Consider the following 144,179-nt stretch of genomic DNA (forward strand, 5'->3'; position numbering starts at 1 on the left):
CTCAGTTCAATGGTTTGCTGCTAGCATTCGCCTTTGTATTTAACATGCTCTGGCTGTGCCTCTCAAGAGACAGCTATATCTGGCTCCTGTCAGCATGTACTTCTTAGCTTCATCAGTCTTATCTAGTTTTGGTGGCGGCTGTATATATAGATACATAGGTTGTATACCCATGTAGGGCATGCTCTGAATGGCCATTCCTTCAGTTTCTGCTCCAAACTTTGTCTCCATATCCCCTCCTATGAATATTTTTGTTCCCCCTTTTAAGAAGGACTGAAGTATCCACACTTTGGTCATCCTTCTTCTTGTGCTTCATGTGGTCTGTGGATTGTATCTTGGGTAATTCGAGCTTTTGGGATAATATCCATTTATCAGTGAGTACATAACATATGTGTTTTTCTGTGATTGTGTTATTTCACTCAGGATGATATTGTCTAGTTCAATCTACTTGCCTATGAATTTCAGGAAGTCATTGTTTTTGATAGCTGAGTAGCACTGCATTGTGTAGATGTACCTCATTTTCTGTATCCTCTGTTGTAAGGCATCTGGGTTCTTACCAACTTTTGCATATTATAAATAAATCTGCTATGAACATAGTGCAGCATATGTCTTTGTTGTATGTTGGAGCATCTTTTGGGTATATGCCCAGAAGAGGTATAGCTAGTTCCTCAGGTAGTACTATGTCCAATTTTCTGAGGAACCTCCAGACTGATTTTTCAGAGTGGTTGTACCAGTTTGCAATCCCACCAACAGTGGAGGAATGTTCCTCTTTCTCCACATTCTTGCCAGCATTTGTTGTCTCCTGAGGTTTTGATCTTAGCCATTCTGACTGGTGTGAGGTGGAATATCAGGGTTATTTTGATTTGCATTTTCTTGAGGACTAAGGATGTTGAATATTTCTTTAGATACTTCTCAGCCATCTATATTCCTCTGCTGAGAATTCTTTGATTAGCTCTGTATCCCATTTTTAATAGGGTTATTTGGCTCTCTAGAGTTGAACTTCTTGAGTTCTTTGTATATTTTGGATATTAGCCCTCTATCACATGTAGGATTGGTAAAGATTTTACCCAGTCTGTTGGTTGCAGTTTTGTTCTAATGACAGTGTCCTGTTCCTTTCATAAGCTTTGCATTTTTATGAGGTCAATTCTTTATCTTAGAGCATACGCCATTGGTGTTTTTTTCAGGAAAATTTCCCCAGTGCCTATGTGATTGAGACTCTTCCCCAGTTTTTCTTCTATTAGTGTGAATATATCTGATTTTATGTGGAGGTACTTGACCCACTTGGACTTGAGCTTTGCACAAGGTGATAAAAATGGATCAATTTGTATTCTTCTATATGCTGACATACAGTTGAACAAGCACCATTTTTTTAAAAAAAGGGCTATCTTTTTTCCCCTGGATGGTTTTAGCTCCTTTGTCAAAGATCAAGTGACCATAGGTGTGTGGGTTCATTTCTGGGCCTTCAATTCTATTCCATTGATCTACCTTCCTGTCTCTGTACCAATACCATACAGTTTTTATCACTATTGCTCTGTAATACTGTTTGAGGTGAGGGATGGTGATTCTCCCAGAAGTTCTTTTATTGTTGAGGATAGTTTTTGCTACCCTGTGTTTTTTATTATTTCAAATGAATTTGTACATTGTTCTTTTGAACTCTATGAAGAATTGAGTTGGAATTTTGATGGGGATTGCATTGAATCTGTAGATTGCTTTTGGCAAAATGGCCATTTTTACTATATTAATCCTGCAATTCATGAGCATGGGAGGTCTTTTAATCTTCTGAAATCTTCTTCAATTTCTTTCTTCAGAGACCTGAAGTTCTTGTCATACAGATCTTTCACTAGCTTGGTTAGAGTCACATGGAGGTATTTTATGTTATTTGTGACTATTGTGAAGGGTGTCATTTCCCTAATTTCTTTCTCAGCCAGTTTATACTTTGAGTAGAGGATGGCTACCTATTTGTTTGAGTTAATTTTATAACCAGTCAATTTGCTGAAGTTGTTTATCAGGCTTAGTAGTTCTCTGGTGGAACTTTTGGGGTCACTTGAGTATAACTACCATATCATCTGCAAATAGTGATATTTGGACTTCTTCTTTTCCAATCTGTATCCCTTTGACCTCTTTTCATTGTCTGATTACATTGGCTAGGACCTCGAGTTCTATATTGAATAAGTAGGAAGAGAGTGAGCAGCATTGTCTAGTATTGGATATAAGTGGGATTGATTTAAGTTTCTCTCCATTTAGTTCAGTGTTAGCTACAGGTTTGCTGTATATTGCTTTTACTATGTTTAGGTATGGGCCTTGAATTCCTGATTTTTCCAGGACTTTTATCATGAAGGGGTATTGAATTGTGTCAAATGCTTTCTCAACATCTAATGAAATGATTATGTGGTTTTTTCTTTGATTTTGTTTATTTACTAAATTTCATTGATCAATTTCCATATATTGAACCATCCCTGCATCCCTGGGTTGAAGCCTACTTGTTCATGATGGATAATCGTTTTGATGTGTTCTTGGATGCAGTTTGCAAGAATTTTATTGAGTATTTTTACATTGATAATCATAAAGGAAATTGGTCTGAAGTTCTCTTTCTTTGTTGGCTCTTTGTGTGATTTAGGTATAAGCATAATTGTGGCTTCATAGAAGGAATTGGGTAGTGCTCCTTCTGTTTCTATTTTGTGAAATAGTTTGGACAGTATTTCTATGAGGTCTTCTATGAAGGTCTGATAGAATATTCCACTAAAGTCTTCTGATCCTGGGCTTTTTTTGGTTGGGAGACTTTTAATAACTGTTTCTATTTCTTTATGAGTTATGAGGTTGTTTAGATGGTTTATCTGATCCTGATTTAACTTTGATACCTGGTATTTGTCTAGAAAATTGTCCAATTCTTCCAGATTTTCCAGTTTTGTTGAATACAGTCTTTTGTAGTAAGATCTGAGTATTTTTTTGAATTTTCTCAGATTCTGGTGTTATGTCTCCTTTCTTATTTCTGATTTTGTTAATTTGGATACCCTTTCTCCTCTCTCTGGTTAGTCTGGTTAAGGATTTATCTATCTTGTTGAATTTCTCAAAGAACCAGCTCCTAGTTTTGTTGAATCTCTGTATAGTTTTTTTGTTTCTACTTGGTTGATTTCAGCCCTGAGTTTGATTATTTCCTGCTATCTATTCCTCTTGGGCATATTTGCTTCTTATTGTTCCAGAGCTTTTATGTGTGCTGTCAAGCTGCTAATGTATGCTCTCTTCAGTTTCTTTTTGGAGGCATTCAGAGCTATTAGTTTTCCTCTTAGCACTGTTTTCATTGTGTTCCAAGTTTGGGTATGTTGTGCCTTAATTTTCATTAAAATCTAAAAAGTCTTTATTTCCTTTCTTCTTTCCTTCTTTCCTTCTTTCCTTCTTCCTTCCTTCTTTCTTTCTTCCTTCCTTCCTTCCTTTCTTTCTTTCTTTCTTTCTTTCTTTCTTTCTTTCTTTCTTTCTTTCTTTCTTTCTTTCTTTCTTTCTTTCTTTCTTTCTTGACCAAGTTATCACTGAGTAAGAGCGCTATTCAACTTCCATGTATATATGGGCTTTCTGTTGTTTTTGTTGTTATTGAGGACCAGCCTTATTTGTGGTGACCTGATAGGATGCATGGAATTCTTTCAATATTCTTGTATATGTTGAGGCATGTTTTGTGACCAACTATAAGGTTAATGTTGGAGAAGGTACCATGAGGTGCTGGGAAGACGTTATATTCTTTTGTTTTAAGATGAAATGTTCTATAAATATCTGTGAAGCCCATTTGTCTCATAACTTCCATTAGTTTCTCTATGTCTCTCTTTAGTTTCTGTTTCCGTGATCTTTCCATTGATGAGAGTGGGGTGTTGAAATCTCCTATTACTATTGTTTGAGGTGCAATCTGTGCTTTGAGATTTAATAAGTTTTCTTTTATGAATGTAGGTGATCTTGCATTTGGAACAGATATATTTAGGATTGATATTTCATCTTGGCAGATGTTTTCCTTTGATGAATATGAAGTGTCCTTCCTTATCTTTTTTGACAACTTTTGGTTGAAAGTTGGTGTTATTAGAATGGCTGCTCTAGCTTTTTCCTTGGGATCATTTGCTTGGAAAGTTGTTTTCCAATCTTTTTCTCTGTAGTAGTGTCTGTCTTTGTCACTGATGTGTGTTTCCTATATGCAGCAAAATGCTGGGTCCTCTTTCTGTATCCAGTCTGTTAGTCTGTATCTTTTTATTGGGGGAATTGAGTCTATTGATGTTAAGAGATATTAAGGAAAAGTAATTGTTGTTTCCTGTTCTTTTTTTTAGAGGTAGAATTTTGTTTGTGTATCTCTTCTTTTGGTTTCATTGCAAGGAGATTACTTTCTTGCTTTTTCTAGGGTGTTGTTTCCCTCCTTGTGTTGGAGGTTTCCATCTATTATCCTTTGTAGGGCTGGATTTGTAGAAAGATATTGTGTAAATTTGTTTTTTTCTTGGAATATCTTGGTTTCTCCATGTATGTTAATTGATAGTTTTGATGAATATAGTAGCCTGGGTGGGCATTTGTGTTCTCTTAGGGTCTGCACAACATCTGCCCAGGATCCTCTGGCTTTCATAGTCTCTGATGAGAAGTCTGGTGTAATTCTGATAGATCTGCCTTTATATGTTACTCGACCTTTTTCCCTTACTGCTTTTAATATTCTTGCTTTGCTTTGTGCATTTGGTGTTTGTCTATTATGTGACAGGAGGAATTTCTTTTCTGGTGCAATCTATTTGGAGTTCTGTAGGCTTCTTGTATGTTTATGGGCATCTCTTTCTTTAGTTTAGGGAAGTTTTCTTCTATAATTTTGTTGTAGATATTTACTGGCCCTTTAAGTTGTGAGTCTTTCACTCTCTTCTATATCTATTATCCTAAGTTTTGATATCCTCATTGTGTCCTGGATTTCCTGGATGTTTTGTCCTAGGAGCTTTTTGCATTTTACATTATCTTTGATGGTTGTGTCCAGGCTTTCCATGGTATCTTCTGCCCATGAGAATCTCATTTCTATCTTTTATATTTTGTTGGTGATGCTTGCATCTATGATTCCTTGTCTCTTTCCTAGGTTGTCTCCTTTTCGCTGTTTTTTTAAAAAATTGTTTCTATTTCCATTTTTAAATCCTGGATGGTTTTTATTCAATTCCTTCACCTGATCGTTTTTAGGATTCTTAAATGGATTCTTTAAGGGATTTTTGTGTTTCCTGTTTAAGGGCTTCTACTTGTTTACTTGTGTTGTCCTGTATTTCTTTAAGGGAGTTATTTTTGTCATTCTTAAAGTCCTCCAGGATCATCATAATGAAATGTGATTTTTAATCCAAATTTTGCTTTTCTGGTGTGTTTGGATATCCAGTATTTGCTTTGGCGGAAGAACAGGGCTTTGCTGATGCCAAGTTGTCTTGGTTTCTGATGCTTAGGTTCATGCACTTGCCTCTCACCATAAGATTGTCTCCTTTGTTAGCTTGTCTTGCTATCTCTTTCAGTGGTTTGACCATCCTGTAGGCTTGTGCATCAGCACTCCTGTAGACCTGTTTTTTTTTTTTTTTCAGCCTGATGTGGGAACAGAGAGCTGCTCCTGGGTTTCTGTGACCTGAAGCCTCCAGCTGGGTTGCTTGATGCAGAAGAGTTGGTCCTACCTCTGCTCTCAGGTGTGTAGGTACTCCTGGCTACTGGCTTTCAGCTCTAGGCACAGGCAGAAACCAGAAGTGTCCTGCTATTGCCTGCTCCTTGGTCCCTGTGCCCAGAGGGCACAGATGGCACTAGGTTACTTCCTCTTGGGTCAGAGATGTGGGCAGAAAGTAGTTGTCTCCTCTGAGTTCTCAGGATTGTCTGCACTTATGAGGGTCCAGTTCTCTCTCCCACAGGTTTTGAGTGCCTTTCTAACATTCTTCACAAATTGTTTAAAAAACCATAAAGGCTGCAAGGAATAGAGAAAAAGGTAGGCAATCCAGCACACCCATGATGTTGACAAAGATATTGGCCCAAATTATCTTTTCAATATTTTCTTCTTGTTTTGATGCTTATTTGCAAATGCCTTCATAAAGTCCAAAGGCAGACAAATGTCATCATTTTTCTATTTACAAGTATCAAAATTTTAACATTCTTCCTGAACATGTTTCTTGTTTGCATAGACTGTTCATTCTAGATGCTTTCATGTGGGAATTTCCAAGCATGTATAGTTTACTTTAATTCAGTTACACAAATCTTCAATTAGTACACATTTCATAATATACATGCTCCATAAACATTACCCTTTTCTTCTAATTGATGTGACTTACAAATCTAGAAGGGTGCTTTCTATTTCTTTTCATGAGTTGGGAGCTGCATTCTATAAGTATCTATGTCACCAGGTGCCTATGCCTTTTGTGATCCAAGGACAAGTTGAAATTCTTACTAGCATCTTTCCCCGCATTTTTGCCAGCATGTGTTTTATTGATCTTGTCCATTCTTTCTGGGATAAAATACAATTTCAAAGTAGTTTAATTTGAATTTCAAAGTGTTTCTCAGCCATTTGTATTTTGTCTTTTGAGAATTCTCTATTATTTATTTATTTACTTTTATTGGATAATTTCTTAATTTACATTTCAAATATTATCCCCTTTCCCGGTTTCCCCTCCAGAAACCCCCTATACCTTCCCCTTTCCCCTGCTTCTATAAGGGTGCTCTCCCACCCACCCTGTCCCTCCCACCTCTTCACCCTGGCATTTCCCTACACTGGGACACTGAGCCTTCACATGACCAAGGGTTTCTTCTCCCACTGACACCTGACAAAGACATTCTCTGCTGCATACGCAGCTCAAGCCATGGGTCAATTCATGTATATTCTTTGGTTGGTGGTTTAGCCCCTGAGAGTTCTGGGGTGTATAGTTGGTTGATATTGTTGTTCTTCTCTATTTACATAATCCTATTTTTAATTGGGATGTTTGTGGGATTTTTGATATTTAGTTTTTTGAATTCTCCATAAAGTCTAGATACCAAACCCCCGCCAAGCGTGTAACAGGTAAAGATTTTTCCTATTTTCTAGGCTCCTACTTTGGTTTTATGATTGTTTCATTTCTTGAACAGAGATTTTTAGATCAATGAGGTCATATTTATTATTGGTTTTCATGTGTATGCTGTCAGACTCTTGCTTGAAAGTTCTCTGCTATATCAGTTAAACTGGATTCCTCACTTTCTCTTCTATTGATTTGAGCCTATTTCATCTTATTTTAGGGTTCTTGATCTATTTCAAGTTGAGTTTTGTTCAGAGTGATGGATAATGGACTTATTTTCATTCTTCTACATGATTCTATCCAGTTTAACCACTATTTGTCAAAGATAAATATTTTCTTCTGTGTGTACTCTTTGCTTTGCTAAAAATCAGATGTTTGTAGATATGTGGCATTATGTTTGGGTTTTCAAATTGATTGCATCGATCAACATGTCTGTTTTTGATTCTCATATGAAGCTGTTTTTCTTACCACAATTCTGTAGCATAATTTAAATCTGGGGTGGTGGTTCCTTTAGCAGTTCTTTTATTATTTAGGATTGTTTGAGCATTTTGTGTTTTCATATGAAGTTAAGATTATTGTTTTCAATTTCTGTGAAGAAGTGTGTTGGAAGGTTCAATAGATGGTGACTCCTGCTGAAATTTCTGACCACAGAGTTTAAAGTTCTATGGCCCAGTAGCTGCAGTTGATTAGAACAGTCACAGTGAGGTGTGGGCTTTATGGTGAGAGCAAGTCTTGCCACATCCACAGGGTCGGTGCTGCATTAGCTTTGCTGTTTATCTCTAATGGTCTGTGAAAACCATGAAGGAAATGGAAATGCCATGGAGACTCTTTTCCTTTTCCTATAACTTTCCTTTTATAGACATTTTCTCCTCTCCACCCATCAATGTCTACATGTTTAATATTACTTTTTATTCAAAATCTGCTTTCTTAGAAGGTGATTTTGTATCTTCATTCATATTAAGCTATCAATTAGTTTTACCATTTCACCTTAAGATAAAAGACAAAACCTATCTAACATTTCAAGGTGTCTTTTGAAGTCTTTCTTTCCTTCAAGACAGGACTACAAAGGAGTAAGTCATGTATAGTGGTTTGCTGTGCTCTGCTAATGATTCACACTGTAGCACAGTACAGCATGAGCACTGTATCATGTCACCATGAGATTCAGCATAGAACTACATATGCAGTGTAGGCAGTGCAGCATGCCACTGTGCAGTTCTGCAATTCAGATCAAGACATATGTTATTACAGTATATTCTTATATAGATAGAAATGTGTGGTTAGTAAGTAAAATTACCACATTCATAGTAACACAGCACAGCACATCATTCTGGCACAAAATACCACTCAGCACATTGTAGTACAGTACAAAAAGTATAGTTCAATATATGATTTTTGACATTTTGTGCAAAGAGTGTCAAGTAGCATTTTTGTTCCTTTTACACTTATTTGTATTTAATGTGTATGAGTGTTTTGCCTGCATATATGTCTGCATTATGTGTGTACTGCCTAAGGAAGCAAGAAGAGGATATCAGATTTTTTAAAGCTGAAGTTATAGGTGGTTTTGATCTACCCTGTAGGTGCTAAGAATCAAAACTTGGTTGCCGAAAGAACAACCAGCTCTTTTAACCACTGAGCCATATCTCCAGCCCCTCTTTTTTTTGTAATTTCAAAACATACTTATCTTTTAGTGCTTTCCATTTAAAAATTAGCTCTTTGAAGGAGAGAGATGACTCAGTGGCTAAGAGCACTTGCTACTTTTTCAGAGGATCTAGGCTGTGTTCCTAGCACACAGATCAGGTGGTTCATAATGACCTATAATTTCAGTTTCAGAAGACCAATGCCTCCATCTGGCCTCTGATGGTTCTGCACTCTTATGGTGCATATTTAGACAAGAACCATACAGGTATAGATTTTTAATCCATAATTTTCTTAAAAAGATCTCTATTAGAAAATAATTAACCTACCACATAATAGAACTGTGAAAGTGTCATCATAGTGAACTTTAGAATGTCCTCAGTGCATCAATGGGAAACTTGGGACATCTGCAGAGGTCATAGTCCTTTCCATTTTCCTATCTGCCCATTGTAAATATGAGCCTATTTCTTACCTCTTTGGATTCACCTATTTTTGATATTTCATGTAACTGGAGCCCTACAATGTTTGACCTTTGGTAACTGGCTTCATTCACCTCCATACATTTTCACGTCTATCCATTTACAAACCAGAGCTTAATTTTTTTATTCCTGAATTACAGCACATGCACATACTACATTCAACTATCAGTTGAGGGGCATTTGTACTGTCCCTTCTTTTAAGGAAAAAGTTTTTCTCTTTTTCCAGTACCAACTCAAAACTCCTTTCCCCAACTCCTCCCCTTCTCTTTTGAGAAGCCTCCCAACCCCTGGTTACCAACACACCCTGGCACCTCAAGTCACTGCAGGGCTAGGCCCATCTTCTCCCACTGAGGCCAGACAAGGCAGCTCAATTAGAGAAACAGGATCTTTAGGCAGGCAACAGAATCAGGGACAATCCCCATTCCATCAGTTGTATGGCTCATATGAAGAACAAGCTGCACATCTGCTCCATATGTATGTGAGGGCCTACCTAGGTCTAGCCCATGGATCCTCTGTTGTTGTTGGTTCAGTCTCAGGGAGCCCTGAGGGATCAAAGACAATTGGCTTCTTTGGTCTTTTGGTGAAGTCTCTCTTTACTCTGGGTTCCTCAGTCTTTCTCTCAACTCTTCCACAAGACTCCCCAAGCTCCATTTAATGTTTAGTTGTTGTTTTCTGTGTCTGTTTCGGTCAGCTGCTGGGTGGAGCCTCTCAGAGGACTGTTATGTTCTGCTTCTGTCTGCAAGTATAACAGAGTGCCATTAATAGTGCCAGGGATCAGTGTTTGCTTAGGGGGTGGTCTTATGTTGGGCCAGTCATTGACTGGCCATTCTCTCAGTCTCTGCTTTATCTTTGTCTCTTCACTTCTTGTAAGTGGGACAGATTTTGGTCAAATGTTTTATTGGTTGGTTGGTGTCCTATCACTTCACCGGGAGTTCTGTAACTGGGCAGGTGACCATTTCAAGTTTCATATTCTCTGCTGCTAGGAGTCTTAGTTAAAGTCACCCATATAGATTCCCTGGAGCCTCCCTTATTCCTAGTCTCCAGCAAATCCTAGGGACCCACTCCCAATTTATATTCACTCTCCAGGTCCCCTCTCTCAGGCACTCCCTACACCCAATCCCTCACGCACTGTTCCTTTCCCTATCCCTTCCCTGAACCAGTTCTTTCCCTCCATTCATCTCTATTAACTACTTTATTTCCCATTCTAAGTGAGATTTAAGTATCTTTCCTTGGTCCCTCTTTGTTATTTAGCTTCTTTGGGTCTGTACATTGTAGCATGGGTATCATGCACTCTATGGCTAATATTCATTTATCAGTAAGTACATATCTTTTGGGTCTGGGTTACTTTACTCATGATATTTTCTAGTTCCATTCATTTGTCTACAAATTTCATGGTGTCATGGTTTTTAATAGCTGTATAATATTTCATTTGTGCAAATAAACCACAAATTTCTTCTTGTAAATTCTTTGGTTGAAGGACATCTGGGTTGTTTCCAGTTTCTGGCTCTTATAAATAAAGCTGTTATGAACATAGTTAAGTAAGTGTCCATGTAGTAGGGTATGGTGAAGCATCTTTTGGGTATATGTCCAGGAATGGTCTAGCTGGGTTTTGAGGTAGAACTATTGTGAGAAACAACCAAATTGATTTCCAAAGTGGTACACGTTTGCACTTTCACCACTATGGAATATTCCTTTTGCTCCACATCCTTGCTGTTCCTTGGAGCTTTTGATCTTTGCCATTATGATGGGTGTAATGTAGAATCTCAGAGTCATTTTGCATTTCCCTGATGCCTAATGATGGTGAACATTTTTGTCACTCTCTAGTCTTTTTTTTTTCCAGACAGAATCTCACTATGTAGTCCTGGCTGGTCTGCAACTCACTTCATAGATAAGGGCAATGCACACATTTATATTTACCTGCCTCTGACTCCTAAGTGCTAGGATTAAAGGTATACAACACCTCCTCTGGTCCTTCTTGAATTTTTGACATGGTCTCTCACTTAACCCAGAGCATACTGATTTGGCTAGATAAGCTGGCTGCTGCACTCCTATAAGCCACTTTTTTTCTCCTTTTAGTACCACCATTCTGACCTTTTGTGTGTGCTGAGGATAGAAACTCAGGTCTTCAAACAGCAAGCATTTGCCAAATGAGTGATTCCCCTAACTCCCAAAGCCTCCAGATTTTAATTTTGTTGTCACCAGTATTTTTCCCTCAAGGTAACTGCTGACTGTTTGAAAAATTTTTGGGAATATCTTAAACCTATATAAGCAAATACAAACTTCCTTACAGAACACAGATGGAGGATATTTTGTCATTTTATCTCCTGTTTGTTTTATATAAGAGCATATCAGCACATAACTCATGTGGCACACTATTTTACAGTTGTGTGGTCTGTTGCAATTTGGATGTATCACTGGCTTACAATTTCCCTAGGTATTGAATATTTAGGTAGTATTTGAACATTTGTGCATATAAACAACACTGCCTGTTTGCATCACTGTACATCTGTGCCATTGCATCTTTGTGTGATTATTTCCTGACCACTCTTCATGAATGAGAATTAGGTCCTCAGGTCAGAAGTATGGCTGGAAGTGGCATGTGATGGAATACAGTTGTCAGCATCCATCCAGCTGCTCAGGTTTCAGATGGGAAACTTCTACAGATGCCTTGGGGCTGAGGTTTATTGTGGGGTAGTGTGGGACAGCAGCCTTGCCTGGCCTTCTAGTAGATGGAGCATGGTACTCAATGGAGCCCAGATCTATGGTATCAGCAACTCTTCATCAATCTACTGAGACCAAAGTTAACTCTCCAAATAAACATTTCCTACATGAACATTGTGTTTGTTATATTTCCCTCATTTGTTTATGATGACTGTGTCAGCTATACTGATTTACATAAACACTGCCAATTTTGGGATGTTACACTCTCAGCAAAAGTAGCTGAGTACAAACAGCATTCCTCAGTTGTAATTTATATTGTCTAAACATAGCAGATGTTGATATAGTGAGCCAATAAAAAAGTACAACAAAGGCAGCCATTACGGGGGTGGGTGGCTTGTGATTAAAATGCATTCCAGATTGACACAATGATACAACATTAATGGAGTGGACTGTTTAAATGCTGCATTTGGATCCTATAGAATCATAAAGCAAGTTTGAGTCCCACTTTGGCAGTTTTCAGACTGTAATTATAGAGTATTTGCAATTGAGTCAGTTTTATCCTTCCTCCCTCATGTCTACTTTAGTGATGCACACTTGCATATATGCCACAGCGTCAACACTGAGTGTGCCAGAATACGCAACCCCTCAGTGAATTGCTTTGTTGTTTCCATGCAGCATTTCCTTATGGACAGTTTTCCCTTTGACCTAACATGGGACAGGAGTTTTCCTCTTGGCCCTATTGGTACACATCCATTCCAATTCTATACAAGAAAATATAATTCCTCTTTTAAAGACACAGATAGGACTAGGCCTTGTTTCATCATACCTATAATTTATTAACATACTTAAGGGAACTATCAGCATAGCTCTGGAAACTGGGTCACACTACAAATAAGAATATATAGCCAACAAGAAGTTTGATGTTTCACTATACTATTTATGAATGTATATTTTTTCACAATAATATTCACACATTTGTTTTTCCATGATGAGAAGACAACATTTTATTTCACTAAGTGCTCATGCGAGTTTATAAGTAATGTAAAATATTTTAACCTGTTTTATTTTGAATCAGTCCTAGAAGTGACTCATGTTTCTGTAGCTTAAGTGTCCAGTTGCATAAATCACAAATAATAGCATAACAGGATAAATAAACCTTTGCTATAATTTTGGTAGAAACTCAAGTTGGTTCTTGTTCTTCAATAGTATTTTTATGCCAACCATATTGATTATCTAATAGAGTTTTTACTCTGCTTAGTGTTCTTTGACTCATTACATTAAAAGGCTAAATTTTAAAAGAATCTGAGTATTTCACAAATGAAAATTCAGAATATGCAAGGTATGGTGGTGATGATAGTGGTGTGTATCTGTGAAGTCAGGAGAATCAAGAGTTCAAGGCCACCCTCTGCATAGTGATTTAGATCTGACCTGGGAACATAGTACTTTATCTAAAATGAACAAACAACACACACACACACACACACACACACACACACACACACACACAGAGAGAGAGAGAGAGAGAGAGAGAGAGAGAGAGAGAGAGAGAGAGAACGCTAATCAGTATGGTTCTAAGATGTGATATTTGATTATCTTAGAGCTAAACAGTTATAGTTCAAGGCCTTAATTTCTTATATAAGATACATTGGAAGTCAGCCTTACAAACTGAACTTTTTGCAAATATTATCAAGCTTTGGATGAAACTCATATACATTTTTGTTACATTCAATTTTGTTTTTTAAAAGTTTTCCCGTTTTATTGAAAATATAGTGTTTTCTCACAAAATATATCCTAATTACAGTTTCTTTTCCCTATGCTCCTTCTAGTTGCTCCCACCATATCCTCCTATTCAGATCCACTCTATTTCTTTCTCTCATTAGAAAAGAAGAGGCTTCTAAGACATTGTAATAAAATATAACAAAATAAAATGTAATAAGCTAAAACAAACACCATCACATCAAAGTAAGTTGGAAAACACAAACAGAAGGAAAAGAACCCAAGAGAAGTCTCAAGACTCAGAGACCCATTCATTCATACTCTCAGAAATTCCATAACTAAATTGGAACCCATAATATATCCACAGGGGACCTGCTAAAGACCCATGCAGACTCTGTGCATATTGATTCAGTCTTTGTGAGTTCAAAAGAACTTTTGATTTAGAAACACTTATTTCCTTATTGTTACTCAAGTTAATAAAGATGGAAAAATTGGTTTTGTCATGGAATATTTTGGTTTCTCCATCTATGGTAATTGAGAGGTTTGCTGGATATAGTATTTTGTGCTAGCATTTGTGTTCTCTTCGGGTCTGTATGACATCTGTCTAGGATCCTCTAGCTTTCATTATCTCTGTTGAAAATTCTTGTGTGATTCTGCTAGGTCTGCCTTCATATGTACTTAGACTTTTTCTCTTACTGCTTTTAACATTCGCTTTTTGACTATTACGTGATGGGGGAATTTCATTTCTGGTCCAATGTGTTTGGAGTTCTTTAGCATTTTGTATATTCATAGGCATCTCTTTTTTTAGGTTAGAGAAGTTTTCATCTATAATTTTCTTGAAGGTATTTACTGGCCCTTTAAGCTTGGAATCTCCGCTCTGTTCTAGACCTATTTTTCCTTTATTTGTTCTCCTCATTATGTCCTGGATTTCCTGGATGTTTTGGGTTAGAAGCTTTTTGCTTTTTGCACTTTCTCTGATAGTTGTGTCAATGTTTTCCATGGTATTTTCTGCCCTGAGATTCCCTCTTCTGTCTCTTGTATTCTGTTGGCAATGCTTGGGTCTATGATACATGATCACTTTCCTAGGTTTTTATATTCAGGGTTGTTTCCCTTGGTGATTTCTTTATTATTTCTATTTCAATTTTTAGATTCTGAATGGTTTTGTTCAATGCCTTCACCACTTTGGTTGATTTCTGTGTTTTCTTACTAAGGGCTTTTTACCAGTTTACCTGTATTGTCCTATATTTTCCCCCCACTTTATTAAATTGGGTATTTCTTATTTACATTTCAAATGTTATTCCCTTACCCAGTTTCCATGCCAACATCCCACAAAACATCCCCCTCCTATTCTATATGGGTGTTTCCCACCCCATCCTCCCCCCATTACCGCACTCCCCCCAACAATCCTGTTCACTGGGGGTTCAGTCTTGGAAAGACTAAGGGCTTCCCTTTCCACTGGTGCTCTTACTAGGCTATTTATTGCTGCCTATGCAGTTGGAGCCCAGGGTCAGTCCATGTATATAGTCTTTGGGTAGTGGCTTAGTCCCTAGAAGCTCTGGTTGGTTGGCATTGTTGTTTATATGGGGTCTCAAGCCCCTTCAGCTCTTTCAGTCCTTTCTCTGATTACTTCAATGGGGGTCCCGTTCTCAGTTCAGTGGTTTGCTACTGGCAATGGCCTATGTATTTGCTGTATTCTGGCTGTGTCAATCAGGAGAGATCTACATCCAGTTCCTGTCAGCCTGCACTTCTTTGCTTCATCCATCTTATCTAATTGGGTGGCTGTATTTGTATAGGCCACATGTGGGACAGGCTCTGAATGGGCGTTCCTTCAGCCTCTGTTCTAAACTTTGCCTCCATATCCCCTCCCAAGGGTATTCTTGTTCCCCTTTTAAAGAAGGAGTGAAGCATCTGCATTTTGTTCATCCTTCTTGAGTTTCATGTGTTCTGTGCATTTAGGGTAATTTGAGCATTTGGGCTAATATCCACTTATCAATGAGTGCATACCATGTGTGTTTTTCTGTGATTGGGTTACCTCACTCAGGATGATGTTTTCCAGTTCCATCCATTTGCCTAAGAATTTCATAAAGTCATTGTTTTTGATAGCTGAGTAGTATTCCATTGTGTAGATGTACCACATTTTCTGTATATTCCTCTGTTGAAGGGCATCTGGGTTATTTCCAGCTTCTGGCTGTTATAAATAAGGCTGCTATGAACACAGTGGAGCATGTGTCTTTGTTGTATGTTGGGGCATCTTTTGGGTATATGCCCAAGAGATGTATAGCTGGGTCCTCAGGTAGTTCAATGTCCAATTTTCTGAGGAACATACAGACTGATTTCCAGAATGGTTGTCCCAGTCTGCAATCCCAATCTCCAACAATGGAGGAGTGTTCCTCTTTCTCCACATCCTCGCCAGGATATGCTGTCAGGATATACCTGAGTTTTTGATCTTAGCCATTCTCACTGATGTGAGGTGAAATCTCAGGGTTGTTTTGATTTGCATTTCCCTTATGACTAAAGATGTTGAACATTTCTTTAGGTGTTTTTCAGCCATTCGGCATTCCAGAGCTGTGAATTCTTTGTGTAGCTCTGAACCCCATTTTTAATAGGGTTATTTGTCTCCCTGCAGTCTAACTTTGTGAGTTGTTTGTATATTTTGGATATAACCCCTCTATCAGTTGTAGGATTGGTAAAGATCTTTTCCCATTCTGTTGGTTGCAGTTTTGTCCTCACAAGAGTGTCCTTTGCCTTACAGAAGCTTTGTAGTTTTTTGAGATCCCATTTGCCGATTCTTGATCTTAGAGCATAAGCCATTGGTGTTTTGTTGAGGAAATGTTCTCCAGTGCCCATGTATTTGAGATGCTTCCCCACTTTTTCTTCTATTAGTTTGAGTGTATCTGATTTGATCAGGAGGTCTTTGATCCACTTGGACTTAATATTTGTACACAGTGATAAGCATGGATCGATCTGCATTCTTCTACATGCTGACCATCAGTTGAACCAGCACCATTTGCTGAAAATGCTATCTTTTTTCCATTGGATGGTTTTGGCTCCTTTATCAAAAAAATCAAGTGACCATAGGTGTGTGGGTTCATTTCTGGGTCTTCAATTCTATTCTATCTGTCTGTCTCTGTACCAAAGCAATACAGTTTTTATCACTATTGTTCTGTAATACTGCTTGAGTTCAGGGATAGCAATTTCCCCCAAAGTCCTTTTATTGTTGGGGATAGTTTTAGCTGTCCTGGGTTCTTCTTATTCCAGATGAATTTGCAAATTGTTCTGTCTCACTCTATGAAGAATTGGATTGGTGTTTTGATGGGTATTGCATTGAATCTGTAGATTGCTTTTCTTAAAATGGCCATTTTTACTATATTAATCCTGCCAATCCATGAGCATCTTCTGAGATCTTCATTTTTTTTCTTCAGAGGCTTGAAATTCTTTTTTTTATACTTAGCATTTATTTATTGTTTCTTTTCCTTTTTCTTTATTAACTTGAGTATTTCTTATTTACATTTCCTTTTTAAGAAAAAATAGAATTTAATATTTAAGCATAAAGAAAATTATTAGTCCATAAAGGAGAACTGAGAAAATTGATAAACTTATACACATAAGAACATTTTAATGAGGGAATTTAAAGATACCTACCAACATATTTCAATTTATCCTGAACCAATGTTTTCTTTAATTCTATATGGACATCTTTTTAACATAGTTACTTTACTAGTAATTTTATGTTTTTATTGAGAAAATACCTTCATTTATAAGACAATCCAAATTATTTCTATTAATTACAAGAGACTAGAATGTCTACTTTTAAAGTTTTTAAGCAAAAGATGTTTGATTGTGCTTTGACTGATTTTGAGATCTATTTTTTATAGATTACATTTTTTTTTATTAACTTGAGTGTTTCTTATTTACATTTTGATTGTTATTCCCCTTACCCAGTTTCCATGCCAACATCCCCCAACTCTTCCCCATCCCCCTCTCTACGGGTGTTCCTGTCCCCATCCTCCCCCCATTACCACCTTCCCCCCAAGAATCATGTTCACTGGGGGTTCAGTCTTGGGAGGACCAAGGCTTCCCCTTCCACTGGTGCTCTTACTAGGCTATTCATTGCTACCTATGAGGTTGGAGCCAAGGGTCAGTCCATGTATGGTCTTTCGGTAGTGGCTTAGTCCCCAGAAGCTCTGATTGGTTGGCATTGTTGTTCATATGTGGTTTCAAGCCCCTTCAAGCTCTTCCAGTCTTTTCTCTGATTCCTCTCATTAGTCTGGCTAAGGGTTTATCTATCTTGTTGATTTTCTCAAAGAACCAACTTTTGGTTCTATTGATTCTTTGTATGGTCCTTTTTTGTTTCTACTTGGTTGATTTCAGCTCTGAGTTTGATTATTTCCTGCCTTCTACTCCTCCTGGGTGTATTTGCTTCTTTTTGTTCTAGAGCTTTTAGGTGTGCTGTCAAGCTGGTGACATATGCTCTCTCCTGTTTCTTTCTGCAGGCACTCAGAGCTATGAGTTTTCCTCTTAGCACAGCTTTCATTGTGTCCCATAAGTTTGGGTATGTTGTACCTTCATTTTCATTAAATTCTAAGAAGTCTTTAATTTCTTTCTTTATTTCTTCCTTGACCAGGTTATCGTTGAGTAGAGCATTGTTCAACTTCCACGTATATGTGGGCATTCTTCCCTTATTGTTATTGAAGACCAGCTTTAGGCTGTGGTGGTCCGATAGCACGCATGGGATTATTTCTATCTTTCTGTATCTGTTGAGGCCTGTTTTTTGACCAATTATATGGTCAATTTTGGAGAAAGTACCATGAAGTGCTGAGAAGAATCTATATCCTTTTGCTTTAGGATAAAATGTTCTATAAATATCAGTTAAGTCCATTTGGTTCATGACTTCTCTTAGTCTGTCTACGTCTCTGTTTAATTTCTGTTTCCATGATCTGTCCATTGATGAGAGTGGGGTGTTGAAATCTCCTATTATTATTGTGTGAGGTGCATTGTGCATTTTGAGCTTTAGTAAGGTTTCTTTTTATGTATGTAGGTGCCCTTGTATTTGGAGCATAGATATTTAGGATTGAGAGTTCATCTGGTGGATTTTTCCTTTGATGAATATGAAGTGTCCTTACTATCTTTTTTGATGACTTTTAGTTGAAAATTGATTTTATTAGATTTTAGAATGGCTACTCCAGCTTGCTTCTTCCAACCATTTGCTTGGAAAGTTGTTTTCCAGCCTTTCACTCTGAGGTGTGTTTCCTGTAGGCAGCAGAATGCAGGGTCCTCATTGTGTATCCAGTTTGTTAATCTATGTCTTTTTATTGGGGAGTTGAGACCATTGATGTTGAGAGGTATTAAGGAATAGTGATTATTGCTTCCTGTTATATTCATATTTGGATGTGAGGTTATGTTTGTGTGCTTTTCTTCTGTTTGTTTTGTTGCCAAGACAATTAGTTTCTTGTTTTTTCTAGGGTGTAGCTTGCCTCCTTATGTTGGGCTTTACCACTTATTATCCTTTGTAGCACTGGATTTGTAGAAAGATATTGTGTAAATTTGGTTTTGTCAAGGAATATCTTGGTTTCTCCATCTATGTTAATTGAGAGTTTGGCAGGATACAGTAAACTGGGCTGGCATTTGTGTTCTCTCAGGGTCTGTATGACATCTGTCCAGGATCTTCTGGCTTTCATAGTCTCTGGGGAGAAGTCTGGTGTGATTCTGATAGGTCTGCCTTTATATGTTACTTGACCTTTTCCCCTTACTGCTTTTAATATTCTTTCTTTGTTTTGTGCATTTGGTGTTTTGACTATTATGTGACGGGAGGATTTTCTTTTCTGATCCAATCTATTTGGAGTTCTGTAGGCTTGTTGTATGCTTATGGGCATCTCCTTCTTTAGGTTAGGGAAGTTTTCTTCTATGATTTTGTTGAAGATATTTACTGGTCCTTTGAGCTGGGAGTCTTCACTCTCTTCTATACCTATTATCCTTAGGTTTGATCTTCTCCTTGAGTCCTGGATTTCCTGTATGTTTTGGACCAGTAGCTTTTTCCGTTTTACATTATCTTTGACAATTGTGTCAATGATTTCTATGGAATCTTCTGCTCCTGAGATTCTCTCTTCTATGTCTTGCATTCTGTTGGGTATGCTTGTATCAAAGGCTCCTGTCTCTTCCTTTGGTTTTCTATATCTAGGGTTGTCTCCCTTTGTGCTTTGTTTATTGTTTCTATTTCCATTTTCAATTCTTTCCCCTGTTTGATTGTGTTTTCTTGTAATTCTTTCAGGGATTTTTGTGTTTCTTCTCTAAGGGCTTCTACTTATTTACTTGTGTTTTCCTGCATTTCTCTGAGGGAGTTCTTTATGTCTTTCTTAAAGTCCTCCATTATCATGATCAAATGTGATTTTAAATCTAGATCTTGCTTTTTTGGTGTGTTTGGATATTGAGTGTTTGCTTTGGTGGGAGAATTGGGCTCCAATGATGCCATGTAGTCTTGGTTTCTCTTGCTTGGGTTCCTGTGCTTGCCTCTTGCCATCAGGTTGTCTCTGGTGTTATCTTGTTCTGCTATTTCTGGCAGTGACTTGACCATCCTATAGGCCTGTGTACCTGTAGACCTGTTTTCCTGTTTTCTTTCAGCCAGCTATGGGAACAGAGTGTTCTGTGTTTAGGCATGTAGTCATTCCTGTCTGCTGGCTTTCAGCTGTTCCTGTTTGCATGTGTCCTGAGTCCATCAGTCAGGTCACTTGGAGCAGAAAAGTTGGTGTTACCTCTTGTCTCAGGCCTGATGTTGCCCTCAGGGCTGGGTTTCAGCTCTCCATGAGGGCAGCAACCAGAAGGTCCTGCTCCTCTTTTGGGTCCCTGTGAGCAGGGGGCCGTGATGGCGCTAGGTGTTTTCCTCTAGTGTCAGAAATGTGGGCAGAGAGTAATCTCCTCTGGTTTTCCAGGCTTGTCCTCTGAAGGTCTAGCTCTCCTTCCCACGGGTTTTGGGTGTAGAGAGCTGTTTGATCGGGTCCCTTCAGATCTGGGCACAGTCTGGACCACAGGGCTCCTGCAGCTTGAGTGCCCCTATCTTCCTTTTCCCAGAGGCCCTATACAGTTTCCTCTTGGGTCACGGATGTGGGCAAAGGTGGGAAAAAGTGGTGGTCTCTCCTGCTCTGCAGTCTCGGGAGTGCCCACATGTCTGGGTGATGAGCTCTCTCTCCCATGGGTTTTGCAAGCAGGGAGCTGTTGGATGGGATCAGTGAGGTTTGGGTGCCAGCTAGAAACTGGAAGTTTATGATCCCAGACGAATTTTGCCTTTGTGTTTCCTGAGTCCTCCAGGCAGGTCGCTTGGAGCAGAGAAGTTGGTCTTACCTCTGGTCTCAGGCCTGTAGTCATTCCTTGGGGCTGGGTTTCATCTCTCTGTGAGGGCAGCATCCAGAAGGGTCTGCCCCTCCTTCTCTGTGGTTCCTGTGCACAGAGGGCTCAGATGACTCTGGTGATGCCAAGTGGCCTTGGTTTCTGTTGCTCAGATTCTTGCCCTTGCCTCTCACCATCTGGTTACCTCTGTTGTTAGCTGGTTTTGCTGTCACTGACAGTGGCTTAACTGTCCTTTAAGCCTGTATGTCAGCACTACTGCGAGACCAGCTATCTGTGCTTGATCTGGGTACATTGAGCTGTGACACAGGGTAAAAATACTGGGAGCAGGCAGAAACTGTAAGGATCTTGTCCTAGACTGCTCCTTGTTTCTTGTATCCAGAGGGCTCTGTGAGGATTTTCCTGAGCCAGGAATGTGAGCAGAAATAGTGGTCTCACCTGTGCTCTCAGGTGTGTCAGCACGTCTGCGAAATCAGTTTGATAATGGTTATGCTGGTTTAGTAAATTAGTGATTGTACATTTTCCTCCAATAATCATGGTTTTCCCAGCTCTGACCTTCTAGTGCAATGTACTGTCTTCCTATTGTTGAAAGGGTCTTAAGTCCAATTAGAAAATAGTTGGTCACCAACTCCACATCTGATAGAGGGCTAATATCCAAAATATATTAAGCTAACTACCAGAAAACCAAACAACCCAATCAAAAAATCGGGTATAAGTTCCCGTGGGGGAGGGCCCAGGAGCGGCAGGACCGCTGCGTCTGAGACACCACCGGAACCTGAAGGAAACAGACCGGATAAACAGTTCTCTGCACCCAAATCCCGTGGGAGGGAGAGCTAAACCCTCAGAGAGGCAGACACGCCTGGGAAACCAGAAGAGACTGCACTCTGCACACACATTTCGGACGCCAGAGGAAAACACCAAACGCCATCTGGAACCCTGGTGCACTGAAGCTCCCGGAAACAGCGGCGCAGATCTTCCTGGTTGCTGCCGCTGCAGAGAGCTCGAGGGCAGCACCCCGCAAGCGAACTTGAGCCTCGGGACCACAGGTAAGACCAACTTTTCTGCTGCAAGTGACCTGTCTGGTGAACTCAAGACACAGGCCCACAGGAACAGCTGAAGACCTGTAGAGAGGAAAAACTACACGCCCGAAAGCAGAACACTCTGTTGCCATAACAGGCTGAAAGAAAACAGGAAAACAGGTCTACAGCACTCCTGACACACAGGCTTATAGGGCAGTCTAGCCACTATCAGAAATAGAAGAACAAAGTAACACTAGAGATAATCTGATGGCAAGAGGCAAGCGCAGGAACCCAAGCAACAGAAACCAAGAATACTTGGCATCATCGGAGCCCAATTCTCCCACCAAAACAAACATGGAATATCCAAACACACCAGAAAAGCAAGATCTAGTTTCAAAATCATATTTGATCATGATGCTGGAGGACTTCAAGAAAGACGTGAAGAACTCCCTTAGAGAACAAGTAGAAGCCTACAGAGAGGAATCACAAATATGCCTGAAAGAATTCCAGGAAAACATAATTAAACAAGTAGAAGCCCATAGAGAGGAGTCACAAAAATCCCTGAAAGAATTCCAGGAAATCATAAATAAACAAGTAGAAGCCCATAGAGAGGAGTCACAAAAATCCCTGAAAGAATTCCAGGAAAACACAATCAAACAGTTGAAGGAATTAAAAATGGAAATAGAAGCAATCAAGAAAGAACACATGGAAACAACCCTGGATATAGAAAACCAAAAGAAGAGACAAGGAGCTGTAGATACAAGCTTCACCAACAGAATACAGGAGATGGAAGAGAGAATCTCAGGAGCAGAAGATTCCATAGAAATCATTGACTCAACTGTCAAAGATAATGTAAAGCTGAAAAAGCTACTGGTCCAAAACATACAGGAAATCCAGGACTCAATGAGAAGATCAAACCTAAGGATAATAGGTATAGAAGAGAGTGAAGACTGCAGGCTCAAAGGAACAGTAAATATCTTCAACAAAATCATAGAAGAAAACTTCCCTAACCTAAAAAAAGAGATACCCATAGGCATACCAGAAGCCTACAGAACTCCAAATAGATTGGACCAGAAAAGAAACACTCCCGTCACATAATAGTCAAAACACCAAACGCACAAAATAAAGAAAGAATATTAAAAGCAGTAAGGGAAAAAGGTCAAGTAACATATAAAGGCAGACCTATCAGAATCACACCAGACTTTTCGCCAGAAACTATGAAGGCCAGAAGATCCTAGACTGATGTCATACAGACCCTAAGAGAACACAAATGCCAGCCCAGGTTACTGTATCCTGCAAAACTCTCAATTAACATAGATGGAGAAACCAAGATATTCCATGACAGAACCAAATTTACACAATATCTTCAAAATCCAGCACTACAAAGGATAATAAAGGGTAAAGCCCAACATAAGGAGGCAAGCTATACCCTAGAAGAAGCAAGAAACTAATCGTCTTGGCAACAAAACAAGGAGAAGAAAAGCACACAAACATAACCTCACATCCAAATATGAATATAACAGGAAGCAATAATCACTATTCCTTAATATCTCTCAACATCAATGGCCTCAACTCCCCAATAAAAAGACATAGATTAACAAACTGGATACGCAACGAGGACCCTGCATTCTGCTGCCTACAGGAAACACACCTCAGAGACAAAGACAGACACTACCTCAGAGTGAAAGGCTGGAAAACAACTTTCCAAGCAAATGGTTGGAAGAAGCAAGCTGGAGTAGCCATTCTAATATCAAATAAAATCAATTTTCAATTAAAAGTTATCAAAAAAGATAAGGAAGGACACTTCATATTCATCAAAGGAAAAATCCACCAAGATGAACTCTCAACCCTAAATATCTATTCCCCAAATACAAGGGCACCTACATACGTAAAAGAAACCTTACTAAAGCTCAAAACACACATTGCACCTCACACAATAATAGTGGGAGATTTCAACACCCCACTCTCATCAATGGACAGATCATGGAAACAGAAATTAAACAGAGACATAGACAGACTAAGAGAAGTCATGAGCCAAATGGACTTAACAGATATTTATAGAACATTCTATCCTAAAGCAAAAGGATATACCTTCTTCTCAGCTCCTCATGGTACTTTCTCCAAAATTGACCATATAGTTGGTCAAAATACGGGCCTCAACAGGTACAGAAAGATAGAAATAATCCCATGCGTGCTATCAGACCACCACGGCCTAAAACTGGTCTTCAATAACAATAAGGGAAGAATGCCCACATATACGTGGAAATTGAACAATGCTCTACTCAATGATAACCTAGTCAAGGAAGAAATAAAGAAAGAAATTAAAAACTTTTTAGAATTTAATGAAAATGAAGGTACAACATACCCAAACTTATGGGACACAATGAAAGCTGTGCTAAGAGGAAAACTCATAGCGCTGTGTGCCTGCAAAAAGAAACAGGAAAGAGCATATGTCAGCAGCTTGACAGCACACCTAAAAGCTCTAGAACAAAAAGAAGCAAATACACCCAGGAGGAGTAGAAGGCAGGAAATAATCAAACTCAGAGCTGAAATCAACCAAGAAGAAACAAAAAATACCATAGAAAGAATCAACAGAACCAAAAGTTGGTTCTTAGAGAAAATCAACAAGATAGATAAACCCTTAGCCAGACTAATGAGAGGACCCAGAGAGTGTGTCCAAATTAACAAAATCAGAAAGGAAAAGGGAGACATAACTACAGATTCAGAGGAAATTCAAAAAATCATCTGATCTTACTATAAAAGCCTATATTCAACAAAATTTGAAAATCTACAGGAAATGGACAATTTTCTAGACAAATACCAGGTTCCGAAGTTAAATCAGGAACAGATAAACCAGTTAAACAACCCCATAACTCCTAAGGAAATAGAAGCAGTCATTAAAGGTCTCCCAACCAAAAAGAGCCCAGGTCCAGACGGGATTAGTGCAGAATTCTATCAAACCTTCATAGAAGACCTCATACCAATATTATCCAAACTATTCCACAAAATTGAAACAGATGGATCACTCCCGAATTCCTTCTACGAAGCCACAATTACTCTTATACCTAAACCACACAAAGACACAACAAAGAAAGAGAACTTCAGACCAATTTCCCATATGAATATCGACGCAAAAATACTCAATAAAATTCTGGCAAACCGAATTCAAGAGCACATCAAAACAATCATCCACCATGATCAAGTAGGCTTCATCCCAGGCATGCAGGGATGGTTTAATATACGGAAAACCATCAACGTGATCCATTATATAAACAAACTGAAAGAACAAAACCACATGATCATTTCATTAGATGCTGAGAAAGCATTTGACAAAATTCAACACCCCTTCATGATAAAAGTCCTGGAAAGAATAGGAATTCAAGGCTCATACCTAAACATAGTAAAAGCCATGTATAGCAAACCAGTTGCTAACATTAAACTAAATGGAGAGAAACTTGAAGCAATCCCACTAAAATCAGGGACTAGACAAGGCTGCCCACTCTCTCCATACTTATTCAATATAGTTCTTGAAGTTCTAGCCAGAGCAATCAGACAACAAAAGGAGGTCAAGGGGATACAGATCGGAAAAGAAGAAGTCAAAATATCACTATTTGCAGATGATATGATAGTTTATTTAAGTGATCCCAAAAGTTCCACCAGTGAACTACTAAAGCTGATAAACAACTTCAGCAAAGTGGCTGGGTATAAAATTAACTCAAATAAATCAGTAGCCTTCCTCTACACAAAAGAGAAACAAGCCGAGAAAGAAATTAGGGAAACGACACCCTTCATAATAGACCCAAATAATATATAGTACCTCGGTGTGACTTTAACCAAGCGAGTAAAAGATCTGTACAATAAGAACTTCAAGACACTGAAGAAAGAAATTGAAGAAGACCTTAGAAGATGGAAAGATCTCCCATGCTCATGGATTGGCAGGATAAATATAGTAAAAATGGCCATTTTACCAAAAGCGATCTACAGATTCAATGCAATCCCCATCAAAATACCAATCCAATTCTTCAAAGAGTTAGACAGAACAATTTGCAAATTCACCTGGAATAACAAAAAACCCAGGATAGCTAAAACTATCCTCAACAATAAAAGGACTTCAGGGGGAATCACTATCCCTGAACTCAAGCAGTATTACAGAGCAATAGTGATAAAAACTGCATGGTATTGGTACAGAGACAGACAGATAGACCAATGGAATAGAATTGAAGACCCAGAAATGAACCCACACACCTATGGTCACTTGATTTTTGACAAAGGAGCCAAAACCATCCAATGGAAAAAAGATAGCATTTTCAGCAAATGGTGCTGGTTCAACTGGAGGTCAACATGTAGAAGAATGCAGATTGATCCATGCTTATCACCCTGTACAAAGCTTAAGTCCAAGTGGATCAAGGACCTCCACATCAAACCTGATACACTCAAACTAATAGAAGAAAAACTAGGGAAGCATCTGGAACACATGGGCACTGGAAAATATTTCCTGAACAAAACACCAATGGCTTATGCTCTAAGATCAAGAATCGACAAATGGGATCTCATAAAACTGCAAAGCTTCTGTAAGGCAAAGGACACTGAGGTTAGGACAAATCGGCAACCAACAGATTGTGAAAAGATCTTTACCAATCCTACAACAGATAGAGGCCTTATATCCAAAATATACAAATAACTCAAGAAGTTAGACCACAGGGAGACAAATAACCCTATTTAAAAATGGGGTTGAGAGCTAAACAAAGAATTCACAGCTGAGGAATGCCGAATGGCTGAGAAACACCTAAAGAAATGTTCAACATCTTTAGTCATAAGGGAAATGCAAATCAAAACAACCCTGAGATTTCACCTCACACCAGTGAGAATGGCTAAGATCAAAAACTCAGGTGACAGCAGATGCTGGCGAGGATGCAGAGAAAGAGGAACACTCCTCCATTGTTGGTGGGATTGCAGACTGGTACAACCATTCTGGAAATCAGTCTGGAGGTTCCTCAGAAAATTGGACATTGAACTGCCTGAGGATCCAGCTATACCTCTCTTGAGCATATACCCAAAAGATGCCCCAACATATAAAAAAGAAACGTGCTTCACTATGTTCATCGCAGCCTTATTTATAATAGCCAGAAGCTGGAAAGAACCCAGATGCCCTTCAACAGAGGAATGGAAACAGAAAATGTGGTACATCTACACAATGGAATATTACTCAGCTATCAAAAACAATGACTTTATGAAATTTGTACGCAAATGGTTGGAACTGGAAAATATCGTTCTGAGTGAGCTAACCCAATCACAAAAAGACATACATGGTATGCACTCATTGATAAGTGGCTATTAGCCCAAATGCTTGAATTACCCTAGATGCCTAGAACAAATGAAACTCAAGAGGGATGATCAAAATGTGAATGTTTCATGCCTTCTTTAAAAGGGGAACAAGAATACCCTTGGCAGGGAAGAGAGAGGCAAAGATTAAAACAGAGACTGAAGTAACACCCATTCAGAGCCTGCCCCACATGTGGCCCATACATATACAGCCACCCAATTAGACAAGATGGATGAAGCAAAGAAGTGCAGGCTGACAGGAGCCGGATGTAGATCGCTCCTGAGAGACACAGCCAGAATACAGCAAATACAGAGGTGAATGCCAGCAGTAAACTGAGAATAGAACCCATGTTGAAGGAATCCGAGAAAGAACTGGAAGAGCTTGAAGGGGCTCGAGACCCCATATGTACAACTATGCCAAGCAACCAGAGCTTCCAGGGACTAAGCCACTACCTCAAGACTATACATGGACTGACCCTGGACTCTGACCTCATAGGTAGCAATGAATATCCTAGTAAGAGCACCAATGGAAGGGGAAGCCCTGGGTCCTGCTAAGACTGAACCCCCAGTGAACTAGACTGTTGGGGGGAGGGCGGCAATGGGGGGAGGGTTGGGAGGGGAACACCCATAAGGAAGGGGAGGGGGGAGGGGGATGTTTGCCCGGAAACCGGGAAAGGGAATAACACTGGAAATGTATATAAGAAATATTCAAGTTAATAAGAAAAAAAGAAAACAAAACAAAAAAAAAAGAAACGTGTGGCTTCCACCAAGGCTGCCACCAAGATTTTTTTTTAATTGTGTACTTCACCAGTCTATATGCTGTGAATTCATCTCAAAATCCTGGGGGCTGGAATCACAACAATTTTCTCATATAGTGTATTAAAAACATCAGTCTCTCTCTCTCTCTTTAAAAGCATCTTGGATTTTATCTTTAAAAATTACATTTGACAAGGTTGCATTATTGTAATGTTTTGATATTTTTCTTTATTTTTTCCCAGTTTCCCTGCCACAAGCCACCTATGACATCCCCTCTCCTCTCTGCTTCTGTGAGCATGCTTGAACATCCACCAGACCAATCCTGCCTCACCACCCTAGTATTCCCCTATGCTAGGGCATTGATCCTTGACTAAACTAAGGGCCTCCCCTCCCACTGATTCTACCTAAGGCCATCCTCTGATACATTTGGGGCTTGGAGCTCTGGGTCCCTCAGTGTGTACTGTTTGCTTGGTGTTTAGTCCCTGGGAGCTCTAGGAGGTCTGGCTAGTTGCTATCGTGGTTTTTCCTATGGTGTTGCAAACCTCTTCAGATCCTTCAGTCCTTCCCCTAAATCCTCCATTGGGTCCCAGTGCTCAGTCCAACTGTTGGCTGGAAGCATCCGCATCTGTATTGTTCAAACTCTGGCAGAGGCTCTCCAGAGACAGCTATATTTGGCTCTTGTCAGCAAGCACTTATTGGCATCAGTGATAGTGTGGGCTTGGTGGCAGCATATGGGAAGGATCCCAAGGTAAATGGTGTTTGTTTAAAATTTAATGGGTTTACAGTTTACAAATAATCACAAAATGTTTTTTAATTTGATGTAAAAGTTTTATCTGAGTACTTCATAATTTATTGGGAGTATATTTATGGTTGGAAAACAAGTAAAAGAATAGTGCATGGAAAATTGATAAGTACTATGGAGTCTTTGGCTATTGAAAATGGCTTAGGGATAAGAAACATACTCAGAAGGCCTTGTAGGGCATCAATGGGAAAAGAGGCACTCAGTCCTAGATGCCCCAGTGTAGGGGAAAGTCTGGGTTGGGAGTTGGGAGGGAGTGGGTGGGTGGGTGGGTGAGGGAGCACCCTCATAGAAGCAGGGATGGATGAAGAGGATGACATTTAAAATGTAATAAAAATGAAAAAAAAATCGGGTATAGAACTAAACCGAGAATTCACAACAGAGGAATCTCAAATGGCTGAGAAGCAGCTAGAGAAATGTTCGAAGTCCTTAGTGATCAGAGAAATGCAAATCAAAATTACCCTGAGATTCTACCTTACACCAGTCAGAATGACTAAGATCAAAGCATCAAATGACAACACATGTTGGCAAGCATGTAGAGAAAGAGGAACACTCCTCCATCCCTGGTGGGTTTGCAAACTGGTACAACCATTCTGGAAATCAATGTGGGCGTTCCTCAGAAAATTGGAAATAGACCTACTTAAAGACCAAGAAATATCACCCTTGGGAATATAAAAGATACCCCACCATGCCACAGAGGCACATGTTCCACTATGTTCATAGCGATCTTCTTTGTGATAGCCAGAAGCTGGAAACAATCCAGATGGCACATGACAGAAGAATGGATACAGAAAATGTGGTTCATTTACACAATGGAATACTACTCAGTTATTTAGAACAAGGACATCCTGAGTTTTGCAGACAAATGGATGGAACTAGAACATATCATCCTGAGTTAGGTAACCCAGTCACAAAAGAACACACCTGATATGTACTCAGTGATAGGTGGATATTAGCAAAAAAAAAAAGTACAGAATACCCAGTCCACAGATCTCACAAAGGTCAACAAGCTGAGGACTCCTCAGTCCCTCTTGGGAGGGAGAAGAAAGCAACCACAAGAGGGGAGGGAGGGAAAGACAGGGAAGGGAAAGGGGATGGGGTGGGGAAAGAGGGGAACATGATCTGCTATTGGGTGGGGGAAAATGACTGAAACCCTGAGTGCCAGCAGAAAGATTGTAAACAGGGAGGAAGGAGGATGGGAGGACTCTCTAGAATGTACCAGAGACCTAGGAAGTGAGAGATTCTCAGGACCTAGAAGAGGGGCATTATATAAAATGCCCTAAGGTGAGGAGAGCGAACTTGTAGAGTCCACCTCCAGAAGAAAGATAGGGCATCAAGTGAGGGATGGGGTTGCCATCCCACAGTTAAAGCTCTGACCCATATTTCTTCCTGTCTGAAAGAATTTCAGGGACAGAAATGGAGAAGAGCCTGAGGAAAAGAAGATCCAGTGGCTGGCCCAAAGTGGGATCCAGCTCACAGGGAGGACCCAAGACCTGAGGCTGGATACCATTACTGAGGCTATAGGGCGTTCACAAAAGGGACCTATCATGACTGCCCTCCAACTTAAATAGTCAGAGGCAGATGTGTGCACCCAACCAATGAACAGAAGCTGCTGACCCCTCTTGTTGAATTAGGGAAAAACTGGAGGAACCTGAGGAGGAGGGTAACTCTGTAGGAGGACCAGCAGTCTCAATTAACCTGGACCCATGAGATCTCTTAGACACTAGATCACCAACAAGGCAGCATACACCAGCTGAGATGAGGCACATATACAGCAGAGGACTCCTGGATATGGGTTCTGTCAGAAAAGATGCTCCTAACCCTCAAGAGACTAGAGGCCCCAGGAAGTTTAGAGGTCTGATGGCAGGGGGTGGGGGTGGGAACATCCTTGTGGAGACACAGGGGTGGGGTGTAGAGCTGGTATGGGATATGGAACTTCCAGGGGATGTACTAGGAGGGGAATAAATTCTTAAGTGTAAAAACAAATAATTAAAAATAATTAAAAAAACTGTGAAAAAAAAGTAGTTGGTCACCACTGGAGTATGTGTGCCACTTCTTCATCCTTAGGATTATTGTGCCATGCTGGTTCCTGATGTAGTTCACAGATATCAGCTGCATAGTACTCTTGATTGCTCCCTTCCTTTGGATACTTTTATGGTTTCTTCTTGTTCCATAAAAGGTAGCTCTTGGGGGATGAGTAAAATAAAACTTTTCACTTCATCATCATGAAGCAAAAAGAGAGAATGATATTAGAGTTCAACAAGCCTTTTTGAAGCTACCTTCAATGATCCATACACATCTTTCTAAGACTCTACTGCTGAAGGCTATCAGCACCTCTAAAAGCACCCTTTGTGCTTTTGAGTGAAATTTATGACCCAAACTCTAGTCCATGTAACTTACTAGCTATGAAGAGGATAAAGAGTTCACTCGTAAAAGGCTTTCATGCTTTATTGATTTTGCACTTGATGCATGGCCATGAAAAATTTACCTTGATTGATTCTTTTGCTTTGCTTTTGGTATACGCACTTACCAGCAGAGGGAGCACATACTAATTAATTTACTGGCTTTCCTAGTCTTATGGAACTGGTAATAGTATAAAAGGATACATGGAAGATAACACAGTAACATCAAATCTTTGATTTCAGGACATGAAAGGTGAAAACATTACATTTTCCAAGGAGAACGACCTGGCGGGATGAAGCTAAAGTCCATGCACTGCCGATTCCTAAACAACTGAAATAATTATTTTTAAGTAAAGAATTGTAAAGAGGTTGGAGAGATAGCTCAGTGGATAAATTGCTTGCTTCACAAGTACGAGCACTGGAATTTGAACCCCAGCACTCATGTAAAAGTGGAGTGGGTGTGGCAGCCCATGAATAAATCCCATTACTAAGTAGATGGCAGCTGGAGATCCTTGGAGCAAGCTTGATAGATAAAGTAGGTGAATCATAGATCTTGAGGTTCCCTGATTGCTTTTTCGAGGGATCAAAGGAATGCCTGGTGCTAACCTCTAGCTTCCACATATGCATGCATACATCTTCACATGAACTACCATATATGTGTCCCCCTACAAAAGAACATGCAATCTTCATATACACAGATTATCCAAAGTTATCTAAAATATCAGACCTTGTAAAATATGAGGTCCTGGATATAATAAAATATTTGCTTAGGAACTATGTGTTTCCTTTGTTCCCTGTACACTATCAAGAAGTAGGATCCTAAATTAGAAAAATTTCAGACATTTATTGTGTTTAAACATTATTTGTAGTAAGCTATATATTACAAAATTTATAGTACATACAGTGCTTATGTGTTCTGCTTAATGTGTCCATGCTTGAACTGTCCTCATTAACGTGTAAGGCCATATGTGGGCAGGACTGATGCTGGCCATTTGCCTGAGGCAAGGCTGATTTCTATGAACAAATTTCAGTACCAGCACTTAAATGGACTCAGAGCATCTTGTTTGTTTATAAAATAAGATCCTCTCAACCATTTTTCCTCTCAGTGGAAAAACAAAATAAACACACTTGTTAAAATAAAGGAAAAATTTCAATACTTTGAAGTTTTGTTTTCAAGAGTGGCACACAAAAGAAAACAAAATTGAATATTAGTTATAAGGTTAATAATAATGAAAATATTTTTATAATGTCACTTTGATCTTATTCTGATACACTTAGGAGTTTGCCTGTGTTGTGTAATCATAGTTTCCATCTTCAACTGTGGCTCCTTATCCTCCACCCCCTACAGTGACATGTGTTAGCAGCTACCTGAGTAGTTTTCACTTCATCATTAATTTCAAGTTTTTATTATTTCCTCATAAAAGCTATCTTTCTTAGACAGACTTTGGAGAAGTAAATGGTAGAAGGATGAACAAGTTTGTTACAAAAAAAATGTTGACAAATGAAGTGGTAAGTTAGGTGCAATTTTCCTCTACAATGTTACAGTCAATGGTTATTTTCTTAAAGATTTAGTCTCTCTGTCTACAAAGAAAACTTTGTGTACCACTTTGTTTAAACTATAGATTTAGTTATACAGTTTTCTCTCTATACAAAATTTTAAGGGGTCTATAGTACTTATTATTCAGTAAATACAAGAGAACTTTGTAAATGGAGGAGATAGATGGAATGGAGTCAATTTATGGAGTTTAGAAAACCCAAGATGAGACTGACAGCCAAATTGCAGCATGGCATATAGAAGAGAAAAGAGGTTCTATGACTCTAGGTTGCTGAATAATAAGAGAAATTAAAAAAATGAGGCATGAGAAAGGGGTGATATTTATACCACATGGTAAACAACAGGTGGTCCACATATTTGACCCTAGCAATAGTATTTTGACACTAATTTACAGATAAAAGTGCCTTTGTAGGAACTTTAAGACTCAGCTAGAAAGGTGCTCAATTGTGGAGCCCAAGACTAAGTAGAATTGAGAGGGCTACTGCTAATTGTCAACTTCACAGGTTGTGAAAATATTCTGTTTCTTAGAAGTGGATGCAATCAGACTGTCTTTTTCTAGCACATAATGCTTTGATTTTCCTGCTCTGATAAACTATACCTTGAACCTTTAGTCATACATCTTTTCTCCTGAAGTTACTTTTGTCACTGCATTTTACCACAATGGGGAAAAGCTAAAATAGAGGGGTGATTTTTGAGAAGGAAGAACAGTACTCAGGCTGTAGGCTTCTAGCTATATGACTCTAAATGGAGAAGAAGACCCATTTTAAATTCAAATGTTTTTGGCCCCAACAGTGTTAAAAGAACTTTTTTGCAAGCTGAGACCTTGGAGGATCCATGCCCATCTATACTTTTAAGAATAAGTTAGCCAATTTTTTTTTGAGTTGTTGGCCAAAGTGTTCCAATAGACTTCTCCCAAACATCACACATTATTACCAAGGCTATTGGTTATCCTTCACAACTTGATGGTAAGACTGAACTGCTGAAGACACCACTTACTTATGTCATTAAATATAGAGAAAATAAGAGCTAGTACCAAATTTGAAGCTTCATACCTACTGACTAGCATTCATGGTGCTGAAAAGTACTTTACTTTGCATGAAATGAGAGCATAATTGTGATCAGCAGTCTCACCCAGCTGCCAATTCTTTGATCACAATGGTGACCTGCCTGCAAGATGTACTGGTGCAATCATGGCACAAGTGTTGTGGGGGTAAAATTCACTTTTTGATTGATATTTAAGGCTCGTTTCATGAGATGGATCCTATACATGACACTTCTAAAGTGCTGAAAAATGTCAAGACTAAATAGGGAATATGGGGCTTAGAGGAAAGTCTTTTATTATTATTACTCTGCTAAATGAACATAGCAATAAAATGACTACTAATGAAATATTCTTATGCTCATAGATCCATTCATCCTACAACCCTCATATTAATATAAAGAACCACAACTGGGCAATTTGTGGAGATTGAAAGACTTTGGAGCATTCAACCCTCTCATCAAGGCTCAGGGATCATGTGGGAGAGGAGGAACGATTATAAGAGTGAAAGGAGATGAATGATTTCAATAAAACTGTGTCTTCTAGACAAAACAGGGCTGATATACTTATAAATGTACAGAGACTGTGGCAGCATGCACAAGATCTACACAGATTCAACTCAGACAAAATCCAAGCATTGAAAAATTTCCACTTACACAAAGCCCTACCCCTAACCAAGAAGCAGTTTGGACTTGATACCTTCTGGGAAAGGTTAAAACAGTTTCCTTTAATGGAGTGATATTAGGTTTTTTAACCGCAGACACCAGGGCATAATCAGTGTCTGAGGTGTATAATATTATGTCAGGTCTTCCATTGTGTTTCTTTGGCTAACATGTCTATTTCTATGCCAATATCTTGCTTTTCTTAAAAACCACAACCATGTATTACAACTTGAAATATTCCAGAAGGTCTTTTAATGTTCAGGATTATTTAAGAGATTTTGTGCTTCCACATGAAATTTAAAGATCATTATTTTCTATTTCTGTGAAGAATTTTGTTGTAATTGTTATGAGGATTGCATTGACTTTATAGATTTTTTTTGTAGGATAGCCATTTTCATACTATTAACTACTCCTAATTCATTAGCAATTCATAGCAATTCTATCTTCTGATTGTTTCTTTAATTATTTAATGTTTTAAAATTGTTGACAGCACAAAATTGGGGTTCTCTGTGTTAATTTTGTATCCTGTTACTTTGCTAAGGGTTTTGTCAGCTGGAGACTTTAGGGCTTTCATATATAAAATTACATCATCTTCAAATAAGGATAATTTGGCATATTTTCTATTTGTATCCTTCTGATCTTCTTCATGTGTCTTATTGCTCTAGCTAAGACTTCAAGTATTATACTGAATAGGTATGGAGAAGTAGAATTCATTGAGAATTCTTTGAGTTTCCCTCTATTTAGGGTGGTGTTGGTCGTGGGCTTACTGTAAGTTGCCTTTATTATGTTGAAATGTGTCCCTTGTATTTCTAGTCTCTCCAGGAGTTTTATCATGAAGCAATATTAGAATTTTGTCAAATCCTCTTCTGAATCTAATGAAATGATTTTTTTCTGCTGTTGTTGTTTTGTTTACCTTTCAGCCTGTTTCTATGTTAAGCTATATTATTTATTTATTTACTTATATTGAAACTTTGCTGCACCTCTTGGATAATCTTAAACATGTTGGACAATATTTTTGGTCAGTTCTTAAATTCAATTAGCAAGCATTGTTTTTTGCAAATAATGATAATTTTTGAATCAATGATCATATGACATATTGGTCTGTAATTTCTTTAGTTGGTTCTTGATGTGTATTAATACTATGGTAATAGGGATTTGTGTAAAAAGAGTCAGGAAATGTTCTCCCAGTTTCTCTTTCTGGAAGAATTGCTCTTGGTTCTTCATTAAAGAACTATGAGTTGAATACATTTTACTGTTTGAGTTTGGAGATTTTATTTTATAAATAAAATATTCCATTTTATTAAATTGGGTATTTCTTATTGACTTTTCAAATGTTATTCCATTTCCCGGTTTCCTGTCAGCCCCCTAAACCCTCCCCCTCACCTTCTCTATTGGTGTTCCTCTTCCCATCCACCCCCCATTACCGCACCCAAATAACAATCCCCTACACTGGGGCTCCAACCTTGGCAGGCACAAGGGCTTCTGCTTCCACTGGTACCCCAACAAGGCTATTCACTGCTGCATATGAAGTTGGAGCCCAGGGTTCATCCATGTATATAGTCTTTGGGTAGTGGTTTAGTTCCTGGAAGCTCTGGTTGGTTGGCACTGTTGTTCTTATGGGGTCTCAAGCCCCTTCAGCTCCTTCAGACCTATCACTAATTCCTCCAACAGGGGTCGCATTCTCAGCTCAGTGGTTTGCTGCTGGCATTGGCCTCTGTATTTGACATGTTTTGGCTATGTCTGTCAGAGAGATCTATCTCCGGTTCCTGTCAGCATTCCCTCTTAACCTCATCCAACTTTTCTAGTTTTGGTGGATATATATGGGCCACATGTGGGTCAGGCCCTGAATGGCCATTCCTTCAGTCTCTACTCCAAACTTTCCTCCCTATCACCTTCTATGGATATTTTCTACCTCTTAAAGAAGGAGTGAAGCATCTGCAATTTGGTCATCCTTGAATTTCATGTGGTCTGTACATCTTGGGTAATTCGAGCATTTGGGCTAATATCCAGTTATCAATGAGTGCATACCATGTGTGTTTTTCTATCATTGGGTTACCTCACTCAGGATGTTATTTTCTAGTTCCATCCATTTGCCCATGAATTTCATGAAGTCATTGTATTTAATAGCTGAGTAGTACTCCATTGTGTAGATGTACCACATTTTCTGTATCCATTCCTCTGTTGAAGGGCATCTGGGTTCTTTCCAGCTTCGGGCAATTATAAATAAGGCTGCGATGAACATAGTGGAGCACGTGTCTTTCTTATATGTTGGGGCATCTTTTGGGTATATGCCCAAGAGAGGTATAGCTGGGTCCTCAGGTAGTGCAATGTCCAATTTTCTGAGGAACCTCCAGACTGATTTCCAGAATGGTTGTACCGGTCTGCAATCCCACCAACAATGGAGGAGTGTCCCTCTTTCTCCACATCCTCGCCAGCATCTGCTGTCACCTGAGTTTTTGATCTTAGCCATTCTGACTGGTGTGAGGTGGAATCTCAGGGTTATTTTGATTTGCATTTCCCTAATGACTAAGGATGTTGAACATTTCTTTAGGTGCTTCTCAGACATTCGATATTCCTCAGCTGTGAATTCTTTGTTTAGCTCTGTACCCCAATTTTTAATAGGGTTATTTGATTCTCTGGAGTCTAACTTCATGAGTTCTTTGTATATTTTAGATATTAACCCTCTATTGGATGTAGGATTGGTAAAGATCTTTTCCCTGTCTGTTGGTTGCCATTTTGTCCTAATGACAGTTCCTTTGTCTTACAGAATCTTTGAAGCTTTATGAGATCCCATTTGTCGATTCTTCATTTTAAGCCATTGGTATTTTTTTTTAAGTTCAGGAAATTTTCTATAGTGCCATGTGTTGGAGATTCTTCCCCAATTTTTCTTCTATTAGTTTAAGTGTGTCTGGTTTGATGTAGAGGTCCTTGATCCATTTGTACTTAAACTTTGTACAGGGAGATAAGAATGGATTGATCTGCATTCTCCTACATGCTGACCTCCAGTTGAACCAGCACCATTTGTTGAAAATGCTATCTTTTTTCCAGTGGATGGTTTTGGCTCGTTTGTCAAAAATCAAGTGACCATAGGTGTGTGGGTTCATTCCTGGATCTTCAGTTCTATTCCCCTGGTCTATCTGTCTGTCTCTGTACCAATACCATGCAGTTTTTATCACTTTTGCTCTGTAATACTGCTTGAGGTAAGGGATACCCCCAGAAGTCCTTTTATTATTGTGGATAGTTTTAGCTTTGCTGAGTTTTTTTATTATTCCAAGTGAATTTGGAAATTGTTTTTCTATCTCTATGAAAAACTGGATTTGAATTTAGATGGGGATTACATTTAATCTGTAGATTGCTTTTGGTAAAATGGCCATTTTTACTATACTAATCCTGCCAATCTATGAGCATGGGAGATCTTTCCACCTTCTGAGATCTTCTTCAATTTCTTTCTTCAGAGACTTGAAATTCTTATCATACAAATATTTCACTTGCTTAGTTAAAGTCACACGGAGGTATTTTATATTATTTGGTATTGTTATGAAGGGTGTCGTTTTCCTAATTTCTTTCTCAGGCTATTTATCTTTTGTGTAGAGGAAGGCTATTAATTTGTTTGAGGTAATTTTATACCCAGTCACTTTGCTGAAGTTGTTTATCAGCTTACTAGTTCTCTGGTGTAACTTTTGGGATCACTTAAGTATACTATCATATCATCTGCAAATAGTGATATTTGGACTTCTTCCTTCCGAATTTGTATCCCTTTGATCTCCTTTTGTTGTCTGATTGCTCTGGCTAGGACTTTCAGAACTTTATTGAATGAGTAGGGAGAAAGTGGGCAGCCTTATCTAGTCTGTGATTTTAGTGGGATTGCTTCAAGTTTCTCTCCATTTAGTTTAATGTTAGCTACTACTGGTTTGCTATATATGGCTTTTACTATGTTAAGGTATAGGCCTTGAATTCCTGTTGTTTCCAGGACTTTTATCATGAAGGGGTGTTGAATTTTGTCAAATGCTTTCTCAGCATCTAATGAAACCATCATGTGGTTTTTATCTTTCATTTTGTTTATATAGTCAATTATGTTGATGGGTTTCTGTATATTAAACCATCCCTTTATACCTGGGATGAAGCCTACTTGATCGTGTTGGATGATTGTTTTGATGTGTTCTTGGATTTGGTTTGCAAGAATTTTATTGAGTATTTTTGTGTCGATATTCATAAGGGAAATTGGTCTGAAGTACTCTTTCCTTTTTGGGTTTTTGTGTGGTTTAGGATTAAGAATATTTGTGACTTCATAGGAATTTGGTAGTACTCTGTCTGTTTAAATTTTGTGGAATTGTTTCGACAGTATTGGTATTAGGTCTTCTATGAAGGTCTGATAGAATTCTGCACTAAACTGATCTGCTCCTGGGTTCTTTTTGGTTTGGAGACATTTAATGACTGCTTCTATTTCTTTAGGCGTTTGGGGGATGTTTAACTGGTTTATCTGTTCCTGATTTAACTTTGATACCTGGTATTTGTCTAGAAAATTGTTCATTTCCTCCAGATTTTCAAGTTTGGTTGAATATAGGCTTTTGTAGTAGGATCTGATTTTTTGAATTTCCTCTGATTCTGTTGTTATGTCTCCCTTTTCATTTCTGATTTTGTTAATTTGGACACACTCTCTGTGTCCTCTGGCTATTCTGGCTAGGGATTTATCTATCTTGTTGATTTTCTCAAAGAACCAGCTTTTGGTTCTGTTGATTCTTTGTATAGTCCTTTTTTTCTACTTGGTTTATTTCCTCCCTGAGTTTGATTATTTCCTTCCTTGTACTTCTCTTGGGTATATTTTCTTCTTTTGTTCTAGATCTTTTAGGTGTGTTGTCAAGCTGCTGATGTATGCTCTCTTCTGTTTCTTTCTGCAGGCACTCAGCGCTATGAATTTTCCTCTTAGCACAGCTTTCATTGTGTCCCAGAAGTTTGCGTATGTTGTGCATTTATTTTCATTAAATTATAAGAAGTCTTTAGTCTCTTTCCTTATTTCTTCCTTGATCCAGTTATCATTGAATAGGGCATTGTTTAACTTCCATGTATATGTGGGTGTTCTTTCCTTATTTTTATTGATGACCTGCCTTAATCTGTGGTGGTCTGATAGAATGCATGGGATTATTTCTATATTTCTATATATGTTGATGCCTGTTTTATGCCTGAATATATGCTCAATTTTGGAGAAGGTACCATGAGGTGGTGAGAAGAAGGTTTATCCTTTTGTTTTAGGATGGAATGTTGTATAAATAATTGTTAAGTCCATTTGGTTCATAACTTCTGTTAGTCTCTCTATGTCTCTGTTTAATTTCTGTTTTCATGATCTGTCCGTTGATGAGAGTGGGATGTTGAAATCTCTTACTATTACTGTGTGAGGTGCAATGTGTGCTTTGAGCTTTAGTAAGGTTTCTTTTATGTATGTAGGTGCCCTTGTATTTGAAGCATAGATATTTAGGATTGAGAGTTCATCTTGGTGGATTTTTCCTTTGATGAATATGAAGTGACCTTCCTTATCTTTTTTTTTTTATTTTATTAACTTGAGTATTTCTTATCTACATTTCGAGTCTTATTCCCTTTCCCGGTTTCTTCCTTATCTTTTTTGATGACTTTTAGTTGAAAATCGATTTTATTCGATATTAGAATGGCTACTCCAGCTTGCTTCTTCAGACCATTTGATTGGAATTTGGTTTTCCAGTCTTTTACGCTGAGGTAGTGTCTGTCTTTGTCTTTGAGATGTGTTTCCTGTAGGCAACAAAATGCTGGGTCCTCATTGTGTATCTAGTTTGTTAACCTGTGCGTTTTTATTGGGGAATTGAGTCCATTGATGTTGAGAGATACTGAGGAATAGTGATTGTTGTTTCCTGTTATTTTTATATTTGGGGGTGAGATTATGTTTGTGTGCTTCTCTTCTTTTGGTTTTGTTGCAATCGATTAGTTTCTTGCTTTTTCTAGGGTTTAGTTTACCTACTTGTGTTGGGGTCTGCCATTTATTATCATTTGTAGGGCTGGATTTGTAGAAAGATGTTGTGTAAATTTGGTTTTGTCGTGAAATATCTTGGTTTCTCCCTCAATGTTAATTTATGGTTTTGCTGGATGTAGTAGCCTGGCCTGTCATTTGTGTTCTCTTAGGGTCTGTATGACATCTGTCCAGGATCTTCTGGCTTTCATATTCTCTTGTGAGAAGTCTGATTGGTCTGCCTTTATGTTACTTGACCTTTTTCCCTTACTGCTTTTAATATTTTTTCTTTGTTTTGTGCATTTGTTGTTTTGACTATTATGTGACAAGAGGAATTTTTTTTCTGGTCCAATCTATTTGGAGTTCTGTAGGCTTCTTGTATGTTTATGGGCATCTCTTTCTTTAAGTTAGGGAAGTTTTCTTATATAATTTTTTGAAGATATTTACTGGCCCTTTAATTTGGGATTCTTCAGTATCTTCTATACCTATTATCCTTAGGTTTCATCTTCTCACTGTGTCCTGGATTTCCTGTATGCTTTGGGCTAGGAGCTTTTTCCATTTTCCATTATCTTTGACAGTTGTGTTGATGTTTTCTATGGTATCTTTTGCCCCTGAGATTTTCTCTTCTATCTCTTGTGTTCTGTTGGTGATGCTCACATCTATGATTCCTGATCTCTTCCCTAGGCTTTCTGTCTCCAGTGTTGTCTCTCTTTGTGCTTTCTTTATTCTTTCTATTTCCATTTTTAACTTGTTGATGGTTTTGCTCATTTCTTTCTCCTGTTTAGGTTTTTTCCAGTAGTTCTTTAAGAGATTTTTGTGTTTCCTCTTTAAGGACTTCTACTTGTTTACTTGTGTTGTCTTGTAATTCCTTAAGGGAGTTAATTATGACCTTCTTAAAGTCCTCCATCATGATAAAAAATGTTATTTTGAAATCTAGATCTTGCTTTTCCCGTGTGTTTGGATATCCAGTGTTTACTTTGGTGGGAGAACTGGGCTCCGATGATGCCAAGTAGTCTTGGTTTCTGTTGCTTGAGTTCCTGAGCTTTCCTCTTGCCATCAGGTTGCCTCTTGTGTTAGATCTTCTTGCTTTTTCTAATGGTGGCTTGACTTTCCTGTAGGCCTGTGTGCCAACACTCCTGTAGACCTATTTTTTCCTGTTTTTTTTCCAGCCAGTTATGGAAACAGATTATTTTGCTCTCAGGTGTGTAGTAGCTCCTCATGGCTAGCTTTCAGCTCTCTGTGAGGGCAGCAATCGGAAGGGTCTTGCCCCTACTGTTCCTAGGTCCTTGTGTGCATGGGGCACAGGTAGCACTAGGTGTTTTCCTCTTGAGTCTGGAATGTGAGCAGTGAGTAGTCTCCTCTCGGTTCTCAGAGGTGTCTGTACCTCTGAGGGTCTAGCTCCCACCCCCATGAGATTTGGGTACAGGGAGCTGTTTGACCGGTTTAGTTCAGATCCAGGCTCAGATCTGGACTGTGGGTCTCCTGAAGCTAATTGTTCCTATATTCCTGTGCCAGAGGCACTATGCAGTTTCCTCTTGGGCCATGGATGTGGGCAAAGGTGGGCCGAGTTGGCAGTCTGCCCTGCAGTCTTAGGATTGCCCACACTTCTGAGTGATCAGCTTTCTCTCCCACAGGATTTGGGAGCCAGGAGCTGTGGGTTGGGATCAGAGAAGTTCGGGCCACAGCTAGAAACCGGAAGTGCCTGGTCCCAGAGAATTTCTGCCTTTGTGTGTCCTGAGTCCACTACGCAGGTCACTTGGAGCAGAAAAGTTGACCTTACCTCTGCTCTCAGGCATGTAGTCATTCCTGACAGCTGGCTTCAGGTCTCTGTGAGGGCAGCAACCATAAGGGTCCTGCTCCTATTGCTCCTAGGTCCCTGTGCCAAGTTTGGAGATTTTAAATAAAACTTCTTTTTTTTTTTTTTTTATTAACTTGAGTATTTCTTATATACATTTCGAGTGTTATTCCCTTTCCCGGTTTCCGGGCAAACATCCCCCTCCCCCCTCCCCTTCATATGGGTGTTCCCCTCTCAACCCTCCCCCCATTGCCGCCCTCCCCCCATAGACTAGTTCACTGGGGGTTCAGTCTTAGCAGGACCCAGGGCTTCCCCTTCCACTGGTGCTCTTACTAGGATATTCATTGCTACCTATGGGGTCAGAGTCCAGGGTCAGTCCATGTATAGTCTTTAGGTAGTGGCTTAGTCCCTGGAAGCTCTGGTTGCTTGGCATTGTTGTACTTTTGGGGTCTCGAGCCCCTTCAAGCTCTTCCAGTTCTTTCTCTGATTCCTTCAACAGGGGACCTATTCTCAGTTCAGTGGTTTGCTGCTGGCATTCGCCTCTGTATTTGCTGTATTCTGGCTGTGTCTCTCAGGAGCGATCTACATCCGGCTCCTGTCGGTCTGCACTTCTTTGCTTCATCCATCTTGTCTAATTGGGTGGCTGTACATGTATGGGCCACATGTGGGGCAGGCTCTGAATGGGTGTTCCTTCAGTCTCTGTTTTAATCTTTGCCTCTCCCTTCCCTGCCAAGGGTATTCTTTTTCCTCATTTAAAGAAGGAGTGAAGCATTCACATTTTGATCATCCGTCTTGAGTTTCGTTTGTTCTAGGGATCTAGGGTAATTCAAGCATTTGGGCTAATAGCCACTTACCAATGAGTGCATACCATGTATGTCTTTCTGTGATTGGGTTAGCTCACTCAGGATGATATTTTCCAGTTCCAACCATTTGCCTACGAATTTCATAAACTCGTTGTTTTTGATAGCTGAGTAATATTCTGTTGTGTAGATGTACCACATTTTCTGTATCCATTCCTCTGTTGAAGGGCATCTGGGTTCTTTCCATTTTCTGGCTATTATAAATAAGGCTGCGATGAACATAGTGGAGCACGTGTCTCTTTTATATGTTGGGGCATCTTTTGGGTATATGCCCAAGAGAGGTATAGCTGGATCCTCAGGCAGTTCAATGTCCAATTTTCTGAGGAACCTCCAGACTGATTTCCAGAATGGTTTTACCAGTCTGCAATCCCACCAACAATGGAGGAGTGTTCCTCTTTCTCCACATCCTCGCCAGCATCTGCTGTCACCTGAGTTTTTGATCTTAGCCAATCGCACTGGTGTGAGGTGAAATCTCAGGGTTGTTTTGATTTGCATTTCCCTTATGACTAAAGATGTTGAACATTTCTTTAGGTGTTTCTCAGCCATTCGGCATTCCTCAGCTGTGAATTCTTTGTTTAGCTCTGAACCCCATTTTTTAATAGGGTTATTTGTTTCCCTGCGGTCTAACTTCTTGAGTTCTTTGTATATTTTGGATATAAGGCCTCTATCTGTTGTAGGATTGGTAAAGATCTTTTCCCAATCTGTTGGTTGCCGTTTTGTCCTAACCACCGTGTCCTTTGCCTTACAGAAGCTTTGCAGTTTTATGAGATCCCATTTGTCGATTCTTGATCTTAGAGCATAAGCCATTGGTGTTTTGTTCAGGAAATTTTTTCCAGTGCCTATGTGTTCCAGATGCTTCCCTAGTTTTTCTTCTATTAGTTTGAGTGTGTCTGGTTTGATGTGGAGGTCCTTGATCCACTTGGACTTAAGCTTTGTACAGGGTGATAAGCATGGATCGATCTGCATTCTTCTACATGTTGCCCTCCAGTTGAACCAGCACCATTTGCTGAAAATGCTATCTTTTTTCCATTGGATGGTTTTGGCTCCTTTGTCAAAAATCAAGTGACCATAGGTGTGTGGGTTCATTTCTGGGTCTTCAATTCTATTCCATTGGTCTATCTGTCTGTCTCTGTAACAATACCATGCAGTTTTTATCACTATTGCTCTGTAATACTGCTTGAGTTCAGGGATAGTGATTCCCCCTGAAGTCCTTTTATTGTTGAGGATAGCTTTAGCTATCCTGGGTTTTTTGTTATTCCAGATGAATTTGCAAATTGTTCTGTCTAACTCTTTGAAGAATTGGATTTGTATTTTGATGGGGATTGCATTGAATCTGTAGATTGCTTTTGGTAAAATGGCCATTTTTACTATATTAATCCTGCCAATCCATGAGCATGGGGGATCTTTCCATCTTCTGAAGTCTTCTTCAATTTCTTTCCTCAGTGTCTTGAAGTTCTTATTGTACAGATCTTTTACTTGCTTGGTTAAAGTCATACCGAGGTACTTTATATTATGTGGGTCTATTATGAAGGGTGTCGTTTCCCTAATTTCTTTCTCGGCTTGTTTCTCTTTTGTATAGAGGAAGACAACTGATTTATTTGAGTTAATTTTATACCCAGCCACTTTGCTGAAGTTGTTTATCAGCTTTAGTAGTTCTCTGGTGGAACTTTTGGGATCACTTAAATATACTATCCTATCATCTGCAAATAGTGATATTTTGACCTCTTCTTTTCCGATCTGTATTCCCCTGATCTCCTTTTGTTGTCTGATTGCTCTGGCTAGAACTTCAAGAACTATATTGAATAAGTAGGGAGAGAGTGGGCAGCCTTGTCTAGTCCCTGATTTTAGTGGGATTGCTTCAAGTTTCTCTCCATTTAGTTTAATGTTAGCAACTGGTTTGCTGTATATGGCTTTTACTATGTTTAGGTATGGGCCTTGAATTCCTATTCTTTCCAGGACTTTTATCATGAAGGGGTGTTGAATTTTGTCAAATGCTTTCTCAGCATCTAATGAAATGATCATGTGGTTTTGTTCTTTCAGTTTGTTTATATAATGGATCACGTTGATGGTTTTCCGTATATTAAACCATCCCTGCATGCCTGGGATGAAGCCTACTTGATCATGGTGGATGATTGTTTTGATGTGCTCTTGAATTCGGTTTGCCAGAATTTTATTGAGTATTTTTGCGTCGATATTCATACGGGAAATTGGTCTGAAGTTCTCTTTCTTTGTTGTGTCTTTGTGTGGTTTAGGTATAAGAGTAATTGTGGCTTCGTAGAAGGAATTCGGTAGTGCTCCATCTGTTTCACTTTTGTGGAATAGTTTGGATAATATTGGTATGAGGTCTTCTATGAAGGTTTGATAGAATTCTGCACTAAACCCGTCTGGACCTGGGCTCTTTTTGGGTGGGAGACCTTTAATGACTGCTTCTATTTCCTTAGGAGTTATGGGGTTGTTTAACTGGTTCATCTGTTCCTGATTTAAGTTCGGTACCTGGTATCTGTCTAGGAAATTGTCCATTTCCTGATGATTTTCAAATTTTGTTGAATATAGGTTTTTATAGTAAGATCTGATGATTTTTTGAATTTCCTCTGAATCTGTAGTTATGTCTCCCTTTTCATTTCTGATTTTGTTAATTTGGACGCACTCTCTGTGTCCTCTCATTAGTCTGGCTAAGGGTTTATCTATCTTGTTGATTTTCTCAAAGAACCAACTTTTGGTTCTGTTGATTCTTTCTATGGTCCTTTTTGTTTCTAGTTGGTTGATTTCAGCTCTGAGTTTGATTATTTCCTGCCTTCTACTCCTCCTGGGTGTATTTGCTTCTTTTTGTTCTAGAGCTTTTAGGTGTGCTGTCAAGCTGCTGACATATGCTCTTTCCTGTTTCTTTCTGCAGGCACTCAGCGCTATGATTTTCCTCTTAGCACAGCTTTCATTGTGTCCCATAAGTTTGGGTATGTTGTACCTTCATTTTCATTAAATTCTAAAAAGTTTTTAATTTCTTTCTTTATTTCTTCCTTGACCAGGTTATCATTGAGTGGAGCATTGTTCAATTTCCACGTATATGTGGGCATTCTTCCCTTATTGTTATTGAAGACCAGTTTTAGGCCGTGGTGGCCCGATAGCACGCATGGGATTACTTTTATCTTTCTGTACCTGTTGAGGCCCGTTTTTTGACCAATTATATGGTCAATTTTGGAGAAAGTACCATGAGGAGCTGAGAAGAAGGTATATCCTTTTGCTTTAGGATAGAATGTTCTATAAATATCCGTTAAGTCCATTTGGCTCATGACTTCTCTTAGTCTGTCGACATCACTGTTTAATTTCTGTTTCCATGATCTGTCCATTGATGAGAGTGGTGTGTTGAAATCTCCCACTATTATTGTGTGAGGTGCAATGTGTGTTTTGAGCTTTAGTAAGGTTTCTTTTACGTATGTAGGTGCCCTTGTATTTGGGGCATAGATATTTAGGATTGAGAGTTCATCTTGGTGGATTTTTCCTTTGATGAATATGAAGTGTCCTTCCTTATCTTTTTTGATGACTTTTAGTTGGAAATTGATTGTATTTGATATTAGAATGGCTACTCCAGCTTGCTTCTTCTGACCATTTGCTTGGAAAGTTGTTTTCCAGCCTTTCACTCTGAGGTAGTGTCTGTCTTTGTCTCTGAGGTGTGTTTCCTGTAGGCAGCAGAATGCAGGGTCCTCGTTGTGTATCCAGTTTGTTAATCTATGTCTTTTTATTGGGGAGTTGAGGCCATTGATATTGAGAGATATTAAGGAATCACTATTCCCGTTATTATTATTGCTTCCCGTTATATTCATATTTGGATGTGAGGTTATGTTTGTGTGCTTTCATTCTCTTTGTTTTGTTGCCAAGACGATTAGTTTCTTGCTTCTTCTAGGGTATAGCTTGCCTCCTTATGTTGGGCTTTACCATTTATTATCCTTTGTAGTGCTGGATTTGTAGAAAGATATTGTGTAAATTTGGTTTTGTCATGGAATATCTTGGTTTCTCCATCAATGTTAATTGAGAGTTTTGCTGGATACAGTAACCTGGGCTGGCATTTGTGTTCTCTTAGGGTCTGTATGACATCAGTCCAGGATCTTCTGGCCTTCATAGTTTCTGGCGAGAAGTCTGGTGTGATTCTGATAGGTCTCCCTTTATATGTTACTTGACCTTTTTCCCTTACTGCTTTTAATATTCTTTCTTTATTTTGTGCGTTTGGTGTTTTGACAATTATGTGACGGGAGGTGTTTCTTTTCTGGTCCAATCTATTTGGAGTTCTGTAGGCTTCTTGTATGTCTATGGGTATCTCTTTTTTTAGGTTAGGGAAGTTTTCTTCTATGATTTTGTTGAAGATATTTACTGGTACTTTGAGCTGGGAGTCTTCACTCTCTTCTATACCTATTATCCTTAGGTTTGATCTTCTCATTGAGTCCTGGATTTCCTGTATGTTTTGGACCAGTAGCTTTTTCAGCTTTACATTATCTTTGACAGTTGAGTCAATGATTTCTATGGAATCTTCTGCTCCTGAGATTCTCTCTTCCATCTCTTGTATTCTGTTGGTGAAGCTCGTATCTACAGCTCCTTGTCTCTTCTTTTGGTTTTCTATATCCAGGGTTGTTTCCATGTGTTCTTTCTTGATTGCTTCTATTTATTTTTAACTCCTTCAACTGTTTGATTGTGTTTTCCTGGAATTCTTTCAGGGATTTTTGTGTCCCCTCTCTATGGGCTTCTACTTGTTTATTTATGTTTTCCTGGAATTCTTTCAGGGATTTTTGTGTCTCCTCTCTATGGGCTTCTACTTGTTTATTTATGTTTTCCTGGAATTCTTTCAGGGATTTTTGCGATTCTTTCAGGCATTTTTGCGATTCCTCTCTGTAGGCTTCTACTTGTTCTCTAAGGGAGTTCTTCATGTCTTTCTTGAAGTCCTCCAGCATCATGATCAAATATGATTTTGAAACTAGATCTTGCTTTTCTGGTGTGTTTGGATATTCCATGTTTGTTTTGGTGGGAGAATTGGGCTCCGATGATGGCATGTAGTCTTGGTTTCTGTTGCTTGGGTTCCTGCGCTTGCCTCTCGCCATCAGATTATCTCTAGTGTTACTTTGTTCTGCTATTTCTATCAGTGCTAGACTGTCCTATAAGCCTGTGTGTCAGGAGTGCTGTAGACCTGTTTTCCTCTCTTTCAGTCAGTTATGGGGACAGAGTGTTCTGCTTTCGGGCGTGTAGTTTTTCCTCTCTACAGGTCTTCAGTTGTTCCTGTGGGCCTGTGTCTTGAGTTCACCAGGCAGCTTTCTTGCAGCAGAAAATTTGGTCTTACCTGTGGTCCTGAGGCTCAAGTTCGCTCGTGGGGTGCTGCCCACGGGCTCTCTGCAGCGGTAGCAACCAGGAAGACCTGTGCCGCCCCTTCCGGGAGCTTCAGTGCACCAGGGTTCCAGATGGTCTTTGGCTTTTTCCTCTGGCGTCCGAGATGTGTGTGCAGGGAGCAGTCTCTTCTGGTTTCCCAGGCTTGTCTGCCTCTCTGAAGGTTTAGCTCTCCCTCCCACGGGATTTGGGTGCAGAGAACTGTTTATCCGGTGTGTTTCTTTCAGGTTCCGGCGGTGTCTCAGGCAGGGGTCCTGCCGCTCCTGGGCCCTCCCCCACGGGAGCCCAGAGGCCTTATACAGTTTCCTCTTGGGCCAGGGATGTGGGCAGGGGTGAGCAGAGTTGGTGGTCTCTTCCGCTCTGCAGCCTCAGGAGTGCCCACCTGACCAGGCGGTTGGGTCTCTCTCTCACCGGGTCTGGGAGCAGAGAGCTGCTGCGGGCCGGGATCCGCGGGTGTGAGACTTCCGGTAAACACAGAACGTGCCCGGTCCTAGAGAAATTCTGCTTCCGTGTGTCCCAAGCTCACCAGGCAGCTTTCTTGCAGCAGAAAATTTGGTCTTACCTGTGGTCCCGAGGCTCAGGTTCGCTCGTGGGGTGCTGCCCACGGGCTCTCTGCAGCGACCTAAATAAAACTTCTTAATAATTCTTTGTGAATTTCACATGATGCATCCCAATCCCATTCATCTTACCATCACTTTGTACCTTCCCTCTGCCCTTGCAACATCCCCCAACCAAGGGAAAGAAAAAAGGTAATAAAATTTAAAAAAATGTACAAAACAGAACAATAATATAAAACCCCAAAACATCTTGTCATGGAATCTGTAGTATGTCATGGTGAGATGGCCCACCCCAACATCTACCCTATTAATGTGTATATTTTTAATTATTGCTTCTATGTCACTGGGTATTTGTTTAAATTGTGTATTTCATTATACATAGGCACACATACACATAATATATAAAGTGAAAAAAGAGAGATCCCAGAAATAAACTCAGATTAGTTATTAGTATTTAACAAGGGAACAAAGCACTCAGAGTGGATTAAAGACAACATCTTCAGTATATGCCAACAGGAATGCTCCTTATTCATTATGTGTCAGTGGGAGTGCTCCTTACTGGCTGGAAAAAGAATGGAACTGAACTTTTATGCTATCAGCAAAACAATTTTTAACTGAAAACTTAAATTTGAGGTACAAAAATTGGAGAACTAGAAGAAATCACTTTAAAAACTCACTGACTTTGATCTTGGTAGTGATTTTTTTGGATATGGGATCAACAGCAATAAAGATAAAATTAAACTAGTATCAACCCAAATTTCAGAAGTTTAATTCAGTGAGGGAACAGGAAAGTAAGAGGATAGCCTGTGGAGTATTCCTTGAAGAAGAGGTTAATGTAAAAAGATGCAAGCATTTATTTTTTAAAGTGCAGAGAACTTGAATGGATGTTGCTTCAAAAAGGCATGCAAATGTTAACAAGTTCACTATATCACTAATTATCAGAGAAACACAAATAAGAACCACAATGTTCTATCATATGACCCAGTAATCCCTTGCTGGTTATCTAGGCTAAGGAAACAGGATGAATATGATGAATAGATATCAGTATGTCTTTCTTTAATACAGCACTATTCACGGAAATCCCAACAGGAACAGCTCAAACATTTATCAGTGAATCAGATTCACAGGGCTGGTGTATATGTATACTAATGCATTCCTCAGTGTTGGAAAAGAGGAAATTCTATATTTGAAACAATATGCATGAACCTGAAGTTTGCCAAGCATAGAAGAAATGATTTCACTTATTCACAGACTCCAAACTTGTGAAACTTACAGAAATAGTAGGAGTCAGTGAATGAGAGAAATGAAGAGATATTGGTCCAAGGGTCTAAACAATCTATTATAAATATAGCAGGGATATAATAGTTTTCATCGTAAGTGTAGTCATCAAAACTGAGTTATATGCTTCAGATTTGTGCAAATTTCAAACCTCAAATATTATTTACACACACACACACACACACACACAAGAAAATTATGCTAGGTAATAGATTTACCACTTTGATTGTGGCTGTCATTTAAAATATGCATGTATTTATAATAAATGGGTCGCATACTTTCAAAAATTGTATGCCTCCCTCCCCACAGACAACCTGGAAAAATGGAATCAATGCCTCATTGAAAGACATGGGGGAGCTTGAGTTCTCAAATAAAATAGTAAGTTACACAGATCCATTGGGGTCTATGTGGTCTTAAGACCTTTTGTACTTCTCTGACTAGTCTCTCTCATTTATTCTTTACCCTCTTCCTCAGTGCTTGGAGGTTATGGTGCACAGTCCTGTGTATGCTAGACAAGTGCTTTATTATTGAATTCTTGGGTTTTTTTATATAGGGCCATTTTATTAGCTTAGGCTGACCTTGAATTCACTCTGGAGCCTAGACTGGCCTCAAATTCATGATTCTGTTTCTATCATTCAAATTCTGAGATTACAGGCCCAGTCACAGCTTTTACCTTAAAGACTCTTAGTTGGGTAATTAAGGAGAATCAAAATACATTTTTCGGGAACGTGCTAAGGACCTGCTCCATTTCTAGCACTCTATTGGGAACCCTTTCTTTGAGTAGATAGGAAGGTTGTGGCTTGGACTTTTAATACAGTACATACAGCTAAACCTAAATGACATGTTTGCCTTGAGCTTCAGCTTGGGTAGAAGTAATGACTCAGTTCATGCTACTTGTGTTTTTCCCCCCTCCTTAGCCCATTTCTTAACAATTGTGGACATTTATTATAATCTTCTCTTATTTTTGTAAGCCCCCCAAATGTCCATGAAACATATCCAGTATGATCAGAAAAGTGGAGACCAGGGTAGTAACAAGATTTTAGATCATTCTGTATACTTGTGTCCCTGCCTAATTCCATCCATTCTAGTAGACTTTAGGAGGTCTCCTCTCAGAGGGTCCAGATGTCACCTTGTGAGTTTTGATTTGTACTGTGAAATCCAATATAGATTAGTGAAATGGCAGGAAGAACAACTGGCTGGCTATAACAAGCCACATGAAAAGGGTCTTGTAAAGCCCTGTTTCAAGGTTCTGTCCTCATAACTATACTGACTCAGCAACAACATGTCAGCCAGCACAGAGTCCTATTCACAAAGCTGTGTATTTGGAAGGAAGGTCCACAGCCTCTAAAAGTAAGCATGGAGACAGTGACATCATAATGGTCTTTATTATTTCAGGTGAGGCTAACACCTCCTAAATCATTAAGGCAACAGGTAGATTTTTCCACTTCTGTGAAGTCTTCTTTCTTTCAAAAGCTGAATGACTGGGAGGTGTTAAGAATGCACATTTCTCAGAGTGACAGTGTGGGTAGAATAAAGACCTACATGAGTCTGATTTCATTTCATTTTCTTTGTATTCCACTTTAGAGCCAAGCTTACAGACTTTTTTGGTGGCAAGAGAATGTTCAAGACCTGAAGAAGAAATTAGGCAAGAAATTCTCATTTACAATGGCCTTTACATGCAAGTCAAGGGCCACATTAACACATGTAGAAGTTATGTTCTGATTATTCCTCCAAGCCTCATGCTCACAGAGATAAGTTTAAGACTCAAAATATTTATAGATACCTTGGCCAGGCTTTTCTCTTAATAGATAATAACTTAAATTGTCCTATTTATTTTAATCTTCATCCAGCCATGTGGCTGATTGACTGCACTTAGGCAACATGTGTCCATCTCATCATATTTTCCTAGGTGAATCTTTCTGACTGTGTTTATGCCAGAATTCTTTCTGCCTCTCAGATATTCCACATCCCATTTTCTGCTTAAGTCATGGGCTGTAAGCTTTTCATACAACACACAAGATAGTCTTTTTACAAACACATATAAGTTTACTAAGAATGTAGAACATTTACTTATAGTTTGATGAAGGCTGAGTTTTCCTTTAAAGATTTTATGTATGGGACTGGTAAATTCAATTTGAGGAAGAAGGTAGAAAAGAGAAAGTGATGGGGTCTTGCTAGGAAGTGTCTAGAATGCTAATAGATGGTGGTATGAGTGCATGTATATGTATGAACATGTGTGTATATGTGTGCATGGCATGAGTGTATATGTGTGTATGTATTCATATATATGCAAACACTTGTATATGTTAATATTTGTACACATACATGTTTGTACATATGTATGTGAATAAATATAGAATATTTGAAGAGGCTTGTGTCTGAGTGGGGTGTGGAAGTTGAATCAGTGTGCCTTTCAAAATACTTAGGTGCATGTTAAGATTTGAATAATTAAAATTTTTATTTGTATATATAAACCATCTAAGACATACACACACACACACACACACACACACACACACACACACACACACACACAGAGACACATGCCACCCTAGGCAAACTCCACAAAGTAGGAGGTTAGTAGTTAGAGTACCTTAATGATAACCAGATCACCTAGTTGCCCCCTTTTCTCTTATTTTTGGATGAGGTAGTATGTAGCTTTTATGTAATAATATATAGTGGTATGTACATTTTGCATATGTAGCTCTTGATTTTCCTCTGTTGACTTCCAAGTGCTGGGGTTACAAGCATGTATGACCACACTCAGATCTAAGCTGCTTTTTAGGTTTTGAAAATTTCCACAGGATTTGGTCATTTACAAAGCTCTGACCCCATTTTTACATGAGGTAGTGGGTATTCTTGGCTAAGGGAGACTAGAAAACAACTTCCTGAGTATAAGACTTGACCTAGGCCTGCCAGAGAGAGGCTTTCTTTTCTGCCGGCTGTGGTCTTCAGCATTTATAATTTCCTTTCTGCATTGAAGCAGCTGCATCTCTGCAGTGATGCGAAAGAGAAAGATAAATTCTTTTTTTTTCTTTTTCTTTTTTTTTTTTTTCGGAGCTGGGAACCGAACCCAGGGCCTTGTGCTCACTAGGCAAGCGCTCTACCGCTGAGCTAAATCCCCAATCCCAAGAATAAATTCTTGTGGAAATTAATGATGATGCACCTATACTTACAAACACTTTGAATTTACAAGGGTCCTAAAGTACAGTAAAAACCTCCTAGAAGGACTGAGACACAGCGGGTGTCCTTTGAAACTGGAGAGAACTGAGCAGGTGGAACAGCAAGGTGAATTGACGTCTGCTTACCCACTGTAGTACCTGCAGCAGTGTGTCTCTGGCTTGTATGGTCAGAGACAAAAGCTTCACTGACTCTCTCTCTCTCTCTCTCTCTCTCTCTCTCTCTCTCTCTCTCTCTCTTTCTGCCTGTCTTTCTGTTTGTGTTTGAACTTTTATAATATTTTAGCCCATTTCCTTCTGATTTACAGACAATGATTAGAAGCCCATGTTAATGCATGCCCTGTAAAACATACCATTCTTGGTGGATGAATGATGAGTGGACACACCTAGTAGGTCCTTTAGGGATGTTATATGGCCATAGGTAGGAGGGAATGATGTGTGACCCCACCTTTTCCCCATCCTCACTCAGGCATATTTCTCTGTTTCTCTAACTCAGCAAATTCCTTCCACCTTGGGGTGTTATGTTAACATATCATTTGCCTGGAGTTGCTTTGCTCAAGAACTGGCTCTTTCAGATCACTGACTAAGTGCTAGTGAGGGGAAAAATGTGCTCGTTTTCATGACAGCATGACCCAATCAGAAATTGTGTTCTGTTTCGCTCTTTATGCTGGTTATTGAGTGACTTTCTAAAACAAGCCTATGAGCTATTCAAGTCAGGCTGCTTCATTCTTTGTGATAGCCTTGGTTTACTGCTTCCAAGGATCACTGAACTAGAAGATTTGCCCCAGAAAAGACAACAGCAGGAAGTGCCTTGCTGAAGGGTCAGTAAGACAACCTTGCAGCATCTCTTGTATCCTGTCTGAGGTTAACTCCAGAGCTAGGAACCCTGGGCTGGTCCTAGAGTCTAGCCTGAGGCTCAGGAAACTCTCTGTGACAAGGGGGTGTGTAGCTAACTGTGTGTGCAATAGCTAGTTGCCTCTACCTCTTCAATGGCAGAGTTCTGTGTTTATGTCAAGGAACCCTTTCTGCACTTGGATGAACAGCAAGCAGACTGCGTGGTGGGAGGCCCAGGGACATATGTAGAGCTGATATTGTGCTGAGTTAAATGGACCTTGCTCTTAAGAGAGATTTCTGCTTAGGTTGGAGTATTTTGATATGTTGAGATTAGGAAAATTGAAATTTTTTTCCTTTTGTTTTTTCAGACAGTTTGATGTGAACTAGGACTTTTCAAACAGCATTGAAACTACTCCCTTCCCCCACTCCCAAAGAATAAACAAGATAAGGGTAGTTATTTTGAATGGTAGCAGAACTATACAAGACCTTATGAATGAGGTGACAGACACAGTAAAGAGAAGCCACAAAACCTGGGTCTTGGCAGGACAGTTTCCTTGGTAAAAGGAGGAGAAGAGTGGAAACAGCAAGAGCTGTCAACACAGCCTATAGATGGGAACGGAGGAATGATTTCTACTTCAGACAAAAGCTGTAGTGCCTATCCCTACCCTGTCCAGGAAGATATTCTCATTAGCTAGGGAAGGTTTGGGCCATTCTTCCTAGATAAGACCTCCCAGGAAAATCTGGGCTCTGCTGGTATTTCATTGAGTAGCACATCTTTCTTCTGAATCATCACCACAGTAATGTTCCAGAATTCTCTCTCTCTCTCTCTCTCTCTCTCTCTCTCTCTCTCTCTCTCTCTCTCTCTCCTCTGTGTGTGTGTGTGTGTGTGTGTGTGTGTGTGTGTGTGAGAGAGAGAGAGAGAGAGAGAGAGAGAGAGAGAGAGAGAGAGAGAGAGGAGTATGGGTTGGATATATGAATGGGGATGGCTATATCTTTTCTGTGAAGAGACATTTAATCTCTCCAGGTCCTGTATAGGGCTTGTATAGGTGCTGCTTTTGTGTGTCTGACTTATGGAATTTACTTCTGTTTTGTTCTCTGCTTCCTTGAAATGACCAAGGTTTTTGTTCTGTTTTTACATCCAAGAGAAAAAGCACAAGTGGGAAGTTTTCAGCCTTAGGAGCCTCATCAGGGTAAGTACATCAGCCAAATACAGTGGTTTCTGTACAGGGCTATACAAATACAGATCTTCTTAGCAACATGATACTACCCTAGCTCTGCAAAATGGGATAATCCATTCTGGCTGCTGGCCATGGGCATGGTGCTCAGGACTACCAATCCAGGCTCTTGTGAACTGGTCAAGCAATGAAATTTAACACTGAAATGATTTCTGCATGATTCACAGCCTACAGCTTTCTTTGTGTTCTGTAAACCCAACCTCATACCCAAGCAGTACATGGCTAATGAGACATATTTTCTTTACTTAATAACCATATTTTAAAATTACTTTGGCCAAAATACTAATGGTTAAAAAACTCTTAACCAAGCTGTTCTTTTCTCTGGGCTTAACTACTGTGTTTACTTAGTTGGGGATTCTGGGGTCCTGCTGAGTGCAAGGCATGCCCTGTGCTTTCTAGGAGTCAGTGCATGGGTGCACTTAACTCACAGGGACACTAACTTACTAGGTAATTATCATAACCAATGAACTGAGGGACAGTGCAGGAGACTGACCCAAGGCTATCAGAGTCTCTTAAAGTGTGTTATATGTTGGGAATATTAAAGCAGGAACTCTTTATTGGTCATTCTTTATTTAGTCAGGGCTCCCAGGTTTTGTCTTTCTTCTCCCTTAAATAAAAACAGGTTCTTACCATACTCTTATTAAATAGTGCAAGGTACTCATTGCTGATATGTTTCTAACTAAAAGCAGAGTTTCAGAACAAGGCAGGCAAGGAAAGTTCCTCTGACCTGCTATTATAGCTGTAACACCAACATCCATCAAAAACAAAACTAAACCAAACCAACCAACCAACCTACCAACTGAACAAACAACTAAAAAATATCTCCTTGGTATCAGAATGCTATTTTTCCAAGCATAGGGGGTCAGTGTGTAGGTAAGACTTAGAGACTTAGAGTTTCCATTGCTATGAAGAGACACAATGACCAAGGCAATTCTTATAATGACAAACATTTAATTGGGGCTGACTTTCAGATTTAGAGGTTTAGTTCATTATCATTATGGTGGGTGGCATCTTGTCTGATGACTTGGTGCTGGATGAACCAAGAGTGCTATATCTTCATCCAAAGGCAGCAAAAGGAGATTGTCTCCTGCAGGCAGCCAGGAGGTAGGTCTAGATCAAACTGTGCATATATATGAGACCCATCTCTATAGTGACACTTTTCCAATAAGGCCACACCTCCTAATAGTGCCACTTCTCATGGGCCAAGCATATTCAAACCACCACATTCACCTCCCTGGTCTCCATAGGCTTGTTCAAACATGAGTCTATGGGGATCATACCTAGCTACAGAATAATGTGAAGTACATTTAATCCAACTTCAAAAGTCCTCATAGTCTATCACAGTCTCAACAATGTTTAAAACTCTACAGTACATTCTCTTCTGAGATTCATGCAATCTCTTAACTGTAATGCCCTATAAAAGCAAAATCAAAAAGTAGATCACATACTTCCAACAACATAGGATATACATTACTTTTCCAAAACATCATAGTGAGGAAATTCTGGACCAAAGTAAGACCAAAAACCACCTGGGAAAACTTCGAGCCTCTATGTCTGAGGCCCAACTCCTTTCATCTTTGTTGACTGCAACACAATTCTTTATTTTTGGCAGATACCACTCCCCATTACCAGTTTTCCTCTGCAGGTATCCCAGGGCTCAGGCATCTCTAAAGTCTTGGAGTTTCCAAGCTAACTTCAGCTTTACAGATTCTAGTTCAGATATCTAGTGTCTGCATATAATCTTTTGGGCTCCTCCAAAGGGGTTGTGTCTAGCATTGCCCTGTGATGAGTGCAGGGATTTCATAATATGTTGGGTGAATTTTGCTGGTTTTACAATACCAAATACTCATAAGCCCAATTTGTAAATTGGTAGTTAAAAATGTGTTTCCTGGTTTTTTTTTTTTTTATTAACTTGAGTATTTCTTATATACATTTCGAGTGTTATTCCCTTTCCCGGTTTCCGGGCAAACATCCCCCTCCCCCCTCCCCTTCCTTATGGGTGTTCCCCTCCCAACCCTCCCCCCATTGCCGCCCTCCCCCCATAGACTAGTTCACTGGGGGTTCAGTCTTAGCAGGACCCAGGGCTTCCCCTTCCACTGGTGCTCTTACTAGGATATTCATTGCTACCTATGGGGTCAGAGTCCAGGGTCAGTCCATGTATAGTCTTTAGGTAGTGGCTTAGTCCCTGGAAGCTCTGGTTGCTTGGCATTGTTGTACTTTTGGGGTCTCGAGCCCCTTCAAGCTCTTCCAGTTCTTTCTCTGATTCCTTCAATAGGGGACCTATTCTCAGTTCAGTGGTTTGCTGCTGGCATTCGCCTCTGTATTTGCTGTATTCTGGCTGTGTCTCTCAGGAGCGATCTACATCCGGCTCCTGTCGGTCTGCACTTCTTTGCTTCATCCATCTAGTCCAATTGGGTGGCTGTATATGTATGGGCCAAATGTGGGACAGGCTCTGAATGGGTGTTCCTTCAGTCTCTGTTTTAATCTTTGCCTCTCCCTTCCCTGCCAAGGGTATTCTTTTTCCTCATTTAAAGAAGGAGTGAAGCATTCACATTTTGATCATCCGTCTTGAGTTTCGTTTGTTCTAGGGATCTAGGGTAATTCAAGCATTTGGGCTAATAGCCACTTATCAATGAGTGCATACCATGTATGTCTTTCTGTGATTGGGTTAGTTCACTCAGGATGATATTTTCCAGTTCCAACCATTTGCCTACGAATTTCATAAACTCGTTGTTTTTGATAGCTGAGTAGTATTCCATTGTGTAGATGTACCACATTTTCTGTATCCATTCCTCTGTTGAAGGGCATCTGGGTTCTTTCCATTTTCTGGCTATTATAAATAAGGCTGCGATGAACATAGTGGAGCACGTGTCTCTTTTATATGTTGAGGCATCTTTTGGGTATATGCCCAAGAGAGGTATAGCTGGATCCTCAGGCAGTTCAATGTCCAATTTTCTGAGGAACCTCCAGACTGATTTCCAGAATGGTTTTACCAGTCTGCAATCCCACCAACAATGGAGGAGTGTTCCTCTTTCTCCACAACCTCGCCAGCATCTGCTGTCACCTGAGTTTTTGATCTTAGCCAATCGCACTGGTGTGAGGTGAAATCTCAGGGTTGTTTTGATTTGCATTTCCCTTATGACTAAAGATGTTGAACATTTCTTTAGGTGTTTCTCAGCCATTCGGCATTCCTCAGCTGTGAATTCTTTGTTTAGCTCTGAACCCCATTTTTTAATAGGGTTATTTGTTTCCCTGCGGTCTAACTTCTTGAGTTCTTTGTATATTTTGGATATAAGGCCTCTATCTGTTGTAGGGTTGGTAAAGATCTTTTCCCAATCTGTTGGTTGCCGTTTTGTCCTAACCACAGTGTCCTTTGCCTTACAGAAGCTTTGCAGTTTTATGAGATCCCATTTGTCAATTCTTGATCTTAGAGCATAAGCCATTGGTGTTTTGTTCAGGAAATTTTTTCCAGTGCCCATGTGTTCCAGATGCTTCCCTAGTTTTTCTTCTATTAGTTTGAGTGTGTCTGGTTTGATGTGGAGGTCCTTGATCCACTTGGACTTAAGCTTTGTACAGGGTGATAAGCATGGATCGATCTGCATTCTTCTACATGTTGCCCTCCAGTTGAACCAGCACCGTTTGCTGAAAATGCTATCTTTTTTCCATTGGATGGTTTTGGCTCCTTTGTCAAAAATCAAGTGACCATAGGTGTGTGGGTTCATTTCTGGGTCTTCAATTCTATTCCATTGGTCTATCTGTCTGTCTCTGTACCAATACCATGCAGTTTTTATCACTATTGCTCTGTAATACTGCTTGAGTTCAGGGATAGTGATTCCCCCTGAAGTCCTTTTATTGTTGAGGATAGCTTTAGCTATCCTGGGTTTTTTGTTATTCCAGATGAATTTGCAAATTGTTCTGTCTAACTCTTTGAAGAATTGGATTGGTATTTTGATGGGGATTGCATTGAATCTGTAGATTGCTTTTGGTAAAATGGCCATTTTTACTATATTAATCCTGCCAATCCATGAGCATGGGAGATCTTTCCATCTTCTGAGGTCTTCTTCAATTTCTTTCTTCAGTGTCTTGAAGTTCTTATTGTACAGATCTTTTACTTGCTTGGTTAAAGTCACACCGAGGTACTTTATATTATTTGGGTCTATTATGAAGGGTGTCGTTTCCCTAATTTCTATCTCGGCTTGTTTCTCTTTTGTATAGAGGAAGGCAACTGATTTATTTGAGTTAATTTTATACCCAGCCACTTTGCTGAAGTTGTTTATCAGCTTTAGTAGTTCTCTGGTGGAACTTTTGGGATCACTTAAATATACTATCATATCATCTGCAAATAGTGATATTTTGACCTCTTCTTTTCCGATCTGTATCCCTTTGATCTCCTTTTGTTGTCTGATTGCTCTGGCTAGAACTTCAAGAACTATATTGAATAAGTAGGGAGAGAGTGGGCAGCCTTGTCTAGTCCCTGATTTTAGTGGGATTGCTTCAAGTTTCTCTCCATTTAGTTTAATGTTAGCAACTGGTTTGCTGTATATGGCTTTTACTATGTTTAGGTATGGGCCTTGAATTCCTATTCTTTCCAGGACTTTTATCATGAAGGGGTGTTGAATTTTGTCAAATGCTTTCTCAGCATCTAATGAAATGATCATGTGGTTCTGTTCTTTCAGTTTGTTTATATAATGGATCACGTTGATGGTTTTCCGTATATTAAACCATCCCTGCATGCCTGGGATGAAGCCTACTTGATCATGGTGGATGATTGTTTTGATGTGCTCTTGAATTCGGTTTGCCAGAATTTTATTGAGTATTTTTGCGTCGATATTCATAAGGGAAATTGGTCTGAAGTTCTCTTTCTTTGTTGTGTCTTTGTGTGGTTTAGGTATAAGAGTAATTGTGGCTTCGTAGAAGGAATTCGGTAGGGCTCCATCTGTTTCAATTTTGTGGAATAGTTTGGATAATATTGGTATGAGGTCTTCTATGAAGGTTTGATAGAATTCTGCACTAAACCCATCTGGACCTGGGCTCTTTTTGGTTGGGAGACCTTTAATGACTGCTTCTATTTCCTTAGGAGTTATGGGGTTGTTTAACTGGTTTATCTGTTCCTGATTTAACTTTGATACCTGGTATCTGTCTAGGAAATTGTCCATTTCCTGAAGATTTTCAAATTTTGTTGAATATAGGTTTTTATAGTAAGATCTGATGATTTTTTGAATTTCCTCTGAATCTGTAGTTATGTCTCCCTTTTCATTTCTGATTTTGTTAATTTGGACGCACTCTCTGTGTCCTCTCATTAGTCTGGCTAAGGGTTTATCTATCTTGTTGATTTTCTCAAAGAACCAACTTTTGGTCCTGTTGATTCTTTCTATGGTCCTTTTTGTTTGTACTTGGTTGATTTCAGCTCTGAGTTTGATTATTTCCTGCCTTCTACTCCTCCTGGGTGTATTTGCTTCTTTTTGTTCTAGAGCTTTTAGGTGTGCTGTCAAGCTGCTGACATATGCTCTTTCCTGTTTCTTTCTGCAGGCACTCAGCGCTATGAGTTTTCCTCTTAGCACAGCTTTCATTGTGTCCCATAAGTTTGAGTATGTTGTATCTTCATTTTCATTAAATTCTAAAAAGTTTTTAATTTCTTTCTTTATTTCTTCCTTGACCAGGTTATCATTGAGTAGAGCATTGTTCAATTTCCACGTATATGTGAGCATTCTTCCCTTATTGTTATTGAAGACCAGTTTTAGGCCGTGGTGGTCCGATAGCACGCATGGGATTATTTCTATCTTTCTGTACCTGTTGAGGCCCGTTTTTTGACCAATTATATGGTCAATTTTGGAGAAAGTACCATGAGGAGCTGAGAAGAAGGTATATCCTTTTGCTTTAGGATAGAATGTTCTATAAATATCCGTTAAGTCCATTTGGCTCATGACTTCTCTTAGTCTGTCGACATCACTGTTTAATTTCTGTTTCCATGATCTGTCCATTGATGAGAGTGGGGTGTTGAAATCTCCCACTATTATTGTGTGAGGTGCAATGTGTGTTTTGAGCTTTAGTAAGGTTTCTTTTACGTATGTAGGTGCCCTTGTATTTGGGGCATAGATATTTAGGATTGAGAGTTCATCTTGGTGGATTTTTCCTTTGATGAATATGAAGTGTCCTTCCTTATCTTTTTTGATGACTTTTAGTTGGAAATTGATTTTATTTGATATTAGAATGGCTACTCCAGCTTGCTTCTTCTGACCATTTGCTTGGAAAGTTGTTTTCCAGCCTTTCACTCTGAGGTAGTGTCTGTCTTTGTCTCTGAGGTGTGTTTCCTGTAGGCAGCAGAATGCAGGGTCCTCGTTGCATATCCAGTTTGTTAATCTATGTCTTTTTATTGGGGAGTTGAGGCCATTGATATTGAGAGATATTAAGGAATAGTGATTATTGTTTCCCTTTATATTCATATTTGGATGTGAGGTTATGTTTGTGTGCTTTCATTCTCTTTGTTTTGTTGCCAAGACGATTAGTTTCTTGCTTCTTCTAGGGTATAGCTTGCCTCCTTATGTTGGGCTTTACCATTTATTATCCTTTGTAGTGCTCGATTTGTAGAAAGATATTGTGTAAATTTGGTTTTGTCATGGAATATCTTGGTTTCTCCATCAATGTTAATTGAGAGTTTTGCTGGATACAGTAACCTGGGCTGGCATTTGTGTTCTCTTAGGGTCTGTATGACATCAGTCCAGGATCTTCTGGCCTTCATAGTTTCTGGCGAGAAGTCTGGTGTGATTCTGATAGGTCTCCCTTTATATGTTACTTGACCTTTTTCCCTTACTGCTTTTAATATTCTTTCTTTATTTTGTGCGTTTGGTGTTTTGACAATTATGTGACGGGAGGTGTTTCTTTTCTGGTCCAATCTATTTGGAGTTCTGTAGGCTTCTTGTATGCCTATGGGTATCTCTTTTTTTAGGTTAGGGAAGTTTTCTTCTATGATTTTGTTGAAGATATTTACTGGTCCTTTGAGCTGGGAGTGTTCACTCTCTTCTATACCTATTATCCTTAGGTTTGATCTTCTCATTGAGTCCTGGATTTCCTGTATGTTTTGGACCAGTAGCTTTTTCAGCTTTACATTATCTTTGACAGTTGAGTCAATGATTTCTATGGAATCTTCTGCTCCTGAGATTCTCTCTTCCATCTCTTGTATTCTGTTGGTGAAGCTTGTATCTACAGCTCCTTGTCTCTTCTTTTGGTTTTCTATATCCAGGGTTGTTTCCATGTGTTCTTTCTTGATTGCTTCTATTTCCATTTTTAATTCCTTCATCTGTTTGATTGTGTTTTCCTGGAATTCTTTCAGGGATTTTTGCCATTCCTCTCTGTAGGCCTCTACTTGTTTATTAATGATTTCCTGTGTTTCCCTAAGTGTGTTCATGTCTTTCTTGAAGTCCTCCAGCATCATGATCAAATATGATTTTGAAACTAGATCTTGCTTTTCTGGTGTGTTTGGATATTCCATGTTTGTTTTGGCGGGAGAATTGGGCTCCGATGATGGCATGCAGTCTTGGTTTCTGTTGCTTGGGTTCCTGCGCTTGCCTCTCGCCATCAGATTATCTCTAGTGTTACTTTGTTCTGCTATTTCTGACAGTGGCTAGACTGACCTATAAGCCTGTGTGTCAGGAGTGCTGTAGACCTGTTTTCCTCTCTTTCAGTCAGTTATGGGGACCGTGTGTTCTGCTTTCCGGCGTGTAGTTTTTCCTCTCTACAGGTCTTCAGCTGTTCCTGTGGGCCTGTGTCTTGAGTTCACCAGGCAGCTTTCTTGCAGCAGAAAATTTGGTCTTACCTGTGGTCCCGAGGCTCAGGTTCGCTCGTGGGGTGCTGCCCAGGGGCTCTCTGCAGTGGCAGCAACCAGGAAGACCTGTGCCGCCCCTTCCGGGAGCTTCAGTGCACCAGGGTTCCAGATGGTCTTTGGCTTTTTCCTCTGGCGTCCGAGATGTGTGTGCAGGGAGCAGTCTCTTCTGGTTTCCCAGGCTTGTCTGCCTCTCTGAAGGTTTAGCTCTCCCTCCCACGGGATTTGGGTGCAGAGAACTGTTTATCCGGTCTGTTTCTTTCAGGTTCCGGCGGTGTCTCAGGCGCAGAAGTCCTGCCGCTCCTGGGCCCTCCCCCACGGGAGCCCAGAGGCCTTATACAGTTTCCTCTTGGGCCAGGGATGTGGGCAGGGGTGAGCAGTGTTGGTGGTCTCTTCCGCTCTGCAGCCTCAGGAGTGCCCACCTGACCAGGCGGTTGGGTCTCTCTCTCACCGGGTCTGGGAGCAGAGAGCTGCTGCGGGCCGGGATCCGCGGGTGTGGGACTTCCGGTAAACACAGACCGTGCCTCCTAGAGAAATTCTGCTTCCGTGTGTCCCAAGCTCACCAGGCAGCTTTCTTGCAGCAGAAAATTTGGTCTTACCTGTGGTCCCGAGGCTCAGGTTCGCTCGTGGGGTGCTGCCCAGGGGCTCTCTGCAGCGGCAGCCGTGTTTCCTGTTTTTTGATATTTGTGTTTGAAATTTAAGCTATCTAGTGACTGTTCTCATCCACTTGGAGACAGATCAATAGTTCTCCACATGGTGACTGGGCAAATTTCCATCTCTACAGATTCTGAGAAGCCGTTCACATAAAATTCCAAGTTGATTTCTGCATTTTAATTTCATTCTGTAACTTATTCAAGGCTGGAGGTGCACATGCTCTCCTTATCTCTGCCAGATTCCTGATCACTGCAGTTATGTTTGGGGCACTGGCCAGTGTAGGGAGGAGCCTTCTTTTTTATTTTTTTAACTTTAAAAAAATATTAGATTTTGCTTTATTCTTTTTTATTGGATAGTTTATGTATTTACATTTCAAATGTTATCCCATTTCCCAGTTTCCTCTTTCTCCCATTCTCCCCTCCCCCTGATTCTATGAGGGAGCTCCCCCTCCCACCCACTCATTCCTACCTCAACACCGTGGTATTCCCCTACACTGGGGAAACGAGCCTTCGCAGGACCAAGGACTTCTACTGATGCCAGAAAATGCCATCCTCTGCTACATATGCAGTTGGAGCCATGGGTCCCTAACAACTCTTTGGTTGGTGGTTTAGTCCCTGGGAGCTCTCAGGGGTCTGATTGGTTGCTATTGTTGTTCTTCCTATGGCTTGCAAACCCCTTCAGTCCTTTAACTCGGGAATACCCATCTAAATCACAAACTACAGTACTTGCATCCAAGAATGAAGCACCCGCTGTGGATGACTGAGGGTTACTCAGAACAGAGAGTGTGTCCTTAGCAATTAATTCCTTCCTGTGTATTGACTCGTGCCTGAGTGGTAAGTACTTGCTACTGAACTTTGTCCTCACAGAACAAAAGTGCTGATGGAACCAATTAAGGTCTTTTTAAAATGTCTTGAAAACATCTCCTTATCTTAGGCCACCTGTGGAGTGGAGTGCTTTCTAAATTTCTGATCTCTGAAAATGGTTGGTGGGGAATAAAAAGGGAGAGAAAAGGGGGGACAGGGAGGGAGACAGAGAGGGAGAGATTAATTTAAGATTCCTTCGGGAGCCACTAGATGTCACTGCTGCCAGTCCAGCTGACAGTGTAGAGCCTGAAGGCATTTCCATGAGCTAGGACCTCACAAGGAGCACTGTTCAGGAGTATACATCACAAGAGACCCTGTGCCAAAGTGGGTAATCAACACCACGGTGGGTAGGGGCTGAAGTTCACGGGTTAGGCCAAGGGGCACAGAGCATAGTGCTTGTTTGCACTTTGAGGCAAGGAAGAGGAGTGGAGGAGCACTAACAGGACATGGATTCCGGTCCACTGTAAGAACAGGAAGTCCAAGTGTACTGGCCCTCCAAGAAGAGACAGATCCTACTTCCTGGGTGGGGCACCACTCATACTGCTGATCCTAGGAACTGACCAGGTTCCTAGAAACCAGTGTTGTGTGAGGCTGGCAGAGAGTTCTCATAATCCATAGCTAATGTGGCACAACTGCAGGAGTCTTGTGATCCGTAAAATCTTAGAAGAGTCATACCCAAGAAGACCCAGTATTTAGAAACACTGTGTGCTGGAAGTGTTTTTGGTATTTGTTTGTTTGGTTGGTTTTCTTAGTGGGCCACACAGTTTACACCATCAGGGATTGCTTTTATGGTTCTGTATTTCTTGGTTAAATTCTTTTCTTTCTACATTATCCCACAATTTTAATATCACCCCTATTGTGTATAATCAAACTCATCTGTTGTTCATGCAGAAAATGATAATTTGAGTAGAAGGACAAGGACCTAGATAGATTAGTTATTACACTCTAGCTATAATGAGACTGAGAGCAGAGGATGGCATTTAAGAGTGGTGAGTTCAGAGCACTGTCACTGAGGGAGACTCCTTGAGATACAAGAAGCCTGCTGTCTGTGTGTTATTCTGAATTCTGATGAGGAAGGAAGCCTGTAAGCCCTCTATTTGGGGCTCCTGACTATTTCCCTTTGAGCTAGGCTTTTCGGTGAGAGCTGTGTAACCTTTTTTCCTGCTGATTGAGCTGAAATTAGCACTCTGAGTGAATGAATGGAAATTCTGCTATGGGCACATTTGGACAGATTCCAATTGTTGTATTGAAAGAATTAGCTAGAATGACAGGATGCAAGTGTTATACTGCAGCTAGTTTATGCACCTTGTCTCAGATGGTTCTGAGTGGGCCAAAGAGAATATTGTACTCACTAAAGCATTCCTGTGGCAAAGGTAGGCAGACCTCATTGAGTTTGAGGCCAACCTGGTCTTCATATCAAATTCCAAACATTTAGAGCTACACAGTGAGAACTATCTCAAACAAAATTAAAAACAAAACAAAACAGGAAATAATTTAGTCAGGAAAAAGGCAGACACAACCATGTCTGTATACTACTTACTCAAAAAAGTCCTGAGTTTTATTCACTAGCTAAATGTGAGGCCTAAGACTGCCAGACTAGAGATACCTCAATGAACCCAGTAGTCAAATATCACAGACTATATGTGTGATATGTTTAGTAGGAAGAGACACAAAAAATGTCAATGACTATGTACTATGTTCATTCCATGAAGAGGAAGTGAAGGAAGGAGGGAGGGATGCTCATGGAGCACCAACAGGAGGGTGAGGTGGGAGACAGTGCATGGAATACATGATGGAACAGTAGCAGAGATGGCTGGTGATACCAGCTGTGATCTTGAGGTAGGAATGTTGAGGAGGTAGTGTAGTAACTGTGTGACTGAATGCACAGGTGGGTCAGATAATGAGTCCATTCCTCTGTGAGCAGACTCTCAGTAAAAATATTGTGGCTGTCCCTCTGGGGGAGGTCATTGGATCAAGGATAGCCAGACTGGTTTTTATAGACAACTGATGGAGAGGCAGTTGCAAGGATCTGGGTGAGAGATCATGGGCGCTAAGCCTGAGAGATTTCAGGGAAGGTGAAAATTGGTCAGCTATTGACTATATTGTGTTGAATGTTCCACAAGGCATTGCCCAGTGCTTCTTTCACTAGATTTGCTTCAAGAGGGAGGTAACTTGTTAAGTAAACAGGTACTCTGCTACCCAGTCACCAAACCATTGTTGGCTCAAAATCAACTATGGTGGGAATATTTATCCCATGGAAATGAGCAGTATTTCTTATGCAGACAGGTCTTCTCAGGATCCCCTAGGTAAGAGAGGAGAGTTTTGGGAAAGGCCGTCCTTGCTGATAGGCTAAGTCTATACCAACTCATGACTTTGGGGCCTATTGTGCAGATCTTGCCCATTGAAATATTTGCTACGTTTAGTCTGTGGAGATGGCCCTTCCCTAAGTAGTCAACCTTTCTACCTAGGTTAATCCTACCTGTGCCATGCTTTTCCAGAGTAAAACAGACATGAACATATATGATAAAAACAACCATGTACTTCTGAGCCATATTTTGTGAGTTCATTTGTCATGTTTAATCAATTTCTGATTACTCTGGCCCATTTGTGAGCTGTTCTGGACAAAAAAAAATACCTTTGTAAACCTTTCCCATCACATCATTCTCCACTTTGCTCTCTTTCTGTCCTATTTAGAATAGCAACAAATTAAATGATATAATCTCAAACACTTTGAAAAACATTGTATAATGCACCATGGAGTTCAAGAGTAATGGTTTGGCATTGTGCATGATTTTCTACCTGATTACATTTGGTTTATAATTCACCTTCCTTGTTACCATGAACATATGAATGCAAATTTCATTGAGGACTTGACTCTAGTCTTGGCTACGTATGGCCAGTACTCTAGTGTACAGGACATTTTCACTGTCCTTTCACATGGGTAGAACTAGAATAACTTGGAGCCTGTAGATTTTTCCTATTGTGGATAACACACACATTTTTTTTAAATCTTTATTAACTTGAGTATTTCTTATTTACATTTTGATTGTTATTCCCTTTCCCGGTTTCCAGGCCAACATCCCTGTAGCTCCTCCCCCTCCCCTTCTATATGGCTGTTTCCCTCCCCATCCTCCCTCCATTACCACCCTCCCCCCAACAGTCACGTTCACTGGGGGTTCAGTCTTAGCAGGACCAAGGGCTTCCCCTTCCACTGGTGCTCTTACTAGGCTATTCATTGCTACCTATGAGGTTGGAGCCCAGGGTCAGTCCATGTATAGTCTTTGGGTAGTGGCTTAGTCCCTGGAAGCTCTGGTTGCTTGGCATTGTTGTTCATATGGGGTCTCAAGCCCCTTCAAGCTCTTCCAGTCCTTTCTCTGATTCCTTCAACGGGGGTCCCGTTCTCAGTTCACTGGTTTGCTGCTGGCATTCGCCTATGTATTTGCTGTATTCTGGGTGTGTCTCTCAGGAGAGATCTACATCTGGTTCCTGTGGGCCTGCACTTCTTTGTTTCATCCATCTTGTCTAATTGGGTGACTGTATATGTATGGGCCACATGTGGGCAGGCTCTGAATGGGTGTTTCTTCTGCCTCTGTTCTAAACTTTGCCTCCCTATTCCCTGCCAAGGGTATTCTTGTTCCCCTTTTAAAGAAGGAGTGAAACATTCGCATTTTGGTCATCCTTCTTGAGTTTCATGTGTTCTGTGCATCTAGGGTAATTCAAGCATTTGGGCTAATAGCCACTTATCAATGAGTGCATACCATGTGGATAACACACATTTTATAAGAATGCTTTTTTTGGTGAAGATTGAAGATAATTTGACACAGTTATCCCATATTTACTGCTGTGATGGTCTAGCTAGGGACAGTGATCTCTGCCTCATCAGTTAAGGTTGAGGCATCCAGGCACCCAGGCCCTGGAGCCAGGAAGTCTAGGTACCAGCCCTATCATCTGGCTTTAATGTACTTTCTTAGAGTAAAGCCAAAGTTTTAGGTCAACTTCAGTGGGCATTCTTCAGCTACTCCATGCCCATATACTATGTGGTGGGACTGTAACTCTGATTCTCTATCCCAGAGAGTGAGCACCTGGTGGCCCTTGATCTGGCCTGAGGCCTGATTGGCAGGTGACATAGCTTTGGATATGGGCCAAGCTAATTCTTCCCACAAGTACCAGCTTTGTAGTTGGTTTATGGTTTGTTTTCTCCTCCCCAGAACAGGTTAACAGGGTTTTGATGGCCAATACTGAGAACACTGAAGCTGGGAAGTGGTTGGTGATTTAGGGCTTAAGACTAGGGAAGTATTTGGGAGTGTGTATGGACAATCATCTATATGCCTGTACCAAAGAAGTATTGCAATTAAGGGCAACAGCTAGTATCTGTTAGGAGTCAGGATAACAGTGTGATGGAGTAAAAGAAAATAGTTTGTTTAGTAAACATGGCCCTTTATACAGACAGGAAAGACAAGAAGGCCAGAGCAAACATAGAGTTAATAGTGACTTCTGTCACACTAAGAGGTTGATATAGACAACCCAGTGGTCTCCCACATAGGTATGGACTCTACATAGTGACGAGATTTGGGATCAAGGTCCCTTCCTAGAGGACATGTAGTATTGTATTCACTGATGAGCAGCTGTAACTAGGAATGTGTTCTGGTTGGGGTTGGGTGTACAGAAGACTACACCCAAGAAACAGATTCATAGAAGGTTCTGGCTGTGCCTACATTTAGGTCCATGAGAGATTGGCCCTTAGGTGACTGACCGCAGCCACAGCATATGAATATAGTCATTCACAGTTTATTTAGGTGGGGATTTGGAGCTGGAAGGAAATGTGTTTCTGGGCATCATAGACCTGGACTGATAGTTTCAGAAGGACCTTGAGAGGTGGACCCCACAAAGAAAAAAAGGGTGACTTTTCTCTGAGCACTACACTGTGTCATAGTATGCTGATTGATCAATATGCAGGATTTCAGATGCCTCTACATGTGACTAAGTACCACTCTGGTTATGTCCATGAGGGAATTTTGTGTGAGATTAACATTGAAATCAGAAGACTGGGTAAAGTAGTTGTCCTCTATAGCAGAAGTAGCCATATCTACTCATTTTAAGGCCTAAACAGAACAAAATAACCCTGTTTATACTGAGTTCTCCTGCCTAGAAGTCTTTAAATCTAACTTTCTTCTCTTTCTGGTTCTGCAGTAGCTTCCAGCTTTCCAAATCAAGCTGAGATGTCAGCTCTGCAAGTATCAGCTTGCTAACTTTCACAAGCATGGGCCAGTTCATCATGATAAATATTTCTGCCATAGTTTCTCTGCCTGTTTCCCTATACACAAGCAACACACACACACACACACACACACACACACACACACACACACACACACACACTTTTCTATCCCTACTTCCATTATTGGAGAGGGATTGTATGGGAAGAGTGAGAAGGAGGAAGAGTTCTACTATGTCTGGGAAGTGTGTGTCTTTTATTTGGGAACGCAGAATTTTAGGCAGGTAGAGCAAAACCACCCACTGCTGGGATTTATTTGATTATTTTATACTACAGAGGACTTGTTTTCAGGACCACTACTATGAATATTAGATTCCACAAACATTCAAATCATTTGTATAAAATTATACATTTGCATAGAACCTGCACATGGTCTGTAGGTTTTGAATCATCTGTGGGTTTTTAAAAATATTTAATAGATGCAAATAGTTGTTATACTGTGATGTCTAGGGATGAATCATAAGAAAAACATCTGAATATGTTCAATACAGTCTTTCCCCCCTAAACTATTTCCCATCAATGGTTGGTTGAATCTACAGATGTGTAACCTGAGGTGATAAATGGTCCACTAAACATCTACACCCATAGCTCTATCTTTTTCCACACCTACATCAGATAATGGAACATAATAAAGTCTAAGTCTGGTCTGGAGAAGCTTGATTCATTACTCAATCTTGATGTCACTATCTGGAAGGGAGACCTTGATCATCTTTGTGAAGCAATGTCTGGAAAGCTTGAATACAGGCTTAGCTTCCACATGTAGAAATATGTGCAAAAGTGAATGCTTAGAGCACAAGTCAAAAGTCTTCCTCTGTTGGGATTAGGAGAGAAGGGACATAGATTACTACTTCACACCTTCTCTCACTTACTCTGATTGTTCAGAACTAATATGTCCAGAGATGTTTCCTGAGAATTAATCCAGTGTGTGTGCACATGTGGCTGGGAAGCCCAATGCTAGGGCACTAGTCGACATCACTACAGTTGACTCTTGGTTAATTCTATGTCTATTTTAAGGAAATCAGGATCAGGGCTCTATGACCTTCAAAATTTCGGCCAAAGAAATGTTTAAAACTTCCCTTTGGCTAAAATAATAAAAAACTTTTATAACTCTTAGGTCATGAGTATAAACATTCTAACCAGGCATATTTGTTCCACCCACTCAGGCATGAACTAAGCTCAGAGCATCAAACTCAGAAGCTTACATAGGAAAATGAAAAGGTCCATTTGGAACTGCTAATGCCTTGCGGTTGTAACTAACACCTAATGCCTTGCATGTAGCAAGACCTTCATGCTGTAGGGAAGTGAAAAGTGCTGTGGACAATGGATAAGTAGAAATGTCTGTGTAGTAGTCAGCACAATGTCGGCCATATTGTACCTCAATAGTCATCGCACAAACAGTTGGTTGGAAAAGAAGTTGGACTGTGTCCACCATTTCAAACTCCAAGACTCTACCCCCCTTTTTTTTATCTTTTTGACTCTACCCCCTTAATCCATTGTAATATTTTAAAAATAACTATGTGTTATTTTTAAGAATATAAATATTCTCTTTTCCTTCTTGTCTCTTTCTCAGCGAATCTGTTTTTATTTTTCTTCCTTCCTTCCACCTAATTATGTAGTCTAGTTTTCTCCCTGCTTCTCTCCCTCTTTTCTCATCCTCCCTCCTTCCACTCCTCCTATGTCTCCTCTTTGCCCTCCATTTTCCCTGACCTTCTTCCATGCTATGTAGTCCATTATGTAGGATTCTTGACAATTCTCTTGCCTGTGGCCTCTGAATTCTGGGATTACAGGTGTACATGACTATATCAGGCCTTCAGTTCAGTTGTATTATTAGTCATTCTACAGTCATTCTCCAAAATCAAGGTTTACTTCCATAAAGCATCCTCAGTTCAGACACAACAGTAAGATCCATATGTAGCCCTCACTTTTATTCAACTTGTCTTCAAGTTGGGCATGCTTATGACCCCTCCTTAAGTGACATAATTGACTCTAATGGCTGAAAAAGTTCAGGAAACACTTTATGTACCAACTATTGGAAGGGTATATCCTAGAAACAGCTAAGTCAAAAGGTATATTTGGTCAAGTAGGTATGACAGATGTTTTGGCAAGGTTTCTATGACCTCCCTGGGGCCCACTTTCCCAGTACCTTGATTCCCTTAATGCCCATCTTGCTTAAGGACTTTTTGGGGTTCTATTGTGCAGGAACTCTTGACTGAATCATTGGAATAAGTAATTCAATTTGTGGCCCTACCAGGCCTCACAGAGTTTAGGCACCAGGCTGAAAGTTTTAGTCTTCTGATCATGAGGTAAGTTCTTTCAACACCCAGCAGCAAACTTGAAGCTTTTAAGGGTTCACTCACCAAAAATCAGCACAACTCAAATATGATGGAAAAGATATGGTTGATGGGCACTACATAGTATCTATTTAACTCCTTTTCTACAGTGTCTACAAAGAGGGAGTATTTCTCTCCAAAACTTGATAGTATAGCTCTGCCCTTTAATCAGGATCCTCAGTCCCAAGGCTCAGTAATTCCGGGCCCGTGCTTCCGTCCCTCCTATGCTTCAGCTAGTTTTGGTTAAGGTAGACTTATAGCTTGGCAGGAAGGGTCTAAATGTATTTATAAATAAATAAACTGTAATGTGTATTACTTAAATGTTTAACAATTCAATATTAATATTTGATACAAAATATATTGATATAATAGAGAAACATTATGTATAAAATTAATAAACAGGACTTATTTATGAAACCCAAGAGGGAAGACAAAAATGTGGATGCATCATTCTTCTTAGAAGAGAGAACAAAATACTAATGGGAGGAAATACAGGGACAAAGACTGGAGGAGGAACTGAAGAAAAGATCATTCAGAGACTGCCCCACCTGGGGATCCATCCTATATGCTGCCACCAAACCCAGTCACTATTGCTGATGCCAAGAAGTACTTGCTGACAGGAGCCCCATATGGTTGTCTCCTGAGAGGTTCTCCCAGAGCTCTACTGATGATTATGAAGATGGTTTCAGCTAGCCATTGGACTGAACAAGGAGACCCCAGTGGAGGAGTACACATGGAGGCACCCATAACTCCAGCCACATATGTGGCAGAGGATTGCATTATCCAGCATCAATAGAAGGGAAAGTCCTTGGTGCTGTGAAGGCTGGTTTCCCCAATTTAGGATAATGCTGGGGCATTGAGGTTGGATTGGGTGGGTGGAAATACGAACATCCTCATAGAAGCAGCGGAAGGGAGAGAGGGTATGTCAGATGGGGGGAATGGGGTGACATTTGAAATGTAAATACATAAAACATCTAAGAAAAATAATTTTATTTAAAAAAAGAGGGGAAAAAAAGGGGCTGGAAAAAAATTTCCAAGCAAATTGTCCCAAGAAACAAGCTGGAGTAGCCATTCTAATATAGTATAAAATTGACTTTCTAACAAAATTCATTAAAAAAAAGGTAAGGAAGGATACTTCATACTCATCAAAGGAAAATTCTACCAAGATGACCTCTCAATTCTGAATGCCTATGCTCCGAATGCAAAGGTACCCACATTCATAAAAGAAACTTCACTAAAGCTCAAAGCATACATCGTACCACACATAATAATAGTAGGAGACTTCAACACCCCACTCTCATCAATGGACAGATCATGGAAATAGAAAATAAACAGAGACACAGTGAAACTAACAGAAGTTATGAACCAAATGGATTTAACAGATATCTATAGAACAAAAGAATATACCTCCTTCTTAGCACTCATGGTACTTTCTCCAAAATTGACCATACGATTAGTCAGAAAGTAGGCCAAGAAGATTGAAATAATCCCATACATCCTATCAATCACCGTGGACCAAGGCTGGTCTTCAATAACAAGAAAAAAGCAGAAAGCCCACATACACATGGAAGCTGAAATAACTCTCTACTCAATGATAACTTGGTCAAGAAAGAAGTAAAGAAAGAAATCAAAGACCTTTTAGAATTTAATGAAAATGAAGGCACAAAACACCCAAACTTATGGGATACAATGAAAGCAGTGCTAAGAGGAAAACTCATAGCTCTGAGTGCCTCCAAAACAAACAAACAAACAAACAAACAAACAAGCAAACAAACAAAAAACTGGGGAGAGAATATACTAATAGCTTGGTAGCACACCTGAAAACTCTACAACAAAAAGGAGGAAATAAACTCAAGGGGTGTAGATGGCAAGAAATAATCAAACTCAGGACTGAAATCAACCAAGTAGAAACAAAAGAAACTATACAAAGAATCAACAAAACCAGGTGCTGGTTCTTTGAGCAAAAGAAAACTTTGACAATATATGATACACATAAGCACTCTATTTATATTATCAAAAAATAGTGACACTGAATGTCAGTTTATATATGTTATAATTTTAAATTTTGGAAACTCTGGAGTATGCTGTCATAATTCAGTCCATATATATAAATTAGAAAAACCAAGAAGGAGTAGTAACTTATACTTTTTAAAAAGAAGCATTATAAGCCTTATTTATAATAGCCAGAAACTGGAAAGAACCCAGACGCCCTTCAACAGAGGAATGGATACAGAAAATGTGGTACATCTACACAATGGAATATTACTCAGCTATCAAAAACAACGGCTTTGTGAAATTCGTAGGCAAATGGTTGGAACTGGAAAATATCATCCTGAGTGAGCTAACCCAATCACAGAAAGACATACATGGTATGCACTCATTGATAAGTGGCTATTAGCCCAAATGCTTGAATTACCCTAGATCCCTAGAACAAACGAAACTCAAGACGGATGATCAAAATGTGAATGCTTCACTCCTTCTTTAAATGAGGAAAAAGAATACCCTTGGCAGGGAAGGGAGAGGCAAAGATTGAAACAGAGACTGAAGGAACACCCATTCAGAGCCTGCCCCACATGTGGCCCATACATATACAGCCACCCAATTAGACAAGATGGATGAAGCAAAGAAGTGCAGACTGACAGGAGCCGGATGTAGATCGCTCCTGAGAGACACAGCCAGAATACAGCAAATACAGAGGCGAATGCCAGCAGCAAACCACTGAACTGAGAATAGGTCCCCCGTTGAAGGAATCAGAGAAAGAACTGGAAGAGCTTGAAGGGGCTCGAGACCCCAAAAGTACAACAATGTCAAGCAACCAGAGCTTCCAGGGACTAAGCCACTACCTAAAGACTATACATGGACTGACCCTGGACTCTGACCCCATAAGTAGCAATGAATATCCTAGTAAGAACACCAGTGGAAGGGGAAGCTCTGGGTCCTGCTAAGACTGAACCCCCAGTGAACTAGACTATGGGGGGAGGGCGGCAATGGGGGGAGGGTTGGGAGGGGAACATCCATAAGGAAGGGGAGGTGGGAGGGGGATGTTTGCCCGGAAACCGGGAAAGGGAATAACACTTGAAATATATATAAGAAATACTCAAGTTAATAAAAAAAATAAAAAAAATAAAAAAAGAATGAAGGCATAAAAAAAAGAAGCATTATAAGTCATTAGCGAATATAGTCTATGAAACTTACATAAAGGTATAGTGGAAACAAAAGGTATATAAAATAGAATAAGGCAAAACATCAAAAAGAAGAAGAAGAAAGGATAGTCACCTGTGATATACATGATAGAATCACAGGAGTATAAAATGTGAATGTAGTACTTAAAGCATCAGACCATTGATGTTTCATACAATATTCTATGATATCTGAAATGTTCATGATAGATTGCAAAAGCCAGGAAACAGCATCCAAGAGGTATTCCATTTTATATGCCTATTACACAAAATATTTGAAATAGTAAAAAACAAATACTCTGAACTAGAAATTGTAGATGAGTGAGAACATGAAGCATTTGTCTCTCTGCAGCTTGGTTACCTCACTCAATATAATGTTTTCTAGTTCCATCCATTTTTCTTTTCTGAAAAAAGTCATGAGTACATTTTTTTACAGCTGAATAATATTTCCACTCTTGGGGACAGTTAGTTGTTTCCATTTCCTAGCTATTGTGACTAGAGCAGCAATGGATATTGTAAAATAAACTATGGTGAGCAAGTGAAGTAGGAGAATGAGTCCTTTGAGCATAAACCAAGGAGTGGTATGGTTGGGTCATATGGTAAATTTAATTTTACTTTCTGAGGATTATACATACTAAGTTCTAGAATGGCTGTAGAAATTTGTACTCCTACTAACAATGTATTAGTGTTTCTCCCCTCCCCACATTCTCTCCAGCATTTGTTGACAGTTGCTTTGTTAATCTTAGTCATGACCTTGAACTTCTGAGCCTACTACTCTAGAGGTTATAGGTGTACACTGCCACACCTTGGTTATGAAGTGCTGATGTCTGAACCTTGTAAATGTTAGATTAGTACTCTACAACTTAATTCTATCCAGTCCAGTTCTATGTTTCTTCATAATACTCAAGCTGTTCCACTTCCTTTATTCTCCCATCTGTCCACTACATACTTACACATTGTGGGGGTTCCTGCTGAAGGTTGGCCTCACAGCTGGCAACCTCTTGCAATTGGGCAAGCAGGTATCTACAGCCTGCTTGTTGCATGTGCCAGAAGGCTGGTCTTTGTGTGGCATGGTGGTCGCAGGTCCTCATTGTCCTCCTTGCAACTACATTTTATGGCATCTTCAGCAATAGGGTCTCAACAAATTCTGGTGGGTGTTCAAGTAGAAAACCAAGATCCTATATTGATTTGAGGGCCCCTGAAGCTTCCCTGAACAACACCTTTTTAGGGAGCTATCAAACACCAGGCACTGGGCTTCTTGTTTCTATCTTACCACTTCTAAGAAAAGCATTAAAGGAGTAGCTGAGAACTTACATCTGTCCACAAGTTCATAAAACTCCATTTCTTACTGATGACCTATAGGTGGATTCTGGGAGAAGGAAATCCGTTATCTTAATTGGTGTACTCACTGGCTATAATTAATCAATCCAATGCCAAACAAATAGTCCTGATTAAACCCAGAAGTGCATAAAACAAAAGACATAAATATTAAAAAGAGATTAGTGGAGAAGAGAGAGGATGAACAGTGAACTAAGGGAGATAAGAGAGGATGAGAATAGGGTAATCATAATACATTTATATATGTATAATACATACATACATCAATTATATGCATAGATAAAACAAACTATGAATCATTTTTTCTGGTTATGGCATGAACATGTTTATGAAAGTAAACCAGTTTTAACCATGACTGAAGAGATTTTCTCCTTACTCCAAGAGGAAACTGGGGTATGATTTACTTAAGAGATTTGACCAGAAATGGGAATGTTCTCAATAAAAACTCTGCAGAATTTTGTAATGCTGTTCTTCAGGCTATTTCTTAATACTTTCTCCTGTCTGTTGTATCCTATCTTCTTTTAGTGCTGAGTGTTAGCCTTCCAGTTCTCAGTGAGGCCACAGCACAGCATCATGACTCTGTCTGCTGCCTTCACTACTGTCTTCTACTATTGTGTAGCCAGTAGTAGACTCACTTCAGTGTGACTGGGGCACAGGAGAGCAAAGGTCAATAATACAACACTGCTCTGAGAGTCACCTGAATGTCCTGATAAAGAATTAGTTTTTATTTGAAGAGTGTTGAATAACCAATGTACCAAACTTTTATTCTCTAACCTCTACACATGTGCAACACATATCACCACCAAAAAAGTTTTTTTTTTAAAAAATTGCTTAAAAAACATACTAAATGCTTAATGTATTTTACTACATCATAATTATAATTTCTGTTTTACAATATATTGGAACAATAACTTATTTCTGTCCTTTCAGCTTTAAGGAAAATAAAAGACAGAAGGAAACAATGAACTAAGAAAAAGATTGAAGGTTTATTTTTTTTTCTTTTCTTTTTTTTTTTTTCCGGAGCTGGGGACCGAACCCAGGGCCTTGCGCTTCTTAGGCAAGCGCTCTATCGCTGAGCTAAATCCCCAACCCCGATTGAAGGTTTATTGATAAATAAAGATGTTCTTGGTTATATTCTTAAAAGTTTAAGACAACTAAAGTTGACAAAGGAGATACAAATTAGAAAGGAAGAAGTCAAAGTATCACTATTCACAGATGACATGATAGTATACATAAGTGATACCAAAGTTTTATCAAAGAACTCTTACAACTGGTAAGCACCTTCAGCAAAGTGGCTGGATACAAAATCAACTAAAAATAAAGAAACAGATGATAATGGACTGAACTTCTGAAACTGTATGCTAGCTCCAATTAAATGTTGTCCTTATAAGAGTTGCCTTGGTCATGGTGTCGGTCCTTCATCAGATGTAAGGTTGGTGATGATCTTTTCCCAGTCTGTAGGCTATTGTTTTGTCCTATTGATGGTATTCTAGCCTTCTGAAAGCTTTTCTGTTTCATGAAGTCTCATTTATTAATTGTTGATCTTAGTGCCTGAGCTTTTGGGCTTCTCTTCAGGAAGAGTTGTCTTATATTTTAGGTACAGCTTCCAAGTACTGATCTGAATGGAGAGAATGGGCAGCTTTGTCTTATCCCTGATTTAGTGAAATTGCTTTAAGTTTCTCTCCATTTAATTTGATGTGCACTGTTGGCTTTCTATAACTTGATTTAATTATGTTTAGGTATGTACCTTGAATCCGTACTCTCTCAAGTACTTTTAACATGAAAGGGTGTTAAATTTTGTCAAGGGCTTTTTCAGCATCAAATGAAATGACCATGTGATTATTTTCTTTCAGTTTGTTTATATGGTGGATTACATTGATGGATTTCCCTATACTGAACCATCCCTGCATCTGTGGGATGAAGCTTACTGGCTCATTGTGGATGACCTTTTTGATGTGTTCTTGTAGGCTTTAACTACAGTTTCCCTCTCTTGAAGACTGCTTTCCTGCTCCTTCAGACTTATCCATATCAGATCATAGGAATGGGCCTCCTAGCAATGTGAGGCATCAAGCAGTATTTGGCTTCTGTATGTATACAATGTGGTGCTTTGTATGTTAGTCAGAGTTCTCTAAATAAAGATAGAATTTGATAGAATTTAGTTTGGAGTCAAATTTATATTGGGCTATTTCTGTCCTTCTGAATAGCTATTTATTACCTGCCTCTGCCTGTTACTTAACATTACTGTGAGTTTTAGGCAAGTTCATTTATGGCGAAAAATCTGAAGAGTTCAATAGAATATCAAAATATCTTCAAGGTAATAGACTTTGTTTAAAACCTGGATAGTAGTCTTTAAGCTCAAAGACTACTATCAACATTCTTTCCTTTAGAGAACCTTGTCCTCTTACTAATACTCTTGCTTGCTTGCTTTTGGTCCACCTTAATAAACTTGTACAATTTATTTCTTCCAGAATCTAAAGAGACCACCTATAGGTGGTTTTTCACCAACTGTTGGTAGGTTATATTCAGAGAGAAATAGGACATTTGTGTGACCAGAACCAGGGTAAACATTTGTATAACCCTGGATTGGCAGGGTTAGAAATTCCATGGATGTTTCTAGGGTTTTAGTGTAATGGTGTGCTAGTGTTCACTTGGGAGATGTCCAAGACTATTTTCTGATCCCTGGGGACAGACAGATAACTGAATGTCTAGGAAAGATCAAAGAAAAATACTGGTCCTGCTTAGATACTTGCCATAGAATTAAGAAAATTCAAGCAGAATTTTCAGCATGTTGGAAGATTCATGGAGGGATCACCTCAAATATTTTCTTATTCTTTAGCCTAAAAGAAGACCTGAATGTTGAAGGCAGGACTTTCACTATTTTTTCCTGTGGCCTTTAGTTTGCAGGGAAATTTTGAATGCATTAAATCTGTAATTTAAAATCCATATGAACCCACGAAGGTAGTCATCATGTTGACAAGGGAGTAGTTGAGTAGTTAACTTGTAGAAAGGAACAGAACTGGAAAGGAGAAGGGAGGGGGTAAAAGGAGAGGACATGGTACTCAGTGAGACACACTGAGCTGGGCAGGCTTAATGTGTACTGTCTTCTCCAGTGGGCTGAAATCTGTCCTTCCAAGTATCAGATTATTGCTTCTGCCCATGAATGGGTCTGGGTGGCCTGCCACAGTGCTTAGGAAGAACATTCCTCTGACCACAGGTCCTAGTTTTTTCTGAACAGAACCTGTACCATAAGAGCAGTGACATGAGCTCTTTATTTCCTGTCCTCTTCTCTCCAAACAATCCCAGAAATGAAATAATCAAATTGCACTTCTGAGTCTAGACCCACCCAGCAAGTGTGCAAGCAGCCAAGATCCTGGAAGTGCCAGCTCCGGATACATTCTGCCACTGTAGAGGGAATGGAGCCAACTCTGAGCTGCTTTCATTGGAAGAGTGTGTCTGGTAAACTGGTGGAGAGAAAGTGTCTGTCTGCCAGCATGCCGTTTAGTCATGTTTTCTAAAATTGGTACCTCCTAGAGATGAAATGAAGCAAAGTGCTCTGTGTCCAAGAGCCAAGAGCTCACTTTCATAAAAGACCTGTGATTTGTGAGGCTACCAACTTCAGTAGTTCCCCATGGTGCTTCCAGACACAATTGGTTTATGTTGTTCCTACAACAATAACAAACTTTAAAAATACCTATTTCCTAGGAATTCAGATGTAAGATCCAGATGTTCTGTACAGAATGATGAAGAAAATGTACCTGTGGTTATGGCTTGGGAATGAGCTCTTACTAAATACTAGGTTTCCTTCATTGATTAAGGAGGGATGGATAGAGTATACACACTCCATGTGTATTCATTCATGCCTGCAGGTGAGCATCTTGACAGCCCTTACCTGGCACACTAAGTTTATAGTGGATCAAGTTTTATGCAAATGTTCTGTGTAAGAACATTTCTGCTTCACTGAGAAGATGAAGTATTAACTGATTTGACTACCAATAATGAGCCTGAAGAAAAGGAGATCCTAAAATTATATCAGTAATCAGAGTTGAAGAAAGTTTTGTCTGTGAAGAGGAGTAGAACTATATACATAAGAAATTGAGTGTAATTGCTTCTCAGCCTTTTGACTAAGATCAAGTGTAGGAATTGACTTTATTTCTTGAGGTATGTGTATTACATATTTGGAGTACTTAATTTTGATCTACCCATCGCCTCTGACCACTGTGGTGCATTATACATTAGAGTTTGTGTGCCCATGTTGGGTTTCTTGATGTTTGTTGATGCTCTAAAAAGGAGAATCTGTACATCTGTACAAACAGCCGTGAAATTGTTGGGGCCTATCATCTCAGGGGCAGCAACACACACAGTGGGGAAGACCTGCCACAGTCATCAAGAACATAATCCAAATTATCCTGAAAGGAATGAAATATTCCATTAGAAAGTACTAAGTGACATAGAACTAGGGCTATAACAAATGAATCAAATCCAACTGCATTAATAATTATCATAAATATGAATGGACCATAGCCTAAGTTAAAGAAAACAGTGACACTATGAAGGTCAAAATAAATGTAAGTATATACGTTATATTGTGAGCACAACTGGATTCAAAGACACAGGTAGGATAAATGTAAAGTGATGATAAATATATCTTAGGTAATCAACAGTCATAAAGAATATGAAGTCACTAAGAAATGAGATAAAGTTTAAAACAAAAATAATATTGTTAGAGATAGAATATTTTTTAATAATAAAGGAGTAGCCTCACCAAAGTTATAACATACACATGAACAGTCTGAGAATCCTTGGAAAGATGAATAACATTTATGTTATCAAAGGCACATTGATGACAAGGCCTTTAAGAAACCTGGAAGAGAGGACTAAGACACTACCCAAAGACTATACATGGACTGACCCTGGGCTCCAACCTTATAGGTAGCAATGAATAGCCTAGTAAGAGCACCAGTGAAAGGGGAAGCCCTTGGTCCTGGCAAGACTGATTGGGGGGGAGGATGATAATGGTGGGAGGATGGGGAGGGGGACACCCATACAGAAGGGGAGGAAGAGGGGTTAGTGGGATGTTGGCCCAGAAACCGGGAAGGGGAATAACAATCGAAAAGTAAATAAGAAATACTCAAGTTAATAAAGATGGAAAAAAATGAAACCTGGAAGAGAAGCTGATAAGCTGCAGCTCCTGGAAATAAAACAATATAAGAAGAGAAGAGGGAATCTTACTCATGCCACCTTGTTCTTGTGACAAGAAAAACCCTCTCCTATAACTATTTCTCCCAGAGTGAAAAGTAAACATGCAATGAGGTCCTGTATTCCCAGCTCCATGACCCGAATGTTTCTGTGCTCAACATTTCCATGTTGGAACCTAACCTCCAGTGTGATACATGATAGGGTTGAGAGTTGGAGCTTTGGGAAGTGATCAGATTCTTATTTGGTTTCATTAAATTACATTCTTACAGCATTGCTGATCTTAAACTTTGGGCATGCAAATAGATGGAAATGTCACTAATAAACAAAATGAGATTTGTACTCATCACGTTTGTGCTTGTAAAGTTAAAAAGTTCTGAAATATTCAATATTGGGGTGACTAAAGACACAATAATGATATAATACACTTCTGACATAGACTGTCAGAAGTCTGACATAGACTGGCTTTGCATGCCAGGTGTCTACAATACTCAGCACAGTGTTCTCTGCTGTACCTGTAACTTTTTTTTTTAATTTTTTTTTATTAACTTGAGTATTTCTTATATACATTTCGAATGTTATTCCCTTTCCCGGTTTCCGGGCAAACATCCCCTCCCCCCTCCCCTTCCTTATGGGTGTTCCCCTCCCAACCCTCCCCCCATTGCCGCCCTCCCCCCCATAGTCTAGTTCACTGGGGTTTCAGTCTTAGCAGGACCCAGGGCTTCCCCTTCCACTGGTGCTCTTACTAGGATATTCATTGCTACCTATGGGGTCAGAGTCCAGGGTCAGTCCATGTATAGTCTTTAGGTAGTGGCTTAGTCCCTGAAAGCTCTGGTTGCTTGACATTGTTGTACATATGGGGTCTCGAGCCCCTTCAAGCTCTTCCAGTTCTTTCTCTGATTCCTTCAACGGGGGTCCTATTCTCAGTTCAGTGGTTTGCTGCTGGCATTCGCCTCTGTATTTGCTGTATTCTGGCTGTATCTCTCAGGAGTGATCTACATCCGGCTCCTATTGGTCTGCACTTCTTTGCTTCATCCATCTTGTCTAATTGGGTGGCTGTATATGTATGGGCCACATGTGGGGCAGGCTCTGAATGGGTGGTCCTTCGGTCTCTGTTTTAATCTTTGCCTCTTTCTTCCCTGCCAAGGGTATTCTTGTTCCCCTTTTAAAGAAGGAGTGAAGAATTCACATTTTGATCATCCGTCTTGAGTTTCATTTGTTCTAGGCATCTAAGGTAATTCAAGCATTTGGGCTAATAGTCACTTATCAATGAGTGCATACCATGTATGTCTTTCTGTGATTGGGTTAGCTCACTCAGGATGATATTTTCCAGTTCCAACCATTTGCCCACGAATTTCTTAAAGTCATTGTTTTTGATAGCTGAGTAATGTGAGTAATTTTGATTCCATTGTGTAGATGTACCACATTTTCGGTATCCATTCCTCTCTTGAAGGGCATCTGGGTTCTTTCCAGCTTCTGGCTATTATAAATAAGGCTGCGATGAACATAGTGGAGCACGTGTCTTTTTTATATGTTGGGGCATCTTTTGGGTATATGCCCAAGAGAGGTATAGCTGGATCCTCAGGCAGTTCAATGTCCAATTTTCTGAGGAACCTCCAGACTGATTTCCAGAATGGTTGTGACAGTCTGCAACCCCACCAACAATGGAGGAGTGTTCCTCTTTCTCCACATCCTCGCCAGCATCTGCTGTCACCTGAGTTTTTGATCTTAGCCAATCACACTGGTGTGAGGTGAAATCTCAGGGTTGTTTTGATTTGCATTTCCCTTATGACTAAAGATGTTGAACATTTCTTTAGGTGTTTCTCAGCCATTCGGCATTCCTCAGCTGTGAATTCTTTGTTTAGCTCTGAACCCCATTTTTTAATAGGGTTATTTGTCTCCCTGCGGTCTAACTTCTTGAGTTCTTTGTATATTTTGGATATAAGGCCTCTATCTGTTGTAGGATTGGTAAAGATCTTTTCCCAATCTGTTGGTTGCCAATTTGTCCTAACCACAGTGTCCTTTGCCTTACAGAAGCTGTGCAGTTTTATGAGATCCCATTTGTCGATTCTTGATCTTAGAGCATAAGCCATTGGTGTTTTGTTCAGGAAATATTTTCCAGTGCCCATGTGTTCCAGATGCTTCCCTAGTTTTTCTTCTATTAGTTTGAGTGTATCAGGTTTGATGTGGAGGTCCTTGATCCACTTGGACTTAAGCTTTGTACAGGGTGATAAGCATGGATCAATCTGCATTCTTCTACATGTTGACCTCCAGTTGAACCAGCACCATTTGCTGAAAATGCTATCTTTTTTCCATTGGATGGTTTTGGCTCCTTTGTCAAAAATCAAGTGACCATAGGTGTGTCGGTTCATTTCTGGGTCTTCAATTCTATTCCATTGGTCTATCTGTCTGTCTCTGTACCAATACCATGCAGTTTTTATCACTATTGCTCTGTAATACTGCTTGAGTTCAGGGATAGTGATTCCCCCTGAAGTCCTTTTATTGTTGAAGATAGTTTTAGCTATCCTGGGTTTTTTGTTATTCCTGGGTTTTTTGTTATTTGTTATGAATTTGCAAATTGTTCTGTCTAGCTCTTTGAAGAATTGGATTGGTATTTTGATGGGGATTGCATTGAATCTGTAGATCGCTTTTGGTAAAATGGCCATTTTTACGATATTAATCCTGCCAATCCATGAGCATGGGAGATCTTTCCATCTTCTGAGGTCTTCTTCAATTTCTTTCTTTAGAGTCTTGAAGTTCTTATTGTACAAATCTTTTACTTGCTTGGTTAAAGTCACACCGAGGTACTTTATATTATTTGGGTCTATTATGAAGGGTGTCGTTTCCCTAATTTCTTTCTCGGCTTGTTTCTCTTTTGTGTAGAGGAAGGCTACTGATTTATTTGAGTTAATTTTATAGCCAGCCACTTTGCTGAAGTTGTTTATCAGCTTTAGTAGTTCTCTGGTGGAACTTTTGGGATCACTTAAATATACTACATATCATCTGCAAATAGTGATATTTTGACCTCTTCTTTTCTGATCTGTATCCCCTTGACCTCCTTTTGTTGTCTGATTGCTCTGGCTAGAACTTCAAGAACTATATTGAATAAGTAGGGAGAGAGTGGGCGGCCTTGTCTAGTCCCTGATTTTAGTGGGATTGCTTCAAGTTTCTCTCCATTTAGTTTAATGTTAGCAACTGGTTTGCTGTATATGGCTTTTACTATGTTTAGGTATGGGCCTTGAATTCCTATTCTTTCCAGGACTTTTATCATGAAGGGGTGTTGAATTTTGTCAAATGCTTTCTCAGCATCTAATGAAATGATCATGTGGTTTTGTTCTTTCAGTTTGTTTATATAATGGATCACGTTGATGGTTTTCCGTATATTAAACCATCCCTGCATGCCTGGGATAAAGCCTACTTGATCATTATGGATGATTGTTTTGATGTGCTCTTGGATTCGGTTTGCCAGAATTTTATTGAGTATTTTTGCGTCGATATTCATAAGGAAAATTGGTCTGAAGTTCTCTTCCTTTGTTGTGTCTTTGTTTGGTTTACGTATAAGAGTAATTGTGGCTTCGTAGAAGGAATTCGGTAGTGCTCCATCTGTTTCAATTTTGTGGAATAGTTTGGATAATATTGGTATGAGGTCTTCTATGAAGGTCTGATAGAATTCTGCACTAAACCCGTCTGGACCTGGGCTCTTTTTGGTTGGGAGACCTTTAATGACTGCTTCTATTTCCTTAGGAGTTATGGGGTTGTTTAACTGGTTTATCTGTTCCTGATTTAAGTTTGGTACCTGGTACCTGTCTAGGAAATTGTCCATTTCCTGTAGATTTTCAAGTTTTGTTGAATATAGGCTTTTATAGTAAGATCTGATGATTTTTTGAATTTCCTCTGAATCTGTAGTTATGTCTCCCTTTCATTTCTGATTTTGTTAATTTGGACACACTCTCTGTGTCCTCTCGTTAGTCTGGCTAAGGGTTTATCTATCTTGTTGATTTTCTCAAAGAACCAACTTTTGGTTCTGTTGATTCTTTCTATGGTCCTTTTTGTTTGTACTTGGTTGATTTCAGCTCTGAGTTTGATTATTTCCTGCCTTCTACTCCTCCTGTGTGTATTTGCTTCTTTTTGTTCTAGAGCTTTTAGGTGTGCTGTAAAGCTGGTGACATATGCTCTCTCCTGTTTCTTTCTGCAGGCACTCAGGGCTATGAGTTTTCCTCTTAGCACAGCTTTCATTGTGTCCCATAAGTTTGGGTATGTTGTACCTTCATTTTCATTAAATTCTAAGAAGTCTTTAATTTCTTTCTTTATTTCTTCCTTGACCAGGTTATCATTGAGTAGAGCATTGTTCAATTTCCACGTATATGTGGGCATTCTTCCCTTATTGTTATTGAAGACCAGTTTTAGGCCGTGGTGGTCCGATAGCACGCATGGGATTATTTCTATCTTTCTGTACCTGTTGAGGCCCGTTTTTTGACCAATTATATGGTCAATTTTGGAGAAAGTACCATGAGGAGCTGAGAAGAAGGTATATCCTTTTTCTTTAGGATAGAATGTTCTATAAATATCTGTTAAGTCCATTTGCCTCATGACTTCTCTTAGTCTGTCTACGTCTCTGTTTAATTTCTGTTTCCATGATCTGTCCATTGATGAGAGTGGGGTGTTGAAATCTCCTACTATTATTGTGTGAGGTGCAATGTGTGTTTTGAGCTTTAGTAAGGTTTCTTTTACGTATGTAGGTGCCCTTGTATTTGGGGCATAGATATTTAGGATTGAGAGTTCATCTTGGTGGATTTTTCCTTTGATGAATATGAAGTGTCCTTCCTTATCTTTTTTGATGACTTTTAGTTGAAAATTGATTTTATTTGATATTAGAATGGCTACTCCAGCTTGCTTCTTCCAACCATTTGCTTGGAAAGTTGTTTTCCAGCCTTTCACTCTGAGGTAGTGTCTGTCTTTGTCTCTGAGGTGTGTTTCCTGTAGGCAACAGAATGCAGGATCCTAGTTGCGTATCCAGTTTGTTAATCTATGTCTTTTTATTGGGGAGTTGAGGCCATTGATGTCGAGAGATATTAAGGAATAGTGGTTATTGCTTCCTGTTATATTCATATTTGGATGTGAGGTTATGTTTGTGTGCTTTTCTTCTCTTTGTTTTTTTGCCAAGACGATTAGTTTCTTGCTTCTTCTAGGGTATAGCTTGCCTCCTTATGTTGGGCTTTACCCTTTATTATCCTTTGTAGTGCTGGATTTGTAGAAAGATATTGTGTAAAGTTGGTTTTGTCATGGAATATCTTGGTTTCTCCATCAATGTTAATTGAGAGTTTTGCAGGATACAGTAACCTGGGCTGGCATTTGTGTTCTCTTAGGGTCTGTATGACATCAGTCCAGGATCTTCTGGCCTTCATAGTTTCTGGAGAAAAGTCTGGTGTGATTCTGATAGGTCTGCCTTTATATGTTACTTGACCTTTTTCCCTTACTGCTTTTAATATTCTTTCTTTATTTTGTGCGTTTGGTGTTTTGACTATTATGTGACGGGAGGTGTTTCTTTTCTGGTCCAATCTATTTGGAGTTCTGTAGGCTTCTTGTATGCCTATGGGTATCTCTTTTTTTAGGTTAGGGAAGTTTTCTTCTATGATTTTGTTGAAGATATTTACTGGTCCTTTGAGCTGGGAGTGTTCACTCTCTTCTATACCTATTATCCTTAGGTTTGATCTTCTCATTGAGTCCTGGATTTCCTGTATGTTTTGGACCAGTAGCTTTTTCAGCTTTACATTATCTTTGACAGTTGAGTCAATGATTTCTATGGAATCTTCTGCTCCTGAGATTCTCTCTTCCATCTCTTGTATTCTGTTGGTGAAGCTCGTATCTACAGCTCCTTGTCTCTTCTTTTGGTTTTCTATATCCAGGGTTGTTTCCATGTGTTCTTTCTTGATTGCTTCTATTTCTATTTTTAATTCCTTCAACTGTTTGATTGTGTTTTCCTGGAATCTTTCAGGGATTTTTGTGACTCCTTGTCTGGGCTTCTACTTGTTTATTTATGATTTCGTGGAATTCTTTCAGGGATTTTTGTGACTCCTCTGTATTGGCTTCTACTTGTTTATTTATGATTTCCTGGAATTCTTCAGGGATTTTTGTGACTCCTCTCTATGGGCTTCTACTTGTTCTCTAAGGGAGTTCTTCACGTCTTTCTTGAAGTCCTCCACCATCATGATCAAATATGATTTTGAAACTAGATCTTGCTTTTCTGGTGTGTTTGTTTTGATGGGAGAATGGGCTCCAATGGTGCCTTGTAGTCTTCGTTTCTGTTGCTTGGGTTCCTGCGCTTGCCTCTCGCCATCAGATTATCTCTAGTGTTACTTTGTTCTGCTATTTCTGACAGTGGCTAGACTGTCCTATAAGCCTGTGTATCAGGAGTGCTGTAGACCTGTTTTCCTATTTTCTTTCAGCCAGTTATGGGGACAGAGTGTTCTGCTTTCCCAGGCGTGTCTGCCTCTCTGAAGGTTTAGCTCTCCCTCCCACGGGATTTGGGTGCAGAGAACTGTTTATCTGGTGGTCTGTTCCTTCAGGTTCCTGCGGTGTCTCAGGCGCAGGGGTCCTGCCGCTCCTGGGCCCTCCCCCACGGGAACCCAGAGGCCTTATACAGTTTCCTCTTGGGCCAGGGATGTGGGCAGGGGTGGACAGTGTTGGTGGTCTCTTCTGCTCTGCAGCCTCAGTAGTGCCCACCTGACTAGGCGGTGAGGTCTCTCTCCCACGGGGTTTTGGAGCAGAGAGCTGCTGTGGGCCGGTCTCCGCGGGTGTGGGTCTCCCGGTAAACACAGGAAGTGCCCGGTCCTAGAGGAATTCTGCCTCAGTGTGTCCCGAGTTCACCAGGCAGGTCTCTTGCAGCAGAAAAGTTGGTCTTACCTGTGGTCCCGAGGCTCAAGTTTGCTCGAGGGGTGCTGCCCACAAGCTCTTGCGGCGGCAGCAACCAGGAAGCACCTATAACTTTTTGACCTATTTCTTTGTAAATATGCTTTGCCCCTTTCTAGTTGGATGATTATTCTTGCAAAATTATACTATGTGTCCTATTTCACTGGGAAATAGACGATGAACCACTCAGTTATTTATGTATATATATATATATATATATATATTATTTTCTTCACCATTTAAACAAATGACTTTTAAAAATTATATATACCTTGTGATACCTACACTAACATACTCCAAATCTAGAATTCTATGTCCTTCTCTAGGATCTAGCCTGGTGAGTATTCCCACCAATATTTGCTTTTCCACCCAATGTACACGAATAATCTGGCTACCCATGCCTTACAGTTCCCTACCTCTAGACTTGTGCTAATCCTGTGGCTCAATTTTGTCCCACAACCTCCACCTGTGCCATAGCCAACACCACAACTTACTCATAGGACCATTTGTGCTACATCCTCAAACCCATTCTATATTCATTCATCTCATGTCCCCTTCTAGAATCTAGCCTAGTGAGTTCCCTTTCACAAACCTACCAGATTTAGCCTGGGTTGTACTACCAGTGTACCACCTAGTTTGGCCTTCTCTGCCTTCACTGCATAGGAACTCTAGGCTTGGGCCAATATGCATTTTACGTATGTAGCATACCACAAGATTCTCCCACATCATATGCAATGTTTCAGCTCAGACTTATTTACTATCATACTTCCAGCTTGCAACAGGAAGCACATCCTTTATACCAATCCACTTTCCTCTGTCCACATGACTTTATTTTACCCACGAAAATTCCAATGTATAAACCCAACCTGCTTCTATATCCTCTCTTTTTCTCAACTGTGCTCCATTGATAATAAACTTAAAATTAACAAAAGAAGTCTACACGTTTGTGTCTCATCTCAGGATTACCAAAAAATATAAAAGAGCAAGTCAGCCTCTTTTCTTTAAAACCTATCAGTTGAGTGAATTGTTTGCCCTACATGTGATGGACAATGGCACTATGCGGAGTTGTGGTCTTGTTGGAATAGGTGGGGCCTTGTTGAATGAAGTGTGTCCCTGTGGAGATAGGCAATGAGACTTCCTCCTAAACACATAAGAGCCAGTCTTCTTCTAGTAGTCTTCAGATGAAGACATAAACTCTCAGCTCCTCTCAGCTCCTCGTGCACCATGTCTGCCTTTATGCTGCCATGCTTCTTCTGCCTTGATAATGGACTGAACCTCTGAACTTGTAAGCCAGCCCCAATGAATTATCATCCTTATAAGAATTTTCTTGGTCATAGTATCTGTTTATAGCCGCAAAACTCTAACTAAGACATGTTATAAGGGCCAAAGTGCAATGTTCACTGAGAGATGGCCACAGTGTTATGGGCATGGTTGGATGACTACTGGGTGATGTTCATTGTATAATGGCTGTGATGTGCTGGATACTCTGATGGCCACTGTGTGATGTATGTCAGTGTATGAAGGTTATTGGGTAATAGTAACTTCCTGATGGCCACTGTGTGATAATAATTCTGTGATAGCCGTTGTGCTGGCCCCTGTGTGTGGCCTTTAAGTTAAGAAAGTTCTCATTACAGTTTCTATTGTATCATGCCCATATCACAGTGGTCACCTTCCAAGAACCACCCTCAGCTTGGAGAGGGGTTCTGAGGGAAGGGTTGTCTAGGAGTGGCAAAACAAATGACTTATAGTCAAATTGTGGGTCCAAGCTGATGGCTTATGTTCTGCTCAAGACAGCTTTCCAGATTGTTCTCTTTCTGTGCTTTGCTCAAAGCAGATTTTTCCTGGTATTCTAAAAACTCAGTGGATAGCTCATCACTTGCATGCCAAAAATCCCAGTCATTTATTTATATATCAGTTCAGTCATTACAGAATATCAAGCTCAAAAATGAAATAGGGAATTTAGACAACAAGGAAGGGATATGAAAAAGCAAAATCACATGACAAAAACACACAGGAAATATAGAGCACTATGAAAAACAAAATTGTAGATCTATAGTCATACCTGGTGGAAAAGAATCCCAAGTTAGTAGCATAGACCAGATCTTCAACAAGATTATAGCAGAAAACTTCCCCGAACTAAAGAAACACATCCAATACAAATACAAGAAGCACCAAGACTAGACAAGAAAGTTCTCATGACATATCATAGTTAAAACATTAAGAATATATAACAAAAAATGAATTGAGAGCTTCAAAAGAAGCAAATATAAGTCACATATAAACAAAAATACAACAGAACAACAGATTTCTCAGTGGAAACTTTGAAAACCATCAATGAACTCCAAATCTTAAAAGACTATGATAACCAAACTAAATAGTATATCCAACAAAATCATCTGCTATGATTGTAGGTAAGCCAAAAATTTTCTAACACATAAACAACCTAAAAGAATTATAACCAACAAACCAAACTTAAGGAAAATACAGGAAGCACTGTCTCTCAGGCTAAAGAGAAGAATGATAATAGCAGAGAGACTGTGAAAAGAAATGTAAAGCCATACTTATTAAACACAAAGTACCACTGAGAATAATCAAGTTTAACCAAAAGACATTACTGTTCTAAACACAGTGAGTGAGAGAACTAAGACCCAGAAAGACAAACACCATAAATCATCTCTTAATAGAGGCTTTTAGCTTTTAATCTTCAGGTGTGAGTACATAACCTGTAGTAGCTAATGAAACAAGGAAAGTATGAAAGGACCATTGCCAGGATTGTGAGGACAATAGAGAAGGGAATAGCAGGGTACTAGTAATCTGATAAGTGAAGTGGGAAATTGGGAGTGATCCTTGGGGGAGGCAGAGAAAGGTTAATATAGAAGAAGCTGAGAAGACAGTAAAAAAGAATATCAAGATACAAGTGATATGACAGGGGAAATGGTAAAATTGAAGAATCCTTAGAGAGGGAAAGAAAAGTTAATAGAGAAGAAGATGGAAAGAAGGTAAATTGCAGAATATAATTGATCTGAGAGGGGAAATGGAAAAAGATGGGGCTCCTTAATTAAAGAGAATGAAGTCAAACAGGAAAAAAGAGTAGGTAGATAAACTAACAATATGGATGACTGAAAAGCCACAAGGAATCATACTATTAACTATTTAACTTAAAAATATTAACTATAGCTAGAACTGTACCTAATTCAGTGTAAAAGTATACATCTATAGTTTAATGAAATTTTCTCATTTTGACTGATTGCCATCTGTCTAGAAGCCAAAGACTACCTAACAAAAACCATTAGACCTGACATGAGAAATATTCTTTTAAGTTGTTCAGTAGTGCTTTCTAAGAGTCTTGCAAATGTACAACCTATTGTTGTTGCCCCTGATTACCCCACAGAAGTAGAAGCTAAGTCACTATTTTATGTACTTCAGAAACAGGGTGCAGAAACTCCTGAGGTGGAATTGACCCATAACTCCCCTTTATGAATAATAGCTTTCAGGATACTAGAAAGCACCTGTAGGAAAGCTCTGTAGGAGTGAGGCAACCGATAGTCTTATTCAGCTAAGATCTTTATAAAGTACATAAATAGCCAGCATGATACCATAATTCTAATGGTGCAGTACTGGCACACATACCATGATGGTAAACAATTGCTCTCAATTAAGACCCACTTAAGACCCACTCAACAAGAGTGATACCATGTATGAATCTGGAAACATAGTTAACTACCCAGAGCTAGTAAAGCCATGGCTTTTGAATTAGCCCAAATGCTCGAATTACCCTAAATGCACAGAACACTTGAAATTCAAGAAGGATGACCAAAATGCAAATGCTTCACTCCTTCTTTAAAAGGAGAACAAGAATACCCCTTGGGAGGGAATAGGGAGGCAAAGATTAAAACAGAGGCTGAAGGAACACCCATTCAGAGCCTGCCCCACATGTGGCCCATACATATACAGCCACCAAACTAGATAAGGTGGATGAAGCAAAGAAGTGCAGGCTGACAGGAACCAGATGTAGATCTCTCCTGAGAGACACAGCCAGAATACAGCAAATATGTAGGCGAATGCCAGCAGCAAACCACTGAAGTGAGAATGGGACCCCCGTTGAAGGAATCAGAGAAAGGACTGGAAGAGCTTGAAGGGGCTTGAGACCCCATATGAACAACAATGCCAACCAACCAGAGCTTCCAGGGACTAAGCCACTACCTAAAGACTATACTTGGACTGACCCTGGGCTCCAACCTCATAGGTAGCAATGAATAGCCTAGTAAGAGCACCAGTGGAAGGGGAAGCCCTTGGTCCTGCTAAGACTGAAACCCCAGTGAACTAGACTATGGGGGGGAGGGCGGCAATGGGGGGAGGGTTGGGAGGGGAACACCATAGAGAAGGGGAGGGGGAGGGGTTAGGGGGATGTTTGCCTGAAAACCGGGAAAGGGAATAACAATTGAAATGTAAATAAGAAATACCCAAGTTAATGAAGATGGAGAAAGAAAAAATAAAAAGAACCTATAGCCACTAAATCAGCAAAATCCCTAACAACAATCTATAAACATTTTTTATACTCACAGATAAGTGTAATCTTTACCCTTCATCAAAAAAACCTCCTCTTTGCAACACATGAAGATCACCACAAACAAACAAACAAACAAACAAACAAACACACAGCCAATAAAAATTTAGAGTTGTGGAACCCAGTTCCAATGGATGCATATATAAAACACTCCCACATTTAAAGGTTCAAAAAACATTGCAAAAGAGGGACAGACATTAAGAGGAAACTTCTGCTTTCTTTTGAAAGTCAGTTATGTCAAATGATGTTTTGCCAGGGCACGGAGGTGAAAGGATGCTTTGCTAAAGCAGACACATGATGTTTAGCAGGAATATAAATATGACCCCGCAGATAGTGGAAACTCCGGCATTGGTTTGCTTGTCTCTACTTCTTTACTCTTCAATGACTACATGCACGTATTGTTTCACCCTGCATTGCTCTGCTATGCTTTGCTGGTGGTGACTTGATAGAGAGAAGCTTGCCAAATAACTTCTTGTGAGGTTCTCACCGTTCTGTAGACTCAGGCAAATTGAGCCGTGTAGTTCTTGGATTAAACTGCTGTTGCTAATTCATGAGTGATGATGCTGAGTGGACTGGACTGTTGACAATGAATATTGAAAAATTCCCAAAGAATAATTTTTAAACAGGACCACAACCCCCACTTTCTATTAACCTTTCTTTTCCACTCTCTCTGTTGGGTAGTGAACTAGAGGGGAGGTTGATACCTTACTAATGTTGTTGTGAAACATATATGATTACGAGCTCTTTGGGTTGAGCTAAGGTACACTGAGCAGCCTCCATCCTCCTACCACCTCTTGTTCCTGCACCCACATTAGAGTCCTGAACCATAAAGGTGATTTTCCCTTCCTGCACCCACCTTCCATGCTCTCTGAGCCCACTGGGCCAAGCAAAGCTGCCCTGAATGGCTTATTATCCCAGGAAGATCTCTACTTTCTTGCCACCTCTCCTCCACCTTCATCAGCATCCTGAACCATACAAGTGAGTTTCCCTTCCCCAACCCATCTTCCCTGCTCTGTGAGTCCTCTGGGCCAAGCCAAACTGCTATTAACAGCCTGCTAGCCCAGGAGACCTTCATTCTCCCACCACCTCTCCACCCCCTCTTATTGGACCTGAGCTCCTGAAACATACAGATCTGCAGGTTTAGAACCCATACAGCCTCAGGATACCCAGTAGAGGCCTGCCACACCAGGGCCATTGAGGTCAACCACCTCCCTTCCCAAGTTCTTCTAGAACAAGAACATTCAGAGATCAAAATTATCCAGATGGCTGAAGGCTCTCAAAAAGAACACAATGAACAAAAGCCTGGGAAATATGACATTTCCAGAGCACAGCTACCCCACACAGTGTATCCTGGATATCCCACTGGAACTGAAACAAAAGAAAATGACCTTAAATCCAATATTATAAAGATGATAGAGGCCTTTAAAGATGGATGAATCACTTAAGAAATACAGGAAAATGCAAATAGGTAGAGGTCATGTAAATCCCTTAAAGGCATACAGGAAAATACAATTAAACAGGTGAAGGAAATAAATAAAACAGTGCAAGACATGAAAGTGGAAATAGAACCAATAAAGAAAATACAAACTGAAGAAATCATAGAGATGGAAAACTTTGGGAAGAGAACAGGAACAACGATGCAAATATCTCCAACAGAATACAGGAGATGGAAAACAATCTCAGGCATAGAAGACATAATAGAAGAAATTTACTTATCAGTCAAAGAAAATGCTAAAGCTAAAAAGTTTCTGACACAAAACACCCAGGGGATCTGGGATACTATGTAAAGATCTAACTTAAGAATAATTAGAAATGGAAGAAAGTCAAGAGTCACAGTTCCAAAACCCAGAAAATATTCTCAACAAAATTATAGAAGAAAACTTCCCTAACCTAAAGAAAGAGATGCCCATAAACATACAAGAAGCATTTGGAACTCAAAATAGATTGGGTCAGAAAAAAATTCCTCTGGTCACATAATAGTAAAAACACCAAATGCACAAAAAAGGGAAAGAATATTAAAAACAGTAAGAAAAAAAGGTCAAGTAACATATAAAGTGGATATTAACCCAAAAGCTTGAATACCGAAGATACAACTCATGAGCCACATGAATCTCAAGAAGGATGATCAAAGTGCAGATGCTTCACTCCTTCTTAAAAGGGGGAACAAAAATGTACACAGAAGGGGATATGGAGGCAAAGTTTGGAGCAGAGACTGAACGAATGGCCATTCAGAGCCTGCCCTTCATGTGCCCCATATATACCCAGCCACCAAAACTAGGTAAGATTGATGAAGCTAAGAAGTGCATGCTGACAGGTACTGGATATAGATGTCTCCTGATAGATACAGCCAGAGCATTCCAATACAGAAGTGAATGCTAGCAGCAAACCATTGAACTGAGAACAGGACCCCCTTTGGGGGAATTAGAGAAAGAATTTGTTGAAGATATTTATTGGTCCTTTAAGTTAGGAGTCTTTACTCTCTTCTATACCTATTATCCTTAGGTTTGATCTTCTCAGTGTGTCCTGGATTTCCTGGATGTTTTGGGCTAGTAGCTTTTTGTGTTTACATTATCTTTGATTGTCGTGTCGATGTTTTCTATGGTATCTTCTGCCTCTGACATTCTCTCTTCTATCTCTTGTAGTCTGCAGGTGATGTTTGCATCTATGACTCCGGATCTCTTCCCTAGGTTTTCTATCTCCACTTTTTCTCTCTTTGTGCTTTTTTTATTGTTTCTATTTTCATTTTTATATCCTGGATGTGTTTCTTCAATTCTTTCACCTGTTTGGTTGTGTTTTCCTGTAATTCTTTAAGGAGTTTTTGTGTTTCCCTCTAAGGTCTTCTGTTTGTTTACTTGTGTTGTCTTGTATTTCTTTAAGGGAGTTATTTATGTCCTTCTTAAGTCCTTCATCATCATCATAAAATGTGATTTTATATCTAAATCTTGCTTTTCAGGTGTGTTTGGAAATCTAGTGTTTGCTTTGGTGGAAGAACTGGGCTCTGATGATGCCAAGTAGTCTTGGTTTCAGTTGCCTGGGTTCCTGCACTTGTCTCTCACCATCAGGTTGTCTCTGCTGTTAGCTGTTTTGCTGTCTCTGACAGTGGCCTGACCCTCCTGTATGCCTGTGAATCAGCATTCCTGTTGACCTGTTTTCTTTCAGCTGGGTCTAGGTACAGTGAACTGTGGGACTGGGTCAGCTACAGGTGCAGGCAGAAACGAGAAGGTTTCTGTCCCAGACTGCTCCTGGCTTTGTGTGTCCTGAGACCTCCAGGCGGGTCGATTTTAGCAGAAGAGTTTGTGGGAAATGTGGGCAGAGAGGAGTCCCCTCTGAGTTCTCAGAAGTATTCACACTTCTGAAGGTCCAGCTCTCTCCCCCATGGGATTTGGGTGCAGGAAGCTGTGTGACCCTGTCAGTTCAGTTCCTGGAGCAGGCCGGACCCAGCAGGTTCCTGCCTCGGCAGACTGCTTCTATATTCCTGTATCTAGAGGCACTATTCAGTTTCCTCTTGGGCCAGGGATGAGGGCAGAGGTGGGCAGAAGTGGTAATCTGTCCTGCTGTCTCAGAATTATCTGAACTTCTGGGCGTTTATCTTCCCTCACTATGGGATTTGGGTGCAGGGATCTGTTGGATCAGTTCAGTTCAGTTCTGGGCGCAGCCAGAAGCCAGAAGTGCCCTGTGCCAGAGGACTTCTGCCTTTGTGTGTCCTAAGATTACCTGGCAGGTCACTTGGAGCAGAAAAGTTGGTCTTACACAAGTGTATAGGTGCTCCCGGTGACTGGCTTTCAGCTCTCAGTGCAAGCAGAAACCCAAATTGTCCTGCCCCTCACTTCTCCTAGGTCCCTGTGCCCAAGGGGAACAGATGGCACTAGGCAGTTTCCTCTTGCATTGGGAATGTGGCCAGAGAGTAGTCTCCTCTGAGTTCTTGGGAATGTCTGCACTTCTCTATATTACATTTTCAAATGGCAAAATATAAAGATAACTAAATTAGTGGCCACTGCACTAAAACTGCCCATGGAAAGAGGGGAGGCCTTTTTATAAAGTGATAGCAATAAAAAGATCTTTGTGGTGACAGAAAAGTAATACTTGATTGATGGTAGAGATACACAAATATTGGTATTAAATGAAATTAAACAAAGCTGGGACATGCATTACACCAATACCAATTTTATGGTTTTGAGATTGTATTAAAATTATGTGAAATGTGGCAATGGGTATAACTAGGTGAGGGGTACAGATATCTCTTTGTAACTTTCTGAAAATTTATGATTATTTAAAATAAAAATATAACCTTTAATGTAGTTGCTAGAGTCCAAGGTAGCTCCATTATCTGTACCTCCTCCTTTAATGGTCATTGGACGTTCCTTTCTCTGAAGTGTGAACTAGACTTAGTGTCTCACTTGTGACATTTGCAACAGTGATAATGACTTGGATGACCTAACCAGGTCTCCACAATAATGGTTTCCTTTTCTAGGGGAAGCAAGGTACTTGAGATCCAGTCCTTGGGAAGGCATAAGTGACAAAATCGAATAATGTCTTCTGCAAACATCTAGAAATGACTTGCATTTTTTGATATCCCAAAGGATCCAACCTGGAGAATTGAGTCCCAGTTAACTGCCATGGCCCACTCATTAGGAGCTCCACCAGCTAGCTGCATTGTCCTAGGCCAAACTTCACTTTAAAAATGAATTTTGGTTTCTTTTGCTTCACCTTTTCATTTTCATGAGATTGAAATTTAGTTTTAATCTGAGGGCCTTTGATTATCTACTTATCAACTCAATCATTATTTTTCATTTTCATTCAGCTGTAAAAAATTTGTAAGTTAACCCATTAATTCCTTCCCTAATAAGTCACTTATCAATATCTGTATTCTTCCCTTTCCCCTTCCCTTTCCTTTTGCCCTTCTTTTTTCTGTAATATATTCTTCTGCTCCCACGGCCTAGAATTCAGATCACATAAATGTATGGTATTTAATTTCAAAGTGTTTGGAAATTTTCCCTTAATATTTTGGTTCTTTGTTTCTAATTTGATGTTATTATTGTATTCACAATGTTTGATCTAATTACTTTAAATATGATAGGATCTATTTGAAGACCAAGCATTCATAATGAGTGATGTTTGGGCACTCTACTTAAAAGTGCCTTTTACTGCTATTGGATAGTATTCTACAAATATCAAATGGTCTTTGTTGGATAATGGAATGACTGAGTTCCTTTATATCATTGTTAAATTTCTGTCTAGTGAATGTTCTACTAGCAGCTTTCAGATGAAGATGTAGAACTCTCAACTCGTCTTCTACCATGCCTGCCTGGATGCTGCCATGTTTCTGCCTTGATGATACTGGACTGAACTTCTGAATCTGTAAGTTGGCCCCAATTAAATGTTGTCTTTTATAAGACTTGCCTTGGTCATGGTGTCTGTTCACAGTAGTAAAACCCTAACTCAGAGAGAAGTTGGTACCAGGGACTGGAGTGTTGCTATGATAGGCTTGACCATACTTTGTTTGGAAGAATGTGGATTTTGAGACTTTGGATTTGGAAAGCAGTGGAATAATTTAAATGAGCTTAATGGGCTATCCTAGTAGGAATATGGAAGTCTTTGCTACTGAGAATGATTTGAATTGCATGGACCTGGCCCAAGAGATTTCAATGGAGAATTTCAATATGTGGCTTAGAGACTGTTTTTGTGGTATTTTGGTGAAGAATGTGATTACCTTTTGTCCTTATCTGAAGAGTCTGCCTGAGGCTAAGGTAAAGAGATTCAGATTAATTGCATTGACAAAAGTCTCAGAAATGCTGATCTTCTAGCCCAAAACTAACTGATAGACTGTTGAAATGCAGATTTTGAAGATCAGATACTGATCACCCTGTCTTGGCAGGACTTATCAGTCAACTATTCTGCATAATTTGTCCTTTTCTGGATAGTATTAGTCTGCAGATGAAATAGGCAGTTTTGTCCAGTGGCTCCCTAGCCACAAATACTGCCTCACCTGGAGGTAGAGATGTTCAAATTCTTCATTAACTCCACCAAAGGGGAACTGTTAGGAGCAGATATGTCTCAGCAAAAGATAAATAGCTTTAAATCTCAAATTTTATGGATTTCTGATGTTTTTGAAAACTACCTATCTATATAACACAATCTGGACTGTTGTCTTTATATCTTAATATTATCTTGAAAGCACTCTCACAAAGTCAGCAATATATTTGCTATTTGGCCCTTAACTCATATGTGTAATCAACTCAGAAGTTTGTAATGACATCAATAGAAACACTGGCTCTAAATTTTGTACTTTTAAACTCTTTTAACAAATAAATCCTATATCAAAGATAGGATTTTAGCTTAGTTACCAAATGAGATTATGACTATACAACTCAATCTAGCTAATTCCTCCCTGTTAAATTACAACCAATTTTAAATTCCTCATAAAAACAACTTTAGAACAACCACTTTCAGTCCCTCAAAGTCCAGGGAATTGGGGCGACAACTCCTCTATAACTTCTTCATGCTGTACATGGGCATTGAGATATCCTTGGGGCTAGGGGGTAGGAAGAATGAAGCAAATGCTGTAGCCGATCTGTCCTGACTGGACCCAGCTGAAAGTCCTTGAGACCAGGAATCCAAGTAGGCACACTCTGTAAAATACAACTCTCAAGACAAAAGTTTAGAATCGAGATATCTTTTTGTCTGATTTTCCTGAATAAATTTTTCAGGCGGTCTACCTTTATCAAATCTGATCAGTATGACTCAGTGAGGTTTCCAGAGCCTAATCACACTTTTTAAAAACACAAAAACAAAATCTTTCTCCCAGAATACTGTGTTCCTTAGTCTGTAAAAAAAAGGAAGTAAGCTAAACAATGAGCTGATAGGCTTTTGTACTCTATGATATCAGGAAATGAACCCAAAATTCCTGTGGAGCCCACATTAGAAGGAATATGAGTATTCTGAAAGACTTTCTAAACAACTTTTTTTTAAAAAGCAGCTTTTAATCTCTAACTCTCTGATCTGCCATTACTTATCACACAGCAGGGGACCTACACCCTGCCAGCCCAGGCTCTTCCCTGTTTCTTTGTATAAATCCCCCCCCCCCATTCAAGATCACATGACTTAACATGGTGCCAGCCTCCTCTTGGAAAATAAAACATTCTCTCAATTCTTAGGATTACTAGTGGATTCTAGCCCCACATTGGGTGCCATTTGTTGTTGTAAAAATATAAAAAAAAAAAAATAAAGTAGGGTTGTGTTTTATCCCTGCTAGGTTGGGCACTGTGGTGCCTCAAGATATCTGCTAGATATCTTGGCAGAAACACATCCCAACTCCACGGCAGCCCAGTGTCTCCTGCCACCACACACTTTCCTACACTCAAACTGTCACATAAAAGAAGACACAACACAATAATCTTTGACCCAATTGATAAGATAAAATTGCCCACCTAAACATACAAAGCCAAGTACCATCTATCCCTTAAGAACATTAATAACAACCTGTAAATACATAGAGCAGAATCTTAACATCACCTGCCATGGCTTCTCTCCCTCTCCCTTCTGTCTCTTCTGCTCCTTTCTGTTCCAGTCTCCTCCTCTTCCTTCAAACTTTTCTTCCTCCCATTCTTCCTTTTTGTCCAATGACAGGCCTCCTTCTATCTTGCACCTGCCTCACCTGTGACATCATCCCACATATGATTATCTTATTAGATGGTGAGAAAGCATCTGACAAAATTCAACACCCCTTCATGTTAAAAGTCCTGGAAAGATCAGGAATTCAAGGCCCATACCTAAGCACAGTAAAAGCAATATACAGCCAACCAGTAGCCAACATCAAACTAAATGGAGAGAAACTTGAAGCAATCCCACTAAAATCAGGGACTAGACAAGGCTGCCTATTCTCTCCCTATAACCCTATTAAAAAATAGGGTACAGAGCTAAACAAAGAATTCTCAGCTGAAGAATATCGAATGGCTGAGAAGTAACTAAGGAAATGTTCAACATCCTTAGTCATCAGGGGAATGCAAATCAAAACAACCCTGATATTCCACCTTATACCATTCAGAATGGTGAAGATAAAAAACTCAGGTGACAACAGATGCTGGAGAGGATGTGGAGAAAGCAGAACACCCCTCTATTGTTTTTGGGATTGCAAGCTGGTACAACCACTCTGGAAATCAGTCAGGAGATTCCTCTGAAAATTGGACATTGTACTACCTGAGTATCCAGCTATACCACTTCTGGAAATATACCCAAAATATGCTCCAACATATAGCAAGGACACATACTCTACTATGTTGATAGCAGCCTTATTTATAATAGCCAGAAGCTGGAAAGAACCCAGATCCCCTTCAACAGAGGGATGGATATGAAAATGTGGTACATCTACACAATGGAGTACTACTCAGCTATCAAAAACTGTGACTTCATGAAATTCATAGGCGAATGAATACAACCTGAAAATATCATCCTGAGTAAGGTAACCCAATCACAAATAAACATACATGGTATGCACTCACTGATTAGTGGATATTAGCTCAAAAGCTTGAATTACCCAAGATACAATCCACTGATCACATGAAGCTCAAGAAGCAGGATGATCAAAGAGCAGATGCTTCACTACTTCTTAAAATGGGACATAAAAATATTCATAGAAGCAGTGTGACCCACTCTTGACTCACTCTGAAAAATTTTCAGCCTTTGCCTCAGTCAACACAATCTAACCTGTATACCAAGTGAAGTATTATCAACTCTTTACTCTGACATTCACACTACTGATGTGAATATTAGTTCCTCCCAAATGTACAATGTCTCCATAAGACAAATACTTAATGTCTTCTTCTTGAAGATAAGTGAAGTGCATCACTGGACTCCCTGGTTTCTGTAGGTTTCCTTGGCTTGAAAAGATTAATGGGAATTAGTTTGGGAATGTTTAAAAAACCAGACATATGATCTAACTATATCACTTTATATCATACTATACATATTATTCATAAAAAATAAAAATTGTTATAGGAACAGGGAGACAGACAGACAGACAGACAGACAGACACACACCACCTTGGAATGCTGAGCCCTAAAGGGGATATCTGTATCATAGCCCTTTTGCCCAAGACTGAGGAATCACTGATGAAGAGGAAGTAGAAACAGTGTAGAAGCCAGAGGCACTGACAGAGTACAGAAAAATATTGTCTGAATAGGACAAAAAAGTTGCATATATGAAGTCACAGCAGTTGAGACAGTATGAACAAGAACTTCACCAGTTCAAGCTAGATAAAATCTCAACACAGGCAAATATCGCCACGCTTTAGCTAAGCAGCTTTTTGCAATTGATACCTTTTAGAAGGGAAAGAGACATTTTCTTTACTTGCATGCTCATGGTGGGTCCACCACACTTCAGTGGAAAGTCACACAATCAAGAGTATATATGCAGTACAAATTGTACTTGATGGTTTTGTGCTATTATTTTTCTAGAAGACACAAAGTTAGGGGTACAAAGAAACAGAGGTTAATCTAGGAGCAGTGGTGATAGGGTGAATATGACCAAAATATATTGTGGGAAATTTTTAAAGAACTAACTAAAAAGGCTAAAACAAAAAGTAGAAAAGTCATAAAGCAAATGATTGCTGCTCTGTGAATGTGCTTCTAAGACAACAGACATAAAAGTTTCTGCTGGCGATCTGGCCACAAGCCAGAGGAAGGGGTAGACTGCTGCCAATGTGACTCAACATTTCATTCTTTCCAAGATGTTTAAATAGTGAAGCCAAGTTTGAGGACCTTATTGAGCTTTGTCACACTGCAGCATATGATGAATATTTGTGAAGGGATATAACATGTGGGCACATATGTGTTTCTTTGTACATATATGTACATTCATATTGCCCACCATTTACTTGTCTATAAGTGGTGACGACAAGCTACTTTACCATAAGTTGTCACTATTCTTTTATAAAATTTCAATTAACTTATTTTGTGTGTTTGTGTAGTGTATATAGTTGTTGATGTGAATGTATGTCCCTGTACATGTGTGCACATACATATGGAGGTCAATGTCTTTCCTCAGTCATTATATACTTTTATTTTTTGAGACAATCTCCTGATGTTGTTGAAGCTATGGATTTGGGTAGACTATCTGGCCAATGAGCATCAAGGATTTGCTTGTCTTGATTCTGTACAGCACTGGTTATAATCACATGCCTTGGTGCATCCACTCCGTTTTTTTTTAAAACATGGGTTCTGGATATCCATATTCAGTTTCTCAAGGCTTCACAACAGACACTTTAGTGATGGAGCCATCTCCCTTATCTACCATTTTTAATCAACACAGAAAAAATAAGTAGTGGGTTTCTAATCAAGAATACTAGCAAAATGTGTTTCCATTTAAAACAATTTTTAAAGACAAAATTTGCCAGAGCTCATGCTTCCAATTTTGTGTCTTGCCTAAACTCATTTTCAGATTAGGATGAGACCAGTGAGAGAGGCCTTTTCTACTCTAATCTAAGGCCTGTAGTCCAGACCAGAGATATGATCTGTATAACCCAGAGGTTATTCTGAGAGCTGTGGTCTTAGTTCTCACCGATTATTATTTGTAAGTACAACATTTTGTTCTGGACACTGGCCTGGAAGATGATATCCTAGCAGGAATGGCTTTCCCAACAACTGGGAGCCAGCGAACCTTCATAGATATCAAGAGCAAAAAAGAAAAGCAAAAAGTCCCTGGGTAGCAAGTAGAAAGATGAATTTTCCCTTCTTTTGGCCCTTCTTTCCTTCTCAAATGGTTAAGTATATGGAGGAAGGAACTGCTCCACTCTGCCTCATTGCTTGGTGGGAACTGTTAAATTACTGCTGGATGTTTCTGATTATAACACACAGCAGTGCCTGTGGGGCTCTGGGGCCACGTGTGAACCATCAGCCTGCCTGGGCCTGTTAGATAGCCCACACTTGCTTGTGGGTGCCTCTGTGGCACCAAAACAGAGTGGGGTTCTTATTTCAAGCACAAAGATAGGAGCCGGTGCTGGCAAGAGGGCAGGAAATGGGCAATAAAACCAGAGCTGAGCGGCTTAGTGGAGCCAGGACGCTGGGGTCTGCTTAATTGCTCTGAAATGAAAAAGTTTCGGGGGTTTTCATGAAGTCCCATAAGCACCCTTGCCAAGCCTCAAATATTAGATAGAATTACACAGCTTCTAATCCCTCCCTTCTCCCCAGGTCATGTGTCCCCCCTCCCATGTTTGTCCCCAGCTTTAGGCCTTGTAGGAGAAAGGTTAACAGAATGAGGGCCAGGCACCCAGAGGGTGTATCCTGACTACTTTCCTGCCAAGAGTCTAGCAATACCCACAGTGTGGCGCTGGTAGGAGAGAATGATCAGTGATACTCACTGTGTCAGGAGCTCTGAAACATTTAGAAAGAGAGTTCTTCGCTAGAGATCTAGAATAAACTACACAGCCCAGCCATTGCTGGGTGGTTGCTCCAGGTTTTTCATCAGAATATCAAAGGACTCTGAAAACAGTGGGGGCAGGGGATGGGTGGAGAGATGGCCCAGTAGTTAAGGTTCAGTTCCCAGCTTCCACATGGTAACTGACAGCAACCTATGGTTCTTGTTCCAGAGGATCCACTGACATCAGCAGTTACCAAGCACAGTTGGTACACATATATACATGAAAGCAAAAACACTCATACACATTAAAAAAAGAAAAGAAACCTTTATCAAATAAAAAAAGAAGAAGAAACGTTTAGAAGTAATGGCAGAGAAAGTAGGAGTGTAATGCAGCTAGAGGTTTTCTGAGGGAGAGGAGTACTTTAGGGAATGATGAAAGGGCTGCTGGGATTGCACACAGGATGGCTAAGTGTGGGGAGCATTCCTCATCTGACCTCACTCAGTGGGGAGCAGTTGAGTAATTGAGGGAAGGAAACCTGGCTAAGATGCAGAAAAAAAAAATCAACCAGATGAGTCATGAACCACAGAGGTCTGTTCTACAGAATTGTTGCAGACTGGCAAAGGAGACATACGGAGGCAAGAGCAGTACAGAAGCCACACTTGGTTCACATCGTGATACTTTAGAGATCTCTGGTATTCTGATTATTCTGTATGAGTGATCTCAGGTTTCTGGCAGGTAGAGTGAATCTGCTCGCCTCCTGGTGAGCTGGCTTCCTCCTATTGATTGGGTTCTGTTGACTGTATTATGCAAAGTATTGAAACCTTAGAAGGCTTAACTGTGGAGGCCAGCCCAGAAAGTGCTTGCAAGTGAGTGATGGAGAGACTTCCATTTTCCAAATTATTCTTAGAAGACAAGCTTTCATTTTACTCAGGCTTCAAATAATACAATCAGTGCCCATGATAGGAAGATGGTGAGAACACAGATGGCTCAGTGTGAAGAGAGCTGAGGAAACCATCAAGATGAGCACGGAGGTAAAGTCCATGTGCTTGAAAGCTGTTCCACACTCATCATTGAGAACTAGAAGTCTTTGTCTTTCTCGATTCCTGAGCCTCTGGCTAAGTGAGTACTGAATTTGAAGGCTCCCTTCACTCCCATGCATATACAAACACTGGCAATGTCTTCCAGGACAGAATATTTGCTACTTAGAAATATTCTAAGAATATTCTAAGAATATCAGAGTTCTTAGAAAAAGACTCTGTGACATGGGTCTAGGATACTCTGATAGCTCATACCATGGCTTAATGGTCATCCCATCCCTGACTTCTCCCTAATTCTCGGAACTCCCACTGATCTTCCCTTTGCATATTTATAATTACTCTGTGGTCTCTTTATGGCTTGTTTGCGGAAAGTTATCACTGTTGTGAGAGCATGTTGTGAGGGAGAACGAATGGGCTGTGTGTCTAGGGGATGATAACAGTGCACCCAATCTATCAGAAGTCCCTGTGTGAGGAATGCAAGAAAGCTGAAATCTTTTGGCATATCACCTTCATGGTTGCCTCTTGTTGTGGGTCCTTGGATTTCTAGCATGATGCTTACAAGTGAGAGTAGTAGTTAACCTTAAGGGCCAGGAAAAGATGCCATGTACACAAAGAAAAAGGCAAAACAAGGGCAGGAGGTTGTATGGGGTAAAACACAACTTTTCAGTTTCTAAGTGAGATGAGACATTCTTGACATCTTTAGAACCTGTTTTCTACTTTTCAAGTGCTTAACCTGTCCTTGTGGCCTCCCACATGCTGGTGAGGATGTGGGGCAAGAGGAATACTTCTCCATTGCTGGTGGGAGTGTAAACTTGTACAACCACTTTGGAAATCAGTTTGGTAGTTTCTCGGAAAATAGGGAATGGTTCTATCTCAAGATTTAGCTATACTACTTCTGGGCATATTCCCAAAAGTCACTTTACCATCCTACAAAGACTTGCTCAGCTATGTTCACAGCAATTTTACTTGTAATAGCCAGAAACTAATAACAACCTAGATGTCCCTCAACTGAAAAATGGATAAAGAAAATACAGTACATCTACACAATGGCATACTATTCAACTGTTAAAAATAAAGACACATTTTTGTAGTCAAATGGATATAACTTGAAAATATCATCCTGAGTGAGGTAACCCAGACACAAAAGGACCCAGAAGGACATGTATGGTATATAGTCATTTATAAATGGATATTAGCCACAAAATATCATACACAGACCCAAAGAAGCTAAAGGAGAATGAAGGCCCAAATAAGGATGTTTGACCCTTGTTTAGAAGGGGAATAATATAGTCATAGGAGACAGATGGAAGAAGTGAAGTGTATGAGAAAGGGGATGGAGTGTATTAAATTAACATCTGAGTTAGCCATTTATCCTAGGTTTGAGATCTAACATCAATGATAAGGGGTAATGTAATCTTTTCTATGACCACTTCCTGCTGACATCGCGACACCATTGTTGAGGACCTAAGAAAGCTGAAATGCTGGACAAGGCTGGGAAGAGAGAGAGGGAAGGAGAAAGGAGGGGAAGAGTGCAGGGTGTTTTGCTTGCTGTCTCATACTTTGTGATCATCTGAGGTGAGGAGAGTATATGTCCAGTTGGAGAAGTTTGTGAGACTGGACTACCTGGGGCTAGCCACTCTGGGGTCTTCCAGGATGCAGATTCTGAGAGAACACCTGAGGTTGTGGGGTTGCTAGAGCAGTCTGCAGTTGATTTGGAATCTGCTGGGACATATATTTGAGGGACAGAGGTAAAGTTCAGATGTTGAGGGTAAAGTTTTTATCTTGGGTATACACTTGAAACTTGGAGGCCTATGGGAAAGAGATAAAAAGGGAAAGATCCCACCCTCAGGAATCAGGAATATGCATATGGGGAAGAGGCTGTTGACAGTATTGTTTTTATCTGGAGTCTGTTTGACCTGTAGGAGGTGGATCCAAAATGACTCTAAAAGCCAATGCTTACAAGAATTTTTAAGTTTACAAATAGAGATAAAGTTTAGATATATTAGTATCACCACTATCTGTAATCTGTATTAAAATCCACCCTGTAGGGAAAGCAGTAGACTTACATCTTTGAATCATGGTAAAAGCTTGGGATCCAGAAATGATTCTGTGAGATTATCAGTTTGGCTTTCTCAGATGGATACCTAGCTCTAGGACTCTGAGACCTGAGGCAAGATTTTTACCTGTGGAGAGAAGCAGCTGTATCCTCAGGACAGGAGTTGGTGTGCTTTTTGCTTTTAAGGCTACACTTACTCAATATCATAGGTATCTGAGATGGATAAATTATTATAGCAAGAATTATAATCCAAATAGGCTATGTATCAAGTAAAATGATAGAGACCTGCTCATTATTGAGAAGGTTGCCCTAGGCTCCCGTTGTCTTGGTGGCTTCATTGCAGGCAGTGGTCCTTCATTGCGGGCATCTTCAGCTGTTATACAGGGCAGCATTGGTCTTCAGTTACCAGACTTAGCTCTGCTAGATTTTCTTGTAAAGAAGGAACTTGGGAAACTGACCTTACTTTGACCAGACAAAGTAGAGCAATTAACAGAAAAGTATCCACAGTTTGTGCAGAGCCATGGCAGCAGGTAAAGCATGGGGAAGTTTTTTCCCATTGGTGCCCCCACTGGGAATAATGGGGAACAGTTGGTGCTCCCCCATTGTTTTCTTTTAGGATTGTCTGTAGCACTGATATTTCTATTATTGCCACATCAAACAGTTTAATGACATATTCAGAATTTGAGGATCATGTATCTATTAAGTATAGATGATTTTAGGCTTAACCTAAAACACATACCAGTGGCCAAATAAAGCTCATTACTAAATGAATTATGCAATACTTTAGAAGTTTGTAGGGTTGGTTTTTTTTTTTATAAGATTAGGATGTTAGAGCTTTTCCCCTTAAAATGAATTGAAAATTTAATTGACGATCCTTTAACATTAAAATAAAACTCTAAAGCATAAATGCAGTAACCTTTAAATAATAAATATTGTCCATAGAGAGATTGAGAACTTACCTGATCTATTTTTTATAGTGTAACATTATAGAATATCAGTTTCTGGTATGACTCAGTTTATTGAAATAATTAAGGTTTAACAAAGTGAGTGAAGACAAAGAGGCTAGACAATTATTACTGTAGACTGAGGTCTAGAGTAATAGGAATTTATAAACCTTATTTAACAAACATACCTATGGTATTCCTCATTTAAAATTTCACAATTTAAACTGTTCACAATATAAACTGAAAAAACATTGACAATAATTTTAGCACATTACCAGTGTTTTACATTTGCTAGATACCCAGGGAAAGGTAGAGAAAGTCCTTTCTGTTTGTCCCAAATGCACAATATTCTAACACTTTGACCTTGTTTTCCTTTAATTTAGCAAAGGATGAAGAGGAATGAGCTTGATGTTGTGAAAACCAGGGTAATAAAGCTGAAACGTAAGTCTGATACCGAAGTTCAGAATCCAGTTGTGTACAGAAAAAGGCAACATTGATACAAGTTATGTTAATTTCAAGTAAATTACTTCTCTGAGCTCTTTTGGAGCCTTGGGTGATTTCAGTGTTAGAAGAGCCCATAAGTCATCATTTGTTTTTCCAGCAGGGGCCAAAAACATCTGCCGATTTTCACTGGAGTGCTCTGTGTGCCTTCCTGCTAAAAGCAGCTCCATTGATTGCGCTGACATTGGGCATTAAACAGATAGATAGTGGAGATATGATAAAAAGTAACTTGCTTTTCATTTGCAAAAGTTTGGTGTCCAAGTGCCTTAGTTTTTAAATCGTGTTTATCTTCCCACATTATCTCACTTGGGTGTTATTGTTCTTGGGCCTGTGAATGTACAATACTTTCAGCTTCTGGAGGGAGAATGCAGAGGAACCCGCCCCATTTCTAGACAAAATGAGGATCCCCAGCAGGGCTATTCACTCCTCAGTCTTCTTTTAGCCTGGAGACAAGCTGGCAGCAGGCCACAGGAGAGGACATCTCACAGCTCTTTCTTACAACTGCACACACTTTTTAAAAAATTTTGCTTTTAGTTGAACAACCAGGTCCTGAAAGCTTGCTGTCCTGTGAAAACTTGACATTGGGGTTTAGCTTGCATGCTCTGGGGAGAACTTTTAGGCACATTTGGAACAAAACAAGCAGCACTTAGAACTTACCTAGAGGGTAAGAATTTGAAGTGTGTTTAATTGTTCTGCACGCCATCACAAACTTGGAAACCTCTTGTGCCTGTGTGTTATTGTTTGATTATATTTTTTAAATGGTGCTAGTGTCAGATGGATTTCAGGGCCTCTCCCATGGTATGCCGTTGAGCTACGCCTGTAGTTTCAGCTATATTATTATGTCATGTTAGAACATTTTTATATTGGACAAAACCTTTAAAAGTAAGATTTCTGTGTTTTGTTCAATATTGCAAGTACATAATTCACATGATTGAAATATAAATATCAACAAAACCACTTTTATCACAAGAATTAAGGGAGTTTTGTTGATAGATCACATGTATAAGGCAGTGGGTTCAAAATAAGTGAAAGGCACTCAGCACACGTGTTTCTTGACCATCTTCTACTTCTCTTTGTCTAACTTAAAGAATATTCACAATGATCTCCTGAATATGACTCTAAAGGGAAACAATCCTTTCATCTTAAATTCCTATAGTTTCTGTGTCTCTGGAATTTCATATGAGGTGTCAAATGTAGCTGACCATAAACTTTTCACTGGAGTAGAAATAACCTGCAGAGGAAATGTTCTGCTGATGAAGTTTGTCCTATGGCAACAGTGGCCATTTGGGGGGTATTTGGCAAGGAACCAAGCTCTTTGGAGCTATATTTTTCCCTGTAGGTACTAGGTAAAGAGAAGTTTTTGTAGATTTTTATGTGGCTGCTTTAATAAGTGATAACACTAATCAACATATAAGATTTTGTAACTGTATTTCCTCTTCCTTTATTTTTTCTAAGCTATTACTCACTCTTGAGGGATCCAGTGTTTTCACAGGGAATGAGAGCATGTAAGATCTATATCTTACTTGCAAGCAATTTAGTATTAATTTTATTATGTTAAAATATATCTCTGTCTTACTTATTTACTTATTTTGTGTGATTATGGACTGAACCCAGGACCTCATGCATTGTAGATAAACACTACTTTAATTGCTATGTTTTATCTTGGACCTTGCCTACAAATACACATTGGTATTTTGAAATCAGTACAAGGCACTTTTGATAATTATCTTGTTTAAGAGCATGCTACTTGTCTTATGGGTTTGCTCAGAAAGACCCTTACAATTGCTGTACTGAACCTTGCCCATTTGGTTGCTTTCAGATGGCAACAGTGTGTGGTCTTTCCTCAGAGTGCCTACCTGCTGGAGTAGAAGACCTCAATGATCACAGATTTCTGCTTTTAATGCTATGGAGACACCAGGGCACTGTGGAGATGATAAAGGAATAATGATGACATGGCTAATCCTGAGATTCACAAGAGAAAAAATAGTTTCACAACTTTGAACCAGATTTGAAGCAAGGTTTAATTAAATATTGACCAAGATAGTCTTCGGTCAGGTCCACTCCCTGGAATTCCCAGCAGAATGTCTCTGATTCACCTGTCGCAGGGGTATTTAAGGACAAAACCATTGAACTGCTATACTTTTCCAGGTAGCTTTGTTCTTTTCTAAGAACTATGATTGCCAGCATTCCAGGAGGTTACTTGGTCCTTGGGCAGGTGAAACTTACAAGAACACTCTTGGGTCTTACAGTATGACTACGAGTGGTCAGTGGAGTTAAGTACAGGAGGTAGCCATTGCATAGGAATTGTGTTTCTCTAAAGGTTATGGTAACTTGTGGGTGAGGATGCATAGAATTTTCTGTAGAGCAGGTATAACCATGGATCTTTCTGGATTCAGGGCTTGGGTTGCCCTCTCTAGGCCAACGTACTCCTGAGTTGCCTGGGAGCCACTCTTGGAAAGAGCTGTGGCTTTCTAGCACACGTAACTGGGGGATTGGTCCAAGAGAACTTACCTGGAGTTAGAACTACTCACTGGTTTACAGACACTGGGACTCTCAGAAGTGGGTCTTTGGAGAATATAACCTTTATTCACCAAAATGTGAAGCAAAATGTGAACTTAGTTCTCTAACATGGATGTAGAGAATTTCCATGGGCTTGGGACACAGCTATGGTAACACATAGGAGCCTGAAGATCTGAAGAGGACTGTCAAGTTGTACTTATCCAGAACCAATCAGCAACACAAACTGAAGGTTAATTCTCATTATTTTGGCCCCTTTCCAACAAAAGTTCTCATACTCGTCTTCAGAGTTAAACCAGGCCAATCCAAATAATTTTCTTTGTTGTTTATTTTTTTAAACAAGAGAGAATTGAATCCATAACTTTTTGAGTTATAAGATTATTGTACATGACACTTGGAAGAGAAACTTCTGGTCTGATCTAAGGCAGTCTGCACCAGAGCATGTGTCACAGGCGACAAAGGGCAGTTTCATAGGCCTGCAGTAGCAGAGCTTGAACTGTGTCAGGCATGCAAGTTCTCAGGTCTCAGTGTTTTCCTGTCTAGAAGGGGAAGTTTAGCCCTTAGTAGGCTCTGAGAGGTCATGGTGCTTCCTCTGCCATTACTGTGCATAGAGTGATTATGGTGACCAAACCTAGGTAGACTGTAGTCTTCTATAACATGCAAGCTAGTTACCAGAGGCCAATCACAAGTCCACTGATTCCTCCAACTATGTCCATATGTCTGTATTTGTACATTATACCAGCACAGTCATACAGTTAACATGCTAACAAGAGCCTACCAAAGTCTGCAACCAAATCTTCTTTTTTATAGACTGGGCCATAGAGGTGACAAAACAGGCCTCTTGGGTCTGGAAAAATGGCTCAATAAAAGATCACTTGATGCTTTTGCAGAAGATTCAGCACCCACAAAAGCAGTTGGCAACCTACTGTAACTCCAGTTCCAGGAAACCTGACACCCTTTTCTGACCTTTCTGAGCACTCATACACATAAAAACATGCATGCAGACACACACACACACACACACACACACACACACACACACACACACACACTGAACAAACAAAGCACTAAATAAATAGATAAATAGATATTTTTCCCCAAAAGCAAGTTTTCAAAGGCCACACAGAGACTGCCCCATCTGGAGATCAATCCCATCTGATGACACCAAACCCAGACACTATTGCTGATACCAAGAAATGCTTACTGACTAGGAGCCCAGTATAGCTGTCCCTTGAGAGGCTCTGCCAGAGCTAGACCAATACAGACATGGCTTACACAGCCAAACAAACATTGGAGTGAGCATAGGGACCCCAATAGGGAAGTTAGGGCAAGGACTGTAGGAGCCAAAGGGGTTTGCAACCTCATAGGAAGAACAGCAATATCAATCAACCAGACTCCAAAGCTCCCAGGGAATAAACCACCAACCAAAGAGTACACAGGAGGTACCTATGGCCCTAGCTGGATATGTAGCAGGGGATTGCCTTATCTGGCATCACTGAGACGGGAGTCCCTTGGTCCTATGGAACCCTGATGACCCAGGATAGGGGAACACTAGGCCACTGAGGCAGGAGTGGGTTGGTGGGTGGGGGAGCACCCTCATAGAGGCAGGGGTTGGGGGCTGAGGATGGGATAGGGGTCTTGTGGAGGGGAAACTGGGAAGGGGGATAATATTTGAAATGTAAATAAATAAAATAACCAATAAAAAGAATAAATAAATAAAAAGAAAAAAGGAGCTATATTTCGTTTTGCTTTGTGGAGAGTGGCAGCCAATGTCCATCTAGCTTTATCGGACATCTGGACTCCTTCCCAAGTCTGAGTGACAGTATTCTCCTAGGCCAGCCAGTTCTAAGTGCAACCATTCAAATCCTCTGAAAACTGAACACACCCCTTCAGAGCAAGGCTGAGGAGCAGTGCCAGAAAGTATCACAGACTGTTGATTGCTGGAAAGAAGGTGCCTTTACACAGGAAACAAAGTTACTATAGGTTTTCTTCTGCTATTTTCCCGGCAAAGTGTTCTCAGGAGAACTGGGAACCCCAGTTACAGATACCTGGGGCTTGACTGTTTGGCACTGCCATGGCTTCCAACTGCAAACTTTGACATCTTTTCCCGTCCACAGTTATTCCATAGACCTCTTTAATAGTAGTGTTCCTCTATCATTTACAACTTCTTGGCTTTTAGAGCTTCAGCAAGTGTGCACCTCATTCTGGTGACTGCAGAAAGAGAAACCTCAGTGTGCTAGCTCACCACAGGCCCCCCTCCTCCCTCTGTTTTAGATTCCTAATCTGCTCCCATCCTCTGATCCTACCAACTAGGTTTCCCCAGTCCTGGGTCACAGGCATAAGTCCGAACTCTGCCCTCTTTGTTTTAGATCTAGGTCTCTTCACTGCTTCCACCGCCTCTCACCACAAGGCCCCCAGGGGGCCCAGTGGCTGACTCCCAGGCTGGCACAGTCCTCCAGCCTCCACCTGCAGCTACTCAGCTACTCTCTCCCCTGCACTGGCGCCAGCCCCCAAATGGGTCTTCTACTTTGATTATTTGTGTTAACAGTTAATTTAGCACACCAGCCATGTGTGCCAAAGCTGCCTTCACTTCCTCCTGGATTCCAACAAATGGCACTTTTAGGAGATCCCTTCAAAGTGACTCCCAGGCCGTCTCCCCAGTTTGCAGCCTCTGTCTCTCCCTGCACAGACCCTATTTTTTTTCTGCCCTCCATCTTCCATCAGCTCCCTCTCTATAAGCCACAAGGCTTTTGTGATCTTCGATCTTTCCTCCAATAGCAGGAAAAGAGCTGTTTCTGTCAACTCTTCTCGACTAGTGCTCTAATAAAGATTTATGAAGCCATGGTGTTTTCCTATGGGCAGGGAGAGTATGTCCCTGGTGACCAGGAATCTTGGGCTTGGTGTCCTGCACTCCAGCAACTACAATGGCAGGCATACTTTGGAGAACTTTACAAAAATTACTATTCTAATAAAACATCACATAAAAACATATTCTATCTATTTTAACAAATTCAATTGCATTTTTTGATGTCTCTGTAATGTCCCAGGTGCATTTTAATTTAATCGGGTTCATAGTCAAAATTAGCCATCACAGTACAGCATTCATCCTAATTTGTTTTTCTCTTTCTTCATTGACAAACTGCTACAGAGAGGCAAATAAATAGCTTTGGTACTAAGTTTGAATTCTAAGAAGAAATACCATCTTCTCTAAATTGCCTATCTCAGAAATAAAATGGCATGTCTCTTTCATGAGGGCAACTTGATATTTCAGCATTTTACCCACCCCCTCAAGTCTAATTCCCTCCACTTCTGTTAAAGAATTAGTTGGAATGATGTCCCAGAGACCGTGATGGTGCCTTTGACTTCTGCTGAGAGATAGAAATTCAGGTAAGTGAGTCCTTTGTGCTTCATGGGGGCTCTTCTGCATCATCCTGGCTTTTCTTTCCTTTCAGAATTTGTACTCAGTTTGCTGACAATGCTCAGGGTTTTGTTTGGTAGTAGCACAGCAACTCAGTGGCTGTCTATGGGAAGACAAACAGGGTTTCCTCATGTGTTCAGGTGGAAGCTCAAGCAGGAGTTGTTTTTGGCTACAGGATTATAAACAACCTGACCGTTTCTGTGAAGCCTGGACTTCCATTCTGTTTCTGTATCATCTTGGTGCATTTTAGACTACTAGTGGTTCTTGATCAACTCAAATTGCTGTGTGTCTTGGAATCCCTTCTTGTTCCTGCATGGTTGGAGGCTGACCACTTTAGATCTCATGGAAGAGTCATTGTCGATGAAAGCTCTAAGGAGGGTTCAGGAGGTACACTCAATGTTGGACCTCCATGACCCTGGTTTTTAAGGTCTCACCCTTGTTTGGATCACTTACAAATTCAAGGCTAATGTCCTACCACTTGGTTTATTCTTTGAGGGCAAATACAAAAAAACCTAATTCTTATTTTAAATTGAATATGTCTTGGCTGATCTCAAGTCCTGAAGGTGCATGTTTCTGTATGAAAGAGTAATTGTATACTCAAACCCATACTCATGTGTTGAGATATCTGACTAGAGATTGGCATGGTCTACAGTGTCCGACTCAATGACCAAGTCCTTAAGTAGATTGTTGTTCTCTGAAATACTGGACAATTATGGTTTGGAGAACTCTGATCTCTGTAACTACAATTGGACCCTGCCACCACCACCACCACCACCTCCTCCTCCTCCTCCTCCTCCTCCTCCTCCTCCTCCTCCTCCTCCTCCTCCTTTCCTTCTTCTTCCTCTTCCTCCTCCTTTCCTTCTTCTTCCTCTTCCTTCTCCTCTTCCTCTTCTCCTTTTTCCTTTTTTTGGTAAGATAATTTTATTAGTAAGTTTTGATTTTACATAATTACTACAGGACAAAGTAATTATGATTATCATGATGGAGACAGTTTATTGAATCCTTGCCTAAATGCCTTCTTGGCTTTAACTTATTTTTGGCTTACATCCTATAAGTAGTGAGCAAGAGGTCACATTTCCTAGCCCTCTTGGGTTTATATCTTGAAAGGTGCACATGGGCCACAGAAAGCCATACAGCAATCCAGAGGATCCAGAGTATCCACAGTTTGTTCTTTTCCCTTCTGCATAGTCTTGGAAGATGTGGCCTTATTGAGAAGCTCTGAATTCAGAACGATAGTGATTGAATTGCAGTCTATTAAAGATTTTTCCACTGGAAATTCAGAATGTGAGGGAATACACTTCTGTATTTTTCTTCTGGGCTTCTGCCAGTACACTTGAGATGCCTTAATGTTCCAGCCCTTCTTTTTACTTTTATCTTTCGGATGTAGCTCTTCATCTCATAACAAATGCCTTGTTATAAGTGACTCTAAAGACTACACCTTAACTGATAAACTTTCAGGCTACATTTCTAATGAAATTAGACATTTATAAATGGTTGACATGGAATCATCATAAATTCAACATTTATTCTTCAAATGCTGAGAGCTTTGTAGTAAATGTTCTTGACACATGAATTATAGCAGTGAAACACAAAACAATACAATCCATGCCACTATGGAGCTAGGACCTTCTCTGAGGAAGTTATCAGTAAATCCAGGCAAATACATGTTTTTTGGCTCTTAGGAGCAAAAACTATAGCTCACTCTACTTTATGTTTGATATCTCGTATTTCATCAAAGCTTATTGGCCATTCCTCTACTCTTCCTTTCCACTTTTCCTCATAACACTCCAGCCAAGTAATAGCTGTGAATTCCTCAGGAATGCCATTTTCTTACTACATATACCCCCTGCAAATTTGACTCATTTTTCACTTGCAGCAAAAAAATATAGGTCAAGTCAATTCACTGGCATCTTGTATGCCAGAAACTAGTGGTCACAGAGTAAAAGACAGAGATATTACCACTGACATAGAAGAGAACTGCACTGAAAGACTAAGAATTCAGTATGATAACTGACAGGGAAATGATTCCTGACTACTTGTAGTACAGAATTAACATTTCTTTTTTGTCCTTTCCTTTTCTTTTTTCTTTTTCTTTTGAGTGTGGTTCTTTTTTTTTAATTGAATATTTTTATTTACATTTTAAATGTTACCCTCTTTCCCCAACCCAGCCACCCACCCCTTCCTGCCTCCTGGCCCTGACATTCCCCTACAATGGGGAATCCAGCCTTGGCAGGACAAACAGCTTCTCTTTCCATTTGTGCCCAACAAGGCTATCCTCTGCTACATATGCAGTTGGAGCCTTGGGTCTGTTCCTGTGTACACTTTGGATGGTGGTTTAGTCCCTGGAAATTCTGGTTGTTTGGTATTGTTTTTCTATGGGACTGCAAACCCTTCAGCTCCTTCAATCCTTTCTCTAACTCCTCCAATGGGGACCCCATTCTCAGTTCAATGGTTCACCGCAAGCATTTACCTCTGTATTTGTCATACACTGGCAGAGACTCTCAGGAGACACATATATCAGGCTCCTGTCAGCATGCACTTCTTTACATCAGCAATGTTGTCTGGGTTTGGTGGCTGTATGTATATGGGCTGGATCCCAAGGTGGTATAGGCTCTGAATGGCTATTCCTTCAGTATCTGCTCCAAACTTTGTCTCCATACCTCCTCCTATGAATATTTTTGTCCCACTTCTAAGAAAGATTGAAGCATCTGCTCTTTCGTCATCCTTCTTGAGTTTCATGTTTTTGTGGATTGTAACTTGGGTAATCCAGGGTTTGGGGGCTAATATTCACCTATCAGTGAGTGCATACCGTGTGTGTGTATGTGTGTGTGTGTGTGTGTGTGTGTGTGTGTGTGTGTGTGTGTGTATGTATGTATGTATGTATGTATGTATGTATGTATGTGTGATTGGGTTACCTCACTCAGGATGATATTTTCTACTTCCATCCATTTTTCTATGAATTTCATGAAGTCATTGTTTTTGATAGCTGATTAGTACATTGTACAAATATACCACATTTTCTGTATCCTTTCCTCTATTGAAGGACATCTGGGTTGTTTCTAACTTCTGGCTATTATAAATAAGGCTGCTAGGAACATAGCGAAGCATGTGTCCTTCTTATGTATTGGAGCATCTTTTGGGTATATGCACAGGAGTGTTATAGATGGATCCTCAGATAATAGTATTATGTAAAATTTTCTGAGGAACTTCCAGACTGATTTCCACAGTGGTTGTACCAGCTTGCAATCCAACCAACAATAAAAGAGTGTTCTTCTTTGTCCACATCCTTGGCAGCATCTGTTATCACCTGACTTTTTTATCTTAGCCATTCTGACTGGTGTGAGGGGGGAACCTCAGGGTTGTTTTGATTTGCATTTCCCTGATAATTAAGGATATTGAACATTTCTTTGGGTACTTCTCATCCATTCCATAATCCTCAGATGAAAATTCTTTGTTTAGCTCTGTACCAGAGATTTTTTAATAAGGTTATTTGATTCTCTGGAGTCTAAGGTCTTGATTCTTTGTATATATTGGATATTAACCCTCTATTGAGCATAGGATTGGTAAAGATCTTTTCTTAGCCTGTTGGTTGCTGTTTTGTACTAATGACAGTGTCCTTTGCCTTACAGATAATTTGCAATTATATGAGGTCCCATTTGTTGATTCTTTTTTTATTGAATATTTCTATTTACATTTCAAATATTATCCTCTTTCCCAGTTTCTTGTCCATAAGTTCCATATCCTATATTCAATATTCAATAAAATTTTTTGCAAACTGAATTCAAGAACACATCAAAAGGATCATCCATCATGATCAAGTAGGCTTCATCCCAGGGTTGCAGAGATGGATGAATATATGGAAATCCATGAATGTAATCCACTATATAAACAAACTCAAAGAAAAAAACTACATGATCATTTCATTAGATGCTGAGAAAGCATTTGACAAAATTCAATACTCCTTCATGATAAAAGTCCTGGAACGACCAGAATTCAAGGCACATACCTAAACACAGTAAAAGCCGTATATAGCACACCAGTAGCTAACATCAAACTGAATGGAGAGAAACTTGAAGCAATCCCACTAAATCAGGGACAAGACAAGGCTGCCCACTTTCTCCATACTTACTAAATATAGTATTTGGAGTCTTAGCCAGAGCAATCAGACAACAAAAGGAGGTCAAATGGATACAACTTGGAAAGGAAGAAGTCAAAAATCACTATTTGCAGATGATACGATAGTATACTTAAGTGATGCCAAAATTTCTACCAGAGAACTACTAAGCCTGATAAACAACTTCAGCAAAGTGGCTAGTTATAAAATTATCTCAAACAAATCAGTAGCCTTCCTCTACTCAAAGCATAAACATGCTGAGAAAGAAATTAGGGAAATGACTCCCTTCACAATAGTCACAAATAACATAAAATACCTCGGTGTAAGTCTAACTAAGCAAATGAAAGATCTGTATGACAAGAATTTCTAGTCTCTGAAGAAAGAAATTGAAGAAGATCTCAGAATATGGAAATACCTCCCATGCTCATGGATTGCCAGTAAATATAGTAAAAATAATATAGTAAAATTGGCCATTTTCCCAAAAGCAATCTACAGATTCAATGCAATTGCCATCAAAATTCCAACTCTATTCTTCATAGAGTTAGAAAGAACAATTTGCAAATTCATTTGGAATATAAAAACCCAGCATAGTGAAAACTATCCTCAACAATAAAAGAGCTTCTGGGGGAATTAGGATCCCTGACAGAGCAATAGTGATAAAAACTGTGTGATATTGCTACAGAGACAGGAAGGTGGATCAATGGAATAGAATTGAAGACCCAGAAATGAAACCACACATCTACTATGGTCACTTGATCTTTGACAAAGTAGCTAAAACCATCCAATGAAAAAGAAGATAGCATTTTCAACAAATGGTGCTGGTTCAACTGGAGGCCAGCATGCAAAAGAATGCAAATTGATCCATTCTTATCCCCCTGTACATAGCTTAAGTCAAAGTGGATCAAGAACCTCCAAATCTAACCAGATATATTCAAACTAATAGAAGATAAAGTGGGGAAGAGTCTCGATCACATGGGCACTGGGGAAAATTTATTGAATAAACCACCAATAGCTTATACTCTAAGATCAAGAATCAACAAATGGAACCTCACAACCTGCAAAGCTTCTGTAAGGCAAAGGACACTGTTATTAGGACACAACAGCAACCAACAGATTGGGAAAAGATCTTTCCTAATCCTTTATCCAATAGAGGGCTAATATACAATATATACAAAGAACTCAAGAAGGTAGGTTTCAGAGAGTCAAATAATTCCATTAAAAAGAGCTTGAAGGGGCCCGAGACCCCAAAAGTACAACAATGCCAAGCAACCAGAGCTTCCAGGGACTAAGCCACTACCTAAAGACTATACATGGACTGACCCTGGACTCTGACCCCATAGGTAGCAATGAATATCCTAGTAAGAGCACCAGTGTAAGGGGAAGCCCTGGGTCCTGCTAAGACTGAACCCCCAGTGAACTAGTCTATGGGGGGAGGGCGGCAATGGGGGGAGGGTTGGGAGGGGAACACCCATAAGGAAGGGGAGGGGGGAGGGGGATGTTTGCCCGGAAACCGGGAAAGGGAATAACATTCGAAATGTATATAAGAAATACTCAAGTTAATAAAAAAAAAATGGCGTACAGAGCTAAAGACAGAATTCTCAGATGATGAATAACGAACAGCTGAGAAGTACCTAAGAAATGCTCAACGTCCTTAGTCATCAGGAAAATGCAAATCAAAACAATCCTGAGATTCTATCTCACACCAGTCAGAATGGCTAAGATCAAGTACTCAGGTGACAACAGATGCTGGTGAGGATATGGAGAAAGAGGAACAGTCCTCCATTGTTAGTGGGATTGCAAACTGGTACAAGCAATCTGGGAAATCAGTCTGGAAGTTCCTCAGAAAACTGGACTTTGCACTACCTGAGGACCCAGCTATACCTCTCCTGGGAATATACCCACAAGATGCTCCAACATATAACAAAGACACATGTTCCATTATGTTCATAGCAGCCTTGTTTATAATAGCCAGAAGCTGGAAAGAACCCAGATGCCCTTCAAGAGAGGAATGGCTTCAGAAAATGTAGTACATCTATACAATGGAGTACTACTGAGCTGTCAAAAACAATGACTTCATGAAATTCATAGACAAATGGATGGGACTAGAAAATATCATCCTGAGTGAGGTAACCCAATCACAGAAAAACACACATGGTATGCATTCATTGATAAGTGGATATTAATCCAAAAGCTCGAATTACCCAAGTTACAATCCAAGACCATATGAAAACTCAAGAAGGACAACCAAAGTGTGGATGCTTCCCTCCTTAAAAGGGGGAACAAAAATATTCATAGGAGCAGATATGGAGACAAAGTTTTGAGCAGAGACTGAAGGAACAGCCACTCAGAGCTTGCCCCACATGGGAATACAGTCCATATATATCCCAGCTACCAAAACTAGATAAGATTGATGAAGGTAAGAAGTGCAAGCTGACAGGAACCGGATATAGATGTCTCCTGAGAGGCACAGCCAGAGCGTGTCAAATACAGAGGCAAATGCTAGCAGCAAACCATTGACCTGAAATCGGGATCTCCAGTGGGTAATTAGGTAAATGATTGAAAGAGTTGAAGGGACTTGCAACCCCATAAGAACAGCAATGGCAACCAACCAAGCTTCCCGGTACTAATTCACTACCCAAAGATTGACCCAGTCATATGTATATGTATCTGCATATGTAGCAGAGTATGGCCTTGTTGGGCACCAATGGAAGGAGAAGCCCTTTATCCTGTCAAGGCTGGAGCTACAGTGTATGGGAATGTTGGGGGGGGGGTAGTACAGGGGAGTGGATAGGGAGGGAAACACCCTTTTAGAAGAAGGGGGCTTATGTCTGGGAAACCAGGAAAGCAAATCACATTTAAAATGTAAATAAAATATATCTAATTTATTTTAGGGGAAGTGAGAGGGTGGAGGATGTGGAAGGGTTTATAGGGAGGGGATAAAGAAGGAAAAGTGAAAATAAAAATAATTTTAAACAGATATTATGCTTGACCTAGAAGCTTGTTGCTCATGAATGTCATACGAAGGATTGTCTTCAGGATCCCATTGGATCCCATATTCATCAGATTTTTATAAAGTGGTGTAGTGTTTTCATAAAATTTCCACATATCCTCTAGCACAATTCATGTCACCTTTAGGTTAATTGGAATATTGAAGAAAATATAAACACTGTATAAACAGCTATTATGCAATATTATATAGAGCAAGGCAAAAAATCCATACATATTCAGTATAGATAGTTTATTTTTGAGTAGTTTAGATTTCTGATCAGTTGAATCTGAAGATGTCAAATTGTAGATACAAGTGTTCTTATACATCATACAGGCCCAAAGCTTGTCATTAAAAACAACATTGTGGAATTATAGGAAAAGAACTAGTGTTTATGACTGTAGTAAGTGATTGCATACATCTCAGGATAAGCTTTTCCTCCCTGGCTTAGGAAATTATTAGTAATTTTGTTTTATACATAGAGAATCACTGAGCCTTGTATTTCATGATCTCTATAGAGTATACACTTCATATCTTTCCAGAAAAATTTAAGTTCTTTTTATTAGCTTGGGTAGAGTCTTTTTGATTTGTAGAATTGTAGCATAGCATATGACATTTAGGAGAAAGTATAGCATGATTCATATGCCACAGTGATGTCAGATTTTTACTCTTTGCCACATCTAAATAATGCCAACCTTTCACAACAAATGAAGCCATTTGAAGGTTCTGCTCTAGCACACCATTTCATGGCACATGGTTTAAAAGATCCCATGCAAGGGGAAAGCCCAATAAAGATAGCTTTTTGTAAGGTCCAGAACTATCTATTAGGCTACTTCTTTCTACATTGCTAAGCTTGTGCCTCCAGTTCCAGTTAGTTTTGTGAAATTATATTATTTAAACTTTGAACCATAAATGTCTAGACAAACCTATGATTGGAGACATAGTAAATAATGTTTTTATAATGTCAAGGATAAGATAAAAAACATTTGCATCTCATAAGGGTGTGATACGGTTTGGATCTTAGTCATCTCCCAGTCACTTATGCTAAAAACCTGGTCCTCAACCTGTGGAACTGTTCAGAGATGGTGGAACTTTAGGAGACAGGACATTGCCAGGGGAAGGTTATATCATTAAGGGTGTTCCTTAGGTAGAGACATTGAGAAAATCCTATCTTCCCCTCTCTCTTTTGATGTCTTGCAGCTCTACACATACTGTCATAGACGATGTTTTGTAACATTTAGACCCAAAGAAATATGGCCAAGTAGCCATATATTGAATCTTCTGAAGTTTGGATATAAAACAAGTTTTTCTTCTTTTTAAAGTTAATTTTCTTGAGTGTTTTGTCACACCAAAGTCAGGCTTTCTAACACAGTGTACCTATGGATACTTTTGAATTTTTCTCCTGTACATTAGGAGACACAGGGTGAATGCTAACAGCCTCTGAGTGGTCAAGAGAAGCCTTGTGAGAATGGTGTACCAAAGTCTTTAGAGACTGTGCAAAAATCACCACATACTTGGGAGGTGGAGACCCTTAACTCCATAAGGGTGAGGCAGCACCTCTCACACCATATACCTCCACTTGGATCTGGTAGCCTTTCTGACTCTGTCTGCCTTATAGAAGCCAAGGCCCAGAGCCATGCTCTTCTTTCAGAATCACTCCACTCAGTACTGCTGAGTCAGGTACACAGAAATACATGACACACACTGGATTTAGTAGACTTGTGATAAAACCACATTGGCTATGAGGAAATCCAAAGTGAGTCTCAGAGGCCTCAGTGTTGCCACTCTGCCTTGATGCATTAAAAGTATATCACTGTCTTATCTAAACACAAACAGAAAAAGATTATAGTAGAGGAAATGCCATTGACTACGTAGTCAGCTAGATTTATAGCCATGAGGCCAGAAGTAGAGCTATTAGTGGTGAGAGCCAGTGGAGGATTTTGACACACACAATGTTCCCCACTGAACTTATGTTTCACTTTGCTGGTCATTATCTTGTACTTTCTTGGTTTGAATGAAAGTTTCTTTCAAGTTGTTTAAATTAAAATGCCAGAGTCCAGTTGAGGCCAGTAATTACAAAGAAAACCATCATTAGGCAGAAATTCAAGTTTCAAGTCCACGAACACATGAATAGTAGTTGGTACTGAGTTGCTGCCTTGGATAGGCAGAGTGAATGTCTGGAATTACATCAAAAAGGATTTCTGAAAGTTTTTATGTTATTCAAAATATGAAATGATATTGTTTTAATATATTCTTCACTTAACTTTAAACACTGTTGGGGGTTGGTCTGGTGCTGCTATGTGTCCAAATACTAAATTCTATACCCCAAGATCTGGTTGTCCCCAAATTAGTGAATTCTCACTTACACCAGCTTTTGTTGTGCAAACTATGCATATCAATTTAAAACTACTGCTTAAATAAAACTGGAGACAGCCAATTACTGGAAGGAATAGAGGTAGCAGGTTTTAGGTCACCTGGCTTGAGGTCACAGGTAGGAGAAAAAGAAAAAGGAGAAAGAAGAGAGGAGATAAAAAGAGGAGGAGACAGTCATGAGAGAAGATGGACCATGTGCAAGTGGCCAGGAGAAATAGAAAGTGACGAGGGATATATGGCTGGGATGTAAGTTATTATAGCTCAAAACCTGTCCAATCTAGGCTTACACATGTAAATAAATACCAGGAATAAGTGTCCTTCATTCAGAATATATAATTTCTACTATAAAACAGTACTGGAGCTCATCATGAGTTCTGTCTAATCTCATTGTAATACTACATTTGATGTTTATATTATATATACATCTAAGTATCTGCCTATCTGTTTAATAGAAAAGGACCATAAATATGTAAAAACTGTGTTGAGTCACATAGGAAAGGTCTCTAAAACAGCTCTACATTAGGTACTATGATTCCATTAAGATGTCTTGATTTTTCAAAATAGAATTATACTTTTGGTGTTTTGCCTTCTCCTGCTTGTCCCCTACTTAAGCTAAAAACCACTGTGCATAATTCTTAAGTTTATAGATACATTAAATCTCTTAAATTCTTCTAGCCTTGACTTTTAAAGTCAAATGAAAATCTTGACAAATGCCTAGGGTGGCATACAAGGAAGGAGAGGGAATTGTGGCCTATAGACTGCGGTAAAATTGAGTGTAACTTCCGGGGGCCCTAGATGTAGGCACCAACACATGGGCATCTCTGGTGACCTGGTGGCACACAGCCTTGACCTTTGGGAGAGTTCTGCAGGAGACCTCATGTTCAACCCTTAAGTGACAAAAAGAATTCAAAGCTTTTCCTCCAGACTATTTATTTATAGATAAAGCTTTGCTGCCTCCTGTTAGAGCATAAACTGAACTAGATTTCCCTCATGGATGTAATGTAAAGACCCTGAAAATGTGCCACAGTACATTCAGGTGAGCTTAATGGACTTCACTGGGGTCAGCAGAGACTCTCTTTTCACTGACATGAAATATGCCACGATGCTGGGGCCTTGCTCAGAGTTTCCAGGCCCAACTCCTGCAGCCACTGAAGGCCTCCCATTCCAAGCTGTGTTAAGTTATCAGACAATCATGGTGGTTCTTTTCATTTGATGAAAACTGAACATTCTCATGTTTCACTTGGTTGGACAGCCTCTCCCATTCAGCTCTCTAGGCTGGGCCTGGCTCCTGTGTATGCACATGACACCCACTGTATATTTTGCAGTTTTCCGTTTACAGTTGTGAAGGGTAGCAGGGCTTATCTGCACTATGGAGGTTACTCTCACGTTCTGCCAGCACAGTGTTCTGCCTCTCATGGACAAGAAAAGGCAGGGTGAGGTTGATAAAATGGCTAGGTCTGCTGTGTAAGTTCTGTTCCTAAAAGTCTATACACTTACCCCCTAAGTTCATTGTCATTCACTGTATTATCATAATATCAGTTTATTTTTGTGGACAATAATATAAAAATTGGAAAAAATAAGAAACAAGATAAGAATGTGACAAAGATACCAAGAAGAAGGTGGTGACTCATTTTGTCTTAGCAAGGTGTCACATAGCTTGGAGCCCATGATGAACACTATATCTTTTTTTTTTTATGTAGGAGGATACAGATGACATTCCACTCTTCCACATAGGTATATACAGGAACACCCAGGGGTAGGAGGACCTGATGCTAAGGCTGCACTTCTGTGGGGATACCTCTAGATGCCCTGCTGTTCCAGGCAATGGAGAAATAGTGGCAGCTGCAGAAATCTGACTTACTGAAGAAATGTGGGTCTCATTTATGTCACTGTTAACTGGCTCACAATTATCTCATCTGGACCAAATCATCCTTGAGTGTCCTCATGGCAAAGACAGATGAAACCTTGGTTCTTTTGGCTAGTGTCCTCTTCATCACCCCCAAATAAATGACATAGGTAGGAGTGAGGAGTAATAAGGAAGGGCTGACCACATTATGATGTAAGGAAAAAGGTTCAGTTTGGTATTGAAAAAGGTGAATGAGGAAGGATAAAGAAAAGTAACAAATCTTGCCTCTCTCTCATGCACATGAACACAGACTTGGGTGATGGCTCCTCCCTGACACAAGTAAAGCTGTTGAGAATGAGAACACCAGCCACAGTAGTGAAGTCATGCAACTGCTATGCTTCCAAAAGGCCACAGGAATTGTGGAAAGATTTATGTAAATATATCATGCATTCTTGTGATCTAAGGTTTATGGAAATGAAAACCGCAGAGTAAAAAATCTATGCCACATTTATTCCTCCATCTTCCTCTGCTGCTTCACAATAAACTTATAGGACATTTTCTGTATCAGTTAATAAGATCAATTATTTCCCTTTTATCACCAGAAATACATGAACTAAAACATGCAGCAAAAACTGGACCTAACAAAATTCAGTTTGGGTAGAAAAGGAAGGGATATTACTGTGTATCCCATAGCCCAGCATGGTGCTTGAGATATGTAGACAAGACTAGAAACAACATAATTAGTTTTCCATGAGCTTTGGGCTTTCTTCTCCTCACTTCTTAATTTTGTGGTAAATTTTGTAGTAGTATGTCTCACACACAGATCATAGCTCTGATATTCAATTTGGTGATGCATCCTTGGAAGGAAGTTTAAAGAAATCTCAGAGGAATACATGGTTTCCCATGTAAGCCCCACCCAGGGCATTCCCCTTCCCCAAACTCAAGCATCAGGCCTTCTAAAGTCCAGGGCCTAGGAGTAAGGGGCTGACATTCTGAAAGGGGGCTACAGATGCTATGGGACTTCTTTAGCCACTTACCTTACATTGTGTGGCAGGGAAGTCAGAACCATGAGAACACATTTCCATCATAAGTAGATAAATATTTGTATGATGCTAAAATTTTAATTGAACTTGTGTCCTAGATTTTTTCCCTTATTTAAACCTGTCTTCTATCTTCCCTTGTTCACTTTACAGTTATACTTGCTACCCATTCAGTGAATGGACTTTACTCAAGGAAGCAGGAAATTGACTAATTTAAAACAACAACAACAAAAAATAATTCTAGCTAAGTTTCCTTCTTGTCTTTGGATAGAATCTCCAGAATCCACAGCCTTACTGTTTTAGGTATTAAAAGTCCATCCAGAATTAAATAAAATCTTTAATCATATGCTTGATAGAAAGCATTTCCTGCCCCTGCTCCTTGTCAGCTCTGAGTCAGCACTGAGGCCTGACTTGGGGAATGAGAACATTCTTTTTAGATTTTTTTGTTCTGCAGTTAGTTCTAGGAAAGGAGGGAGTGGTGGCTAGGAGGTCTCATTTGCTGGTGAAGCTATTATCTAAGATCAGTGTCTCCCTGGGGACTCTGAGGCCTGATTTTCCTTACACATGTGTTCTCTCTGATTTTTTGGAAAACACCCATTTCAAGACACAGTTAACATTATCCAGCTAATTGCTTTGACCCTGTCTTGTATTCTCAGACATCAGCATTGTAGTATCTTGTACATGGAGATATAAACCACTATCTTCCCTTTTAATAGAAATACAGCTCCTCTCCATCCTAGCCTCCTTGTATTGCTCTTGTAGAGGTTTATATAGTCCTTTCAAGTTAGGGTTTGACAATAAGAAACAGGCATACATATCCAGCTCTGCAAAGTCTCCTTGATGGCCCTTGTACAGTGCCACTAAGCAAGTCTGATGTCTTTACTTGGCTTGACTACCATAGTACCTTACTGTACATTGGTCCACAATGTTCCCTCCTTTGGGGAACATATATTAAATGGTAAAGCTGTCATAGAAAGCCTCTGAGGGAATGTTAAATAAAGAAACATAGTTGTGAGAACATTTAAAAATCATCAAAAGTGTTCAGTGATCAAAAGAATGTTGAATTAAGGAAATGATAAGAAGTAGAAGAAAATATTTGCACATTTTTATTTGTTTTCACTCTGATGCTCCTTCTGCTTGGTGGTGATTTTACAAAAGACAGCTTAGACAAAAAGCTCTAGTCTCTGAATCCAGTATATTAAATGAAAATCACTGTGTGTGTGTTTTAACTCTCTAAAGAGCTGATACAAGGTGTCTATGTCTACATAGACTAGCTCAGAAATAACTCAGGGTAAAGAAATAGTAGGAACACTAAACAATCGATAGCCTCATGGCAGAAGACAACAATTGAGACATCCAACTGACCACATAAATCTCAGGAAGGAACCCGGGAAAGGGGATAACATTTGAAATGTAAATAAAGAAAATATCTAATAAAAGAAATGAAAACAGGAAACAAAACAAAAAATGGGGTACATATCTACACAAAGAATTCTCAACAGAGGAATCTAAAATGGTTTGGAATCCTTAAAGAAATGTTCAACATCTTTAGCTATCAGGCAAAGGCAAATCAAAATGACTTTGAGATTCCATCTTATATCTGTCAAAATCGCTAAGATAAAAAACATTAGTTACACTTTCGTTCTGGAGAGCAGTTGGAGCAAGAGTAACACCCTTCCATTGCTGGTGGGAGCACAAACTTGTACAACCATTTTGGAAATCAAGATGGTAGTTTTTTAGAGAACTGGGAATTAATCTACTTTGAGATCAAGCTATGCCACTCCTGGGTATATACCCAGAGGATGTTCCATCATACCACAAGATCAGTTGCTCGAGTATGTTCAAAGCAGCCTGTATTCTCAATACCTAGAAACTGGAAACAACTCAGATGTCCCTCCACCAAAGAATGTGTAGAGTAAATGTGGTACATTTACACACTGGAGTATACTTGGCTATTAAAAATAAGGACATCATGAAACTTGCAGGCAAATGGATAGAACTAGAAAAAAATTATCCTGAGTGAGGTAACCCAGACCCAGAAAGGCAAATATCGTAAGTATTCATTTATAAGTGGATGTGATCTTTAAAGTAAAAGATAATTATGCTACAATCAATAAACCCAGGGAGGCTAAGTAACAAGGAAGTGTTAAGGGTGAATTCAAAGATCTCCCTCTGAAGGGGAAATAGAATAGATTTTCAAGTGGGCTCTGAGTGAGTAGAATCAGGTGTGCGGGTGGAGGAGGGAAGAGGGAGAAATTATTGGAAACATAGCTGAAATTGAGAGACGTTTTGGAGATGAGGTAGAGACCTGTGCAACGGAAAGTCTGTGGAATTTACAAGAGTAGCCCTAACAAAGATTCCTAGTAATGTGGGGCTTAGAGCCTGAAGTGGTCATCTTCTGTAACCAAGCAAGGCCTCAAGTGGAAGGATTAGGGCACCAACCCAGGCACAAAACCTTTGACCTACAACTTGTCTTGCCTGTAGAGTATTCTGGGATCAAGACCAAGCATATTCGTCACCAGAAAGACCTCATCCAGCAACTGATGAGAGCAGATGCAAAATCCCATAGCCAAACATTAAGTACAGCTCAGGGAGTCCTGTGAGGAAGGGGAAGAAGAATGGGAGGAACCAGAAGGGTCAGGGAAACTACAAGAACAAGTACCAACTGACAAGGACTCATGGGGTCTCATAGAGATCAGGGAGCTTGTTGTAGTCTGACCTAGATCCTCTGCATCCATGTTGTGAATAAGTAGCTTGGTGTTCTTGTAGGATTCCTAACAGTTGTAGTGAGGGCTGTCTTTGACTCTTTTGTATGCTCATGCAACTCTACTTTTCCTGCTGGGTTGCCTAGTCCAATTGTGATGTGATGGTATGTGCCTGGTCTGATTGTAGCCTTTTATGCTGCATTTGGTTGATTTCCCTGGTAGGCTTGGTTTTGTCTGAGGGGAGTGAAATGGGGTGGACTTAGAGTAGAGAAAATGTTGAGGGGAGGGGAGAGAGGGGAAACTGCAGTCCAGATATAATATATGAGAGAGGAATAAAAATGAGAAAAGAGCACTGCAATTTGCTGGTAAAGTTAGAAAGCAATATTTATATTCAGGGGAGAACACATGAATAGAAAAGACACAAGAAGATCCATCTTCTCATTGTTCAATAGCTTATAAGCTGAGAGCCAGAAGAAAAGAAAAAAGAATAATATAAGAATTGCAACCATGTTCACTTAATGTTCAAGATGTTTCTCAACATTTGTTAGAATTAATTTGAAGAATTAATCTTCAAACACTAGAAAAGGTTTTATCTTTATTTTTTGTTTCTTTGCTTTCATCTTTTAAGATCCTGATGCTCAGCAACGTTTTGATCAAAATAGTAGGTGTAAAGAAAGAGCTTTTAGTGATAATGTGAGACAGACTACTCTCTTCATAATTTTTGCTATGGCATCACAAATTGAAGGAAAGAGTTCTTTTTGCTCATGCTTTAATGTTTTAATACATGGTCACTTGGACTCTTGGAGTTAAAGTGAGACCAAAGAAGTTGAACAGTTTGAGCATTATGAAGAAACATAAAACTGGAGCTAGGGGGTTGGGGATTTAGCTCAGTGGTAGAGCGCTTGCCTAGCAGACGCAAGGCCCTGGGTTCGGTCCCCAGCTCTGAAAAAAAGAAAAAGAAAAAAAACTGGAGCTAGAAGGTGGAGAGAAGTAGCTTGTTGTGAGTGTCCAGCTAAAACCACATGGGGCCATGCTGAGGTCCCAGACCACACTGCCTCTGAGAGCTATGGCTGAGTCTGCAGCTATCCAGCTAGTGACAGGGGTCAGTGTTGATGTCCATGGCTCATATTACCACTAGAGGACATGGGGATGTCCCTGCAAGGGGTAGCCACTGGGACCCACATTGATGTCTAGGGTCTGTGCAGAAAGTGCCTTACCATCATTGGCTGTGGTACTCTGAAGAGCTGGCCTCACTTCTTACTAGGGCAGTACTTGGGAGAGCAGTCTCTCCACCTTGCCCAGGCAGCACAGTGGAACTGGGCCTGGTGGCAAGGATGTGGGTGAGCTGGCCCTGAGGGTAAGAGCTCAAAAGAACTGTCTCCACCATTCATCTCCCATGAGGTGGTATGGGCATGGAGGTGATGCTTTTCCCCTCCTCACCATCTGCTCACCACTTCCCAACTGCTGTTGTGAGAGTAGGTACCTCCAAGGACATGAAAGCCAATGAGCTGTTCCTGTCCCTAACTGGCTGCAGGCACAGGAGAGCAGGCCCTGCCCTTAATCTGAGCAGCACAGTAAGGCTGACCCGGGTCAAGAGAATTCGGCTAGCCAGCCCTGAAGGCAAGAGTCAGGGAGAGCTGATTCCTTCACTCCTCTGCTATGAGGTAGTGTTTTGGGTACAGGGTGATGCCCTCCCTCCCTTTCCCATCACCATCTGTTGTATACAACTGGGTCCAGGGGAGAAGGTGAGCTTGCCCTGCTCCTTGCCAACTGAAGGACTTAGGAGAGCTGACCATGTATCTCACCTGTCTCTAGTGGAGGGAGCATATTTAATCAAGTCCTGCTTCCTACTAATGGCAGTATTAGGTGACCTACTTGGAGCAGTGCTGGAAAACTTCCCCTGGTGGTGTAGACAAGGGAGAACAGGCACAATGTCTAGCTAGCTCAGCTATAACCCCAGGCTCAGATCCAGTACTCCAAGTTAGCCCATTCTAAAAATCTTTATGTGTGAATTGCTGGGATGCATTGAAAGACCATTCCTGCTGATCCAAAGCTGCAGGATCACTAGGATACAGGGAAACAGGAAGATAATTGTGAGGAATTCCAATGAGAATCCAATATTGATGATGACACAGAAACCAGATTTCTCAAACTAGACCAATGACTCATTGTAATACATGCTTGCAAGTGAAGACATGTGGACAGAGGGGTATACTACAGGACATACTAACATGCTACAGCTTGTTTTTATGTTCAGGATATTTTTGTTTGTTTATTTGTGTGTGTGAGTGCGTGTGTGTGTGTGTGTGTGTGTGTTTTAGTTTTTAGTTTTTTGTGAAGTGAGGTTACAAGAGCAAAGGGCAGATATGAGGGAGATGGGTAGGACTGGGGTACATGATGTGAAACTCACAAAGAATCAATAAAAAGTAAAAGGGAAAATCAACAACAAAGAAAATTCATTCATCTTATAACAACACAAAAGCAGAAATATTTTGATATTTAACACATTATAGCATTCAAAGGTCTTTGTTCTAGCCAGATATGTCATACATATTCAGATTATCTAATGATAAGGGGAAAGAAAAATTACACTCAAAGAAATAGTTGTGGCTCATTCAAAGGAATAAAATAAATGGAAAGAAACTATACCAAGGGGAAGCCAAATACTGGATTTATTATATAGCTATTTTAACTCAACTGTCTCAAATATGCTCAGAAAAACAAAGAAAAATATTGGCAAAGAAGTAATGTTAACCAGGATAATTATACACTAGTCAAATGTAAATGTAAATAAAGAGAGAAACATTAGAAAAAAAATCAATAAAGTCTCCAGAGTTGAAAAGCACTACAGGTAAAATGAAAAGTTTACTGTATTAATTTCAATAGCTGGTTGAAATAGCCAAAAGAAAGGATGAAGTGGAGTTAAAAATTATATAATGCAGACTGAACCCCCAGTGATCGTGATTGTTGGGGGGAGGGCGGCAATGGGGGGAGGATGGGGAGGGGAACACCCATAAAGAAGGGGAGGGGGAGGAGCTAGGGGGATGTTGGCCTGGAAACCGGGAAAGGGAATAACACTCGAAATGTAAATAAGAAATACTCAAGTTAATAAAAAAAATTATATAATGCAAGGATCAGAAAAAAATAGTAGGTAGAAGAGTAAACATAAAGAGAATTGTGGGACATAATCATGGAAACCAAAATATCAGCTTCCACAAAGAAAAGAAAGGAGAAAGGGAAAAGAACAATATATGAAAAAAATTGGTGAGCATGTCTCAAATTGGATGAGATATAGAAACCCACAACCTAGGAAGAACATATGGCTAGCAGAAAATGAAAATGATATAAACATTACATCAAAGAAAAATAAAATAGAAAATGTAAAATAACATAATCAAAGAGACCAAAAATTTGTACTTATACATATTTAAAGTATAGACAGGGATATTTGTCATGACTTTGTATTTAGCAATGGACTCTTAAATATGACATCAAAAGTATGGGTAACAAAAAAAGTTTTGATAATTTAAGATTTATTAAAAATGTGTTCATAAAAATATAACAAAGAAGATAAAATGACAGCTTATAGAATGGTAAAAATAATTTGGAATCACATTTTTTAAGGTCTTAATATTTAAAATATATGGGAAACCTTACAAATTAGCAACAAAAAACACAAAACAAATTTAAAAATGGTCAACATTTAAACCTGACCCAGAGGCACCATTCCATATTCCCAGACTTAGTTACAGTCATGTAACCAATGTACTGGATGTACTGGTTTTCCTTAGTGAGTCCACCCAGAATCTAACCCTTGCATACTGGATACACTCCTATGGCCACGTCTAAATATGCAGCTTCAGCTTTGCCCAGTGAGATCCCTAAAACATCATCCACTAAGCCCATCCCGACACTCCTAGACCTAGTACAGGACACATAGCTTATTCACCAAATTTGCATACTGAGTTCCCTAAAACTTAGCTTCCCACCACCTCCTTACTACCTCCACAATTCCAACACTCCAAAGATTAGATTCTTTTTTGCACCAGCCCAACCTGAAGCTTGCTGTAATCTATTAATGAACATACAACCAACAAAAGAATTCTGCATGCAAGTTACAATATAAAAACACAGTATGAAAGACCAAAACTATGTATACTTCTCCAAACCCACTACTCTTTTTTTTTCCCTCAGCACATAATATCCTTAACACTAAACGTAGAACAAAAGGAGAGTATTGAAAGCTACAAGAGAAAAACCACATATCACAGATAAAGGAAAATTCATCAAAATTTTAGAGTAGAACTATTGAAGTCACAAAGAACCTGGAGCAATGCACTCCAGGTTTGAAAAGACCACAGATAGCAACCTAGATTTTTTTGTACCCAGCAAAGCTGTGTACCATAGTGGGAGGAGGAATAATAAAAACTTTCTATGAAATAAACAATCCGAAGTGATTCGTGTTCACTAAATCAGCTCTGAAAGGAAGAACAGAAGCAATGCTCTGGACTACATAAATGAAACTATACTGAAACTCAAAATAGGATGGAGAAAAAACAAAATCAAAAACAAAATGACTACAATTACATGCTTTTCAATATTAACTTTAAGTATGAATGGCCTAAACTTTCAAATTAGGACATGGTATAGATGAATGGATTAACTTACAAAATGTATCTTTCTGTTGTGTACAAGAAACTCATTTTCAAAGATAGGTGCCACTTTTAAGCAAAAAGAAAGAAAATAATAGTTCAAGTAAATGGGAACAGAAAGCCAGAAGATGCCACTATACTAAAAGATTTCACACTAAAACTAATTAGAAGAGATAAAGAAAGACACTTATTTCTAAGTAATGGAAAAGTTAATCAAAAAGACAGTAAATATATGTGCCAAATTCTGCCAGACCTAATTTCATATAATTCCTACTATTGAAGTTAAAGATTCAGTGTAACTCCAGCTAACTAACATGTGATTTTAATATGCTATTTTCTCCAAGACGTAGACCATATGGACAAAAACCTAGGAACATCAGAAATGAATGAAATCATACAACAAATATACATAACAGATATCTTGAGAATATTTCATCTAAACATCAAAGAATACATGTTTTACTCAGCAGTTCATGGAAGATTCTATAAAATAGGCCATACATAGGGATATAAAATAAAATTTGATAACTTATATCCTCCCTAACCAAATGCAATAAAGTTGAAAATCAACAGCAACAAATCTATAGAGATTATGTAAATCCATGGATATTAAACAACTCATCACTGAATAATGAGTGAGCAAAAAAGAAATTAAGAAAGAAATATTTTTTCTAGAATTAAATGCAAATGAAAACCAAAAACTACATATTATCTGGACACATTCAAAGCAGCCCTGAGAGGGAAATTTATAGCTCTAAAGCACAAATAAATTACTTAATGATGCAACTTAAGAACTTGGAAAAGCAAACCCAAATGAATTCAATAGAAAAAAATAATAAAATCAGAGAAGAAATTAATGAAATAAAAACAAGAAACATGAAAAATTAATATGAAAAATAAATATAAACAATAAATCAAAGAGCTGGTTTTGATAAGATAAACAAGATGGGCATATCCTGGGCCCATTTATCTATCTATCTATCTATCTATCTATCTATCTATCTATCTATCTATCTATGGGTCTTTTTCTGACACATGATCACTTTATGTAGCTCTATCTGTCTAGAAACTGACTATGTAAATCAGTCTGGACTCACAGAGATTCACCTGCATCTACCTCCTGAGTGCTGGTATTAGAAGCATGTTCAACAACACCTGACTCTTTGTCCCATTTAACCAAAATAAAGAAAAAGAATACTTAAATTATCAAAATCAGAGTTGGACAGAGTTGGATAGGGAAAAACTAGAATGAATCCCATTAAAATCAGAAATGAGACAGGGATGTCTAGTATCTTCATTCCTTTTAAATATAATGCTTGAAGCACTATCTAGAGCAATCTGAAAAAAGAAGAAAATTGAAGGGATATAAATTGGAAAAAGAACAAAAGTAAATACCCCTATTTCAGATAATATAAGAAATTACAAAAATCCCGCAAGAAAACTTTGGAAAATGACATACATAACAACATACCAAAATACAAAATTAACTTAAACAATCAGTATACTTTCTATATACAGACATGCTAAAAAAATTATAAGGGAAAACACTTCCACTCACGATAGCATTAAAATATGCTAGGAATAAATCTATGCAGGAAGTGAAAGCTGTCTACAATAAAAACCTTAATGAGATAAAGGAGGAAAACAGAGATGGAAAGACCTTCCATGATCATACAGAATCACAAAAGACCCCAGGTAATCAAGTTAAGCCTGAGCAGAGAGAGAGAGAGAGAGAGAGAGAGAGAGAGAGAGAGAGAGAGAGAGAGAGAGAGAGAGAGAGACAGAGAGACAGAGAGACAGAGAGACAGAGAGACAGAGAGATATTAGTACTGGAGGGATTACAGTTTCAGATTTCAAGAGATACTACAGGAATATAATGGTAAAAGGAATATGGAACAGGCCTAAACACAGATGCTTAAACAAATAAACAAAAGGGAAGTCTCAGACACAACTACTAGTAACCACAACTATTGTATATTTAACAAAGCTGTGGGGATGTGCTCTGGAGAAAAAAAAAAGTTAGGAAAACTGGATGCCTACATGTAAAATAATAAAATTAGAACAATCTATCACCCTGCATAAAATTCATCTCCCATATTGATCAAAGACCTCTATTTGGAACATGAAATGCTGAACTCAGTAGAGGAAAAGAATCCCGAATCCTAGATGATATAGGTGTAGAAAAGGACTTTCTGTGTAAGACTCCATTTGCCTGGGAATTAAACCCAAATGGAACATGAGAAAACTAAAAGAAACAAAAACAAAACCAAAATCAAAAAACCTTAGTATAGCAAAGGAAACCATGAAGACTGAGAAGGAAGCCTACAGAGTAGGAGAGAACTGCCCATATAGTCACTAAAGGATTAATATCTAGATTATACAAAGAAAACAAAAAACAACAAAAAAGAACAAAATAAAGGACTTAAATTTTAAGGAGGCCTAAGATCTGAATGGAGAGCTCTCGAAAAAGGTGGTTAGATAGGTGATGGGTAGGGAAAGCAGGGATGGGACATGACGACAGACACTTCTTTAGGGTGTGCCAGAGATCTGGGATTAGAGAGGCTCCAGGGAGTCTATGAAGGTGAATTTGGCTGAGATTCCTAGCAGGCAGAGATATAAAGACTGAAGTGGCCACCTCTTGTAGCCAGGCAGGACTCCCAGTGAAGGGATGAGGACATCAATCTACCCTCAAAACCTTCAACCCCAAAGTTGAATAACTACGAGTAGTACAGGAACAAAGATGGAGCAGAGACAGGGAATGGCCTACTAATGACTTGTCCAACCTGAGACCCATTTCATGGGCAAGAACCAATCCTTGACACTATTAATAAATAATACTGTGTTATGCTTGCCGCCAGGAGTCTAACACAACAGTCCTCTGAGAAGGTCCACTCAGCAGCTGATCAAAACAGATGTAGAGACCCACAGCCAAACATTAAATGGAATTAGAGGAGTCTTGTGGAAGAGTTGGAGGAAGGATTGAGGGACCCAAAGCAGACAGCGACTCCACAGGAAGACCAACAGAGTCAACTAACTTGGACCCTTGAGCAGTTCTGGAGACTGAACTACTAACCAAAGAGCTAGTATGTACTGGACCTAGACCTGCTCCCCAACCCTCCCACATATATGGCAGATGTGCAGCTTGGTCTTGTTGGGGGTCAACCAACAACTGGAGTAGGGGCTGTTCCTGACTCTGTTGGCTGCCTGTGGATCCTGTTCTCCTAACTGGATTGCCTTGTCTGGCCTCAGTGAGAGATGAGCCTAGTCTTGCAGTGACTTGATGTGCAAGGGTGGGTTGGTACCCAGGGTTGGAACTCCACCTTCTTGGAGAAAAATGGGAGGAGCTATGTGAGGGTGGCACTGGGAGGAGAGGGAGGCCTGAAATCAGAATATAAAGTGAGTAAATAATTAATTGATGGAAAACAAGTAAATAATAAAAATAACTAAAAATACCTTTAAAGGTGTTCATCATCCTTAACAGTTAGAGAAATGCAAATGAAACTATTTGAGATTTTATCTTGCCTCAGTCAAAATGCCTAAAGGTAAAGAAAAACAAAGCCTAGCAACAATTTCAGAGGAGGAATTTGTGGGATTGCAAACTAGTGTAATCATGTTGGAAAGCAGTGTATAGAATTCCCCGAAAGCTGAAAGTAGACCTACTCTCTGGGTAGAATCAAAGGCAGGAGATAAGGAGAAACCCTTTCTCAATGGATAATAATAATAGTTTAAGTTGCTTTCATTACTTTGAGTTGTTGTAATTATCCTAATGCATGTTGGTTATAAGTTTGGTGATTGTGGTATTACAAATACTTTGTGAGAAAGATAAAAATAGAGCAGGCCAAAAACAAAAAGAGGCTGCTAAATTGAATCGATCTATAATTTTGATGGTTTCGGGTTGCTGTACAGGCTATTTTTGGAGAGAGGCTGTATATTTGTGTTATCAGGAAAAAAAAAGAGGCTTTGAACCCCTTCCAAAATGTTAAGGATCAGACATGATAGCAAAAGAGCCCCTGAAGATTTTGACTACAGACAAGAAAAAAAATTTAAGAACACCAAACAGGACATGATTTGCTGATCTCGTGAAATGGGAACAACCTTGAAACTTACCTCTAGCCAAAACTTCAGGTAAAATTAGCCAATCACTCTGGTTACAGAATCCTTAAAGTTCATCATGCCATTTTTCACATGGCATAAATGAAGATGTATTAAAATTAGGTATTGATCAAACTAATTCATAAAAAATACAGATGTCTTTCACCTGCTCAAAAAGGAGCAAAAATATATCCTTTACTGATCTATGCACTTTACACGAACTAAAAATTTGGTTATAAGATTCATATATTATGAAATGAAACACCAAGATATAGTTCTGACAAGTTTTATTCTTAGTGATGCCTCATCTGAAACTGTTTCCAGAGACTTGCTCCCAGAACAGCTTCAGGAATAGTTGCTGATCCCTAATGACCTTGGTTCATCCATCCTTTTAGACAGATTCAATCAGAACCTCAAACTTTCTAATTATACAGAGACTAGATAACAAACAATAAAGATAGCTTTCTTAAATTTAACCAATTTTCCCAAATTTTCCTACCCTTTTCCACTACTTAAAAAATATTCATCCCCCTTATCCAGCAAGAAGAAGCTATGGAGAGTTGTCACCCTGATTCCTTGCATTTGGATGTCCAGTATATATTAATATAGATTTAAGGTTCTAATTGATATAAATCTTTATATATTGATATAAAATTTTAAATTAATTTTATTACTCTTAAACAGGCATTATTCCTATACAACTCATGTAATAATCTATACAATGGAGTACTACTCAGCTATCAAAAACAATGACTTCATGTAATTCACAGGCAAATGGATGGAACTAGAAAATATCATCCTGAGTGAGGTAACCCAATCACAGAAAAACACACATGGTACACACTCATTGATAAGTGGCTATTAGTCAAAAAGCTCAAATTACCCAAGATGCACAGACCACATGAAACTCAAGAAGGATGACCAAAATGCAGATGATGCACTCCTTCTTTAAAAGGGGAACAAAAATATCCATCGGAGGGGATAGGGAAGCAAAGTTTAGAGCAGAGACTGAAGGGATGCCCATTCAGAGCCTGCCCCAAATGTAGCCCATATATATCCAGCCACCAAAACTAGATAAGTTGGATGAAGCTAAGAAGTGCAGGCTGACAGGAACTGGATATAGATCTCTCCTGAGAGACACAGCCAGAACATGTTAAGTACAGAGGTGAATGCCAGCAGCAAACCACTGAACTGAGTACAGGACCTCCATTGGAGGAATCAGAGAAAGGACTAAAAGAACTGAAGGGGCTCGCAACCCCACAAGAACAACAATGCCAACCAACCAGAGCTTCCAGGGACTAAACCACTACCCAAAGACAATACTTGGACTGACCCTGGGCTCCAACTGCATAGGTAGCAGTGAATAGCCTTGTTGGTGCACCAGTGGAAGGGGGATCCCTTGGTCCTGCCAAGGCTGGACCCCCAGTGTAGGGGATTGTTGGGGAGGTGGTAATGGGGGGTGGATGGGGAGGGGAACACCCATATAGAAAGGGAAGGGGAAGGGTTAGGGGGCTGATGGAAGGCACCAGAAAAGGGAATAACATTTGAAATGTAAATAAGAAATACACAATTTAATAATGGAAGAGAAAAATAAAGAATACAAGGCTTAGAACCAATCATTCTATAGCTGCTATTACAAATTAATTAAGATAATTAAATGATAAAAGTTAAAGATCAGATAATAAACTTGTGATAATATTAGATTCTGATTTAATTATAATAAAGATTTCCAATATTATTCATAATAGTAGGAAAGAATGGTCAAAGTTTAACAATTCAGATAATTTATATATGTAAGTTAAATATATATATTCTTCAAAAACATCAAAGTTCTGCAAAATATGGCATTTAAAATCACTTCATTATTAATAGATCTTTTGAGTAGGAGACAATACCCTCATCCTTCTTCAAAGAAGATATTGAACATCATTCATTACCTTTGAATGGAGTTTCTCAAATTATGACAAAGTCGCCACTGGTCAAGAATTGTATTAATTCATCTACAAATAGAAATTCTACCCCCAAATGAGAAACAGATATGGAATAGCCAAATTCTAAGCTCTGCCAATACAAAGTGAGCTAGCTAGTCCTGCATAATTCCTGCTTCACTTAAGGTCTGTCAGATGGTTCTGGGCCAGAAGGCTGAAGATAGATGCTTTAACATTATGAGGAAAATAGGAGACTGTCCAGGTAGTCAGCTATCTCTACAAATTGTTTAAGTTTTAGAAACTGTGTTGTTGTGTTTCTACATATTCAAGTAATATTTATTTTCTTTTCAGATCTCTGATGGGGTTGAAGTCTAGTTATAATCTCATAATCAAACTTACGTTGTTTTGCATTTAAAAAGATGATCTAGATTTGAAAGGATGGTTTTCAGATGATATTACAAGTTAAAATCAAGCATAATTCAGGTACAGAATTATAAAATTTTAAGTTAGGATAGATGATAGAATAATTTATCTACATTGCCAAATATGGTGGACTAGATGTTATAAATACATAACATACCTTACAATTTACAAACCGATATGTTCAACATATATCTGAGAGATAAGAACCTTTTTATTTGGACAAAAAAGGAGGAAATGTGGCTGCTTGTATTCTTATGTTAATTTGTGTCTCCAAAACGGTTTTCATGAGAAAATATAGTTTCTGGGAACCTGACCCTGTTCTGATCAGTACAAATATGTGCCAGCAGCCAATGACTGGGCAGGGCAAACAGAGGTGGGATTTTTAGGATTTCTGGGCTTTGGACAAGAAAAGAATAGGATATCTGTCATGCTGGGAGAGGTGGAGGAGAGGAGATGCCACACCTGAGAAGGTGCAGGACAGAAAGCAAAGCCACCATGTAGCCGCTAGGGGAGAGCAGCCCAAGAGGGCTGGCCTACTGGTCTAGGGCAACCATGATGGAATGGAATATAGGATTTACTAAGTAATAACTCGGGATTATCAGGGGGAGGTAGAATAGCACTTGGAGGTTAGGATGTGGCCCAGCTATTGAGATGATTAAGGTATATCAAAATATAAAGGCTGTGTGTTTGTCTTTCATTCAGGAATCCAGAATATTGGGGTTAGCAAGAAATCCATCCTCCCACTGGGATTTATTAAACCTATACTACTATACTTTCTGGCCTGGCTATCTCATGCCTTGGCATCTGCCCAAAGAATTCGACATCTTTCTCCACAGATATTTTCTTGCTGTTGTTGCCACTCTATTCACAGTAGCTAGGAAATGGAAGCAAACTAGATTTCTTTCAACATTAATGGATAAATGTGATACATATACACAGGATTCTATTTAGCTTTACAGAAAAATTGAATCATGAAATTTGTAATTCAATGGATGGAAATACTCAGTGAGGTAACCCAGACTAAGAAAGACAAATGTCACATGTTCTCTGTTATAAAGTTTATGAATATGTATACTATTTTAAAAAATAAATTTTAAAAACTGAAAAAAGAAAGTATTGACATAGATGTAGAAAGCATGGTTGTAGAAACAATGTCAATGTTCTTTGAAAGGCTCTGATAGAACCATACAAGACCTGTGACTCCATTTCTAATGTGTTAGCTATTTCTCAGAGCTGTGACAGAATACCTGACAGAAACAGCTTAAAAGAGAAAAGGTTTGGTTTGATTTATGAATTGGAATATAGCCCAACATAGTGAGGAAGACATGCTGCTTGTATTCTGCAGATGTAGTGAGCTTTTGGGGGCTGGGTACATAGCAGCTAGAATCAGGAAATTTTGGCCTGAGCCTAGAACTGGAGTGTCGTATTTTAGTAGTGTTTTTGTTGTTGCTGTTAGTGGTGGTGGTTGTGGGTTTTTTGTTTTTTGTTTTTTGGTTTTTTAATGAAATGTCCCTTTGAGCTGACTGATCTGTGAGCCCCTGGGATCTGTCTGTTTCTGCCTCACACACTGTCACATAAATAGTTCTGGGGTTACACATGTGTGCCAACACACCCAGCCTTTATGTAGGTATTGAGGAGCTGAACTCAGGTCTTTGTACTTACACAGCAATCACATTACCCACTAAGACATTACTCCAGATCCAAGATTTTAAAAAATAATTTAAATTCCTATGAAAATATAATTCAGATACCTTACGATTTATCCACAAAGAGTTCAACATCCATTATTCTGGCACATTCACGTTGTGAAACCAACACCAACATTGATTCTATAGACTCTCCATCCAAAGACTGATCAGAGTGTTCATGCTCTAGTCACAAAAAGCAAACAAACAAAATAACCCCCCCCCAAAAGGTGAAAGGTGGGGAACAATACAGGAAGATACCCAAAGTTGAACTCTGGCCTCCTCAGGTTCATGCAATTTACATAACACACACACACACACACACACACACACACACACATTACAGACATTACACACACACTCACCAACACATACTAACACACACAGAGTGCATGCAGGTGAAGGCAGGTGAAAGATGAGGCGAGAGCCTGTGATTGGGCAATGGCAAAAGAAGGAGGGCTGAGAATGTTAAAGACAAGAAGAGATGGGGGTGGGGAGGAGATGGAGAGGAGGAGACAGGATGGAACCTATAGGAGAGGAAGAGGAGCCAGAAGCACACAACCCTGGGAGCCATAAGCATTGGGGGTTTCTTAGATGACTAAATATAAGTAGAGTGCATTTGTCCCATTTAGTTATGTAGCTTGTGCTTTTATCAATCGAGTTTGTATTCATTGTGTGGACATTTTGTGGGTTGAGAATTTACTGATATAAATCTAACTGATAAATTACAAGTCTATAGAGTTTTGATTTTATTGGGTTATGGGGATTTGTGACAGCTAACCACACAGGAGGATGGCTGGGAATGTGAGCAGGAACTACCCAAGAGACCCTGGTAGCAGGGAAACCTTGATATTAGAAATTAGCCTGCGCTAGCATGGGTGCCCTTTTTATGTATATTTCACACAACATGTGGTTAGTAACAGGTTA

At 39.6% G+C, this 144,179-nt stretch overlaps 1 long non-coding RNA gene across 1 annotated transcript; it reads left to right on the forward strand.

Annotated features, from left to right (window-relative positions):
• Positions 1–54,105: 54,105 nt before the first annotated feature.
• LOC102550875 (uncharacterized) lies at positions 54,106–111,516 on the forward strand. The gene is made up of 5 exons (XR_015633218.1): positions 54,106–54,206; positions 55,363–55,409; positions 98,820–98,939; positions 109,356–109,413; positions 111,293–111,516. It is a non-coding gene; the product is annotated as an uncharacterized LOC102550875 (long non-coding RNA).
• Positions 111,517–144,179: the final 32,663 nt, after the last annotated feature.

This window comes from Rattus norvegicus, chromosome 11, assembly GCF_021556685.1.
Source record: "Rattus norvegicus strain SHRSP/BbbUtx chromosome 11, alternate assembly SHRSP_T2T, whole genome shotgun sequence".
NCBI classification, from domain to species: Eukaryota; Metazoa; Chordata; class Mammalia; order Rodentia; family Muridae; genus Rattus; species Rattus norvegicus.